This window comes from Nicotiana tabacum, chromosome 1 (genome assembly GCF_000715075.1).
Source record: "Nicotiana tabacum cultivar K326 chromosome 1, ASM71507v2, whole genome shotgun sequence".
Lineage (NCBI taxonomy): Eukaryota > Viridiplantae > Streptophyta > Magnoliopsida > Solanales > Solanaceae > Nicotiana > Nicotiana tabacum.
The window spans coordinates 37,646,736-37,790,914 of NC_134080.1; the positions used below are offsets into that span (position 1 = coordinate 37,646,736).

The 144,179-nt window shown below is 38.7% G+C and overlaps 2 protein-coding genes across 4 annotated transcripts; both read left to right on the forward strand.

Annotated features, from left to right (window-relative positions):
• Positions 1-9,734: 9,734 nt before the first annotated feature.
• Positions 9,735-72,191, forward strand: LOC107798074 (CHD3-type chromatin-remodeling factor PICKLE). 3 transcript variants are annotated; one of them, XM_075249971.1, is made up of 31 exons: positions 9,735-9,937; positions 10,547-10,696; positions 17,408-17,545; positions 17,655-17,809; positions 18,036-18,197; positions 18,857-19,098; positions 19,197-19,292; positions 19,456-19,592; positions 19,706-19,918; positions 20,003-20,110; positions 27,886-27,936; positions 28,033-28,132; positions 31,076-31,218; positions 31,294-31,391; positions 33,328-33,466; positions 33,565-33,734; positions 44,273-44,339; positions 44,495-44,617; positions 54,579-54,688; positions 55,414-55,495; positions 57,830-58,027; positions 58,263-58,419; positions 58,511-58,616; positions 58,819-58,893; positions 59,568-59,629; positions 59,752-59,828; positions 60,610-60,740; positions 61,566-62,007; positions 71,115-71,247; positions 71,344-71,417; positions 71,561-72,191. In XM_075249971.1, the coding sequence occupies exons 2-31, from the start codon at positions 10,550-10,552 to the stop codon at positions 71,969-71,971; spliced, it is 4,347 nt and encodes a 1,448-aa protein (XP_075106072.1). In that variant the 5' UTR covers positions 9,735-9,937; positions 10,547-10,549; the 3' UTR covers positions 71,972-72,191. The 3 variants fall into 3 exon arrangements, with proteins under 3 accessions (XP_075106072.1, XP_075106071.1, XP_075106077.1); XM_075249970.1 differs by lacking the exon at positions 9,735-9,937 and adding an exon at positions 9,954-10,250; XM_075249976.1 differs by lacking the exon at positions 9,735-9,937 and adding an exon at positions 9,957-10,074.
• Positions 72,192-75,088: 2,897 nt separating this feature from the next.
• LOC107801386 (Golgi SNAP receptor complex member 1-1-like) lies at positions 75,089-81,680 on the forward strand. The gene is made up of 5 exons (XM_016624708.2): positions 75,089-75,287; positions 77,012-77,242; positions 78,330-78,497; positions 80,861-80,974; positions 81,258-81,680. Exons 1-5 carry the CDS (start codon positions 75,249-75,251, stop codon positions 81,369-81,371), a joined length of 666 nt encoding a protein of 221 aa, XP_016480194.1. The 5' UTR covers positions 75,089-75,248; the 3' UTR covers positions 81,372-81,680.
• Positions 81,681-144,179: the final 62,499 nt, after the last annotated feature.

Below are 144,179 nucleotides of genomic sequence, written 5' to 3' on the forward strand. Positions count from 1 at the left end.
ACGATGCCCCTAACCCTAGCCGCCCTAATTCCCCATCACCTGAAACCCGGCGGCAACAACGCCGCCGGTCACCACCTTAACACCCCGGAACCCCCTGATCATCCTCTATCCAAATATGTTAGCCACTTGGCTCGAATCCTCCTGAAGGTTCTCGAATCTTCATTTAAAGATTCGATCCAAACTCAGATCCAAACTCAACCACCTCTGATGGTTCCCAAATTAACACTGTAGCTTCCCCTAACTACCCTAGCTATGGATCTGGTGTTGGTTTGGCTCGAATCACCTCAGAGTTCTTCGAATCTTCTTTTGAAGGTTCGAACCAAACATGAACTCACTCAGATTTGTTCCAAACTAACACCAAATGACCCCTAGGCCTCCCTCACCCTTGTGGCATCTTTGGTTCCCTTCGAATCTGCCCAGAAGTGTTCGGATTTAAGATCCAAGAATCTGAAACCCTAAAATTTTTCCAATCTTGGAATTTTTCCAATTCAAGTGAAGTATTGAGGTCTAAGAGACTTTAATCGAGGTATTCTCAACTGAGAATACTTCGAATAAAGTCTGTTCAGCCTAAAAAATGTTCGAATCCAAGTTGCCCCTGTGTCCGTGCGAATTTGAAGAAGTAAAGGTATTTTCCCTATTTTTCTTTTGTTTCCTATGTGTATAATGTTGTTTGTTTCAGTAGCTGGTGTAATTTTTCATATTTGTTTAGTTGGTTCTGTGATTCTGTCTCATACCCGTCTATTTGATCAGAATTATACTATTGTTTCTGTCAGTATGATTATTTACAATGTGTAATCGACTCGATTAAGTTCGTCGATTAGTTATATTATGAATTCTCGTTTATGATAATACTGATTGAAACAATCTGTTTCTATTTTTATAGACTGTTTGTTGACAAATGTTGTAGATAATCAGTTTAATTAATACTCGTCAGTTAAATCACCTTTGTTTATATTTCAATGAGTCTATCAAAATAAATGTTGTGTATATATTGTTTCCTGAACATTAAGTTTCAGGGCATTGTCAGTATATTGACAATGCTCCTGTGTTTGTTTGATTTTAGTTCAAAGTTGAAGTTCAGTTTGAATTATTGTGCTGAATTCAGTGTAATGTTATTGTGATGTTAAGTTTGAATTCAAGTTTACAAGGGTTGGGTAGATACAACTGTGTTAGGAAGTTGATTAGGATTGGTTCTAGCTGTTTAAATCAGAAGGATAATTAAGCCTGGACAGATTTTAAAATCTGTTTTGTATCAGATTCTGAATTTTAGTTTAAAGGCAGTAATAACAGTAGGATTTCAGGGCATTTCATTCCCAGTAAAAACAGTGTTAGTGCTAATGTGTTGAAAGTGGAATGTTAATGGCTTTTAATTTAATGGGATAATGGGAAACAAAGGGTAATGGAATGCTGGAAATCAGGAAAAGTTCACTTAATGGGATTTAAAGTAGTTAAAAGCAGATTTTGGATATGATTTTTAATAGAAGAAGGGGTCCAGGCAGCACTTAAGGGAAGACGGGCAGACCTGTATAAGATAGAGGGGATTGGGACAGATTTAGGAACTTAGATTTTAGGACTGAGATTTTAGGACTGAGATTTTGAAGAAAAGAAAAGAACTCAGATTTTTAAAAGAAAAGGAAAGAGAGGAAGAAAACAGAAAAAGAAATAGAAAAGAGAACATTCACACACACACACACAATCTGAAACAGATACAAAAGCAGAAACAGAAAAATTAGAAATAGGAATCTGAAACAGATAGAGGAAAGAAACTGAAATCTGAAATGTTATTTTTCTAGAATCTGTCCGTTGTTTGTTTGTGGATATTGTTCGGTTTAAATCTGAAATTTTTCTCAAGTTTCTGTCACTGTTCATCTGGGTTAACGGGTCTTGTTCAGACTTGCTGTGTTATTGGTATATTCTGCCGGTGTTTTGTTGCTGCTATTACTGCTGAAATTTATTCCTTCTACCTTCATTTCCAGGTACATTTTTTTTAAACTCATGTTGTGAAGAGCTTCAACATGACAAATAAATGAAACTTGGGAATTACAATTCTGTTTTCCATTCGTCTAAGTTCATTATTTTAAATTTCAGTCTTGTTTCATGTTGGTTAATATAGTCGTATGCTTGACATGATAATTATCAGTTAATCATTCTCTTTTGAAATTCGTATAAGTGTTGTAATAGTGTTATCTATTCCAGAATTTCATTAAAGTATAGTTATGATTGAATTGTCAATATAGGGAACATGGCATAAAGTTGGCCATTAATTAAGTCTTGTGACATTGTTAGTTAGGTACAGAATAGTATGGAAATGTCAAGAAAATGCATTGTTAGCATATTTTGATTATTTGGTTGTGGATTAAGGCTAGATGATGTTGGTTGCATTTTGTCCATATATGGCGTAATAATGGTTATGTTTATAATCAATAGTCGAAAGACGCATTGATAAAATCCGTTAGATTCACAGTGTTGGAATATGGTGAATGGTGTAGAGGTATATTCATGTTATATATGATATCGTCTTATTAAAGACAACAGGTAGATTAGTTCTTTTCTTAATAACAAATGGCCTAAGTTATTTGAATGCAATCACCTCATTTCTTTAAAAATAATGTAAACAATAAGTCAACAATTTTTTTTACGTGTAAAGTTAGCGTTTGCCAATAGTTCGCATAGGTTGAGAATAAAAATCGTTTCGATTATGTATATCCCAAACTCAATCATAAGCAGAATTAACTAAAATAATCATGCATATCGGATTAAGAACAAGCGATGTAGTAGTAGATTAGATTTATAACGTGTAACAATTTTAAGAGTGCAAAAGTAGCATTCGTTGCAAAAAGAATATTGAGAATTCTTCGAAAATATCATTTCCTTTCAAGAATTGAATTTTTTTAGTTTCATACATTATTCACATTTTAGTATACATATGTTGTATTTACTAAAAAATAGTGTTAATCATATGTTTATTCCTTTCTTTAAATTTGAATAGCTTGGAGGAATGTAATTCATACGCGAAAAATATAATCAGCGGTCAACATTTAATAAATTGTGAATTCTTTTCAAAGAATTTAAGGGCACCTTAAATGGGGATTTCTCATGATTTTTACATAAAAATGTATGGATATAATAAACAATTTGTGGAAAATCTATACTACCATTAAGAATATTTTGCGTAATTAGGGATGCGTTCGCGTAACCTGATTATATTTCTAAAAGCAATTCGAATTATGCGTTCGCGCAACTTCGAGCGAACATTTTAATAAAAAAAAAAGGGGGGTTTCTCCGAGGATGTCAAATTAATTTCATAAAACCCGAGATGTGCAGTTCATTGTTTAAATACAAGGGTGACGATGTTCTTAATTTTATTTTAAATTTTGAACATATGATATTTTAATAAAAAATATAATATTATCAATCTTATTGTGTACACGTATGCGTGACGTGATTCTTTACGTTTATAAAAATATATAAGGCGAATATACGTACGCGTGATTCGTTTCAAAAAAATCTTTAATTTGGTAAACAATCTAAGCGAAAGCGGTAACAAAATCATGCAATAAAAATATATTTAATAAATCAAGATAATTAAGGCCAAAAATAAAAAACAGTTAAGCGACCGTGCTAGAACCATGGAATTCGGAAATGCCTAACACCTTCTTCCGGATTAACAGAATTCCTTACTCAGGATTTCTGGTTCAAAGAATAACAAACAGAGTCATATTCTCCTCGATTCAGGGATTAAAACCGGTGACTTGGGACGCCTTAACATTCCCAAGTGGCGACACTGAAACAAATAAATAAATCCCGTTTCAACTGTCCTTCAATTGGAGAAAACTCCCTACGCGCCTCCTGTGGGTGCGGTACTAAAAGAGCATAAGTGTTGCAACATAGCCGGAACAGGGCCCCGACATACCCATAATGTCTATAACAAAAATTGCATACCAAGACCAAGGCAAGTCCGGAGAAGGGATCTCGCCAATCACCGCTGAACTGGACAGTCTACTGTGGGGGGGAACTGCACCTGCCTGTCTATCAGGACCTGCAGCACGACATGCAGCGTCCACAAATAAAAGGACGTCAGTACGAATAAAGTACTGAGTATGTACGGCAAGGAACCATAAATACGTTCAGTAATGTAAGCAAGGATAAAGAATATACAACCTGTAACATCTTAGTACCTCTGAGGGCTACTTACATGAAATGCATGATACATATGTATAAATACATAAACCCTTAAAACATTCGCCTCTGTGGGCATCATCATCATCATATCGTACCAGGCCATAATAGGCTCGGTAAAAAAAATGTACCCGGCCATCATAAGGCTCGGTAGAATCGTACCCGGCCACGTGGAGCTCGGTAAAACCCAACTGATCAGTGGTTGCACAATAGGTTCCGTACCCGGCCAACTATAGCGTGGCTCGGTAGAGTAAAATAGATACATATATATAATGCATGCTCGACTCATGGAATCACATTCTAAACCTTTCGGAGTGACGTAAGGTCGGTATTCTCCGTACACATTATTAGGACTAACTCTTCACTATGAACCTTATAAGAATCAGGAAGTACCAACAACATTGATAACATAAGAATAAGAGAAACAACATTAACATCAATCGTTCCATAAGAGGGAAAACAATGTAAGTACTGCTAGCTTCTAAGAGTAGAGTATCTTGGAAGCTCGTTCATTACATTATGTACAAGCGGAGTCGTGCAAAAGAAGGAAAGGGATAGCCTCACATACCTTGTATATACTGTCCCAATCTCAAGCTATGCAATTGTCAAAACTCCTTAGTCTACAATAAGAGAAACGATACTATCGTTATCATTTAAGCGTCATAACTATTATGTATCGATCACAACCTATTTTACGATGAAATGGACAACACCTACCCTATATATATGACCTCACACCATTAAAAACAGTCACCAAATAGCCCAAACAACACCAATAATAAACATATTGAGCCTCCCAAAATAGTCCACACACAGCCTAATCACTCCATACATACGACGACCACCGTAGTCATGTTAAACAACCTGGAAATGTTACGAATAACTATCAGCCCATAACCCTACATATATATGGTGTTTGTCCACACCCTTCCTCCTCAAAAACTCCACAAGATAGTAGTAAAATACGCAGCCAAACAACAACGCAAAACAGTCCACAAAACAATAACATTACTACCAAGCCTTTCGATATATATCTCAGAAGTTCTAGCTTCAATGGCTTAGCCGCAACTTGGATAATCTTAAATACATATAGAGTAAGAGGTTCCTTACCTTTATACAGAAAGAACAACTCCAATTTGACCTTAAATTTCCATGAAATATCCCTCCAATGCTGCCACAACAACAAAAAAGCGAAACTAGCGATCAATTAGTATTTTTCGGCACTAGAATCACTTTAGAAGGCTTGAAATCACCTAGGATTGATATTAAGAACATGAGGGAGTATTTACAGAACATAAACCCTTTAAAACAACCTCCCACACGAGCTGGAATGACACAAAAATGAGCAACAACAAGAAGAACAAGAGACTTACTAGCGCCACGGAATTCCCGACACTTGATTTGTGTTGTTTGCCCCTTTTTTGGGTCTTGAATCTTGAGAGAACCTTGAGAGGATGTTCCTAGGGTTCTAAGGTCTGAAAATAGTGAGAAGAAATGACTTAAAACGGGTTGGAGGCATCCTATATAGGTCCAAATATCTTAAACCACCTTAGTGGGCCCCATAGAGAGGTGCTTGGCGCAGTCTCGCGAAAACGTGAATATCTCTCTGCTCCGAGATCGTATCAATGAACGGTTTAATGCGTTGGAAACTAGACTCATAGATCTTTAATTTTGTTGGTATATCACCCCGTAATTCCTTGTAAATTATGAGAAAATATTAGAAACATTTGACCTAATGTTTAAATAAAATTATGAACCTAAGTTGCGACAACTTTTGTCGACTTTTGTTTCATAACTCGTTTGACTTCAAGACTTATGATACGGATATTATATGATTAAAATACCTTAATAAATGATCTCTTGAGTGTATTAAGCACCGCTAGATTACCTGAAAATACGAGTTACAACATCCTTGATTCGTTTAACTTCTAATACTGGTTAATCACCCTTATACACTCTTGTATCACTTAAGACCAATAGGATTGACTTCTTATCATCTCAAAGATAATTCCTTCTTGGATTTATGTTAACTAATATATGGCATGAACTAACACATGTGGATATGGGTTGTAACAATTATGATGCCTCGAGGGTTGGCCTCAAAGCAGTGTTGACTGGGTTTTAGGCTTCATGAAGGACCTCCCAAACACTGATAGTCCAAGGGCATAATTTCAAGCCCTATGGATAGGCCTTAAAGTAGCACTCGAACAAGGCTTATCACCCCTTGTGATAGACACTGACTCTGAAATGGTGCTGAAAATATTGAGACATGGTAATTTGACTCATAATCTCATAATCTTTGAATGCAGGTATCTGATGGAGTAGTTGGGGAACCCAGTAATAGGCCATAGATATGGGGAGCAGAACAAAGTGGCGGACCACCTCGCAAAGGAAGGAGCTAGGAAGGAAGTTTTTGATAGGACCCAATTTTTTGCAGTTTCTCCGATGTTTGCAAATGATCCAGTGTGAACAAACATCTTGGGAACTGTATTTGAAAGGAAAACTAATGTTTGTAATATTAACACAATGATAGACATTGATGACAATCCCAAGGGAGCCCATCCCTCCCCTATAATGATGTAATTTTGTGAGTATATATATATATAGACACACACACACCCAGTTAACAAAAAAAAAAAAAAAAAAAAGGATAACAACAAACTGAAGGAGAAATCTGACAACAATTATATGTACAAGATAAAGTTAAATTTAAATAACAACTAAATCAAACTTATATTTGGAATAATTAACACAATACAATGCAAATAGGTAACAAACCATCCAAACAACCTGTTCCAACATTTCAAATTGATCGTTACAGCTTGTTTGGATTGTTATCATATTGTATTATATTGTTTGATGAATACAATATTTGGATAGATTATATCGTTTGTCGTCGTTTCATTAATGTCATACACCAACAATATGAAGAATAAACTTGCAACATTACAAAGAAAAAATAAGATGCAGGGTAGAATTATTATATAAAAAAGAAGGATAAATGATAAAATATGGTTATTTAATAATAAAGATGGGCAAGATGAGAGAAAAAAGCAAAGAAACAATGCTACCATACTAAGTTTTCATAAAATGGTACTTTTCATCGTTACGTAACGATGAATTTAACTATACGATACAATAAAATTTAAGTAACAATCAAAACAAACATTGTATTTAAAGTAACAATACGATACAACAGGTAACAACCATAAAACAAGCTGTTAAGGGACTGGTTTGATTGGGAATTGACCACAAGACTACTTCAAGAAATAATTAAAATATTGAAGAACAAAAAAAAAAGGAAAAAGAAAGAAAGTAAAAGACGTAACTAGTCGACGATGTTCCATTTATTAAAATTTTACAAAAGATTTTTAGTGGGCGTTTGGACATAAGAATTGTAAAATATCGGAAAAAGTGATTTTTTTGAAAGTGAAAATAATATTTGAAAATTAAAGTTATGTTTGGACGTGAATACAATTTGGAGCTATTTTTAAATTTTTGTGAGTGATTTGAAGTAATTTTTTGAAAAACAGCTTTTTGAAGTTTTTAAATTTCCGATTTTTTTTTAAAATTCAACTTCAAATGAAATTTGAAATTTTCATGGACAAGCCAACGGCCCCTAATGTTACTTGTCCCAAAATAAGCTAATTTTCTAATCGTAATGCTACTTCTAATCCTCCTCTTTTTATATTTTATACCGTATTCTAGGCCATTGAAAAATAGAAATAACAGTACCATGCTAGATTTAACAAAGAAATGAACCAAGGTCCCCAGGTCAACCAAACAATAAATACTAGATCTCAAGCATTTGAGGCAAAGAATCACGTAGTAGTTATTTCAAAGCTGTTGCATATTAATCAAATTTACTTTCAGATAACAGTCATGCGATTAGTACTATAGATACTAATCTGCTCGTTAAATGATGAGCCCATTTGGTCATATATATATATTTTTTAAACCTTTTTTCCAAAAATTTCACTTTTTTTCGGAATCTGGCAATACAAATTTTAAATTTCACTTGAAGATGGATTTCGGAATTTTTCGAAAATTTGAAAAACTCCAAAAATTTGTTTCTCAAAATTTTCACTTCAAATCACTCACAAAATTCAAAAAAAGCTTCAAATTGTATTCATGTCAATCACAACTTTAATTTTCAAAAACCATTTTCACTTAATTTTTTTTTCATCCCCTTTCGGAATTTCACAATTCTTATGTCCAAACGCTCACGATGTGTAACACGTGATCATGTTTTTATTTCCCTTTTAATTTCAAATTTATTTCTTTCGCCATCAATATATCTAACTCATGTAATTATCACTAATGCCCTGGATTATCACGATAAGTTTATTATTTTTTCTTTTAGGACGAACTTTCAATGAAAGTAAACTTTAGCTCTCATACTTTTCAACGATTTACTTTGGTGTGTTATATATATAAAAAAATTTCTTCTCATATTTACCAATATTAGACAAATCAAACTATTATCTTAAATTCAACTTTCAATCAATAATTCTTAAGATTTCGCATAAAATCAAATAGTAAAATTAAAATAAAACGAATATTAGTATGGTATTAGATTATATAAATAAAAAAGTCCGTAATGCCTTATGCAAACATTAACAATACCAACTACTCTAGTGACTACTTGCTAGAGTAATCTTACAATCGGAGGACTTTAAAATTAAATACAAGAATTGAATTTTCATTTTTAGAAATCTCATAATGACTTACGTTGTGGAAACTGCCTCATTTTGAAATGTTAACATTTTAGAGAGTTACTAATTTGTGTTTTTAACTTTTTATTTTATAGTTTTGAAATGCGTCCCAGGCTTAGCTCGTTTTATTTAGTTGAATATGCGAGTATATCTTTCAAAAGACGGTAAAACTCAAACCACCATGCATATATGAAATGTCGTATTTCAAAGCTCAAATATCTAGAAATGAGACATATTAGTTAGTACCAGTTCAGTTACACAATAAGTATAAGCTCTAAATTAATCTAATTCTTTTAGTTATCCTATTTGGATCTCATGCTTTTACTAATAATTAGTCATGCATTAAGCAATAGACAAGGAATAAATTAATAAAAAGTAATGTATAATGATCTTATAATTATAGTTGCGAGACTCCATCATACAAAGAAAATCACTTTAAATTATTTTAAGATTATAGTATATCGGGTAAACTTATTAAACAATATTAATATGATTTTATCTTGTCATATATAGCTTGGCCATGTTTAAATTTCTAATAAATTTCACATTTATAATAATATGATCTAAGCTTTCACAATATCATACTTAAAAAAAAAGAAAGAAATGCTTTCAAAATAAGAGTACCGTTTTGTGAAATTTACTTTTTCGTCTTGAGCAAAACGTCATTGGTAATGATTTTTTTTTGACAAACCCCAAAAAGCCAAAAGGGTAAACAAAGTTTTTAGAGTACCTCAAACTCAAATTAGGAAAGGAAAAGAAATATCCAATCTCCTTAAATAATTTTCCCAAAGAAGAGGGGTTGGTCGAGATTTTTAAGAACTAAAGAGGGAGGAGAATTATAATACAAAATTAACCAAGTACCAAAATAGAGGAACTGAATTTCTCTCACTCTTGTTGTGGTGGGAAAGTGGAAATTAGCATTCATCAGTTCTTCCCTCTTCTTCCTTACGTTCAATTCAGCAAATCAGTGCTCCCAACGGCATTTGTCGCTTTCCTCTGGCGTGTCCTTTTCTCTTTCTGGCATATATACAAACAGATACCAGGTACTTCATTCCCTCTTTGTTGTAATCTAAAGGAGTTCTGTATAAACTACAAGCCCTAGTCCATTTCATCCGTTTTTCCTTAGAATTCTAACTCACATTTTAGTTTGTGTTTGATTTCACGGCGTTAACGTTTAAAGGTTTTTTTGGTGCTTTCCACTACTCTCTTTTTATATCCTGTTTGGACTGGAAATAACGAAGATTCCCGTTCGCCTGAATCTTGTGGAGGACCAAACGTGTTTGTGTTTAATTTAATTCAACTCAGTTCATTCCTCCTCTTTTTAAGTTTAGGACTTTTGATTGGATGCTGTCTAAGGTTTGATCTTTGTGTATTTGTTTTCCCTCCTCACTCCTTTGTTTGATTCAGCAAAAACTGAGATTCATATAGCCCGAGTTTTAGAAGAGAAGTAAACATTTCTATGTTTTGCTTAATTCAACTGATTTTCATGCCATTTGGTTTGTTTTTGGGTGTGATAGAAACTTTATTGTTAATGATAGAAACTTTTTTCATTCTTTTGTTGTCGTTTGTTGCTGTTGTTATTATTTTTATTGGTAGAAGTTTGAATGTATAGATTTTTTTGGGCGGCCTCCTCATCCTCTGCGTGAATGCAGAAAATGGCTAGCTTGGTGGAGAGGCTTCGTGTGCGATCGGATCGCAGACCTGTTTACAATTTAGATGAGTCTGATGAAGAAGCTGATCAGAAGCCTGGAAAGTCTGGGACTAAGAAGCAGGAATATGAGAAAATTGTTCGATCTGATGCGGTAAATTGCTTGTAGATTGGGGATTGTTTAATGCTTTTACCATTTCTTTACTTGGCATTTTCCGAAGCAGGGTTCTTTCTTTGGACGGTACAAGTAATTTCATTGCATCTACAAGACTACAACTGTGAATTTCATTTAGAAGTTTCTGTTGTATATTGGATCGTTATTGCTAATTCTTTTACCATCTCTTTCCTTTACTTTTTTTCCCCATAGAGCTCTTCCAGCTAACATTACTATTAATTTTTTGTGCATCTACGTGTGGGAATCATGTTCAGAAATCTATTTTCAGCTTTAAGATATGACTTAGAGACTAGACACAACTTGGGCTTTAGCTTGTTCATCATGGGGAAAGTTGTACCTTTTGCTATGTCTGCTGACTTAATCATAGCTAACTTAATCCAACTTGGTGTGTGTGCTAGTCGGAAGATAAATACATGTTTATACTGTTTTCTTGAAATTGTTAGAATGGCAACACCGGAGTCAAGATCAGTTACAAACTTTAGTAATTGATATGCTTGTTCCTCTGTTTCATGGTTTCTGTAAAAGACTTGTGATTATGGACTGTGGTTGCATCCTTTTTTTAATCGGATGTCCCCAAAGGGGCCTGGTTGGTTCCTTTCAGATTTGCTGAATTCCTTCTAAGTGTAACTGTTGCACCTTGATCTTCTATTAGGTACGTGTCTTTGCTGGTGCCTTCTAATTTTTTGTAGAAGGATATGCAGTAGAGGAGAATGCATCACATGCTTGCAGTAGGAATAACCAATCATCCTATCTAGCATCATAGCATTCTCCAAGATGAAGAGTTAGGATCACTGTCTCTTATTATATACCCGATGACTTTCATGAAGAGGAACTGATTTTGAGGACTATCACGGTCGGTCAAGCTAGTAAAAATTTGGACCATTTGAATATAATAGTAAAAAATGAAAGAACATGCATTCTTTCAAGGTCAATGGTTCGTCTCTACTCTGTCTGCTAATTTGGAAGATTGTATCTGGTGATGGATTCATGTTTAATTTTGTTTCAACGGAGATATCTTGTATCGTGCAACTATAAAGTGCAAAACTAACTTGTGAAATGTCACAAGAATACAAGAAATGATATCTAACATACTTTAGAAGAACGAAACCTACAGTTAATGTTTTTCTTTCTGTGACAGCGCGATTTAAGTGTGTGGCCATGAAAGGAAATTTATTACTCCCTCAGTTTCAATGCTGTTGGACTTGGTACGTAGTTTAAGAAAAAGAGGAAGATTTTTTAAAATTTGTGGTCTTAAAAGCTTAAAAGGTAAAAGCTTTTGTGGGGCTTTCAATTTTTATGGTATAAAAGCTTCTCATTAAGGGTAAATGGAAAGTTTAAAGTTAAATTATTTCCAAGTATATAAATGTGTCATTTTTTTGAAACGGACTAATAAAAAAAGCGTGTCACATGGAGTATATTTTAAATGTTATTTTGTCTGTACTAATTTTGTATAACTCTCATCCTTTGTTAGATTGCCTCAAAACTCTATTCTAAGGGGCCGCTTTTTAATGATTAAACTGTCTGAATGTAAATATTAAGATGTTGCATTTAGATATGAATACTGAGTGATTAAGTTTATTTGTTTTCTCAATTTCGAGAATGTTTATAAGTTATCTTTCTTATAAAATTAATAAATATAAAATCAAATAAAATAATTTAAACATCATATCCACTAATTATTAGGTTGTAAGGTGGTGATTGGTGGTATTTGGTGGAGGGCGCTGATGGTGGTGGTTGTTGTGTGGAAAGGGTGGTGACATTGATGGTTAGCAGTGGTGATGTTGGTGCTGGTGGTTGGTGGTAGTGGCTGGTGATGGTGGACGTGGTTGGTATGGTAGTGAATGGCAATGATGGTGGTTGGTTGTGGCGGCGATGGTTGTTGTGATGGTGGTGGTGGCTGTTTGATTGTGGTGGTTACTGACTGGTGGCTGACAGTGGTGGTTAGTGGTGGCGGGTTGGTGTTTGTGAACAGAGTGGTGGTGAAAAATCATTTTTAAAAATCTTTGAATAGCTTCTTAATAAATTAAGATTTTGTAAGGTTGGAATGATTCAGGTCAATTCAAACCAATTTAGTTGTTAAATCTTAAACAAACAAATGCACTTAATCATCTGAGGTACGAACAAGTTAAATTCAGCATCCATTATGTGCAAGCAAATGGAGCCTAAATGAAATTTTCTTTCACTAATTCCTTGAATTTATGTATTCATGAATTTGTATATTTATGTAACTAATCATGATTGAACATTGATTTTGTTCTATCAATCAAATTAAAGTTTTTACAACAACTACATCAATATTTCATATAATTCATATGGGAGCTTTCAGTTTAACATTGTGTCAAGCCAAATCATGATATGTTATTTGCAATAGTTTGATTATCAGCTCTGAAGCCCTCTATTTGTTGGCCATTCAGTTTGTTACTTAATTCAATCACATGTAGTGGTTTTTAGGATAAATCAATCCTTTGTTGGGTTGTCAACAACAAAAAAACAAACCTAGTGTAATCCCACAAGTGGGGTTTGGGGAGGGTAATGTGTATGCAGACCTTGCCCTACCTTGTGAAGGTAGAGAGGCTGTTTCCGATGAATTCATTTAGATTGAGCATCTTGTCTTCATATGTGCTATTGCATAATCATACTGATAGTATGTCTTTCACAAATGAATAATAGTAACATAATGTTCTCATTTATTTGTAATTTCTGCCGAACCCAGCTTTATAGGCCAGATAGTAAAATTGAAAGTGTTCTTAGCAGTTCTGTTGTAGAAAACTTGAGGAATGTGAAATTTTGTTAGCTCCTTAGTATTGGCCTGAACATCTGTATTGGAGCTGGCATTATTCCTTTTTGCTATAACTCTTTTGTAACTATTATGCGTCTTCTTGATGCCAGCAATGAAATCAATTACTTCATCAAAAAAAAAACTTGAGGAATGTGAAACTAAAAAGCTGTGTGTTTACAATCCTTATAAAAAACAATTAAGGGGTTTCACAAACTTAGGATGATCATTTCGGAATGTGATTAAACTGTTTATTGTTACTGCCTTCAAGAAAAGTTTGTTTGACCTCATAGTCTAAAGCTTTCTTATTAAAAAAACTCACAGTCCAAAACTATCGCTTCAAAAGTTTTTGGTTTATACTATTTCTCTTCTGAATTATATAAAATTGCTTTTCTCTTGGCTCTTTGTTGTGAACCATGAAATGTCTTCTAAAGAAACTTTGGGTCATAGATTCTATACTTTAGAGCTGTAAATAAAGGCAACAACAGAATTTGTTAGTATTTAGTCAAAGACATATCTGCCTTGCACGATAAGACTAAAGGTAGCTGTTTTGATTAGATCCAGACACAATCAAAAAGCAAATGGGCTTCTTGTTTAGTGCTAATGGAAGCGTAAGATGTACAAATTTCTACATGTGACTCACGCTACGTGCAACCTGTACTCAAATGTTTTGTTTTTTAGAAAGTAAATTATAATAGCAAAGAAGCTTAGAGAATGATTGGGTACAGAACATGCAGCTATTACAGGTTCATTTAATCTCTGTACTTGGCAATTCTTAGATACAGTTTTAATCGCATATAGCAATTCACTGTATTATTTTGATCCTATTTAATTTGCAAGCATTAATTTCTGTAGTAAAAACAGCCATCTTGATTTAAAAAAAGCAGTCATAAATTAAATGAATTTCTGAAAACTAGATACCAGGGCACACAGATAGTTGGCTAGTTTCTGGGAGGCTTAATGCACACTTGTACCATGTCAGTTTTGTAAAGATAACACCAGCTTAGTGTACTTAAATGCATGTATTTGATTTATCAATAATTTTTTTTGCTTAATCAAAGCTATATCTGATTTATAAGAAATAGCTAGATACCAGGGCACACTCTGCTGTAAGTTAGATTTGGATAAACTCTAATGAAACATAAACATAAGTCGGGAAAAATAACAAACTGGATGGTGCTGGAGAAAGAAAGTAACATGGAAGTAAAGGAGATAACCAGCAACTTAATATAGTGTCTGTTTTAACCTCCAATTTATTCTTTATGGTCGGTGTTATAAGTTTGAAGATAAACGTAACAAGTTTCGTTAACTGAATAACACCACTATTTAGGATATACTATAGACAAAATTTTTTTCTACCTCTGCGAGGTAAGGTCTGCGTACACATTATCCTTCCAGACCCCACACTGTGGGAGTGTGTTGTTGTTGTATAGATAAAGAATCAGATTGTTAAAAACATCACTTTTGCATTTCAAGATACTGAGAAATGATAACGGATGTAGGAATTTATTTTGGATACTGTTAGTTTATCTTTCAAAGTTTCATCTCCTAGCCTATCTTCACTTTTGGTTAAATTTCTTTCTATACCAATTTTTTTGATCAAGCAAAGAAGTTTTCATTAAAATCAGGGCCAAAACAAAAGCACCCGTATACAAGAAGTATACCAAAAAAGTAGGGAACCTACAAAATATGGTTTTCGACGAACCTACGAAATATGGTTTTCTACGAGATACCCAATCTTCTATACAACAAGGAACTTCGTGGGCGCACCAAAAGAAAATAATGGATAGGAGGCTGCTCCTCAATGGAAAAAAATTCATCTCTACCCCTTAAAGGCTCTTTTGTTTCTCTCTCCAAATAAGCCACATGAGTGCTAGTGGAGCACCGGTCCATTATGTCCGATGGTGGAAACGTTTCTTCACAAAGATGATTGATGATACTTATTATTATATGAATTTTCGAGCCTGACCATGGTGTGACATGTTGCGTGGCCAACATAGTTAAGACTGTAGGTTGAATTATTATAGATTTCTTTACAAGGTCAAATGAAGTGTCTTAACATGTACTTTAAGTATGTGTAGAGGTTGTTAGTGGTCACATGTTGTCCTCTTGCAAGTTCCTGAGCTCCTGTGCTGCAGCCAGAATTGGTTCTACTCCTTATGTCAAATGTCCTACTTATATATTTGTAGCTTATATGATGTGTCTGTCCTATAAAATCTATAGTCAGATTCTGAAACTATCAGACTGGGTGACATATCAATGAGCTTTACGACAGTTGTTTCATTTATTTGTTTGTGTCGCTGGTAGCTCTTAATTCAATGTAAACAGTGAAAGCAATTAATTCAAAGATCCTTTTTACTGTGTTTCCTTCTATAGATTCGGGTAATCACTTGCTGTGCTTAGTGGGGATTTTAAATAATTATTTCAAGTTACGACTTGAACATCTTAATTTTAATTTTTTGTTAAAAGAAATTTAAGAAACCTTCCTAAAGTTGAAAGTTTTGCCTTCTGTTGTCCAGTATATGTACTCTTAGTTAAAAATTGAGCGACAATTCCCAAAACTTTAGGAAAAAGGAAAAAGAGAATGCTGGCAGTTTAACCCTTAATTTACCCTCACTTTGGATTGTGCACCTTTAATTATTTTATTAAAAGTATCATGTAAAAGGTCTACGGTTGAGATATGTGAAAAGCATGATAAAAGGTATATGGGAAGTACTGGACATTCAATTTGAAAGCTGCTAGATTAGTTAAGATGCTATCGCCTACCACTACTGTAGGTGCACTGCTCAGATTTGAATGTTAGTTTCTTCAGTTCTAGAAAACATTGATAGGCTAAAATAGTTGAGTCGTAAATATCCTATCCAAATATTGAACAAGTAGGTACCTTACTTTGATTTTCAATTTTAATTTTAATTTTGCTCAAAGATTTGATAGTCTTTTTCCTTTTCAATTCTGTACTTTCTCCTGCATTACAGTTAATTCAAAATGAGTTGCTGCCTTAAATTAAGGAGTGTTGCCTGCTTCATATGCTTTTAACTCTTGGATTAAGTTGAAAATTTACTTTCTTTCCTCTTTGAGATGACACCTTTCTACTCTAGCTCATTGACTTTGCATTTAAAGATTTATGTGGCGTTTACAAAATAATTCTTTCATAGGAAACAAATATAATCAGAAATAATGAAATGTTTACTTGCCTTAACCAATGTATTATACGACTGAACTGACTTAATTAACGATTGGATTGGTCGATTGGATTGGGTTCTTTTGAGTCTGGACAACTTCTCCACGGGAGTCTGTAAAATGATAAATGGTAAATGCTTAATTCACTTTTTCCTCTTAGAGTGGATTAGTGAAAGGTCCTTTTAATTAAATTTTTTTTTGTGGAAATATTAGACATGCCCTCGGATAATGCTTTTTCATGCGAGGTAATTGACATATCCTTTTTTGTCTTTATTTGACCCCAGTAATGGATTGGATCCCCTCCCTTCACGATTGGAGTTCTCTTAGCCATGTCTTCTATTGTTGTTTTTTTGATATGGCTACTAACAATAAGTTAAAAAAGAAAGAGGAAAGTTTTTCGTTTCTCGTGGTGTGGTAGTGTTCCCAAATAGGCTGATGAAGAGGAGTACTACTGACTACTGGCCGCCTCCTGTTGAATCATGTGCATTTTCTTTTGTCCTTGGATCGATTACAGCATATCTAGGTTGCTTTATGGAGTTTGCTCATATTTAGAGAATAAATGACACAATAGCTCCATAAATCATAAACACGTGCCAGTACATAGTAATACAGTTCTAATATGGTCGCATCAACAGCTTCTGGAAACATGCTCTCTTTTGTAGTATTTCATGGTAATTATCTTCATTCGTTTTACTTACACCAGAAATAACGATGCAAATTTACTCTTTTGATAGAAAGACGAGTCTTGTCAAGCTTGTGGAGGAGATAGTAACCTTTTGTACTGCGAAACATGTAACTACGCTTACCATCCCAAGTGTTTAGTTCCACCACTAAAGGCTCCTCTGCCAAGCAGCTGGTGGTGCCCTGTATGTGTATGTACCCATTCTATCAAATTTATATATTTCACATGGAATTCTAATACTCTTGTTAGTTCTCTTCCCCTCCCCCCTAAATTTACTCTCGATGTTGCCATTTCTGCAGGTGAGTCCCCTGAATGATATTGACAAGATATTGGATTGTGAAACGCGCCCTACTGTTGCTGATGATAATGATGCTTCCAAGCTTGGGTCGAAGCAAGCATTTGTTAAACAGTACCTTGTTAAGTGGAAAGGATTGTCTTATCTTCACTGCACGTGGTATTTTTATTTCCAAACTGCTACTTTATTTGCTCTAGATTCTCTTTATATCTATGACAGTTGTACAGCAACTAAGGCCATCTTGTAGTGCTTATAGCTGTGTTCTATGCTTCACCATAACACTTGTTTGTGCAAATGATCAATTTAATATGTTACGTTATCTCCTTTAGACCTTTTTACAGCTTCATTTTTATGTATTTGAAGTCATATTGTGCTTTACATGCAGGGTGCCAGAGAAAGATTTTTTAAAAGCTTACAAAGCGCATCCCCGTTTGAAGACTAAAGTGAATAACTTCCATCGCCAAATGTCATCAATGACTAACTCTGAAGAGGAATACGTCGCAATCCGTCCTGAGTGGACTACAGTTGATCGAATTCTCGCTCGCAGGTTCTTTGAAAGAATTGACTAGTAGATATTCAATTGAGCTGCTTTATCCCCAAAAAAAAAGTTGAGCTGTTAACTAATCCTCAAAATTTTCTGTTCAATGCTTTTCTTTTGCTTCTGAAAAGTTTCAATTCTTAAAGTTTGCTATTTCCCATGTTTGCAAGAATTAGGCTCTTGCCATATTGTCAGTTTCCGGATTCTTAATGATTAAAACTAAAGGACCTCTATTAAGAAATAAATTTGATTGTGTTGATGAAGAACAGACATGTTAGTGCCCACATGGGGGCCACGACTATGGCATGGGAAATATAGTAATAGATTGTGAAAGTACCTACTAATTGTATTCTTTTCCTAAATTGTTCATTTCTAGGAGTTGTTTTGCCTTTGAGAGATTTATATGCTAGTAGAAAATAAAATGAACTTCTAATACTTTTTGTTTTATTTTTTTTTTAATTATTTCTTATTAATTATTTTTATTAAATAATATTAGCCTGAGATAAGTTTATATGGAGTGGGCATGGTCAGATTGGATTCATATAGCCGACCTCAACTTGTCTGGGACTGCGGCTTAGTTGTTTAATATAGTTTTTTCGGCCTATGCATGATTCATGAAATGCTAGTTTTGGGTTAAGTTGCATTGAATAATATGCTGTTGTTCTTAGGGGAGATGGTGAAGAAAAAGAGTATCTTGTAAAGTGGAAGGAGCTTCCATATGATGAGTGCTACTGGGAATTTGAATCAGACATTTCCTCTTTTCAGCACGAAATTGAAAGATTTCATAGAGTTCAGTCTAGATATAAAAAATCTTCAAAACAAAAGGGTGAGCTTAAAGAGACAACAGAATCTAACAAGAAAGCCAAAGAATTTCAACAGTATGAAAGCAGTCCTGAATTTCTTTCTGGAGGTATATCTGATATCGGTTTTAATTAGTCTACACTATGTTATTGTATATATCTATTATCTAGTGAAGTTCCTTAATCGTCATCTATGGTTGAAATACAGGTTCACTGCATCCGTATCAGCTTGAAGGGCTGAATTTCTTGCGTTTTGCTTGGTCCAAACAGACACATGTCATACTGGCTGATGAAATGGGGTTAGGTAAGATATATTTTGTTCTTCTTTCTCCTCGTCTTTTTCTTATTTCCGTAATACTGCTGCTGCATGGTCCTTTTCTAAAATTGTTTTTTATTGTCCTTATTGCCTATAGTTTCTTCTTGAATATTATTAGGTTATTTTTGCTGATACATTTCCAAGCTTGCAGGCAAAACAATACAGAGTATTGCATTTTTAGCCTCCCTTTTCAAAGAGAATGTTTCTCCGCATTTAGTAGTAGCGCCTCTTTCCACATTGAGAAATTGGGAGCGTGAGTTTGCCACTTGGGCTCCTCAAATGAATGTGGTAAGTTTGAGGCGATTTATTTCCTACTATGAATAGCGGAACAATAATTACTGTCATGATTACTATAATGAATAGCAGATAATACTTCTCCTGAAGAGAATTGACATGTGTAGGTTATGTATGTCGGGGGTGCACAAGCTCGTGCTATTATTAGACAATATGAATTTTTCTTCCCGAAATATCTCAAGAAGAGCAAGAAAAAGAAATCTGGTCAAACTGTTGGTGAAAGCAAGCAAGATAGGATAAAGTTTGATGTCCTCCTGACTTCATATGAAATGATCAATATGGATAGTGCCTCTCTGAAGCCAATAAAGTGGGAATGCATGGTAATTGCTTTCTGAATCCTCAATTGTGCCATTAGCGCTTGTTATTTGTTTTGCCTCTAAAAGATTCTTGGCATCTGCATTTAGATTGTTGATGAAGGTCATCGTCTGAAGAACAAGGATTCCAAGTTATTTTCAACTTTGAAGCAGTACTCTACTAGACATCGTGTTCTTTTAACTGGAACTCCCCTTCAGGTTTGTTGCAATAGGTTGCTTTCTATGCACCTGGTAGTTCTCTCATTTCATGTTCAGATACCCAGTTATGCAGAATTACGGAGTGTATTTATCCTGATGTTACATCTTCCATACTAAAATTATTGGTAGAAAATTTAATCCCGTCTTTCTTTACGTTTGTTTGACCAGTTATTCTACTTCTATGGTTATAGCTTTTGCCCCCCTTTTTTTGAACATGTGAATGGATTTGTTAAATAATGAACACCCTTGGGAAGAGCAGGCTGCAGCTGTATGCGACAGATGTATAATATGCCCCAAGAAAACGTATAAACCCTCCTTAACCTGTTGCTTCAGGTTATCTTTCAAGTAAATGATCATTTCCTTGCATGTCTGTTTTTTTAAATCATAGATCATGTAACCTTTTTCAAGTATATTGTTAATTAGGGGTCATTTGGTAGGATGCATTAGATAAGTTAATGCATGCATTGGCTTTGTGTATTAATAATGCATTGTTTGGTAGACATTTTGAACCTATGCATTAGTTATGCAGGCATTAGTTATACATCCTATTTGGTATTATCTTATGCATAACTAATGCACAGAAAACAATGGTATTAACAATGCAATGGGTTTTAATGCATGCATTAGCTTAGTTAAAGACAAAATTGTCCTTCAAAATTTGTACTTGATTAAAATATGCTAGTTAGTATATTAATGTAAGTTCAAAATAATCCAAATAGTGAGAAATAAAATTATATCCCTAGTAAATAAATAAATACTTAGCATATTTCCTTTTTTATAAATAAACATTTAATTTTATTTTACAATATAAGTAGACAAATAAAATAATTTTTTAAAACTTTTTCATATAAAAACATTTCTCTAACATATGTTTCTTTTAAAAAGTTAGATTGTGGATTAGTTTTGAGGGCATTTTTGTAAACAAACAATTCGTTTAGAAATTGTGCAATACTTTAATACATCAAGCCAAACAATGGATAAGAAATATGTCAGCATAACTAATACCAGCATAACTAATGCAAGCATAACTAATACCAGCATTACTAATATACCCTATTCAACATTATTCTTATGCACCCTACCAAACGACCCCTTAGATCATGTGATATTCAAACCCTCATTTCTAGTTGTGCTCTCTGTGACTACTTTACATTTCTTTATAACTTCGTATCTCTCGCTTTCTCTCTCTCTCCTCAAACCCTATCTGTTATTTATACTCTATGTCTTGCATCCTCTAGATTTCCCTGCAATTCTAATTTTTCTTTGCCCATTTGAATCAGTCAAGAATTCCTGGATTTCACTCATTCGATTTGAACTCCTCAAAATTCGCGCTCTGAAAATTTAAGAGTGTGACTAGGTGCTACATCACTTTGCAAATTGTGCTTATGCCCAAAGTAATTGGAGAATGGTAGTATTTGAATAATCTGATACTGAACTACTTAACCTCTAGTGGTGTGGGACGTTAATATCAGCCTACTGCATACGTGCCATTATTAATGCAATAAAATCATGGATGCTTTACTTATTTCTTTCTATGCTTTAATTAAAACCTTTCTAACATAAATAACACTTATTTATTTCTTGATTAGATTAAATAATACTTATTTATTTTTAACATAAATAATACTTATAATGAAGTGTTTACTGCATATGCTTTTTCCATTCTATGGTGACCTTGGAGCTTGCACCAAGGACTTTTGGAAACTCGACTCACACACTCCTGCAGTCCCCTCCAGTCTCCAGGAGTTTGCCCCTCATTTTTCTCAGTGGTTAACGTGTTATTATATTCTGTTCAACCACTTCCACTACCTGAATCGTTAGCTGTTTGCTGGTTTTGATATTTGGTCCATCAACCATTCTGTACCCGTATAGTGTTAGTATATTCCTTGGGGCAACTGTATATTCCACTCCCTCTCCCAAATTGGTTTAGAGTAATCTGCCCATTATAATAGTACCTCCGGTTCATATCTTACTGTTACCAACTGCCTTCTGGTTCTTTTCTCCCTGCCAGATCAGATTTCAGTTTTCTAAGCTCAGACATGGAATGGACCTTTGGTGATAGCGACTTGATCTGACGTTTCTATTTCTCTTTCTTGCTTCTTTCTCATGTTGCCTCATGTGATCTGCTTCAACCTACCATAGAATAGCTAAATTATGTAACAACAGGGCAAACACCCATGCGATTTGTGCACATCGCGGTGCCTTCGCGCTGACAACTTTATAAGGAAGCCGTATTCTGCCAACTTCCCTTTTCCATTGTCTCTTTAAGCAAGCTCTTTTTGACTTTCATCTGCACCATCTTAGCCACTTGGGGTGACTCTGATTCTTTCTACTTCCTGCGTAATGGGACTCAATGCACGTTAGCCACTTGGGGTGACTCTGATTCTTTGTACTTCCTGCTTAATGGGACTCAATGCACAACGTGCATCCTTTGTGCTTCTCATCTACTCAGTGAAGTTAAATCTTTTATTCTACAACAACAACAACATATCCAGTTTAAAAGGTCGTCCTCGATTGTCTAGCTTCCTGAAGCTCAAAAGTCATTCCCACCATGTTGGTTATTGTGTTGCTGCGTGGCATCCTACTGTTTGAATTATTCATAAAAATCCTATGAGAAAGCACGGGAGAAAATATTATTGATTAATATTCTATGTTACAATGAGCCCTATTTATATGTATTCATAACACATAACTTACTCCTATAACCTATTACATAAGGGACTAGGACTAATTACATATATTCACATAACTATTCTAACATTCCCCTCAAGCTGGTGCATATAAATCATATTTACCAAGCTTGTTACATATATGTAGTTAATACGAGGACCAGTGAGGGACTTGGTAAAAATATCTGCAAGCTGATCATTCGACTTCACAAACTTTGTAGCAATATCTCTCTAGAGTATCTTTTCTCTAACAAAATGACAGTCAATCTCAATGTGTTTAGTTCTCTCATGAAACACTGGATTTGACGCAATATGAAGAGCAGCTTGATTATCACACACAAGTCCTATCTAACTTATCTCACCAAATTTCAACTCCTTGAGCAACTGTTTGATCCAAATTAGCTCACATGTCGCCATAGCCATTGCTCGATATTTTGCTTCTGCACTAGACCGAGCAACTACATTCTGTTTCTTGCTCTTCCAACTTCCAAGACACCAAATTTCCTCTTATTAAGACACAATATCCAGACGTAGAACGTCTATCAGAAGGTGATCCTGCCCAATCAACATCTGAGTAACCAACGCTTTGCTCCTGGCCTCGATCCTCAAACAATAAACCTTTGCCTGAAGCTGATTTTATATATCGAAGAATGCGGACAACTGCATCCCAATGACTATCACAGGGAGAATCCATAAACTGACTCACAACACTCACAGGAAAGGAAATATCAGGTCTAGTAACTGTGAGGTAATTTAATTTACCAACCAACCGCCAAGAATATCTAAGGCATACTTTCGTTGTGAGATCACAATACCTGAGCTAGACTGAATGACCTCAATACCTAGAAAATACTTTAATCTGCCCAGATCTTTAGTCTGAAAGTGCTGAAAGAGATGTTGCTTCAATTTACTAATACCATCCTAATCATTGCCGGTAATAACATTATCGTCAACATAAACGATCAGATAAATACAAAGATTTGAAGCAGAATGCCGATAAAACACAGAGTGATCAGCTTCACTACGAGTCATGCCAAACTCGTGAATGCTTTAGACCATAAAGGAACCGGCGCAACCGACATACAAGGCCACTAGACTCCTCTTGAGCAACAACTCAAGGTCACCGTGAAGAAAAACATTTTTAATGTCCAACTGATAGAGAGGCCAATAACGAAAACAACCATGGATAGAATAAGGTGGACTGATGCTATTTTATCCACGGGAGAAAAATATCACTGTAATCGAGTCCAAATATATGAGTATACCCTTTTGCAACAAGACGAGCCTTAAGTCGATCAACCTGGCCATTTGGACCAACTTTGACTGCATACACCCAGCGATAGCCAACAGTCGATTTATCCGGAGGAAGAGAAACAAGCTCCCAAGTACCACTCGTAGGTAAAGTAGACATCTCATAAATCATAGCTTGTCGCCACTCTGGATGAGATGCTTCACCTGTAGACTTAGGGATAGAAACAAAGGACAAAGATGATACAAATGCACAATGGGATGATGATAGACGATGGTAACTTAAACTGACATAATGGGGATTAGGATTAAATGTGGACCGTATACCTTTTCGTAGTGCAATCGATTGACTAAGAGGAGACAAGTTCGCAGTATTAGCAGGGTCAGGTGCAGGATGTGAATCAGCTGGGCCTGATGCTGGGCGTGGACGACGATGATAAGTCAGCAGTGGAGCTGTAGAAGGTTGAACCGGATTAGGTGGTGGCACAGGAGCTATAGTTGGTGGCACTGGACTAGGTGGTGGCACTGGAGCTATAGGTGGTGGAGCTGCAACTGGAGCTGTAGGTGGTGAAGCTGCAACTGGAGCTATGGAGGAAGGTAAATGGGAGATAATGACTGAATCTCCAAAAGATGGAACTGGTAGCACCTCAGAAATATCCAAGTGATTACCTGGACCTGTGAAGTATGATTGGGTTTCAAAGAAGGTGACATCAGCAGACACAAGATACCGCTGGAGGTCAGGAGAATAGCATCAATATCCCTTTTGCGTTCTCGAGTAACCCAGAAATACGCACTTAAGAGCACGAGGAGCTAAGTTATCTTTTCCTGGAGTAAAGTTATGAACAAAACCACGTACTCCCAAAGACACGGGGTGGAAGAGAGAACAAAGGTAAGTGGGGCAACAGGACAGAGAATGAAACTTGATTCTGGATAGTTGAAGATGGCATACGATTAATAAGATAGCAAGATGTAAGAATTGCAACCCCCCAAAAACGCAGCGGAACATGAGATTGTATGAGTATGGTACGAGCAGTTTCAATAAGATGTCTATTTTTTCTTTTAGCTACCCCATTTTGTTGGGATGTGTACGGACATATGTTTAATGAATAATCCCATGAGAGTTTATAAACTGCTGAAATGAGGAAGACAAATACTCTAGGGCATTATCACTACGAAATGTGCGGATAAAACCCCCAAATTGATTTTGAATTTCAGCGTGAAAGGTCTGAAAAATAGAAAACAACTCAGATAGATTTTTCATCAAAAATATCCAAGTGCACCTTGAATAATCATAAATGAAACTGACAAAGTAGCGGAATCCCAAGGTAGAATAGACCCGACTAGGACCCCAAACATCTGAATAGACTAAAGTAAAAGGCGACTCTCTTCAATTATCAAGACGCCGCAGGAAATAGGAGTGGGTATGCTTACCGAGTTGACATGACTCACACTCTAGAGTGGACAAGTGAGATAAGTCAGGTACCATTTTCTGAAGTTTTGACAAACTGGGATGTCCCAACTGTTTATGTAATAAATCTGGTGAATTAGTATCGAGCCAAGTTACTGAAGGAAGACAAGATGCGAGCCCATGTGATTTTGCAAGGATAAAGTAATAAAGTCCATTTGATTCACGTCCGGTACCAATGATCCGCCTTGTAGTGCGTTCCTGTATAAAAACAAGGTTATCAAAAAATAAAACAGCAGATTTAAGTGATTTGACTAAGCGACTAACAACTTTGAGATTAAAAGGACTACCGGGAACATAAAGAAGTGAGTCTAAAGGTAAGGAAGGAAGTGGACTTGCTTGACCTATTGCAATTGCCATGATTTGAGACCCATTGATCATTGTGACTGTTGGAAGAGATTGAGAATATGAAATACTAGTGAAAAGAGATTTATTACCAGAAATATGATCAGATGCACCTGAATTAATGACCCATGACTTAGAGGTTGAAGATTGGGAGACACAAGTCACACTACTATCTGTTTGAACAATCGAAGCTATCCTGAAGATGTCTTTTTACATGCTTTATATTGAAGGAACTCCATATAATCCGGTATAGAAACCATCGGAATTGCATTGGATCTAGTGGATTGTGAGTCAAAGGCTTGTGATACGAATGCCATTGTAATATTTATGCCGGAAAAGCAGTTTTTTGGAGTTACTGTTCATGCCGGAAAAATCACTGTTTACGCCAGAAAAATATAAAAATGGTCAGAATATGATTTGAACTAGATGGGTAGGCTCGGAATTGTGAGGAGAGCAATCAGTCCGGAAGGAGTTTCGCGAAAAAGTGGCCCACGCGCCGTTGCGTGGGTCAGAACCTTTGTCGGAAAATTTTTGTTGCCGGCGCGTGGTAGCTTTTCTACTGGAGAAATTTTAATGGGTTGGTCGCCGAGTGGTGATCTACCTCGTGGTGGTGTTGATTTTTGCACAACACCGATAGAAAGTGACTTTCACGTAGACAGGCCTTGGGTCACCGGAAAAATTGCACGATGACTAAGTTCTTTCTTCCCGGTTAACGCTGGAATGACGCACAACGATGTTTTCTCACTAATGCTCTGATACCATGTGAGAAATCACGGGACAAAATATTATTGATTAATATTCTATGTTACAATGAGCCCTATTTATATATATTAATAAAACATAACCTACCCCTATTACATTAGGGATTAGGAGTAGTTACATATATTCACATAACTATTCTAACAAATCCGAGCCGTGGAATCTGCCACCGATGCTTGCATCAGGGTTGACTGCCTACTTCACACCCACAGGGTGCGGCCCTTCCTCGGACCCTGCGTGAATGCGGGATGCTTTGTGCACCGGGTTGCCCTCATAAAATCCTATATTTCTTTCGTTACTGGTCGTTATGACAATAGAACTTTGTTAAACTCCAGCTCACCATCTTTCCTCGGATAGAGTCATGAATTCTGAAAGAACTGCAGCCGTTTAATGTACGGATTAGGATTACTGATACATCTGTAAAAAAGAGACTTGAACAGAAGTGGCCGATCAGGGAATATCAAATTAAGAGGCTTTATTGTTATTACTTTGTTTTGATATGATAAATTCCCACTTTAGTCTTAGTGGAAATAAGGAGGTTTTATTATGATAATGTGGAAAAGTAGGCCCGAGAGTTGTTCTCTTTTGGATTCATTGGTTGGAGAAACATATAAGTACGAGTATTGACTTATCAATATACATGTGTTAGTCGTAGAAACTGCTTTGCATAAACTTGTGAGTTATAGAACATATTACCTTGAATTTTGGTGCATAGGTTTAGGGAGGTTGTATGCTAATTTTCTATATGATTGCCTGCTGGGGATCAATTTGGGGTAAATGTGTTACTAACTCAGCCTGTGAAATGAAATTTCATTCGTCTCAAGGAAACTCTAAAAACTACAGTTTTTTAACTTCTTGACCTCTCAGTTTGTCCAGTGTCAAGTTTGAGACCACTGAGTGCTCATTTACCTGCTCCTGATTGGTTGCAGATCTTCTAATCTACAACTCATCTGCAACAAATTGCTTTGCCTTTTTCTGGATTTTATGTCCATTTCTAGAAATGGCTGCATACTTTACCAGATTCTTTCTCTTATCTGCTGTCCTTCTTTTCTATTCCTTTGTGGTGTGAAAGTGGGCTAGTGACGGTTATTGATGTTAACGTGTTTTGCTTCTTACCATCTATCTAAAACAATTTATACACTTTCAATATTTTGTATTTTCCGTAATAATTATAATCTTCTAATAAACAAGAATGGGTTTTTTGTTATGCAAAAACTGACTTGCATGAGGAAAACTCTTCTTTATTTCTTTCGTTTGGCTTTAATAGTTATTCTTTCAATGCATTTCAGAACAATCTGGATGAGCTTTTCATGCTGATGCACTTCCTTGACGCTGGAAAGGTCAGTCCCACTACATGTTTCTGGCAAAGCTTATAGCACTAGTTTACTTGTTGAGTTGTCATGTGAAATATTCATGGGTCCTGATGTCGGATGCAGTTTGGAAGCTTGGAGGAATTCCAGCAGGAGTTTGAGGACATTAGTCAGGAGGAACAGGTTTCAAGACTTCATAAAATGCTAGCACCTCATCTCCTCAGAAGTAAGATTCTGAAACTTTTTCCTGCTTTTGTGATTGAATATTTGTTAGTTCGATGATACGGTTGGTGAAATGTATATCTTATCAGCTTTTCCTTTATCCTGTTTGTCATATTTTCTTTGTTGATTTCTGAATGTCATCCTAGCTATATCCTTGTAAAAGCCTTTCCAAATTGCGATTCATGTTTGTAGTAATATGAAACTTTTCATATTAAACATGAACTTTTGTTTTTTGTCTTTGGACACTATTGTCATGTCCTTAGTCTTAAACTAAGCGCACGTGCGGCACTTGGCAATTCGCTCACGATCTTGCACACCCTGCTCACGTTCTTGCTATGCCAAGTCAACCTTACTACACTCAAGATCGCTAGGGAATGTTAGAACACATGAGAATTGCCAAAGGAAACTTTTGTAGTAGAGAACTTGATAGTTTAGCTTGGTTGATGAATTACAAATGAATGCCCCTATATATACTAATCACCTATGGGCTAGTATGTAAATAATAATTGTTCTACAAGTCCTTCCATATTTACAACTAAGTCCCTTCTCTAGAATATTCTACACATCTAGATTCTTCTAAGGACTTTCCTAACAATTCTATAGGGTTCTAGGGTCTTCCTAAGGAAACCTCTATATTTCTCTAGAACCTTCCTACAAATGCATAAATATCTAGAACATTTCCAAGGAAATTCTCCATAGTTCTAGAATATTCCACCAAGATCTAGTCCCTAACTTATGTAACCCTTCCATATGGCAAAAATATATGCCAAGTGGCACCTACGTGGCATGATGATGTGGCGGGTCATGACACTCTCCCCCACCCAATTTTGTGCCGCCCTCGGCACAAAGCATCGACACATATGCGTGCACCTCGCCTTGGCGTCGCCAGAGATCTTTGTCCATTAGCCATGATGCCCTATGAAGCGGTTCTCCTTCCCATTTCACAAGGTACTGACTACCTTTCTTCTTACGCCGTTTGTACTTTGGACAGCTAGCAATGATGGCCTCCATCCTCCGCCCATCAGATGCCCCTCCTTGCTCTTGACCTAAATCTTCCCATGACTCAACCATGACTCAACCAAGTCTAGCAGCTTCTCAAACATCGAGTCCATGCTTCCACTCCCTATTTGGCTGCCCTCCGTGGTCCAGCCTTGGCAAACTTGAACCCTCTGCTTGGTGCATCGTCTGAGTCCGATAGCATGCCATCACTTTATAACTCGCCATCCTCTTCAACTATGTCCGTCCAACTTTTCTTGCTGCCACCATGCTCCATTTGCATAGTGCCAAGATAGGCTTTGGAATCCGCAACTTTCTGCTTAGATTCCAAGCGCATCCCTCCAATACAGGCGGTTCCCCCTGTGTAATCCTTATGTGCTTGAGCAAAGTTCCCTATCATTGCTGCAAGCTTCCCCAACTCTGAGCATTCACTTTCCCGATGTGATCATTCACAGAAGTAGCACCCTCTTTTAGGCACGTCCTCCTTACTATTTCCCGTTGTCCTCATCATGATCTCCCTCATCCCTCTCGGTGTTGCCTTCTTTGGACTTGGCAGGCTCCATCTTGAAGTCAACAAGTGAGTAGGCTACTCCGATGGCCCTGTTCACGTTGGCTATTTGATGTCTTTTTAACTTATGCTTTGCCCAATTTTGCAACCCATCTATGAAGTAGAAGAGGAAATCTTCCTCGGACAATGACGAGATTTGTAGCATTAAGGTAGTGAACTCCCGTACATACTCCCGAATTGCGGCTTCTGTCGGAGCTCCCTTAGCTTCCGCCAATCTGCCACCTCGCGTGCAGCTCGTGCACCACCATACTGCTTTCGCTTAGGGACCTTCGCGTTGGTCCCTTCTGCAAGTACCAAGCCCTTGGTAATTCCGGCCATGGTTCCCTACAAAACTTCCTTCTAGCAATCTCTTGTATTCTTTCTAACATTCCTTAGTCATAACCTTTGCTCTGATACCACGTTGTCACATCCTTAGTCTTAAACTAAGCGCACGTGCGACACTTGGCAACTCGCTCACGATCTTGCACACCCTGCTCACGTTCTTGCTATGCCAAGTCAACCTTACTACACTCAAGATCGCTAAGGAATGTTAGAACACATGAGAATTGCCAAAGGAAACTTTTGTAGTAGAGAGAACTTGATAGTTTAGCTTGGTTGATGAATTACAAATGAATGCCCCTATTTATACTAATCACCTAGGGGCTAGTATGTAAATAATAATTGTTCTACAAGTCCTTCCATATTTACAACTAAGTCCCTTCTCTAGAATATTCTACACATCTAGATTCTTCTAAGGACTTTCCTAACAATTCTATAGGGTTCTAGGGTCTTCATAAGGAAACCTCTATATTTCTCTAGAACCTTCCTACAAATGCATAAATATCTAGAACATTTCCAAGGAAATTCTCCATAGTTCTAGAATATTCCACCAAGATCTAGTCCCTAACTTATGTAACCCTTCCATATGGCAAAAATATATGCCAAGTGGCACCTACGTGGCATGATGATGTGGCGGGTCATGACACTATGGCTTATCATTATAGAATAAGCATTGCAGATTTATAATGGCCCAACAACAAGGAAATTTTCAAACTTCTCTTTTATCATTTCATTAGAAATTCTTATTAGGTTGACCTTTGCACCTTCCCAAATCAGCTGCGTATATTTTCCCAGCTGATTGGGGCGAAAGAATTGAGCTTCCTAAACATGTATATTCAACAATGCTTAGGGAATTTATGAAACAAAAATTAATATCAGCTCATAAATTCTTAGTGTGTAACTCTAGTTTTTGAGAATTATCATTTTCTTGAGAATTGTGTATAACTCTTAGTTTATTTTAGAAAGATTCATGAGGTAGGGCATGTTTCGAGAACATGAATTTAGTTAATTTTTCCTTGTGACATCTATTTTAGACTATTCTCAGTTGCGAGTTTGGTTTTTCAGGAGTCAAGAAAGATGTCATGACAGAGCTTCCTCCTAAAAAAGAACTCATTTTACGTGTGGAATTGAGTAGCAAACAGAAAGAATATTACAAAGCTATTCTGACCCGTAACTTCCAGATACTGACTCGCAAGGGAGGTGCTCAGGTGGGCCAATTTCTTGTCTAAGATACCCTTTTTGCTACAAAGGAATTCTGACCTTGTTGGATGTTTGTGTATCAGATTTCACTCATAAATGTGGTGATGGAGCTGCGCAAGCTCTGCTGTCATCCGTTTATGTTAGAAGGTGTTGAGCCAGAGGATAATAATGAGTTTACCAAGTATGTCATGTTTCTTGACAGTCATCTGCATGATTGTTAATTCTTGTTTGTTAAGATTGAGTTTTCGTGGAGATTTTAATGAGGGCTTTTTTCTTTTTAAGTCGGTCCTCTGGTTATGCAAAGCTCTTTTTAACCCTCTGTGACTACTCGTATTAAAAATTCACCTGCAATGCTACAAAAATGGCAGTTTTAAGTAAATTGTTGATGAAACTATACAAATACTTTTTTATGTATAGGTAATTTAAAGTTTAATCTCCTACATTTTCTTAAAATAGGAAATGCCACTTGTGAGCGCAATGTGATAGCCCACTTAAGCTCTGAAGGTGCAGACACACATTAAGTACTTTCTCTCGCTTTGGAGCATTAGGGTAGGCACCAAATCAATTATTGCAACGCCCATGACCTTCATCTTGAAGAGGGAAACAATAACCAGTAAATAACTCTTAAATCAATATATTCCTTGTTACGGCCAAGTTATGGATGTATATTTAGTGAAAAGAATAAAAAGTACAAAATTTAGTTGGCAAACAGTCGTTAATGCGTATTATAAAGTTAAAACTACATGGTTTGCAATTAGAAATTAGAGATTTAAGATGGCCGTTGAACTTGATTGATATGGTTTTTACTTCATATATCTTATTTATTGCAGGCTTTTTGATGCCTTGATATATATATATGTATGTATGTATGTATCGTTTCTTCCACTTCATTTTATATGGTGGTGTTTAACTAGGCAGGGGGTTTAAAGAAGAAAGATATACTTTTGGGGCATACCATAAGTACCCTTAGAATTTGTTTTGGCGCATACCATAAGTACCCTTAGAATTTGTGGTTTTAAATATGCCATGCCATTTCTATTACTGTAAGAGCATGCTGTTAAGGGTAAAATGAGAAGTTTAAAGTTAAAGTGTTTCCAAATATACAAAGGTGTCTTATCTTTTTGGAATAGTATACGAAGGAAAGAGTGCTACACAATATAAAACAGAGGAAGTTGTTATTTTCTTGCATCTGTTTTTTAATCATTTTTTATTCATTTGCGTCTTTCTTCATTAGAACACCTTCAAATGCACTTTGTGCTTAAAGTCTCGATAGAACTTGATGCTTTTCGCCTTTGACAATTCTGGGTGTGTGGAGTTTGACATTGTTAGTGAGGGCTGAGAGTGGAGAAGGGGTGATATGGGATTATGAGGGAAATGTTCTTCATTGAACAGTAGAATGGCAGATGAAGAGGGAGGCTGCGGGCTTGCTTATGTTGAAAATCTTAAAGATGTTAAACTGGAGGGTGATTAGCAGCCTGGGAGGGATGGGGGACTTGCGGACTGAGGGTTGGGGATCATGAGGTGTGGTGGGCAAGTGGTTGGAAGGGGAAAAAGTTGGATATGGTTAAGTGGAGATGATGGCGTTGAGGAAGATAGGGATGCCGTTGGTTGCTTTCTGTAGGATAAGAGATGATGTGACAGTTAAACTTGAGAAATGAGAGAGCAATGGTCCTTTTTTTTCTTTCTTTTTTCTAGTTCTCTCTCTCTTCATTTCTTTTCGGGTCAAAGTATTTTATTCTCTTTTCAGTCGCCTACTTTCTCTGGTTATTTCAATGTGCCAAATCTCCCTTGAAGTAAGTGGCATTTAAGATTCTTGTATTTCCCTTGGATACCATCATAACTTTGACTGAAGTGCTACCTTCCAAAAAGAAAATTGACTTTTCTTATAACCGAGGATCAAAGAGGAGTTTCACATTGTTAGTGGCCCTTAAATGCAATAATCCACCTTTTGAAATTCCAAGTGTTAACTTATGCATTGTCTCAGCAGTGTAACTCTTGGTGACCTAGGGAACAAGAACGGTGTGCCTATGGAGCTAACATAGTTTAAGAAAGTTCATTATGCTCTTTCTGTTTACCTCATATATATATTTGTTCTATGGCTTGTATTTATTTGACAGACAGCTGCTGGAATCTTCTGGCAAATTACAACTTCTGGACAAGATGATGGTTAGGCTTAAAGAACAAGGGCACCGAGTTCTTATATATTCTCAATTTCAGCATATGCTTGACTTGCTAGAAGACTACTGTAACTATAGGGTATGGATACAAACTAGTTCATTAAATTATTATTAGAGCTATATCAAAGTCTGTCTTCTTTATTTCGAGTTTGGTACACTTACCTGGTAATTTTTCAGAAATGGCAATATGAACGGATTGATGGAAAAGTTGGTGGAGCAGAGAGACAAATCCGAATTGATCGATTTAATGCTAAGAATTCATCAAGATTTTGTTTTCTTCTTTCTACTAGGGCAGGGGGTTTAGGAATAAACCTTGCAACTGCTGACACAGTAGTTATTTATGACAGGTAATTTTATTGTTCCACTAGATTATCTCCTTTCCTCAAAAGTGGCTCCTTACAAAGCAATAGTGATGGAAATATTAACATAACTGTGTAATCCTGAATGCACCTGCATGAGTTTTACCTTCTCGAGTAAATGGTATTAGACTATCTGTTATCAAAGAAGCATCATCCCTGTTAGTATTTTGTGCCGGAACAAAATAATCGAGTTTCTAATCTCCTGGATGAAACTTAGCCAAACTTTTGAAGGTTCTTAGGTAAAACTCTAAATCTTACAAAATTTCATCCGAGCAAGTCTTCATCTTTCCTTATCTCTATCGGCTGGTTTGTAGAAATTGAAAGTACTTTCGTACTACAAATTATAGTTAAAGTTTTCAAGTCTTAGGGTTAGCAATGCAACTGAGATGTCATTATCCCTTTTCTTAAGCTAAGCAATTCTTATCTTTACTTAACGAGTCTTTTGAGCGGCCCCTATGATCGTACTTTCCCTTTTCAGTCCATCTTATTGTTCCATTCTGATTGGGCTTTCTTCTTCCTCTTTATCTAGCAAGCTCAATTAGTGCTATTATTCTCTCTAGCGACCGACGCCACACATCTCTCATATGGCAACTACAACAACACTTAGCTTCTTTTCGAGGACTCTTTCGGTGGCAGAATGACAAGATTCTGACAACTAGAGCTACAATGATGGTGCAAGGAAGAAGTTGGGTCAAGGTGTTAAGCAAAATAATCTAGGGGATGTAATGGTGTACCAGAGAAGTGGCCGAGTGTGTGACAGGGAGGAAGGGAGCTCGGCTAGGGGGGGTGGGGAAAAAGGGATATTGTTACTTATGAAAGTTAAGATTCTTTTGTGGAATGTGAGGGGATGAATGGCTCAAACAAAATGGCCATCATCAAAGTCGGAGTTAGAGAGTGGGGTGCCAACTTAGTTTGTTTTCAAGAGACCAAAATGGAAGTTTTGTCGGATGTGGGTGTGAGGAGTGTCTGGGGAGGTAGTTGGGTGAAATATGACTGGGTTCCAGCAGCGAGAAGTGCGGGGGGCATTCTTCTTATGTGGGATGATAGGAGCTTGGAGGTAAAGGAGATTAAGAAGGGTGTTTTTTCTTTAGCAGCTCTTGTCAAAGATAGAGTGAGTGGGGTGGAGTGGGGATTTGGGGGAGTGTACGGACCGGTAGGAGAAGGGTCCAAGGTATCTTTCTAGGAGGAATTGGCCAATGTTGTGGGGGAATGGAACATTCCATGGGTTCTAGGGGGAGACTTTAACACTATTAGATTCCCAGACGAGTGATTATGGTGTAGTCTGATTTCGACGGCCATTGAGGAGTTTTCTGACTTCATCAATGATCACTTTCTCATTGATCTTCCTCTATCAGTGGAAATGTGTACTTGGGCCAGGGCGGAGGATTCCAACTCAAGGTCTATACTTGATAGATTTCTGATATCACTCTCCTGGGATGAGCTGGTGCCGAATGTACTGCAGATTCCTTTACCTAGCCTGACTTCGGATCATTTGCCTATCTTGCTAGATGGATCTAGAGGATGGGGGTGCGTGCTTCTTTCCGATTCGAGAACATGTGGTTGAAAGTGCCGGGATTTGGTGACAAAGTGAAAGAATGGTGGACAAGCTACGGGGTATTCGTTTTTCGAAGAAACTTAAATTGCTCAAGGGAGATATTATTAGATGGAATAAGGAGGTTTTTGGGAGGGTAGAGGTTAAAATGAGGGAGCTTATGCATGAATTGAGGGAATTAGAGAGAGGGGAAGGGGCGATGGAGTTAGATGAATCTGAGAAAGCGAGATTGGGGGAGGTTAAGAGGGAAATAGTCGAGTTAGCAATAACTGAGGAGACTAGTTGGCGACAAAAATCGAGGGCGCTCTGGTTAAAGGAGGGGGATTCGAATACCAAGTTTTTTCCACAGGGTTGCGGTTGCAAATCGAAGGAGAAACTTCATAGAGTCCTTAGTTGTGGATGGGACGAGGATTGAGGGAGAGGAGGTAAAAGGGGCGATAGTGGGGTTTTCTGAGAAATTATACAAAGAGGAAGTTAGTTTGGAGGCCTACTTTGGGGTGAATAGAGTTCAACCACATAGGGGAGGGAGACAGTGAGTGGCTAGAAAGGGCTTTCGAGAAGGAGGAGGTGCACGAGACTGTGTCGAGTTGTGCTGGTGATAAGGCCCCCGAGCCTGATGGTTTCTCCTTGGCTTTCTTCTAGCTCTGTTGGGACAACACCATTAAGGGGGAGTTGATGTAAGCCATTGAATACTTCCACGTGAATGGTGTTTTCGAGAGAAGTATCAATGCTTCTTTTATTACTATTGTGCCTAAGAAAGAAGGTGCATCTTGTATCAGAGACTACAAGCCTATTAGTCTCGTGGGGAGATTTTACAAGATTATTTCTAAAGTGCTTTCCAATAGACTCAAGAAGGTTCTTGACGTGTCTGTTTCATCCACCCAGAATGCGTTTGTGGAAGGTAGGCAGATCCTGGACGTTGCTTTGGTGGCAAATGAACTTGTAGATTCCAGAAGGAAAAATAGAGAACCCGACTTACTATGCAAGTTGGACCTTGAGAAGGCTTTCGACCATGTCAATTGGGAGTTCCTGGATTTCATTATGATGCAGATGGGGTTTGGGGTAAGATGGAGGGGATGGATCAAGTTCTGCATTTCCTCAGTCAGATTCTCTGTCCTTGTTAATAGTAGCCCGTGTGGTTTCTTTGGCAGCTCCAGGGGTCTCAGGCAAAGTGACCCCCTATCCCCTATGCTATTCATTCTAGTGATGGATGCCCTGAGCAAAATGATGGATCGTGCGGCGGACGGAGGATTATGAGAGGATTCTCAGCTCCTATCGGGGTGCTCAGCCCCCGAAAACTCTCTCATTTGCTTTTTGCGGATGACACCCTGCTTTTCTGTGATGCCGATATGGATCAGTTGACCTACCTGAAGCAGGTCCTGCAGTGGTTTCAAATAGTATCAGGACTCAAAATCAACCTCGGCAAGTGTGAGATTTTCCCGGTGGATGAGGTTGCTAACATTGATGCTTTGTCTTGTGTTCTCAGATGTAAGGTGGGCTCTCTTCCCACTACTTACCTGGGTCTCCCATTGGGCGCTTCGCATAAGGATATTACGGATTGGAATCCAGTGATCGAAACGGTTGAAAAAAGATTAGCAGGCTGGCAGAAACGGTACTTGTCAAAAGGCGGTAAGGAAGTGCTTATTAAAAACATTTTATCTGGTATGCCCACCTATTACTTGTCCCTGTTGCAAGCTCCTGTGAGCATCATAGATAAACTGGAGCGGATTCAAAGGAATTTTCTTTGGGATGCGGCAGATGGAACTAGAAAGTTTCATCTAGTGAATTGGCAAACAATCACTTCCCCAAAGAAGTGGGATGGACTTGAAGTAAAAGATCTTAGGGTATTTAACAGAGCTTTGTTGGGGAAGTGGCTGTGGAGATACGGGGTAGAAGAGCATGCTCTATGGAGGGAGATCATAGTAGAAAAGTACGATTTGACGAGAGGGGGTTGGAGGACCAAGACAATCACAACACCTTTCGGGTGTGGCATGTGGAGGAGCATCATGAAGAATTGGGAAGCCTTCAATGGCAACATCACTTACAGGGTGGGAGATGGAAGGAGAATCAGCTTTTGGAATCATAGGTGGTGTGGAGAGGATACTCCGAGGGTATCTTTCTCCCACGTCTTCAGAGGTTCAAACCAGAAGGAATTGACGGTCGAACAGATTCGCAAGGAGCATGAAGGGGGGGGGAGGGTAGTATGAGACCTCTCATTTAGAAGGAACATGCAAGATTGGGAGATTGTGGAGCTCCAAGATTTGTTGGCACTGCTATATGGGCAAGACAAGCCCCAACCATCTTGTGATTCTTGGAGATAGGGGTTGCGTGGCGATGGTTTGTTCACCGTAAATCTTTTACTAGAGTATGTTGGTGAGAGAGGAGGCCACTTTTCCATACTCCTCGATCTAGATTCCTAAGGTGCCCATGAAGGTGTGCTTTTTTGCATGGCTAGCGGTGAGGGGAGTGATCTTGACTGTTGAAAATCTGTGAAAGAGAGGAATTACACTTGTTAATTGGTGCTACATGTGTAAAAGCTCAGGGGGAGTAGTTGATCATCTTTTGTTGCATTGCCCTGTGTCCTCGGGTCTATGGAGGGCAATCTTGAATCTTTTTGGTGTTCAATGGGTGATGCCAAGCACTGTAAAGAAAATGTCATATAGCTGGGCCGATTTCCATAGAAGAAGAAAGCAAAAGGCGTGGAAGTTCGCACCGCTAGCTCTCATGTGGATAGTTTGGGGGGAGAGAAATAGGAGAGCTTTTGATGGGATTGAGCCTCCTTTTTCACATCTTAAGAATAACCTTTTATCTTTGATCGCTTTTTGGTGCACTCATATAGCCCCTTACTTGTATAGAAGATTGGGCAACTTTTGTAGAGAATCATGTTTTGTTGTAAATTCTCTACTTTTTGGTATACTTTTTGTATACGAGAGTTTTCTCCCTTTTGATTAATATAATTTACGTTATCAGAAAAAACTAGAGCTTTACTAACCAGATATCCATGTGTTATTGGCATATTTTTCGACAATATTTACTTTCTTATGCTTCTAGAATGGACAAACTCAAGTTGGTTTCTCAACTTTGAGTATGAGGGTGCGTGTTAGAATATTACTAGTGTTAGAACCCGCGCGATGCGCGGATAATTTGACATAATATTAATCTTATAAAATAATGATCTAATATATCATATTATTTTAATAAATATTAGTTATATTTTATTATTTAATATAGTATTGAGAAATATAACAAAATCTGTACTAACTCAAAGGATACACATCATATAGTAACAAATTAATTGTTTGTTCGTTATTGTCAAATTAGCAAGTAGTTAATACTATATATTTACTAATGTGATTTCATCAAATCACTAAGAGCCCGTTTGGATTAGCTGATTTGAAGTAGCTGATAAGCATTAGGTGCTGAAAAGCACTTTTAAGTGCTGAAACTGATTTAATAAATAAGTAGTTACGTGTTTGGATATAAGTACTGAAATTGATAATAAGCTGCTGTAGTATTTGATAATAAAATGCTGTTAAGCTCTTTTTCTGTTAAAATGACTTAAATAACCTTATAACTGTTTACACTTTTTAGGGCATAATTTCTTCAAAATTTTAGATCCCAGATCGATTCAAATACAAAATATTCTGTTTGTCATTTTATTTTAAATACAACTGTGCTTAAATAAGATAATTTTTATGATAAATATAATTTATTTTATGATAAGCATATAAGCATAAGTTATAATAATTAATAAATTTACAAAAATTTCTCAATAAAAAATAAACCTAAAGAGAGCAAAATATTTGAAGAGAAAATCATTGCAACACTTAGAAAGCAATACACCAAAAATTTGATATGTCCTCATTTATTATATGCAGTTCCAAAATTAATACACAATCACATAGATACAAATATGCAAAGGAATAGAGAATTTGCTTGTCTTAAATAATCAATGAGAATTGCAAACTTGAAGAGGCCGGAGGGGAGGGGTTAGGTTAAATAGTCAATCGATGTAGGAGTTTTGTTCTAAAAAGGAATATTTTCAGGATAAAATAGTAAAAATCTTGGTCAAACTTAAAGTGCTTATAAGCTAAAAATTCATAAGCTGGGTTGACCACTTATGAATATGGCCTTTGGCTTATTTTTTACTTATAAGCACTTTTAACTTTACGAAACACGTAGATAAGCCGAAAAGTGCGTATAAGCTAGTTTGACCAGCTTATAAGCTTAGCCAAACACCCTCTAAGTCTTCAGTATATTCTCTTCTATCTTATATTTCTTCACTTGTTAGAATCCCACCTATAATCTCCTCGTTTGGTGAGTGGTCTCCTTATGCGGTCTTGAACAATCTTCATCACATTAGCTAGCTTTTGTGGTTAAGTTAGTTTTGATGTCTATTTTACTTAACATGGTATTATCGGCAGATCAATGGTGTTATGTTACTGAACTCTCGTAATTTCCAGTCTTGGGCATATGGGAGGATATTAGATCCTACATTGTTTAAGCGTACATGCTGTTGTCTCTTTATATAATATGTGAGATTCTTACTTCATGAGCCAGTTTTGGTGTTGAGTTAGGTCAATGTCTACTCTTAGCATAATACCATTGTAGAGTCAGATCCATCCCTGATATTGAGCTACCTAATTATGAGCCACACATGCTATGTTACTCCATTCTCAGATGTCTAGCCTTGGGTGCGTGAGGGGATTGTTTTGGATCCCATATCAAGTGTATGAGATGTAGGCTTCTTATATAGTATTTGACAATATGTGTTAACAATACTCCTTCATTTTATTCAACTCTCACTCTATTCACCTCTTGTTTCATGGAAATTTGGATAGGAATACACCAAAACGTTATGCTTGAACACCTCTCCTTGATGCTTCTTCCTGTCTTGGCCCTGTCTATTCTGTGCTTGAAATTGCTTTTAGAACTGAAACATAGCTCAGTTGTTGCTTGATTGCCACTGAATTAGGTCGATGATCTTAGAGGCATATTGAAGATACTGGTGTTCTTGAATTTTTCAAGGCGTATGATATAATGACGAGCTTACAGGATATTTATAATAAACAATTTTTGAGAATTCTTAAACAAAGTGATGAGAGCTCTTCCTAGTGCCTCCTGATTTGTGATCAATCCTGGAATTAGATCTTGATATACTGCTGTAAGAAAGGTGATTCCCCCCTTTTTCCCCTCTGGTTGATATACTGAGCCGTTTTATTTCAGGACATATTAGGGGTGGGCATCGGTCGGTTCGGTTCGGTTATGAATATTATCGGTTTAGCATATTGGTTATCGGTTTACAAATTTGATAAACCGATAATCGAACCGATAAGATATTGGTTATCGGTTATCGATCATTATCGGTTCGGTTATCAGTTTACCCGATAAGATAACTCAATCTAGAGTTAAGCAGAAAAGAGAAGACAATTCACTGGAGTTGTCAAAGCTCAGCGTACTGTACAAAAGAATAATGTTCAAAATATCCCGAAACTGATGAAGATTGTCGATTGAGAATTGATAGGTGCGAAGAGAAATTGGTAGTTGTTATAGGCTACACAACGTGAGCTCACAAAATTAAGAAACGAAAATAAAAAAAATAAAGAATCATTAACAGTCAAAAATACCAATATGAAGATGAATTTTGTTATAGAAATTAAAAGCCTAATGTATAAGACTAAAGACTTATGCTAGGAGTAACTAGTAAGGTCTATGAAGAATGAAAATGAAGCAGCTGAAGAGTGCGGCTGAAAAAGAATAGGAGAAAATGAACTGAAGCCCTAGCATATGTATATATTTAAGGGTAAAGTCATAATTTTATTACTTCTTATTGGATTATCGATTAACCCATTAACAGAATTGGCAACCCGAGGCCCGAACCGATAATCCACTAGTGAAAAATTCTACACCGTTACCGAACCGTTAACCCAATAACCCGATACCGATAACCCAATAAACAATTAACGGTTCGGGTTATTGGTCTTACCCAATATATGCCCAGCCCTAGGACATATGATGAGTGGTTTGGTGGAGGCTTATTATGTGTTGAGTAGAAGATCACATTTCTCGTCTTGGTAGATTTGGTGATGATACTTTCGTTTCATTAGGTTTGATGAGAGTGCCTTTAACAAAATAGTGCGGTCATTAGCAATTTGGAGTTTGCAATGAACGTGGTTGTGAGTAGGATGGCGGTGATTTTATAGGATTTCCTTTCGGTGTATTAACCTTCCAGATCAATTACTCTTCATATAACTTCTTCGAAGGAAGTTTTATGGGTCAATTCACTGGAAGCAACAGCTTCCTTTTTCCTTGGAACCTGTATTACAGATTGTCTTTCGAGCTATGTTGCGCGGACTCTCCAAAATGTAGCCGCACCCGTGTCGGATCCTTCAAAAATGCACTACTTTTGGAGGATCCGACACGTATCCGGTCACATTTTCGGAGAGTCCTAGTAACATAGCTTTCGAGCACTAGCTTTTTTTTTTCTGGCTTTACTCAAAATCTTTGAAAGATTTGCTATTAAAATAATGAAGCTAGTGCATGACTCTCTCAAGGGGTACACACATAGGTCTATAACTTTTTGAGACCCCTTCTAAGAGGGACGTGTGGTCTTGGATAATTTGATGTTGGAGAACATCCCTTAATTAGGAAAATGGTTGTGAAAGTTGTGAGTTCCAACCAAGCAGGTTGTGAGTTCGAGTCTCCCCAAGAGAAAGGTGGGAAGTTCTTGGAGGGAAGGATGCCAGAGGTCTATTTGGAAACAGCCTCTCTACCCCAGGGTAGGGGTAAGGTCTGCGTACACACTACCCTCCCCAGACCCCACTAAGTGGGATTATACTGGATTGTTGTTGTTGTGAAAGTTTTCGGAGAACCTACTTCTGCTTGAATTGGTTGATTAAAACAAACAAGTCTCTGAGCTGAGAGAGAACTAAGATGCTATGATTAGTCAAGTTGTTACATATTCTAGTCTATGGAAATTTATCATGTTGGTCTATTGGTCTACTCTTCTTTCTTCTCTTTCGTTTCCTTAAAAGTAGGTGATAGTGCATTAGCTCTCTTGCCCCTGGAATGGGAATACCTTTTATTTTTGATTTGCCAATTATTTTTGTTAACTCTCCTGCCTTGAAATATTTGCCATTTCATCCTTCTGTCACGGGAATGTGAATCACTTGACCCTTCCCATAAATCCCAGCTCTTTGGAGGTTGTAAGAAAATAAAACAAAAACAACCTGTAAGAGTATAAAAGAAAACTACCTGTGTTGCTCTTCATTTATCATCTTTAAGGAGTTTCCCTCTGTTTCTCTTTCATTTGTGAAACTAAGACCGGCTTCAGCAAGAATCGAGGGGTTTTACTTGGTCCTTGGAGCCCTTAATGTTGCATTATGTGCATGAACAGCAGTGCAAGTATTCTCCTTTACCTCTATATTGTTATACCAAAGTAGAAATGTGGCACAAGAGTATTAGAGCGATTTGAGCAATCTTTATTGCTTTATATACACTTTCTGAGCTTTTTGTCAGTAAACTAGTCTTAGAGTACGCGCTTTGCGCGGGTAGCTATATCAATGAGTATATAATTTTAAAAAATTACGTAAATATTATTAAATAATATATTTGAATTATTGAATAAAAATTAAAAAAATAATTTATTTATTTTTGCATTTGGGTTCGTGCCTTTACAATGATATAGAAAATAGAGATACTTTTTTAAACTCCTTCTTACTCGAATAACATCTTTTTCTCTTCATCGATGTTTTCGCATAATATTTAAAAATTATATTTAATTATTAGAAAAATAGTTAATTAAGTACATACATCTTAATTTAATAGTAAGAATATATAGTGTCCTCCCCTTAGAATTATAAGTTCAAACATATTTCATATAAAAATTGTCGTAAACAAATATAAGCAAAGGACAAGGTAATACTGGTATTTCTCCCCAAACAATATTTATGTTAAGACAATGTAATATTGCTATTTCTCCCAAACAATATAAGTAAATGATAATAGATCTTTGTGGTCTGGGCCTTACCTGGACCCCGCACATATAGTGCACCGAGCTTTCTTTAATATTTATATTAAAGTCCTAAATATTAGGACTTCCTACATAATTTAACACAAGAAATATTTTATAACCAAATTAGTTGATTTCAAAGTACTGTATTACGATAATAACTAAATTACGATTTTGTCTAATGTGAAGTTTAATTTTAAATGATAAAAAAAGGCGAATAATATTTCATTAAGGGCCTTCGTGCATTTAATATAGATAGATAGAACAATATGTAAGTTATTATGTATTCTAGAAATTAATCAATTTAGTAGTGTACTTGATTATTTTTTTTTTTTTTAACGTTTTAATTTAAAATCCTACAAATGATATGGAGATTAGACGTGGTAAAAAGAGAGTATTGTTTTTTTCCTTTGAAACAAAAGTCTTTATTGTATTAAAATCACGTCTTCCTATTGCAAATAAAATTGTAATACAATCTAATAAGGAAAGATTAACAAATTAATTCTAGTTGATTTTAAAGTTCTAACTTTAGGAAAATTAGCATAAATGGTGATTGAATGTTTATTCCTAAATATTAGGAAGGCAACTGAAATTACAATTTTATCTAGTGTAAAGTCGATTTTTTAAAGGTAAAACAGTCGAACGACATTTCGCTAAGGGCCTTCGTGCTTTTAATATAGTATAGATTAGGAATAGAACTTTGAGAAGAATGATAAGATTCTCTTGGTAAGTACTTTGTTAATTGTGATAAATGTCTATTTGTTAAGCATATAGAAAAGTGAATCTGCACGAAGCTAAAACAATATGGACAATTAGATTCTCCATGTGGAATTTCAAACTGGTTGTCCATTTCAGGAATTCTCCTCCAAAACAAAAGTGTGTTTGGGGAAACAAACTCCTGCTACTTTATTTTCCAGATGCCTGTGATTACTAGCTTATCTCTTACTTGGATGTTTATCTCAGTGACTGGAATCCCCATGCTGACCTGCAAGCAATGGCTAGAGCTCATCGGCTTGGACAAACAAATAAGGTTATAAATCTTGCTCCCCCAACCTCCACCTCTCACCCAAATGATTATAAACCTTTTAGTCCCCATTTCCAAGCCAAAATGGAGGTCATATGATTTTGCTTAGTGAATTCGACCTGTATATATGAATTGATAGCTTATACTTTTGGCTGTTGCAGGTGATGATCTTCCGACTCATAACAAGAGGAACCATTGAAGAAAGAATGATGCAGATGACTAAGAAGAAAATGATTTTAGAACATCTTGTTGTTGGAAGGCTCAAAGCTCAAAACATCAATCAGGTAACGTATTCACAAGCTTGAATTAATGGTACATCAGGACCACACAAATTCAATGGTATATAAGGTTGATATCTTAGACATCTTAGAATAAGGTCCTACTTCTCCCCTCAATCGGGCTGTGATTTTTCAGTACCTCGTACAATTACAGTCTGGTCTGCACTTTTTCACCAGTCACCATGTGATGAAGGGAGGTTGCATATCATCATAGCTCAAAAGTGTGTGGGGAAAGACTGAGACACCCTTAAAAAGTTGTTTTTCCAGTCCTTGTTAGTGAACCAGATTGATATTGGGAAGTTAATACAGTGGAAGTTAAAAAGAGAAAATTCTGGGGCATGGCTGAAATTGCGTGCAAGCTACTTGTACAACATGCAACTCACATTCCAAAGTGAGTTGTTATAAACGTACAAAAAATATGAGGTTTTTCTTTTAGGTTTAAATGGACATTGGGTCTAACTCAACCCCAAAACCTAGATTATGAGGTGAGGATTGCCCAAGACCATATCGGAGATCAAGGACCTCAAATCCTACCGATGTGGGACAGCTCAACACGGTGTTCTTCGACACTGTCTCCTACTTCTCTTGTTTCTGGTTGGATAGATGGATTGCCATGTATAACTCGTAAGTTTGTGGTGAAGCTGTTTTGGATTGGAGACCAGGGGCAGATCTACCTTCAACCAAGTGGATTCAACTGAATCTGCTTGGTTGAATATTGTTTCCATTTTCATATGTGGATTTTTCTTTGGAACTGTACAAATGTTATTTTGGAATCCGCTTGAGAAAGCGAACTCTTCCAGAGTCACGGCTTAAGTGGTTCAAGCAGATTCAGTGTAACACTAAGGTTCTGTGTTCAAACCCGGTGGTCAACATTCCCATGTACTTTTTTCTCTCAGTTCCCAGGGTTCAAGACTCTACAGAGCTCTTTTTCCCACTCTTTTTCTGTTTTTTTTGGGGTAAAAAGGGAACTAATATTATTAATACTAGGAAATTAATTTGCGATTTATGTTATTTGATGTCAGTAACTTTTTTTAAATGATAGGTAGTTTTGTTTTCTGTGGTTCTATACTACTAGCAATTTCCGGTCTGTCTTTTTAAAAAAGAACAATTGACCTAGTTTATTATAAGTTTAAATGTCAAAAACTTTTCATTGAGATATACAATTTGGTCTTTTTTTAAATTTTATTTTATGGATTAAGTTTCTGTATGTTTTCTTGTAGTGATAATTTTACTGCGAAATGTCAGTAATGCAAATATTATCGAGGCTAGGAAATAAGTTATGCTAAAATTTTAAAACCGCATCTATCGTGCTTAGGCCAGTACGAAGGTTCTATCTTAGTTTTCGGCCGAATCTGCTTGTGAAAATTTCTGGATCTGCGAATGTCGGAAACTAATAAAACTTACAGGAGTCAGGCAATTGATGTGCTTTTGAATCTAAATGGCAATCTTTAGCAGTCAGATGATGTGGTATAGTTTTAATTGGAGTGGGTTCTGTTATACCTCCTTGGTTAACTGTCCATACAAATGCATTCTTCTTAATGGCCAGCTGATGAAGCGTTCTTTGATGCGTTGTTGTCAACGAGATTTGCAGTCAGATGATGTGGTGTAGTTTTAATTGGAGAGAATGTGTTTCTACAATTAAACCATAATTTGAGTGTATCCTTTAGCAAAAGTAAAAGCCAGTGAAAGCCAATAACAGACCTGTCCTTCGGCGACAGACCTATTCACAAGTATTACATGTATGAAGAGAATCCGGCTCTATCATGGCATCTCATTGTTTCAATGAATCACTAACAGTTTTTCATATAAAAACTTTAGACAAGGTTGACTGAAACATATAGTAGGATGGGAAAACACAATAACTCAAAAGTATGTAAATGAGATGTTGATTATGAGAAGAGCAAATGCCTTTAGGTACTGTGAGAAGGCACGGGAGAAAATATGATATATTGATATTGTGTGTTCAATACAATACAAGAGGTCCTTATTTATAGCTATATTATACAAGGACATACTACTCCTATTCCAATGTGGGACAAGACTACATTATGTATATATCTAACACTCCCCCTCAAGCTGTTGCATACACATCATATGTACCGAGCTTGTTACACATGTAACTAATACGAGAACCAGTAAGAGACTTAGTGAAAATATCTGCTAGTTGATCATCCGACTTTACAAACTTTGTAACAATATCTCCTGAAAGTATTTTTTCTCTAACAAAGTGACAGTCGATCTCAATGTGTTTAGTCCTCTCATGGAACACCGGATTTGACGCAAGATGAAGAGCAGCTTGGTTATCACACACTAGTTCCATCCTGCTGATTTTTCTGAACTTTAACTCCTTGAGCAACTGCTTGACCCAAACTCACACGTTGCCATAGCCATGACCCGATATTCGGCTTCGGCGCTAGATCGAGCAACTACATCCTGTTTCTTGCTCTTCCACGAGACCAAATTACTTCCTACTAGAACACAATATCCAGATGTAGATCGTCTATCAAAAGGTGATCCTGCCCAATCAGCATCTGTGTACCCAACAATCTGCTCGTGGCCTCGATCTTCGAATAGTAATCCTTTGCCTGGAGCTGACTTTATATACTGAAGAAACGAACAACTGCATCCCAGTGACTATCACAGGGAAAATCCATAAACTAACTTACAACACTCACCGGAAAAGAAATGTCAGGTCTAGTCACTGTGAGGTAATTCAATTTTCCAACCAACCTCCTATATCTCGTAGGGTCTCTAAGAGGCTCCCCTTGTCCAGGCAGAAGCTTAGCATTCGGATCCATAGGAGAGTCAATAGGTCTGCAACTCATCATTCCAGTCTCCTTAAGAATGTCTAAGGCATACTTTCGCTGTGAAATAACAATACCTGAGCTAGACTGAGCAACCTCAATACCTAGAAAATACTTCAGACTGCCCAGATCCTTAGTTTGGAAGTGCTCAAAGAGACGTTTCTTCAGATTAGTAATACCATCCTGATCGTTGCCAGTAATAACAATATCATCAACATAAACCACCAGATAAATACACAGATTCGGAGCAGAATGCCGATAAAACACAGAGTGATCAGCCTCACTACGAGTCATGCCGAACTCCTGAATAATTGTGCTGAACTTACTAAACCAGGTTCGAGGGGACTGTTTCAAGCCATATAATAACCTGCGCAATCTGCATACACAACCACTAAACTCCCCCCGAGCAACAAAACCAGGTGGTTGCTCCATATAAACTTTCTCGTCAAGATCACCGTGGAGAAAAGCATTCTTAATATCTCACTAATAAAGATGCAAATGACGTACATCAGCCATGGACTAAAAAAGACGAACAAATGCTACTTTAGCCACAAGAGAGAAAGTATATCAAGCCCAAAAATCTGAGTATATCCTTTTGCAACAAGACGAGCCTTAAGCCGATCAACCTGGCCATCTGGGCCGATTTTTACTGCATAAACCCAACGACAACCAACAGTAGACTTACCTGTAGGAAGAGGAACAAGCTCCCAAGTGCCACTCGCATGTAAAGCAGACATCTCGTCAATCATAGCCTGTCGCCATCCAGGATGAGATAGTGCCTCACCTGTAGACTTAGGAATAGAAACAGTGGACAAAGAAGATATAAAAACATAATGAGGTGACGACAAACGATGATAACTTAGACCAACATAGTGGGGATTAAGATTAAGTGTGGACTGTACACCTTTGCAGAGTGCAATTGGTTAACTAAGAGGAGACAAGTCCACAGTAGGTGCAGAACCTGATGCAGGACGTGAATCACCTGGGCCTGATGCTGGATGTGGATGACGATGATAAGTCAAGAGTGGCAGAGCTGTAGAAGGTTGAACTGGATTATGTGGAGGAACTGGACCTATAGGTGGTGGAACGGGAGCTATAGATGGTGGAACGGGAGCTATAGATGGTGGAGCTGGAGATGTAGAGGGAGATGTAGAGGGAGATGGATGGGAGATAGTGACTGAATCTCCAAAAGAAGTGACTGGTAGTATCTCAGAAATATCTAAGTGATTACCTGGACCTGTGAAGTATGATTGAGTTTCAAAAAAGGTAACATCAACAGACATAAGGTACCGCTGGAGGTCAGGAGAATAACATCGATACCCCTTTTGCGTTCTCGAGAAACCAAGAAATACGCACTTAAGAGCACGGGGAGCTAACTTATCTGTTCCTGGAGTAAGGTTATGGACAAAACAAGTGCTTCCAAAGACATACGGTGGAAGAGAGAACAAAAGTAAGTGGGGAAACATGACTTGGTTCTGGATAGCTGAAGATGACATGCGATTAATAAGATAGCAAGATGTAAGAACTGCATCCCCCCAAAAGCGCAACGGAGCATGAGATTGTATGGGTAGGGTACGAGCAGTTTCAATAAGATGTCTATTCTTTCTTTCAGCTACCTCATTTTGTTGAGATGTGTACGGACAAGATGTTTGATGAATAATCCCATGAGATTTCATAAACTGCTGAAATGGGGAAGACAAATACTCTCGGGCATTATCACTACGAAATGTGCGAATAGAAACCCCAAATTGATTTTGAATTTCAGCGTGGAAGGTCTGGAAAATAAAAAACAACTCAGATCGATTTTTTTATCAAAACTATCCAGGTGCACCTAGAATAGTCATCAATGAAACTGACAAAGTAGCGGAATCCTAATGTAGAACTGACTTGACTAGGACCCCAAACATCTGAATGGACTAAAGTAAAAGGTAACTCTGCTCGATTATCAATACGTCGAGGGAAATGAGAGCGAGTATGCTTACCGAGCTGACATGACTCACACTCTAGAGCTGACAAGTGAGATAAACCAAGTATCATTTTCTGAAGTTTTGACAAACTGGGATGTCCCAACCGTTTATGTAATAAAGCTGGTGAATCGGTAACAGGACAAGTTGGTGATAGAAGACAAAATGTGAGTCCATGTGATTTAGCAAGGATAAGGTAATAAAGTCCATTTGATTCACGCCCGGTACCAATGATCCTCCTTGTACTGCGTTCCTGTATAAAAACATGATCATCAAGAAATAAAACGGCACATTAAAGTGATTTGGCTAGGCGACTAACAACTATGAGATTAAAAGGACTATTAGGGACATAAAGAACTGAATCTAAAGGTAAGGAAGTAATTGGGCTTGCTTGACCTATTGCAGTTGCCATGGTTTGAGACCCATTGGCCATTGTGACTCTTGGAAGAGATCGAGAATACGAAATAGTAGTGAAAAGAGATTTGTTACCAGAAGTATGATCCGATGCACTTGAATCAATGACCCAAGACTCAGAGGTTGAAGATTGGGAGACACAAGTCACACTACTATCTGTTTGAACAATCTAAGCTATCCCTGAATGTGCTGCATCGTCAATACTTCCTTCGGCAAGGCGAATAAGAACGGGCTAAGTTATGCTCCTGGTGTAACCCCACCATGACCGGGAAGTATCCCGAGTCTCCTCCTATTGCCCTTGCCTGGGACCTAGCTCCATTATACATATCCTTAATCGCCCTAATGTATGTTACAGGGACACTTCTCACCTCCAAGCACCTCCATAAAACTTCTCTTGGGACTTTGTCGTGTGCTTCTCTAGATCGATAAACACCATGTGCAAGTTTCTCTTTCTCACCCTATACTATTCCACCAACCTCCTTATGAGATGAATGGCTTCTGTGGTTGATTGCCCCGACATGAATCCGAACTGGTTTTCGGATATAGATACTCTCCTCCTCACCCTCATTTCCACTACCCTCTCCCAAATTTTCATACTATAGCTTAGCAGCTTGATACCTCTGTAATTATTGCAGTTTTAGATATCCCCTTGTTCTTGTACAACGGGATCATTGTACTCCATTTCCGTTCTTTGGGCATCTTAGATGTCCTAAAAATATAATTAAATAGGCCTGTGAGCCACATTAATCGTGCTCTTCCAAAACTCCATCGGAATCTCGTTGAGCCCGGTCGCTTTTCCCATGTTCATTTTACGCATAGCCCACTCCATCTCCTTGGCCTTTATCCGCCTACGGTACCAAAAATCTTGGTGACTTTCGGAGTGCTTTAGATCACCCAGCACAATATTCCTATTCCCCTTCTCGTTCAAGAGTTTATGAAAGTACGTCTGCCATCTTCGTCTGATATGTGCCTCTTCCATCAATATTTTTCCTTCCTCGTCTTTGATGCACTTCACTTGGTCCAGGTCGTGGGCCTTCCTCTTTCTCATCTTGGCTGGCTTGTGCAACTTTTTGTCCCTGCTTTTACTCTTAAGTTCTTCATACAAGCGTCCAGATGCTGCTGTCTTCGCTGCCATGACCGCTAGCTTCGCTTCCCTTTTAGTCGTCTTGTACCACTCTTTTCCATCCTCTTCTCCTCGTCTTTGCTCTCTATCAACTTCAAATATGCCGCTTTTTTGACCTCCACTTTCCCTTGGACCTCTCGATTCCACCACCAGTCTCTTTTGTGCCTCCCAGAGTAGCCCTTTGAGACCCCTAGCACCTCTCTAGCTGCTTCTCTGATGCAATTCGCTATCTTGGTCCACATACTGCTGGCATCTCCACTACTCGGCCATGCCCCATAATCCTTAGCTTCCCTCCCAACTCCTGGGATTTCTCCATAGTCAAAGCTTCCCACTTGATCTTAGGTTGACCATACACAACCTTCTTTTTCCTCCCTTATAATCCCCAAGTCCATAACCAAGAGCCTATGTTGGGTCACGAGGTTCTCGTTTGGGATAACCTTGCAATTTGTACATACCGTTCTATCACTCTTTCTGAGAAGCAAGTAATCAATCTGGGTCTTGGCCACTGTAATCTGGAAGGTGGCCAAGTGCTCCTCCTTTTGGAAACTCAAGTTTGCTATCACCAAATTAAAGGCTTTAGCGAAATCCAACAACAAGGTTTCTCCTTCGTATCTAACTCCAAAATCGAAGCCGCCATCCACATCGTCATAATCCCGGGAGATGGTCCCGAGGTGGCCATTGAAATCTCCTCCTATGAATAGCTTCTCGGAAGATGGAATACCATGCACCACCTCGTCCAAATCCTCCCAGAAATGTCGGTTGACCTCCTTATCCAAGCCCCCTTGAGGTGCGCAAGCACTAATAACGTTGAAAGTAAGCCTTCTAAGAACCAGTTTAATAGCCATCAACCTATAGTCCACCCTCTTAATCTCCACCACCTACTCTCTGAGATCCGTTTTATACTTCAAGCCTCCAAAGTACCACGGCTTAAACCCGTCATCCCTAGCCTTAGAACCCGCCCACCTAGTCTCCTAGATAGTTTGAAAGACAGAAAACAACTTAAACAAGGTTTCCTTAAAAATGCCCAAGTGAAACCCTTGTGCTGAATTTTACCCTAGGTTTTTTTTTTTTTTTTTTTTTGATAAGGTAAATTGTATTATTCAAAAGGGAGAGAACTCCCTTATACAGGAAGTATACCAAAAAGTAGAGAATCTACATCTGAACATGATTCTCTACAAAAGACGCCCAATCTTCTATACAAGTAGGGGCTATATAAGTGCACCAAAAAGCGATCAAAGATAAAAAACTATTCTTAAGATGTGAAAAAGGAGACTCAATCCCCTCAAAAGCTCTCCTATTTCTCTCCCCCCAAACTATCCACATGAGAGCTAACGGGGCGAGCTTCCACTCCTTTTGCTTTCTTCTTCGACGGAAACCGGCCCAGCTATATAATATTTCCTTTACAGTGCTTGGCATCACCCAATGAACACCAAAAAGATTCAGGATTGCCCTCCACAAAGCCTAGGACACAGGGCAATGCAACAAAAGATGATCAACTTCTTCCCCTGAGCTTTTACACATGTAGCACCAACTAACAAGTGTAATTCCTCTCTTTCGCAGATTTTCAACAGTCAAAATCACTCTCCTCGCTGCTAGCCATGCAATAAAGCACACCTTCGATTTTAGCCTTGTCTATTCGAGTTTCCTGATCAATTTCAATTGATGGAGGTTTCATCAAAGAGTTGAGGAAGTATAATTGAAGTTTGTAGATGAAATGGCGTTGGAAGTTTAAGATTGATCTAGAATTTCTATGGGGAAATGTTAGTGCTAGAGAATGGAATGGAAGGGCAATGGTCCATGGAAGTTGTCAAAGTAACATATGGTTTTATTATTTAGAAAAGCATAAGCAGATGTGGCATGAATTTTTGCGAGAAGTGAGCATAGCTTAAGAAATGGCAGAACAAAACTGTTGCGGAATATCGTGGGTTAACTAGCACACAATCACACACAAAACAAATAGAGAAGAAAAATCAACATAAGGATTTAACGAGGTTCGGCTAAGCCTAATCCTCGGGGCAAAAGCAAAGAGTGTTTTCCATTATGAATGAGAAGAAAAACACACTACAATCTCTAGGATTTCCAACTACAACCCCTATATATAGATCCCAAAAGGTCCCAAACATATAAGAGAAAGGTTTCCCAATTTGACAAGGACTATAGGTTTTCCTTTTCCAAATCTATTAGGACAATAGGTTTTCCTAAACCTATAGGGATTATGGGTTTCCTAAAAATACAAGGAAATAATTCAAGCCACAAATAACTAATACTCCTTCCGTTTCATATTAGATGAGGTGGTACTTTCCTTTTTAGTCTGTTCCAAAACAAATGACACATTTCTAAATTTGGAAATAATTCAACTTTAAACTCTTTATTTTACCCATTTACCCTTAATGAGAAGCTTTTATAGCCACACAAATGTCATGGCCCCACAAACCTTTTACCCCTTAAGTTTTTGAAACGGAGGGAGTACCTTTTTGGTATGACACATGGATAGGGCGCACTCCTCTAAATGATCAATCCCTTGATCTTTCATCCTAGCTCAGTCCCCTGGAGCAACATTGGCAGAATGCAGAGGCTTACATGGAACTTTACATTTAAAGGACATGAATCAGATAAGATTCTTATTTAGTGAAGTCCTTTTCTTTTGAAGGAAAATGGACAACAAAACACTTGGCTCTACACTCAAACTAAGGTCTTCTGAATAAAGACTTCAGTTGAAATATAACATTAGATTAGAAAAATTGTGCAGTATCTTTTGTGACTCCAACTAATGAAGGACCAAAGGACGCTGATTTAAACACCAGAAGACGAGTCTGAAGAGAAATAATCTCACACAACAAAAAGTTGATAAACATAGAAGCAGGTCAAACCAAAGCTGTAGAGAAGTTGAAGATATATATCGAAACAAGCAGTGAGATAGATATAACCTGTTAAGGTTGTTGACCTCTTAGAAATCAACTGGTGCAAGTTGCAAAGAGAGAAAATTGTGGAAACATGTATTTCAAACTTGAGAAGTCACAAGTTAATGATGTGGAGCAGAGAGAGTAAAGATTAGTGGATAGATTGTGGCTAGATGGATCACCGTCTTCAAGCGAGTCATCAAATTTGAAGTCCATGAGATTGATTGACATGTGGCAATCGATTGTGAAGGTTTGGTGATGGGCTTTAGTTAAATTGTTCGCTAGGTTCTCGAGTCTTTCTAGCGGGGTAGTGAGGCTAGAAGACTGATGAAAGAACGAACATTTGCAACAATCATTGGGAATATTTTGGTCTTTATAGATCCTTTGGCAGCCCGGTAGACTTTCCAGTGAGCAGCGTATACTTGAAGAATATGATGAAAAGAGTGAAGTGAAAAAGACTTGATTATTCCCTTGCTCGGTCAGAAATTTATTGTGATTACATATGTCATAACTTTGGTAGATTATTATGTCCCAACTTTGGTAGATTATTGATTATAGGAATGATTACATTCTCTAATCTAGGCATAACTAGAGCAATTAAATCAAATCAAATCTAATGGCTCTTATTAATGCAGAACATTTATAATATCAACATTAGATATCTAAAACCTTCTGTGGATGCTCAACATTTCGATATAATACTGCCTATTAGATGCCCATTCATATTCATGTGAGGTGGCTCTGATTGATTCCTTAATGCAGGAAGAACTTGATGACATCATAAGGTATGGGTCAAAAGAGTTATTTGCTGATGAAAATGACGAGGCTGGGAAATCTCGGCAAATTCATTATGATGATGCTGCAATAGATAGGTGAGTTTTACTTATAAAAAAATAGATATTTAAGTTTTGTTTACCTGAAATGGCTTCTTAACTTTTTCTTCATTTAAAATATAATTTTGGTATGTAACTTTTTTGAATTGCATATGGGACATCTCCCTCTATCTTATTAGTTGGACCTTTTGATGCGTCCAAAAAATTTGACCTAATCCTTAAATGGCTAGTATTTCTCCTTTGAGAGAGAAGATTAATACAAATTATTGCTCCTATTGTTTTATTTTCTTATGGCGCTGTAACTATTTGGGGGAGTGAAACGGTTTTTTATTTTTTAATTTTTACTGTGATTTTTCCTACATTTTATATATATTGCTAATTATAATAAATCGTGTATTGTATTCCTTAGTATTTTTTTTAAATTGAGTTATAAAGGAATCAATGTACGCTTTGGAACTAAAAATTGATTTATTTCTCCATCGTACTCCTAATCCTACCATTCTTTTCCAGAAGAAGGTAATAGTTATATTTTTTCTATATTGATTCTATGAATTTTCTATGTGCTCAACATTTCACATTTTAAACAATTAATTTTAACACGACTCTACCAAAGTCAATGTAATAATTTTACTCAAACATTTTACTCTTAGATTACGCGCATGTCGAAATGGGTCTAATTTATTGGGTGGAAGGAGTACCTTAGTACTTATGATGTTTTATAAAATGTATAATTTAAGTAATTTATTCATTCTATTAATTCTTAGATTACTTGATCGTGAGCAAGTTGGAGATGAAGATGCTGCAGTGAATGATGAAGAGGACGATTCATTTCTGAAGGCTTTTAAGGTTTATATCTCCTCTAGCATTTTAGATCATAAATTGATTTTTTGGAATTATGACTTGCAATTGAAGCGAATTATAGCCAGATTCACTAAAGTAATTAAATATGAAATTGAGTGTTGTGAATTACTTCTATTTCGTGGTTGGCAAATTGAAAACTGAAACTTAATGTTGCAATGATTCTTCTTTGGGCTTGTTCTACTCTAAGTTGCTCGGACACGGATGCGGGTGTCCGACACTAGTGCGGATCTAGAGGTTGGATCCTTCGAGATGTAAATTCTTAGATTCGGGGACATGGATCCTAGTACGAATACGGGTGCGGGGATCCGACTCAAAATAATTCAAAAAAAATAAAATAAAAAAATCTCTAAGTTATGAGAAATTTTGAGGAATACTTATGTATAGTTTGTAAAGTGTGGATTTCTTTTTCATTCACAAGTTGTAGATAAGTAAAGGATTGATATTCTAGATACGGTAAGCTATATTCTACCCTAGTTTTGGTTCTGATTTCGGGAATCAAATTGTATCTCGTCTCAAATTTTTCCGTCCGTCGTGGTCAAAGTACCCAAAATTGTGTGATAAGATCCGGTATGGATCCCATACCCGCACCCATACTAGTGTCGTGTCGACATGGGTGCGGCACCTAAACTGCCGTGTCGGAGCAACTTACTTCTACTTATGTTTTAATGATGTCTAAATTGACTTGGGATTAATATATTGTTATTATGTATTGGATTTTGAAGGTAGTAATGATAATTATAGTGATGATGTTATAAGCACTAACTTCATATATGTAAGGTATCTTATTTCTTTTTTTTTCTTTTTAAGTTTGTAATTTCACCACGGAAAACATGCACGTCTCTCTCAAGCGCCAGGAGTCTTGTTGCTTCGTTTTTGTCTTTTTGGCCGCTTATTGCTTTTAATAATGCTGGCTTGACAATCTTAAAGTAGCTAAGTTTAATGCATTAAAAGTTAAATAAATACATGTGTGATTTTAAGTACATTTACTCCCCCGAAAAAGGAAAAAAGAATGAAATAAATACATGTTAAATGAACGAATTTAGTTAAACTGTAAAGCAAGTTATGATTAGTGGTGAAAGAAGACACTTTTCATGAAGTATACTTGCTTCTTCTTTTTTGTCAACATGTTTAACTTGTAGCATAATATCATTAGTTGTATTGGTGAGGCATCTTTCTGAAGATAAATATATAGGTTGAAATAATTGATCACCAAAATAACTATATATATTTTGACTGATGATAGTAATCTCAGCTAGTTGTTATTTTCGAGTTTTTATGTTTAATTTCATGTAAATTTCAAAAAGAATATGTCAACTCAGATCCAGGACTGTGGCTATTATAGTGAAAATTCCTGGTCAGTGTGAACTTGATATTTCTGCGCTAAATTTTGGGAATTGGCAACTCTCATGTGATTGGGTCATTCTATCGGTTTTATCAAATACCACAAGGTCGCTACTCCTTTTCAGGTGTTCCATTGAGGCTTGCTATCCAGGATAAGTAGTTCTTATACATATGGACTTGCAGTTTGGAGTTGTAGCCAATAAATTTGATCTAGTGCAAGTTGATAGAGTTAAATGCAAATACTTATCAGTGTTATCAAAGGCGCGCTTAAGCCCAGAAGCGAGGCTCACAACATGTTGAGCGCTTCGCCTCGCTTAATGGGCGCTTCAATGCAGTCATCAAGGTTCTAAGGCATACTTTTCCTTGCTAACGAGCGTAATCCGGAAGAGGCGACACTAAACGATTGATATTTCACTTTATTGTAAACTTTCTTCAATTTCTTTGTCCATATATTTGGTATTCATGTTTATAAATATTAAGTCTTGGACTACACATACATATTTGTAGTTTTTCTCCATCTGCCTTTATTTGCGCTTAAAGCCCCAACAGACCTTAGAGCCTTTTTGCGCTTTTCGCCTTTGATAATACTGATACTTATATTGATTGACTTTTTGGTGCAACTTCTTAAATGTACACGTATTAGATACTCTGGTAGATTTTCTCAGGTCCTTCCAAGTTTAATGTGGGGCTGAGTTTGTGAAACTCTTATATTCAACACCTACTCAGTGTGGCCTTGAATTAACTTTTTTTGCTTGCTTGTAAGGACAAAAAAGTTCATAAATATTTGGCTTTGGATAAGAAAGAAATAAATTTGATGGCTTTTATGCTTTTCTGTAAGGATAATGAATAAACAATGTTATGACCATTGATATACTAAATTTCTGATTTAGTTGGGTAACTGCTATAATTTAAAAATTCATAGCTGCATTTTTGGCTTTTCTTTTTTCATTTGTTGATATAAGCTGCTGAATGTCTCAGGTAGCTAATTTTGAGTACATTGAAGAAGCAGAAGCAACAGCAGAAGAGGAAGCACCACCAGCCCCTATGGAGAATAAAGCAACTGTAAACAATTCTGAGAGAGCAACTTATTGGGAAGAATTGCTACGAGATAAATATGAAGTGCATCAAGTTGAAGAATTCAATGCTATGGGAAAGGGAAAGAGGAGCCGTAAGCAGGTGTGAATTGTCCTTTGCATGTTTATTCAATTGTCATTTATTCTGTTGAATGAGTTTGATTGTCGTTTATTCTGTTGAATGAGTTTGATGGCCTATTAAACACTGTTTCGTGCCTCTTTCTTTCATGCTCTTCAATAATTTCTGGTATGTGCTCTTTCTTGGACATGCTAATCTAGCCATTTCTCGCGACTTTTCCTTTTTGATTTCTCCATTTTATATCTTATTCTCTTCCTAGATGGTGTCTGTCGAAGATGATGATCTTGCTGGTCTGGAAGACGTGAGCACTGATGGAGAGGATGACAACTATGAAGCTGAAGCTGATTCGAGTGATGGTGAGACAGCTTCACTGGGAGCGCCAGTTGTGAGAAAGGCTCACAGAAAGAAAGCCCGCGGTGGGATATGGGTTTTCAATCTCATTTTTGAATTTCAGTTAAGACTAATATACTATGATATCTTAGTGAAGAATATATTTTCTTTTGACAGTGGATTCTGCTGAATCGCACCCTTTGATGGAAGGAGAAGGAAGATCATTTAGAGTACTAGGCTTCAATCAAAACCAAAGGGCAGCATTTGTTCAAATTTTGATGAGGTTTTGTTTTTTCTGTATTCTTTTTCTGCTACATTTTGCTTTATAATTTCCTCTCACAACTTCCTACCATTGAGTTTGGGATTGAGACGTAGTTGCTGTTGTTATAGTTGTTGTTCTTGCACCGACTTTCTACCATTCTAAATTTGTATCTTTTGTGCATGTAAAACTTGAAAATGTTGGAGATAACTTCTCTTCTTGACAGATTTGGGGTTGGTGAGTTTGACTGGGCAGAATTCACTCCACGATTGAAGCAGAAAACTTATGAAGAAATTAAAGAGTATGTGCATACATCAACTTTCAAGTTGTATATATCCCAATCTTCTAACTTAGGCTATTAGTAACGTGATCTCTCAACTAAATGTGTTTGCCAGTGAGGGGTAGACCTAACTTGCCTTCTATTTCTGAACCACTACCTCTTTCTGGTCTCAAAAGTTGCTCATCATGCATCTTCTTACTCTTCTCCTTCTCTCTGTCTCACTCCCAGATATTTTATGCATCTGAGTATACCGATTGAATAATTGAGATACTTGTGGATGGAACATTTGGTCCTGTGCCTTCCCACCAAATGTTAATTCGATAATTCCTACAATTTTGATGCTTTGTCAGCTTGATGTGGTATAACGTCTTCAAAGCTATGTTATGTTATGGCAACTATAGGTAATTTAGACTTGTTGAAAAATAAAGTAACATCACTGTGACAGTATAATTTATCCCCCAAAAGAACAACAGATTCTTCTTGTGCATCTATGATGATGTGGTATTATTTCGACAAATTCCTAATTTTGTATGTCTCTTGTTGAATAGACGTACCTAGTGCTCCAATTTCTGCTGGAAAAGTTTTTCCCAATCACAATTTTCACTAAATGAATAACCTCCCCTAGTGATCTCCACTTGATTTGTCTGAAATTTGCAGATAATATGTACTGACATGTTCTAATCTCTGTCATACAGTTATGGAGCTCTCTTTCTGTCGCACATAGCTGAAGATATCACTGACTCGCCAACATTTTCAGGTGAAGATAATATATTTCTCTTTAAATTAGTGGTTTATGATTCTTATAGGCTTTAGTTTCTCCTTTTTCTTCTCCTTTACCCTCTTGCTGGTCAGGAAACATTTAAATATTTTGGATTGCAGATGGGGTTCCAAAAGAAGGACTTAGAATACAAGATGTGCTTGTTAGGATAGCTGTCTTGCTGCTTATAAGGGACAAGGCAAGTCTTTATTTCTGGCAAAGGATATGCTATTGCATATCTATGATATTCCTATGTCCCGTATAGCTTCTAATTGCAGTATCGAACTCTCACTGGTGTGTGTGCTTGTAACTTTCAGGTTATAGCCCAAACTGGGTCTTCGATAGTATGTGTTAGATGTTTTCCAATACGCATATCCTATTTGTTTCTGTAGTCTCATTCTTCTAGCAACTTTTTCATTTATCACGGTTATACAAAAGTCTCAAGTTTTAAAATTAATATCCAGTTCCAAATTCGATTTGTGCCTTTATAAGTTCCTACAATTATTGTGTCTTTTGTGTTCGCCTCCAACACCACGTTTGCGTCCTCATTTGTGCTACCGCAATTATAACTTGATCTTTTTGGCATGAAAATATGAGAAAAGAATTTCATGTTTGAAAAGACAAAAAATGGAAGTTTCTCTTATTTCATGGTTAATGGTATTATGCAATGTGGTTGAGGTATAAGACAGGTATAAATATGATGTGACTTGTCCAAAAATAGAATGGTAAAATCCATTGCTGTTGCTGGATTTCTTCTTGTAATGTTTGGTAGTGGTAAAATAATTTATAAGTATGATGTCTGCTTGTTTTTTATATGGTCATTTTGATGCTATCAAATTTTTATGTGATCTTTAATTTCCAGTAAAACTGAAGCTTTTTACCTTAAGTTACATTGTCAGATGACTGTAGATCTTCATTAAACTACAATTATAGAGGTGTGTTCATGGTTAAAGGTTGATAGGTATTTTCTGCTGTTTCAGGTGAAGGCTTTTTCAGAAAAGACAGGTGGCCCTCTTTTTGCCGAGGACATTCTGTTTCGGTTGCCTGGATTGAAAGGTGGAAAGCTTTGGAAGGAAGAGCATGATCTGCTGCTGCTACGAGCAGTGTTAAAGTATGTAACTTTTCATCTCTGCTGATCTATATCATGAATTTAGGAACTGTCGAACTAGTTGAATAACTCTGTAGGTCTGGAATTGCACTTTATAAAGAAAGACAAGTATACGAGTTGATCAGATTGCATATACCAGTAGTGAAGAAAGATGCAAAAGTCTGGATTAAATTTAAAGAGATGAAGGCTCTTAAAAGATGATCCTTTGTATTGGTCTCATACTTAATTGGCTTATTTTCCTTTCATTTATCACAACTACTTGAACCCTTCCTCAAATGCTAGAAAGTAAATATGGTATATCTCACAAATTCACAGTAACATATTAAGATACTGATACCCTTGACTCCAAAAACTTGATTGGAAGAGCTTATCCTGCACCTTATAAATGTAAAACTTGTTTAAATGCTCCAAATCTTGGCTTAATAACTGGAAAGAATTTACTGTGATCAGTTTATGTTTCATGTCATGATTTTTACTGTTTGACATCAAGATTGCCATGATGCATCTTGCATATGTTCTAGACCCAAACTTATAACGATTGCACTGTGTTTCGAGGCCTGGTCTTTCTTATTAATCTGCTTCAGACTGCAATTTTGTGTGTTCACACCATGGAAACCATCATCTCACATTTGCTCCTTGAAATACAAGTTTATGTATTTAGGATCATGTATTTTTCACTGTACATTTCTATTAAGTTCGTCTTAGTTGATTGGTTTATCTCTGGATTTCGGCAACTGGGAGCATAACTGTTAAATCAATAACTGCGGTAGATATTGCCAAGTTCTGCTGATATTGTTTTTATTTTGTTGTGTCTTTCTGGTTGTGTAGGCATGGTTATGGAAGATGGCAGGCAATTGTTGATGATAAGGAGTTGAGGATTCAAGAGATCATCTGTAAAGAGCTCAATCTTCCCTTCATAAATTTACCCGTTCCCGGAGCTTCTCAGCCACAAGTTCCTCCTGCTCCAGGAGCTTCCCAAGCTCAAGTTACTGTTCCTGGAGCTTCTCAAGCAGCAATTGGTGTAAATACAGCTAATGCTGGGCCTGCTGGAGCTGCTGGAAGTCAGGTGAAAGCTACTGGTGATGGGAATGCCTATGGAGCTGACCTTTCACATGGTACAAGCGATCCTTCAAATAGACCACAACCTTACCAAGATCCGTCTTCATTATATCATTTTAGAGAGATGCAGAGAAGACAAGTGGAATTCATAAAGAAAAGGGTGCTGCTTCTTGAAAAGGGCCTTAATGCTGAATATCAGAAAGAAGCCTTTGTAAGTTATCTTATTACAACAACAACAACAACATACCCGGTTTAATCTCACAAATGAGATCTGGGGAGGGTCGTGTGTACGTAGACCTTACCCCTATCTTGTGCAGGTTGAGAGGTTGTTTCCAATAGACCCTTGGCTCAAGGAAAGCAAAATCATAGTAGTTTAAAAAGAAATATGATAGCGAAAAAGACGTGGAATGAGAAGCATTGATAACAACGATAATAAGAGAGCCAAAGCATAAGAAACATTAGGTTGTAATGGAACTCTAAGACTAATAATAATAGTACTATTGGTATACGTCCGACTACCTACTAACCTTCTACTCTAATTCTCGACTTTCACACCCTTCTATCAAGGGTTATGTCCTTGATAAGCTAATGATGTGCCATATCCTGCCTAATCACCTCTCTCCAATACTTCTTTGGCCTATCCCTACCTCTCCTTAGGCGCACCTTGGTTAATCTCTCATACCTTCTCACTGGGGCATCCGTGCCGCTCCTCTTACGTGCCCAAACCATCTTAGCCTCGCTTCCCGTATTTTCTCACCACGAAATCCATTCCCACCTTATCCCCACTATCTTCATTCCTAATCTTATCTTTCCTATTATGCCCGTACATCTATCTCAGCATCCTTATATCTGTTACTTTCATCTTCTGGACATGAAAGTTCTTGACTGACCAACATTTGTCCCATACAATATAGTCGGTCTAACCACCACTCTGTAGAACTTACCTTTAAGTTTTGGTGGCACATTCTTATCACATGGCACTGGATGTGAGCCTCCACTTTATCTATTCCGCTCCAATATGATGTGTGAGATCATCGTCAATCTCCTCATTACCTTGGATTACAAAGTATTATGTTTTAGTCCGGCTCAACCTGAAACCTTTAGACTCCAGGGTCTGTCTCCAAACCTCCAACATAGCTTTAACTCCACCTCTCGTCTCGTCAATCAGCACTATGTCGTTCGCAAATTACATACATCATGGCACCTTTCCCTGAATGTGATGTGTCAATTCATCCATCGCTAACGCAAATAAAAACGGACTAAGAGCTGATCCCCGGTGTAACCCCATCATGACTGTGAAGTATCCTGAGTCTCCTCCAACTATCGTTACCCGAGTCTTAGCTTCATCATACATGTCCTTAATCGCCCTAGTGTTTGCAACAAGTACACCTCTAGCCTTCAAACATCTCCATAGGACCTTTCTTGGGACTTTGTAGTATGCTTTGTCCAGGTGAATGAACACCATATGCAAGTCCCTCTTCTTCTCCCTGTACTGTACCACTAATCTCCTTACAAGATGGATGGCTTATGTGGTCGATCGCCCCGTCATGAATCCGAATTGGTACTCCAAAAATAGAAACCCACCTTCTCACCCTCATCTTCGCTACCCTCTCCCAAACTTTTATAGTGTGGCTTAGCAACCTGATACTCCCATAGTTGTTGCAATTTTGAATATCACCCTTGTTCCTGTACAGCTGAATCATTGTGCTCCGCTTCCATTCTTCGAGCATATTCTCCGTCCTAAAAATGACATTGAACAACCCAGTTAGCTACTCCAAACCTGTCCTGCCCACGCTCTTCTAAAATTTCACCGGGAAGAGTCTGGCCCGGTCGCCCTTCCCCTACTAATCTTGCGCATAGCCCTCTCAACCTCAACAACCTTTATATGCCTACAATACCCAAAATCTCGTCGGTTCTCTGAGTGCTCCAAATCACCTAGCACAATACTTATGCCCCCTTCTTCGTTCAAGAGTTTGTGGAAGTATGTCTGCCACCTCCGTCGATTGTGTACCTCTTCCACCAATACCATGTCTTCCTCGTCTTTGGTGCACTTTATTTGTCTAGGTCACGAGCTTTCCTCTCTGTTGCCTTGGCTAGCCTGTACAACTTCTTGTCCCTCTCTTACCCCCGAGATCAGCATACATGCGTTCAACTGCACCGTTTTCCCTGTCGTTACAACTAACTTTGCCTCCTTCCTTGCTGTCTTATACTACTCCTTGGTCGTCCTTTTCTCCTCTTCGTCTTTGCTTTCCACTAACTTCAAATACACGACCTTCTTGGCGTCCACTTTCCCTTGGACATCTCCGTTCCACCACCAGAGTAATCCTTCGAGACCTCCAACACCGCTCTAGCCGCGTCCCTAATGCAATCCGCCATCATGGTCCACATACTACTCGCATCCCCACTACCTCTTGTTAGCGGAAACGTAAAAGAAAGAACACAAGATTTAACGTGGTTCGGATCAAAATAATCCTACGTCCACCAGAGAACAATTGCCCTTTTAATATTAACAAAGGAATGGGAGATTTCCCAATTACACTTAAGAGAATTTCTCTCTTAACTCTGTACTCACTACAATGTATTGTATTATTTTGGGATGATTTCTACAAGTGAAGGAGTGCATCTATTTATAGAGGTAAAGACCTCCTCTTGATGTCATTGGTGACATCAAACTACCTCCTCTTGATGTCATGGGTGACATCAAAGGAGGAAGCTTCCTCCTAGCATCCACACCAACTCTTTCCACCAACTCTTCCAATTGGCATGCCATTGTTGACTAAACATAAACCAACATTTTCAGCATGCCATTGTTAACTAAACATAAACCAACATTTTCAATCTCCACCTTGGTTTGCGTTTCGAGCGTGTGAACAACTCTGGCCAAAACTTCTAAGCTTACTGGGCAACCCCGTTGTAAGAAACAAGAAGAATCAAACCATTGTTGAACATACCACCTCCACCTAGCAACTGTTCTCTTCGGAGTTGCATCAGTTGATGCACACCCCCGCCAAGTTCTTGCAGTGTGCAAACTTAGCGAGCGGGACTATCTTGGTCAACATGTCTGCAGCATTATCGTCTGTGATAACCTTCACGACCTTGATAGTTCCCTCATCAATAACATCTCGAATAAAATGAAATCTGACATCAATGTGTTTAGTGCGCTCATGAAATCTCTGATTTTTCATTAGATGAATAGCACTCTGACTATCACATCTAAGAGTTGATTCCAGCTGAACCAAACTCAATTCCGCTACTAAACTTTTCAACCAGATAGCTTCCTTTACCGCCTCCGCTGCTGCCATGTATTCTGCTTCTGTCGTAGACAAAACGACAATCGACTGCAAAGTCGACTTCCAACTGACGGCACTGCCAACGAGGGTAAAGATGTATCCAGTTGTGGACCTTCTTCTGTCAAGATCTCCTGCATAGTCAGAATCCACATAACCGAGAATTGAAATACCTGTACCACTTTTTCGAAAGGTAAGACCAACACCAGAAGCTCCTTTGAGATATCTCAATATCCACTTGACAGCTTCCCAATGCCTCTTTCCTGGGTTGGACATGTATCTACTTACCACACTTACAAATTGAGCAATATCTGGACGTGTGCATACCATAGCATACATAATACTACCAACTACACTGGCATAAGGAATCTTTGACATATGCTCCACCTCATCCTCGGACTGAGGCATTTGTGACTATGAAAGTTTAAAATGAGGAGCTAATGGTGTACTTACAGGCTTGCACGTTTGCATATTGAATCTCTCGAGAACCCTTTCAATATACCTCTTCTGAGAAAGATGTACAACATCGTCTTCTCTTGAAATCTCCATACCAAGGATTTTCTTTGCATCTCCTAAATCCTTCATGTCAAATTCCTTACTCAATAGTTTCTTCAAAGCATTTATCTCTGTAATGTTGTTAGCAGCAATAAGCATATCATCAACATACAACAGTAAATAAATCATTGAGTTACCAGACATCTTCTTGTGATACACACAACTATCAAATGCACTCCTTGAGAATTCATGTGTAGTCATGAATGCATCAAACCTCTTGTACCACTGTCTAGGGGATTGCTTCAAACCATACAAAGACTTCTTTAGTTGGCATACGTGATCTTCTTTTCCCTCAGCTAGGAAACCTTCAGGTTGATCCATATAGATTGTCTCTTCTAGATCACCGTGTAAGAAAGCAGTTTTGACATCAAGCTGTTGAAGCTCCAAGTCAAATTGTGCAACCAATGCTAGTAGCACGCGAATTGAGCTATGCTTCACGACCGGAGAGAAAATCTCATTGTAGTCAATTCCCTCCTTTTGGCTGAAACCTTTTGCAACCAATCTCGCCTTGAACCTAGCATCTTCCACTTCAGGAATTCCCTCTTTCTTTCGGTAGACCCACTTGCATCCAACTGTCCTCTTCCCCTTTTGTCTTTTCACTAAGACCCATGTCTGATTCTTGTGAAGAGACTCCATCTCTTCAGTCATGGCTAACCGCCATTGTGCGACATCCTTGCAAGAAGTTGCTTCAATATACGAGGAGGGCTCCAGATCTTTAATCTCTTCTTGTGCAGCTACGAACGCATATGCAATCAAGTTTGCTTGATTTATAAGGCGTTCCGGTTCTCGTGTCTGCCTCTTCTCCCTCCCCTTCGCAATTGTGTATGGTTCATTGACAGCAAGTTCTTCAACGCCTACATCTTCTGACTCATCTTTAACCTGAGTCTCTTGATCCTTTTCCTTGGCAAGCTCCACCGGAAGCTCCACCTGCTCGTTGTTCTTGTTTCCTGAAAACTCCACGGAAACTTTACGAGGATCAAGTATAGAGGATTCATCGAAGGTGACATCTCTACTAACTATAAATTTGAGTAAAGACAAACACCAAAGTTTGTACCCTTTTACTCCATCCACATACCCTACGAATATGGCCTTCTTAGCCCTTGGTTCAAGCTTTCCTTCATTAACGTGATAATAAGCTGGACACCCAAATACTCGTAAGTATGAATAGTTAGAGGGTTCACCTGACCATACCTCATTCGGAGTCTTAAAGTCAATTGCCGATGCTGGAGATCGATTGACAATATGAGCAGCAGTGTGAACTGCTTCAGCCCAAAATACTTTGGACATTTTGGCTTGTAGGAGCATACAACGAGCCTTTTCAAGAAGAGTTCTGTTCATTCTCTCGGCAACTCCATTCTGCTGTGGGGTATGCCTGACAGTCCTATGTCTTGAGATCCCATGAACCTTGCAGAATTCATTAAACTCTTCATTGCAAAACTCCAAGCCATTGTCTGTGCGAAGATACTTGATTTTCCGCTCCATTTGATTTTCAACCAATATCTTCCACTCTTTAAATGCTTCAAAAGCATCACTTTTTGCCTTCAAAAAATACACCCAAACCTTTCGTGAGAAATCATCAATAAAAATGAGAAGATACCTCTTTCCGCCCTTCGATGGAAGTTTAGAAGGACCCCATAAATCTGAATGGATGTAGTCTAGCACTCCTCTTGTCTTGTGTTTGCCAGTGCTGAAGCTGACCTTCTTCTGCTTCCCTAGAACGCAAGTGCTCACAGAAGTCAAGCATGCTGATCTTCTCGCCTTCCAAAAGTTTACGATTGCTCAACATCTCCAGTCCACGTGTGCTCATATGACCCAGTCTCATGTGCCATAGTCTTGCCTTGTCATCATTAGATAACTGCACTGTAGATGCATTTGCAGAGCCAACAATGGTGCTTCCGGCCAATGTGTAAAGGCCGTTCTCCAGCTTGCCTTTCAGCATGACTAAAGAACCTTTAGTCACCTTCATAGTTCCTGCTTCGCTCATGTACCTGTAGCCTTGTTCATCCAGAGTACCCAAGGAGATCAAATTCTTCTTCAGATCAGGAACATGACGGACTTGTGTAATAGTCCTCACGATTCCATCATGGCAGCGAACCCGAACTGAGCCAATGCCAACTATTGCACAAGTTGCATTATTGCCCATTACTACGGTTCCTCCACTTTTCTCGTAGCTGCTAAACCAGTCTTTTCGGAACGTCATATGCAGAGTACAAGCAGAGTCTAACACCCATTTGTTTTCATAACTACTATTATTATTACACGATGTTGTTAGTACATAATCATTATCAAAATTATGTACCTGTTCAACTGTAGATGCACTCGCCTTTTCCTTGGACTTTGACATTGGGCAATCTCGTTCAAAGTGCCCCTTCTTGCCACAACCCCAACACTCTGTATTCTTCTTGTTCACACGAGACTTTGATCTGTGCTTTGATTTGGTCTTTCCCTGTTGGCTAGTCCGGCCTCTTACAAAGAGGCCACTTGCCTGGTCATCTCTATCTCCTTCAATGTGCCTCCGCACATCACTAGAGTTAAGTGCCTGCCGCACTTGCTCAAGCTTGAAAGGCTCCTTGCTATACATCATTGAATTCTCAATATCACGATATCCTGAAGTCAATGAAAATAGCAAAGCACATGCAAGCGTCTCCTCCTCCCTTTTAATTCCTGCAATCTGTAAGTCCATGACAAGTTTATTAAACGCATCTAAATGATCTTGTAACGAAGTACCTGACCCTATCTTAAATGTGTGAAGACGCCGTTGTAACAACATTCTTGTTGTCACTGATCGGTCTTGGTATAGCCCTTCTAGCTTTTCCCACAACTGTTTGGCCGTCTCTTCGGTACCCGTACTCACTTCACAAAGCACGTTAGGTGCAAGGGATAGTTGGATTGCACTCAATGCATCCCCTTCAATCTTCTCCTTGTCGGGAGCTGATATATCCGTAGGATACTTTCCGTCAATAGCATGGATTGAACCTTCCCTCCGCAGTAACGCCATCATCTGAATCTTCCAGATATTGAAGTTGTTGCGTCCATTGAATCTATCAATTTCAAACTTCATGGAACTCATATTTGCTTGTTCTTTCTCCTTGGATCGTTAAAGAATCCTGTCGCTCTGATACCAATTGTTAGCGGAAACGTAAAAGAAAGAACACAAGATTTAACGTGGTTCGGATCAAAATAATCCTACGTCCACCAGAGAACAATTGCCCTTTTAATATTAACAAAGGAAGGGGAGATTTCCCAATTACACTTAAGAGAATTTCTCTCTTAACTCTCTACTCACTACAATGTATTGTATTATTTTGGGATGATTTCTACAAGTGAAGGAGTGCATCTATTTATAGAGGTAAAGACCTCCTCTTGATGTCATTGGTGACATCAAACTACCTCCTCTTGATGTCATGGGTGACATCAAAGGAGGAAGCTTCCTCCTAGCATCCACACCAACTCTTTCCACCAACTCTTCCAATTGGCATGCCATTGTTGACTAAACATAAACCAACATTTTCAGCATGCCATTGTTAACTAAACATAAACCAACATTTTCACCTCTCCAAGCCCTTTTTGCTATCAACTCCTCCCCCAACTCCTGAGATTTTTCTTTTGTCAAGGCTCCCCACTTGATTTTAAGTTGACCATACACATCCCTCTTCTTCCACTTTCTCTTATTCTCCAGGCCCATTACCAAGAGCTTATGTTGGATCATAAGATTCTGACTCGGGGTAACCTTGCAGTCCATGCATAAACCTTTATCACACTTCCTAAGAAGTGTATAATCAATTTGGGTCTTGGTCACTGTACTCTGGAAGGTGACCGGGTGCTCCTGCTTCTGAAAACTCGAGTTAGCTATCACCAAATCAAAAACTTTAGCGAAATCCAACAACGAAGTTCCTCCTTCCTTTCTATCCTCAAAACTGAAACTGCCATGCACATCGTCATAACCCTTCTCGATGTGATGCTGGATTGCATGTGATATAATTATGAAATTCGTCAATCTATGCCTCAGCTTAAACAAGTTGGGTTTGCTGTATGAATCCTCACTTCTTCATTATGCTCAACTCATGTCATCATCGTACCTTAATATATTTTAATATATGTAAATAATAATAGATAATACCAATAATGTTAGAAGTTATCTAACAAGTCTAAAACGTATTCCCAACTAGTAGATATCGCCTATATGGATTTTTTTCTTCCATCGTGCCCTATCTTTAAGTAAGTCTGCATTGATTCCAAGCATTTGTAGGTATATCGAGACAATTTCCCCTGACCCCTTTTTAACAATTGCACTATTATAGTTCTACACCTAATGACCGATGCATCTGTAGGTTGACGCATGACATGAACAAACCATCTCTGGCGACCTTATCTTTTTATCCTCAGTATGCTACTTGCATCTTCTGGCGAATGTGGTCATTGTTAGTCTTATTTAATCTTGTATAGCCGTGCATCCATCTTAGCATCCGCATCTCTGCAACACTCAACTTGTGGATATATTGGATTTAGTGGCCAAGCATTTACTACCCTAGAACATTGTCGGTCTTATAGTTGTTATGTAGACTTTACTTTCACTTTGGTCAGTATCCTTCTATCATATAACATTCTGGTAGCACTTCACTATTTCAGCCATGCAGTTTTAACTTTGTGAGTAACATATGTATCTGTCATTCCATTCTATTGAAAGCCTAGATATCTAAATTATTTTCATTTTGGCACAACAATCCCGTTTAGTCTTCAACTTCACTCTTCTCATGCTGACTAAATTTGTTGGGTATGTATTATGTCTTACTTTTACTTATCCTAAAACTTACTCAATAAAGTGTTTCTCCATAGTTTAAACTTTTGCTTCACGCCCTCTCTGGTTCTGTCATATCATCAGTAAATAGCATACATCATGGGACCTTATCTTGTATTATGTAGGCTAGCTCATTCATAATTGGGGTAAACTAGTAGGGGCTCAATGCCGATCCCTGGGTATAGACCCACTGTCGTGGAAAACTCCTTTATAAAATCTCCTACTACTGTTCTCACTCTAGTGACGGCTCCTTCATACATGTCCTTTCAGTATATGTCAAATCAGATTAGAGAGCTAATTCAAGTAATTTCACATATACTAGCTGTTTTATGTTCTCTGAGATTCATAGTACTATGTGCCTGGTTTGGCAGGTTAGCTCATGAATGGAACGACATGTTCTCACTAGTATATAACTTTGTGGGTTCCCAACTATTTATAAGGATAGATTTTCTCCTCTATAATCAATCAAGCCTTGAGAATTTGACCCGTTCTCTTGAGAAAGAACTGTTGGATATGTTTGAAACTCAGTACAATTCTTGGACTTGCTTAATTGGTTCAAATTCTCTCAGTGAACCAGTTTTTGAAATCTAGGTCACCAGGTGTGGCAGCTCCATTGGTTACTTCTGTGGAGAGCTACACTTGTAATGTGGTATACTGATCCTTACATGTTTCCTCTAGGGTGATGAAAATTCTCATGAACTGCCTAATGAAGAGATGGTGTGTGATACCAAGGCTGCGGATGAACCAAATCGAAATGTTGATGAAACCAATACTGAATTGATTGATCATTTCCCCATACTTGTAGCAATTTGTAAGTAGAGACATTTACCCTCCTCGAGTTTTCTATAGTGTGTCATGTAGTAAAGGCACTGACCTAGCATCTAATCATGCACTTCTTTGAATGCAGCTCCACAGGGAATATCTCAAGTTGCTTGTGATCGTAAACCAGATCGTTTAGGTGTTGCAGAGCTTTATAACAAGGTGAATATTTCACTGCCAAACATACTTCGACTTCATCTTATGCACAATTTGACAAACTTGCCAGTACAAAGACGATAAAACCGCATATTTCTCAGCAAGTATTCTAATGATGATACTTATATGTTTTTTTGTCTGTTCTGCAGATGTGCCAGGTACTCTCCGGAGATGTCCAAGATTCATTAAATGTGAGTCACCCTAGTATGAGAAAGAACATTCTTCCATTGGAAGCGATTTGTCAACAGATGAACCAAATTCTTTCTTCATCACATCAAAATACTCCGAATTTCAAGAGGGAACTGGTTCAAGAATATAGGGATTCTGAGGCTAGTAAATCCAGTATTCCAGTCCTATCATCTCAAGTAGATAATAGGGTATCCAAGAGTGCTAGCAATTGTACAGTTGCAAGCATGGCTGAGAGCAACGAGCACCACAACATTTCTCCTGCAGAAGTTCCAGAGACTAGACCTAGTGGTTTATCAACTGGAGAAGCTGATATAGAGATGGTGGATAATAGTGACATTTCCGCCACCAATATTGACAGAAAAGAAAATTAGGTTCTGAGGCTATTCGTATAGATGATGATTAAAAGTGAATCTATGTATGTACTTTTGTCTGCTAGCTGCTATAAACAACTTATAAAAAATGACGGTGACATTTTTCTTTCTCCAAGTTGATAAACACTGTTGAAGGAGGAGCCTCTGTGTTGTACTCTATTCTCCCTAATATCCCATGTTTTGATGGACATATTATAAAATGAGAATCAGTATAGTCAAACTTCAGCGTTCTAGTCTTCTCACAGGTTCTACTGAGTCATTCTCCGTATTATTGCAGTTGAATGAAACTTCATGGTTTTCAAAGAATTTGGCTGTGTATTCTTGAAATGAAGTCTATTTCTTCAGATTAATCTGATGAAATCTATTAGTTAGTCATGTAGCTTCCCATCTTCATCGCGGACATGACATGTTGTGCTTCACCAAAATAGGGGAAAGGGGAAACTCTCTAGGCGAAGTTGCGGATGCCTCTTATTCTACTTGCTGTATTGACTTCCTTTTGTTATAGTAGTAAACTTTGGGGATTTACTATGATAATACTACTTTGATTTTTTTTTTCCTTTAACTATGATTATTTAAAAATATTTGCAACACTACAGCAGTCGGCTATGAGAGAGCTACTTTTTTATCATTCTTTTTTAAAAAGAAATTGCTCTTTGAGACCCACGGGTGCTAGATAACACTTTAAAATGTGATACTTTGTATTGTATCTCGAGGGTTACAAGGTCTTTTAGAGACTATTATATTAACTTTGTTAAATTATCTTGGATTATCTTTGGTCTATGAGAAATTGAGCTACTATTAATGAATTATAAGATAGGGTTTTTTCTCAAAATTTAAAGCAAATGGAGTAAAGGAGTTGCTATATTGTCCATGTCAAGAACGGGCGAGACACCAGATGAGTCCATGAAGTTCGAAAGTGATCAGTTAGTTTTGTTCACCAAAATATATCATGAAGATTGATAAATGTAAGAGACCAACCATAGATGTTTATATGCAAGCAATGAGTTAGGTGGCCAAGATTGATTGGTCTTGTACAAGTAAATCATTCTTGTGAAGCAACATACACGTATTCATCATCGCTTTGTTAATTATTGATAATCATTGAACATGCATATTGAACTGTCCTTATTCTTCACGAATGGAACAAGGGCATCCTATGGTGAAAGTGAAACACTAAATCTGAACCCTTATTAAGCAAGTCTTGTATCTATTCCTTTCAATTCTCTCAACTTCATTGAAGCCATACGATACGGAAAAACAGAAATAAGTTGTGATACATAGATCAAAATAAAATTCAATCTCCCGCATGTGAAGCCGTCATTTGGGAACGTACACATGCATCGGGTTACTCACATATGACTCAAAACACTATCGAGAGCTCGAGTGTTATAGACTATACTATAAGCAGTAAGCCCCATACAACCCTTACTGATCATTCTCTAACCCCTCATGAAAAAATATGATATATGTTGCTCTTAGGCACAACTGTCATACCCTTTAACTCAAATACAAATCCCCTGTAATTTCAAACTTCACAACCTGGGCGTACGTGGTGGTTAAATGTTGCATGGCATGCACGCACCGATCAAGCAATATACCATATAGATTGTTCCTCATTACATTATATTATCGATAAACAACTATAGACTCCTCCACCAGAATAAAAATTGATCATAAAAAATATTCTCAAGGCCCTTAACAATGTTATCCCATCGATGATATGCCTCTCTCTGTCTCTTTGTATTTATTGATCAACAGTTGCTTGTCTACCGTCCTTATATGTATGCCTCTCATAGTATTGTTGTCGTAGCTTGCAGTTGTGCTAGGGTTTTTACTGACTCTAAATATCACTTTTCGCTGTAGAAGTACTCAGTTAAGACTGAACAATTGACTGTGATTTTAGCTGTCCCACGGCTAAATCTCCAACTACAGGATGAAAGTTTGAAGCGAAGCATCTTGAACTTAAACCTATACTAGTTGGATTTTGCGATCTTGTTCGTTGTACAACCCTTGTCGACTCTTACAATTGATGCTCGTATCTGAGCTGGAATCGAAATTTGTACTTGAATCATCGGCATGCTCCTATATAAAAGGGATGAGTTAGGTACCATCGCGACTTGGTCAGATTTGAGTTATGACAAGTCATAAAAGGGATGAGTTAGGTACCATCATGACTTGGTCAGATTTGGGTTATGACAGGTCTGTATCAGAGCTCTAGGTTCATAGGTTCTACAAGTCATGTCTAGTTGAGTCTTACGGATCCATATTATAACGTCCATACTTATCTTCGAGAGGCTACATGACATCTAGAAAAATTCTCTTTCTTTCTTTCTTTCTTTCCTAATTGTGCAGCTTTGTTTCAGCTTAAAGTGTAAATCTTCGATTTTGTTCTACTCGTTCGTACGGGATGTTGTGAACTTGATATTAGTGGGGCACTAGCAGCTTGTAATAACGTCGCAGATGCGGTACCAGATGCTTTCTTATGTAGGCCATTCTAAAAGACTTGTGTCCAGGTATGGACCGCAGTTTTGGCTCGGGGGACTCAGGTAAGTGAGCAAATAATTTTGAACTCTTTTGTCTCGTAATGTCTTTAGAAGTGGGAGTGATGACACAGTGAGTGGTAAGATCGTTATGTTTTTCGTTGCTCTAGAATTAAGTGGATGCTTCTACAACGTACCTTGAAATAAAATGGAGAAGTTGTTTCCAACATAGAATGGGGAGTTAACGACACACCTTTGTAATAGTACATGTTATATGTCTGACTAAAAACGTATGATTTTATTAAAAAAATCTCTTAATCTCTCCGGTAGTCCGATAAGGATATTATTTATTCTATCTTCTATATGAGATAGCGAATTCTACCATTTTGGTATAAAATTTATCCTATCACTAAGCAACTAATCTACCCTTTAGAATTTTAAATTAAGCTCTGTTATCAATAACTTTACAATTGGTTTTCCACCTATTTTATTAGGTTCTTCGGTTATTTTAACCTACCACGATTTTTCATCCATAAACTACTTATTGATGAAATATAATATAGTATAAAATAAAGTGCAAATGTCAAATGTAAGGGGTAAAGAGTGAGCAACCTGTTGCGTTGACAAAATTGTGAGACTGCGGAAGTAACTTTTTCTCGGTTCAGACGACTCTCTCTCTCTCTCTCTACGGAATTCAGTTTCCTCTTTTTCTTCTTCTCTCACAATTAAAATTCGGCAATATCATAGAATCTCTATTTCCCGCAATTCTTCATCCTTTTTTTGTTACTCGCTTTCTCATGGATCCTCCTACCTCTTGGGACTCCTTGCGAAAGCAGGTATTTTTTCCCATCATTATGAATTATGCCTATATTTGTCGATGTATATACATGAATTGGGTTGATGAAATTGGATTCATTTTATTTGATTTCTTAATTTTTGAATATTATTAGTGAATTCTGAAGCTGAAATGAATAAGTTTTTCTTTTGTTATTGGTATCATGCTTATACGATAGTATTTCATTAGTCCGTAATTTCTATAAGGATGTTTAGGTTTCTGCGATTTGCATAAGTTTTTGCCATAAAAGAGTTATCTATGCAAGTAAAGGAACAGTAAATTCATAGACTTATTGCAATTCCCTTTTTCCTCAAATCTGAAACTTAAAAGTACGTGCACGAGATATCCTTAGGCAAGTGAAAAATATAGTCTCCAATAAGATACAAGCTTTTACAAAGCGTATCTAATCCCTTATATTTAATCAGCTGAAGGAAAATGTTAAGATACTGTTTGACTGTTGTCTAGCTCTTGTTATGCAAAGTTGTTTTCTTTATATTTGTTCATTTGATTGCTTTTGCGAGCTCAAGTATAACTGGTCCAATATCTCTTTGAGGCTTTATATCTTGAGTTCTTGACCAGATGAGGTCTAACGATCTTAGTTTATATATCCTTGGAGCCGTGACTTGAGTTCTTGACCAGATAAGGCTTAAGGGTTGCATATTGGTTATGGATATTATGTGGAACATGTTTGGTATTGAACGGGTAATGCAAGTTCCGTAAAAGGAATCCTATTAGAGAAGATCAGAAGGAAGAGTCAGAGAATTAGAGCTTGGAAGTAACTCCTCTTACACTTATGTGGACCATATAGAAGGTCAAAGGAATGGTATTAGAATGAAAGTTCAGAAGGTAGTGACAGAGAAGTAGAGCTTGGAAATTAATGCTTATGTGGACCATATAGAAGGAGAGAAGTAGGAGAGGGTAGTGGAAGGTTTTTTGGTACAAATTAGACTTGATCGAAACAGACAGTTGTTTCACTGGAACATATTTGCTTTGTTAGATACTTGGAGCGCCTAAGCTATATTTGTTAGATCCCCTACTTTATCTTTTATATCATGTATGTGGGATTTTTCTTTTTGATCAATAAATTACAACTTTCGCCAAAAGTAAAGGCTTACATATGAAAGGTCGAACTTGCTTTTGGAGGTTAAGAGGCTAGAAAAAAGGCTCAAGGATAGTGTCTGGGAGGGCGGCTTTTTGTTCACTATATAAAAGTGACTAAGAGCCAAAATCACTTGAAGAAACATGAGCATAGTTACTTTTTAACTTCCTGCGGACTACAACTGATATTTTCTTTTGGCTTTGGGGGGTGGGGGTGGGGGTGTGTGTGCTAATTTTCTTTGTGTTGATGTTACTATAGCACTCTCTGGGTATTCAAATTGTACTAGCTTGTAATGGTCACAGTCTCTTCGGTGATGATAGTGGTAAATGAAGGAGGTTGGGAAAGCATTTTTCTTGCTTGCGCTTAACTCTTAAAGAATGTTGCTTTTTCTTAAACTTGTGATGGAAAAGAGCTTCTTTAGACGATTTGGAGGCCGGTGAGAATAATGTCAAGTGGGTTGTGTGTGAAGGGGGTCTTTTTGGTTGGGCGTCTTTGCTTTAGCTTGATCGAGCTAATGTTCGCTGAAAATAATTTATTCAATCTATGAAAATATTTCTTGGAATTGCAACTTTAGTTACATTTCTTTCCGTTGTCTTTTCTTCCTCATTGATGGTTCTTACTACCAGGCACGGATGCTTGAAGCACAACTGGATGAGCAAATGCATTTGTATCGTAAAGTTGTTTCAACAAAAGTTGACAGTGCAAATGATAATGATCTTGAATCCAGTATAAATCAACTACTCAAGCAGCTTCAACAAGTAAATTCACAAATGCAAGCTTGGGTTTCCTCTGGAGGATCTGAGATCTTTTCTCATACGTTGACTCGCCATCAAGAAATTCTTCAGGATCTTTTTCAGGTACTTGAAATTCGTTTTCAATGTTTTCATTGTAATCTGTTATCATCATAGTACTACAATGACAAAGCATGGAAATTTTCTTCTAACAGAATCATGCCAAGCAAAGTATTATTACTCATTTGTGGAGTTCTAAGATGAATATAACATAGAGAAGTAGCAGAGACTCACATGTACTGGAGCTAATCATCTACCTTTTTATTCTCTTTGCATCTTCTTGATGCCTATTAATGAATTCCCCTTACTTCATCAAAATATATATAACATCAAGAAGTGAGGTCATTCGTAGGAGGCCTCTGTTTCATTTTTATTATGCTTATCAAGTGAGTCTGTTGAAGACCAAATCACATTAGCAGCTTCCCACTTGCTATTTGCAGCCGGCACTTGTGCTTATTATGTGAAGGTGAATAACTGGAACATTCGAAAACGGTTCTACTATGGTTCCAGTCTGTGTCAGGGCTACAAATCAACTTTACCTACTGAGACATTACTATGCCAGCTGGTCTTTTGACTTAAGTCAAAGCATCGCTTCCCTTCATAGCAGTACAAGGACATTTGCACAGTGTTCTGCCATACTTCATATAATATCAGGATACGAATCAACATTATTATAATTCTATAACCAAGATTTCATAAACTTTCGATCTATTACTAACTTTAAACTTACTTTGTAGTTTGTACAACTTCACCGTCCTTATAAAAAACTATAACTTTTATCAACTGATGGAAAAAGCTTGTTATTCTGTTAATTAAGGGTTCAATAAACAAGCGAAAACCTAAGATTCTTGTGATTCAATATAAAATGGCGCTTCCTCAACTTTATAATTGAATTCTGTCATGTGAGATCGCAACCTTGCACTGAGAATCAATGAAATGTCTTATCTAATCTCGTATATTGTGACTTGTAATTCTATGTCAACGGGTCAACACATTATTGTTTTTCCTTTCACATGGGATTCTTAAACAATCAAATATATGGTTACAGTCATTTTATTTGGTAGCAGATATCTAGTAGCATAACTTGCTATAATTCTTACTTAAGAAGTTGTTTATACTACTAAAGAGAGCTACAATTCCTGTTGGATTATAGGAGTTTAATCAGCTTCGTTCAAGTTACAGAGCTAAGAAAGAGCATGCTTCACTGCTTGAAGATTTTAGGGAATTCGATCGGACTAGATTAGATCTGGAAGATGGCAATGGGTCATATGATCAAGCACTCCTTAATGAGCGTGCTTCCCTTCATCGGAGTACTGGGCAGGTATATCTTTGTAGTAAATTGCTTTTCTTGTTATACTATGAGGAATGAAATATCTTAGATATTTTCATGATGTTGAACACAAGTGAACAAACATAGTTTTTCAATGTGAGCGGAATTCATTGGCTCTTTCAGACTTGTGAGGAAACTAGAAAGTTCCACCACTAGTTATGAAGTTGAATATGTCTTTCCAGAGTTAAGTTCCAAACAGTTAAACTGCCTTGAAATTACTTTTACATGTTGCTTCTGTCGCAATGTGGATCTCCTGTTTTATTCAAATATGATTGTATGGTAACAGTCTTGGGTATGAATATATATTCTATGGAAAGAAGAACTTGAACTTGTGGAGAATTAGGGGTCGTTTGGTAGTATGCATTAGAGAAAATAATGCATGCATTAGCTTTTGGTATTACTAATCCTTTGTTTTGTACACTTTTTCAACCTATGTATTAGTAATGCGAGTATTAGTTATACAACATATTTGGTATTATCCTATTTATAACTAATACATAGCAAACCATGGTATTAGCAATACTAAGGCTATTAATGCATGCATTAGCATAGTTAAAGCTAAAATTGTCCTTAAAGTCCCTTAAAGTTAAAGAATATGGGGGGCATTTTTGTAAACAACTAATTTTCCTAAAAATTGTGCAATGCATTTTAATTTTTAACACACCACACCAAATAGTGAATAAGAAATAATCCTTGCATTATTAATCCATGCATTTCTAATCCCTGAATTACTAATACACCTTATTCAACATTATTCTTATACACCCTACCTAACGAGCCGTTAGTCACATAATTGATTTAAGAGTAAATTATTCTAAAAACCTTTGTTATATGACTCAATTGCAGATACACCCCTTGGTATTTTAAAATCAAACACTTACACCCTTTATATAATCGAAATTCTACACAAATATAACAATGGTATCCCCATTTTTGCCTCTCTCCCCTTCCAGGGTAGGGATAAGGCTGCGTACATCTTACCTTCCCTACACCCCACTTGTGGGAAATCACTAGGTTTGTTGTTGTTGTTGGTATCCCCATTTTTAAAATCAAACATTTAAACCCTTAATACAAAGGGACGCTCATCTAACCAAGTATATTGAGAAGAAATTGACCGAAACAATAAAAATAAACTGAAATAAAATTGGAAATTTCATATACTAAATGGAGTATAATCATTTTAAAAAAAACATAGCTTACATGCTCAAGTGCAAGAAAGTTATTACTTGTGATTTATATATCTCATTAAGTAATTTGGTCATTTTCTGTTTAAGAGTTTTAGAAGATTCATGTTTCAAAAAAATGTTTAATCAAAGGCGTGAATAAAATTTTTCAAACGGAAATGTTTGTTCTCTTTCTCAAATATCATAAGATTAAACAAGTAGGAACTTTCTGTTTGTAGTTTAATCTGTCTTTTAGTTATTCTATTTTAATATACTTATTTCCGAATATACCTCCTGTTTTCAAAGGTAAACACTTAACCTCCTTGTAAATTGAGAATGTTATTCAAGCTAATATTTGGGTAGGATTTCCATTGCATAAAAGGGTTAAGTGTATGATTTTGAACTGCAACGGGTGTATCTGCAACTGAGTCATATTACAAGGGTGTCTTGTGTAATTTATCCTTGATTTAACGATCTTGATCTGGATAGGGAGGGTAAAATGGACGTTGCAGTAAGCAATATGCTATTGTGTCCTTAATTACTGTTTGTGTTCCATATTGGCTAAGGGTATAGACTCCTTTTCAAAAAAATAAATATTGGTTAAGGTTATAGACTGTAGTCTCCTTATATGGTCTTGGACACAGTTGTCAAAAAATGGTCTTGGTCTTGGACAATCCCCAATCCTCACTGCAAAATGAGCTAAACTTTTGAGGTTAAGTTACGCTCAATGTCTATCTTTCTTAACATGTATCAAAGTCAGATTTATCCCTGATGTTAGGTTACCAAATGTTAGGCTCCCAAATAATGTTATCCACGCTCCAGTTATCCAACCACGAGTATGCGGGGAAATGTTAGTCACTCATTGGTTGAGGATGAGTTGTAATCTTTTTATATCGTCTTGAACAATCCTTACCTCGTGCGCTAGCATTTTGGGGTTGAGTTAAGTTTAAAGTCTATCTTAACAGATACAAAATCTTGCAACAAAATGGTTAGATGAATTTTTGAGTGAAAATTAGTTGAGGAAAAGTTGAAATGAAGAAATAAAAAGAAGAGTAAACCTCTTCCTCTGGTCATACAACTTCCAAGTTTGGACCTGTATTTCTGAGTACTTGCTTTATGGGGTTTTCATTATGTCGTTACCTTGTAGCTACGCATATTTTTGTGATTAAATGTTGACTTATTCTGGTATAGATTGATGGTGTAATTTCTCATGCTCAAGAAACCATGAAGGGACTTGTGTTTCAACGATCAACATTTGGTGGCATCAATTCAAAACTCAGCAATGTCACCAGTCGCCTTCCAACTGTAAGAAAACTCTTTTCAAGATTCAACATTTATGCATTTAATTAACATCAAGATTGATTTAGCGAAGTTAAAGTTCTCATTCTTTTGATAGAAAATTCTGTTGAGGTCTTAAATATCTTATGTCTCGTCCACGTAAAACTACGATGAAAGTAATTCTTGCTACAGTAGTATCGTGTAAGCCACCCATTGAGCGGTATTGTTAATATATTTGGATTTGTTGCAGGTGAGATTGTTCTCATGTATTCTTTGCTTTAATCTAATTTGTTGACACACAATTTTGCAGGTCAATCATATTCTTTCAACAATAAAGAAGAAAAAATCAATGGACACAATCATTCTTTCATTAGTTGCCTCTGTATGCTTGTTTCTCATTTTGATTTACTGGTTGACGAGATGAATCAGGTATTATGCTGGTCTTTTTGATAGAGTCGGATGAGCACTGTCATTTTTTTTTTTTTAAAAAAAGACAGCCCGGTGTACTAAGCTCTATACGAGGGGTCCGGAAAAGGGACGGACCACAAGGGTCTAACACAGCCTTATCCTGCATTTCTGCAAGAGGCTGTTTTCGCGACTCGGATGAGCATGGTCTTTGCTCATTTTTATTGTTTGTATATTACGCACCAGAGTATTATTTTTGTAATTTTTCATTCTTATACATTTAAGATGGTTTATTGAATTCTATTATCAAGCACCCGATTTTCTCAAATACAGCTTATCAATGCTAATTCCGGAGAATTATTGATTTGTAGGAATGAATATGATTCAGTTTTGACTGTCTTTGTTTTCTCTTTTTAATACTCTTTGCTCCAATTTATCTTGCACATTTACCATCTTGCGTTAAAATAGCAGGAGCTAGCCAGTTTTCGGACTGGTAATTGAAAAATAGCCACTATTTTTTCCAGCATAATATACTGGAGATTGGAGCACCTGTGTATTGACTTCCAGCATATTATACTGGAATTCCAGTACATGGAAAATTCCAACATAATATATTGGAGATTGGAGCACCTGTATATGAACTTCGAGCATATTATGTTGGAACTCCAGCATATTATGAAATTCCAGCATGTTATGCTGGAAGTTCACTTGTAAAAAATTCGAACTCCATGCTAGAATATTTTTCGGATTTTGAACAGTGTTTTTGTTCAGATTTATCTTTACATGAAAAGTAGCTGAATTTCGTTTACTTTTGAAAGTGTGGCTATTTTTCAATTACCACTTCTAAATCTGGCTATTTTTTAATTTCACCCGTCGTGCGTGCACTCATCTATTAGTGGCTATATAGAGTCTGTTTGACTTAACTTATTGACGGTAGTTAATACTATATTAAAAGCACGAAGGCCCTTAGCGAAATGTCGTTCGCCTTTTTTTTACCCTTTTTAAAATAGAGTTCACATTAGACAAAATAGTCATTTGATTATTTATTTAATATTTAAAAATAGTCATTTAATTAATTTCCTACTATTTAGGAACAATTATTTAATTACTCTTTTAATACTTATAATAATATTGACACACATACTAGGAAATATTTTCGTTCTCTATACAATAGGAAGTTTTCGTCCAACTCCATATTTAGGAGTATTATCAAAATTTTCTTTCTAATTTAGGAGATCTTTTTTAGATAATAAAAATTTGTCCAATTTACACACAATAGAAAGGTTTCAGTTTTCCTTTAGTTAATAAAATTTTAACTAATTCACATACTTGGAAACTTTTGATACTTTCAACTATATTTAAATTTAGGAGTATTAAAATTTTAAACTTGGAAAGTTGTTAAGTTTTGACTAATTCATGCACACACTAGGAATGTTTTGATATAAATTTTTGACATTGAATTTTTTATAACTATATTAGATGAGGACGAACTCTTTGAGAACTTATTAGAGTCTTTTTTCTAATAAAAGTTTCACCCAATTTTATATACGCATGTAATTCTATAAAAGAAGTTACAATTTCACCTTTTCATCATCATAATTTTGCCTTATTCGAGCAACAACTACAAAATTAAGGGTTTCGGGTTCTCTTTCTTTGAGCAATTTTTTTATTAGCAGTTGAATTTTGCATTCATGTATTTGTATTAGCAGTTGAATTTTGCATGCACGTGTTTAACCAATACATCTTATTTTGATGTTTTGGATTGTAAAGCTTGGTTGAATAGAATCCTTTTTGTATTAGACTGTATGCTTTAACCTTTAGTCAAGTTATATTTCTCTACTATTTTTTCGTGCTCTTATTGGACCTTTTTTTTCGTTTTTAGCTGCTCTTAATAGTTCTTATATTGGACAAAACTGTATTAAATTATTTTTCTTAAAATTTTAAGATTTTGCAATTAACTAAAATTTTAATTATAATTTTTTTTATTTGAACTATGTAGGAAGTCCTAATATTTAATACTCTAAGATCAATTAAGATTTGACCTTATGAAAATTTAAAAATAATTTATTTATTGGAACTAAAATTCCTAAAACTAGTGAACTTGAAATGTAGAAGCTGATCCTACGCTTTCTTCAATTAAATCACTAAAATGCTCTTAAAGCGTATTACACTAAGAAAGAGTTGATTATCGCAAGATTTTTAATTCCAAATTGATTCAAAAAGTGCCTATTCACATGGTGTAATATAAAATGGCATGGAGTAGTTGCCCGTAGCAGTATAAAATACAACCAAAAAAATCGCGTTTTTTGTTGCGAAAAAATTGAATTTCCTTTTTCTCTATCAGTCATAAATGGGGTTGATCAACTTGTGACTTTACTTTATTTTGACTTATAAGTAAGTTTGATGTTTACTAAACACATAAAATAAGCTAAAAGTTGCATATGTTAAAGGGAATCTTACGTAAATGTCCCAAATAATTCTCAATTTACCAACCTTTACCATTAATTATAAATTTACTAAAATTAGCCAAGTACATATAAAAATTAAAAATCCAAATAAATAAGGTTATTTTTCTCCAAGAATTACACGCAAAGATTTCATTCCATATTTTTAAGCATGATCAACAACATTAGATACAAGACGGAAAGGAAATTTCATGGATGAGATAGCAAATAAGATGATAAAATACAAACAAAAAAAATATACAAGATTCCAAAAATCTAAGAAAAAAAAAGAACATTTTCAATGGGTATGATTGAAATTCATTGAAAACATATAGATGAGTTAATATACAAAATTTGAGGAGGATTGGAGGTGATTTGGATTGATTTGGTATCAAAATTCGTAGTTAAAATCGAGTTCAAAAATTTCTTGTGCGACACATGTATCAAACATGTATCTCACACACAGGTATGCATGTGATACACGTTTGATACAATGATACATATGGGATACACAAATGATACACATACTATTTTTTTTCATGTTCATCTTTTACTTCGAATTTTCAATTCTATCCACCTCAAAGCTTCACCAAATCATCCCAAAACTGAGATTCAAGTTCCTTAAGATGTACCCAATCTATTCTAATAACACTCACTCAAAAGAAAGCAAAAATTTGATCCTTTTTGGCTACAAATAGTTAATTAGCTAATATTAGTAATATTTAGCTAAAATTAGTAATATATTATGACTTGGCCAATTTTTATAATAAGCTATTAAAAATGAACGTAGTTGGTAGTTTCCCATGTGATAGTAATAGCCCAATTTAAAGTGCAAACGCTAGGTAGCAATACGAAAAAAATACAAGAAAAGAATATAAAATAAATTCCAATCTTGTTATTTGGTTGAAAAACAGCTTTAAGTACAATATATTTGTCAATCAATTAATTTTTTTAAAACTAATCTTTTCGTAAGTACATATATTTAACAGTAAGTTTGTTCTCTAAAATCTTTTTCCAGAATTAATGATTAGTCAAGGATCCAGTTGTTTGTAATTGAATTGGAAAGAAAAATATATGCCTCAGTAGCTTAAGTACATTATATTTGTCAAAGCAACATATCAACAGTTAAATTATTGTTGAATTGAGCGACAACTCCACGCCAAAAACAAACTCTCATTTAGACAATGAAATGAATTTTTATGCAAGAACCAAGATCATAATATTTTTTTTTAATCAAGACCATTACTTCGGTCTTGTCATTGGAAATAAAAGCAAATAAATTACTGATATGCTTCTTTCTTACGAAAATTACCTGACACATCAAATATTTACACTGTATTTATCATTCGTAGCTATACTTTCAGTAAATTTACCATTCGTATATTTGAATTTTGTAGCAATAAGAGATTAATTATTTTGAACTGAAATAAGAGACCAACAAGCTCTCATAACTCAGTTGGTTAGAGTACATGCTTAGCTAATGAAGGTAAGAATTTGAATTTCAACAAGAATATATATTTTTTTTTTTTGTATTTTGCCTTAATTGTATTCGTTGCACGAACAAATATAGTCGATACAAATTATATCATTTGTATATGCCCCTATATACAGTTCATACAAGTTGCATCCTTTATATACACCCTTGTATTTTCTCTTGGTTATAGTTGAAATATATTGTATTCGTTGCACGAATGAATACAGTTGCGTGAACGAATACAGTTGATACAGATTATTCGTTGCGCGGACGAATATAGATGACACATGTTGTATTTATTGCACGTTTGAATACAAGTGATATAAGTCATTAACAATTGAACAATAGCTACAAATGGTAATTAGGCAAATTATAATTATTAGCATCTAAATTATTGTGATTTTTGAAATTCCTCTTCTTTCTATAGTCCTTATACAAAGGTTTCTCCTGTGTGCTGTATTTTCAAAGAGGGGCCGTTTAAGATAGACAGACAGATCTCTTAAGAGATTTGATTTAACTTTTCTGATTAGAGGAAGCATACTTAACAGTTATCATTAATTCCTAAAATTTAATGTGAAAAAACGGCAACTTTACGTGTCAATTTGACATCAATATTTATTTTGAGCAAATGGTATAAACATGACGAAAAGAAACAAACAGTATAAACGTGAATTTTAGACTAGATTATAATTAAGCTAGGTTCTAGTAGAGTTTATATGTTTTAATATATGGCTAATATAGTAACATGATTGAGTTAGTAATTTGTATTGTTTTATATCTAATTAATTTTAAGAATGGTTTAATTTCTAGTATGAAAATATTTGCTAAAAGAATTTGTTGATGAGCTCCGACATAAAAAAAAAAGATACCTTCAAAAGTTAAGTTCGAATTAATTCAGGTGATTTAATCCATATTTTAATAATCGATAAATAAGTATGATTGATTGTCGATTACTATGGAGATTTTCTAATATTAGGATTATGAAGGAATTGTTAAAAGAGTCTATTCTCTCTCTCCTTTTTTGTTTTTATAGAAAAAATGAGTTACCAGAATAAAAATTACCCTTTACATATGTTAGGTTCAAATTCTATCAGCTGATTGAATCAATATCTTCAGTAATTCAGGTTTTGCTTCATAATCGATTAAGTCAACTTTGAGGACCGGCCCCTTTTTCGTGAGAAGGATATAGTGGGTAGGGCTATCTTTCTCCAGGATATTTTACTCATTTAAAATAATTCCAATTTCCACGTATATAAATTGAGGGGAAAAAAGGAATTCAAACGGAAGTGATTAATATTTCCGTTGGTGATCACCGAATTCATCTAAACCCAGTATTTTTGATGTGAAGCACAAATTTATATGTAAAAATTTACTAAAATTGTAACAAATAATAGGTAAAAAAAATGATACTGTATAACTGTTAGGATATATTATAAACCATGCGTATTATTATAGTATTCTTTATGAAATAATTATTTATTCATTTATTCAATTCAATAAAGTTTTGTTTTAAATAGATCATGCATTTGTCTGTGTGTCAATTGCTTATATAGCAGATGATTTAGTGTATAGAGTTTAATTTATACACGGAAGATTAAATCATCGGTTCTTATAAGTCATAAAGTTTATGTTCACAATCTAATGATGGAATTGGACAAACCATCAGAATGGTTGTAGCACAAAATTAAATATACTTTATCTTGATTATGAGAATAGTTTAATTCTGACTTCTTGTGCTAGTACATTTTGTATGTATTGAACGGATCAATTAGAGATAAGTATTTTATACTGACTTAATAAAATAATTTCTCTAGTCCATTCAATGTACTTATACTCTTAATCTTGATATAATTATTATTAGTTGTGTGTGTCATTTATTGTTTTGAATTATTAAAATGCGAGATTATTTCGTGGGTCAATAAGCCTGGTAAATTGGACAATAATGATATACATTGGCAAAGTAATAATTAGTTGATAGAATCCATGTCTCGATTTTTGAGATTGATGATACTCCTTTATGAAAGCTTATAAGTTTTCATGTGTAAATCCGGCCGATGAATTTTATATCCGACACATGAAATAAGTTAAGCAAAAGTCTAAAGGAAGTAATCAATAAATTAAATTGTTAGTAATTTAATTTGATTGGTTAGTATCTAAATCTTAACATGGGGAGTTAAATAAGGTTTTATGGAAGAATTTCAAAATTGTACCAAAGAGTGCAATTACGAATTTTTTGTGGAATAATTCGTAATTTATTATGGTAGAAATTAATTTCAAATTTCAAAATTAATTCCATAATAGGAAGCCTTGTTAATTAAATTTTGTGGTCCCAACTGTGCCTAGATAATAGAAAATAAAGGAAGTTTTTCCTTAGTGGAAGACGAAAACCTAACGGGTTTTGGAAAAGGGTTTTAACCTAAAAAACATGACTATATATACTCCATATGGGATGGCCGTTTTTTGCACTGGTTTTTGCACGTTTTCTTCCTTGGAATTTCGCCCACCCGAAATTTTCTCTTTCGGATATTATTTGGGTAACACAGTAAAAGACTGTGGAAGTTTTGCTGAGATCGTGGTCTTACAACTCTGGAACTGGAGACTGAGATTAATATGCTTTGTTCACGCTTCAAGAGGTAACTCGAATAATCTCTGTATGTGCTAATTGTTTAATTTACACGTGGATATGATACTGTAATTGTTTCCGCTGTGATATATAATCCAATAATTACCGCCGTAAAAATAATAACCGAACTTAAAATATGCTAAGAACCTTATGTTTGACCAAAAAGTTTTAAGCTATTTTGGTTAAACCAATTTAATAAATAGACAAGGGGTGAATCCAAGTTAAAAGTAATAAATTCCAGATCCGAAGTTCAACAACTTGGATAGTATGAGATCGTGTTCAATTCAACGAATGCCGAGTTAATTCTCAATGACTATTAATAAATATGACAATGAAAACATGCAATAAATGTGACAAATGACATTAAATGTAATAAGAAGGAATTTGCCACCCAAATGTTGGATGAGACGGATGATTTCTTCCTCTGACTACAATGTGTGACATCAGACAATGGAAGTGAATTATGTGTTCTTGGATCTTGTGAACTATAGAGGAATGTTATGTAATAGAATCAAACAAAGGAGACAAGACAAGCTTTTTGTATATTCTTGATAGTCAACTCTTTACCAGATGTTCTTTTATCAAAAGTCCAGGAGGTTTTTCGTTCCCTCTATCCTCTTATTTATAAAGGATATTCCTAGGAAATCTTAAAAAGTACAATTGGATGAATATTCAATGGAATATTCCTATTCATAATCCTAGGAATATTCTAATTCGTTCTCTACTCGACCTTGGCACTGGTCTCTCTTTATGGGCGACTCCTCGCCACTGGACCGTGCTTGGTTTTGACCTCGGCTTTTACTCGTCCGTTTGAATTCACTCAATTCAATCTAATTTCTACCCATACAGTTAGTCCCTCCGCTTATTGAGGTCGCTCTCTTAGGGGTCCTCAATGAATGGACTTTATCTGCATCTGATCACAAAACACTCCGCCGTGGTGAATCAAGCTGAATTGGTCGATATCAAATTGAAGACTATTCAGCTCAAAGGTTGTGGTTGGCGCGGTTAACATAGGATGATGTCATGGCCACGCGCGTCATCATTACGCATTTTTCCGATGTAATGCATGGTAATTAGTGCCTCTGTTGCTTCGATTTTGGTGTCAATGGCAGTTTCTTGCATCGAGTTGGGCGCCACAATATCTTATAAATAGAGGAAGGGAGATTCAGAAATGAAACTTTTCGCACTTCATATCCCATTTACTCCTTGCTTGTTCTTCTGCTTCTTCTCTAACCCTTATCTCCGATTTCCTACTATGTTTCAGCTCTAGCTTCTAGTTTCTTTTCTTGTTGATACTCTCCTTCTAGCTCTATTGTATACACGTTGCTGTAGAAATGACAAACTCTCCTTACATTTCTGACATAATCCCTGATGCCACCCCTTTGTCGGTAGCCATGCCCTTCTATAGTGGTGAACTCACGATTGCGGAAGACGAAGGTTTTTCCACCGCGGAGGAGATTGTTCCTCGAAATTTGTCGGCCAGAAATGACTTCCCAAAAGAACCTGCCCCTACTCCTGAGCAGCTACTATCAGTCATGAAGTCGAAACAAATATCTGACCTATGGTCTAAATTCCGTATTCCTGCTCACGTTGAAACTGTTCCGGTGGGAAACGACGCAATACAAGTTCACCAACGTGGGTAATGCACTTTCTACGCCTATCCGTTTTTGGTGGGTTACGCTCTTCGTCTTCCTCCACTCGCTGAGGAGTTCTATTGCTTTTATGGCATCTGCCCGACACAGCTTCCCCTTAAGTATATAAAGCCTTTTTGATGCTGGCGAAGTTCGCAGAGTTGGCCGGCCGCGAAGTCTCTATTCGTCATCTGCTGCATCTCTTCTTACCCAGTTTCTATAGAGGCACGCTGATTCATCTTCGCCACCGTGGGACTAAAATATTGGTGATGCGGATGGATGACAAAGCGAACCGCCGGTTCTAGTGCAATTACTTCTTCATCAAGACCGAGCACGCAGTGGAGGAACCAACCAGGTTCCCTAAGTAGTGGAACTTCAACCGTAAGGGCCTTTTACCATTTGTCATGTATTTTGTTTATCCCTCATCTTTTTGTTTCTGACTTGCTCATGTCTTTCTACTTTCAATTGGTAAGCGTCCACCTCCTTTGGTTCCTGATATCGAAGAATGGTGACTCGTGTTTTACCTCATACTGTGGGGATTCGAGACTAGGTGTCCTTTAACAAGAGGTTCGGGCCCAAGCCTCTGACTAGTGAGTCTGATTCTCATTTCAACGACCCTTTCATTTTTGTTATAGCTTACCACTGTCTTGTCGTCATTTTTTTAACATGATTTTCTTTTTGTGCCAGGTCGGCGAGCTTCCAAGAAGGAGAAAGCTCTGCTTCCCGCAATCCGCCAGGCGGTCGCTTTGGCTGGAATGCAATGCGTACTGGCTGAATCAGTACGAGAGGGTCAAGCTCTAGCTCCACCGTTGGACGATTTCTCCCCACAGGTATCCATTATGTTGGCTGAGACCTCTGATCACCGCGTCTTGCTCCTAATTGACATGTCGTCTCATGACGAGGAAGAGGCGATACCGTGGAAAAGGTAGAGGGTGGAGACTAGAAGGGTCGTTGCTGTTGATATCGAGTCGGAAAGGCCCATTATTTTGGATGCGGATGCGGTACCCTTACCGGGCATTGAGTCTGATCCCATGTTGGCTATCATCACGGAGGAAAGGCCGTTAGAGGTTGAAGGGACCTATAATAGAGGGGAACCAGCACGAATAGCCGGGGTAGGCTCATCATCAACGGACAGAAGGGATAAAACCGTCCTCATAGAAGATGATGGGTCGGGCTCTGATGCTGACCTTAAGGAGGTGCGGGCATTTGAGGAGAGGTTCACCCGAGTGGATATAAGGACGGAGGGGCCTGATCGGCACATAGTCATCCCCGTAGATTATGACCTCTCGGCCGACTTGGAACGGGCGGTGCCGACTTTCTCTCCTCTGTGCCTACATTCTAAGAACAAGACACTACAGACGCTGAGGGATACGGAAATGTCGTTGGGTATATCTGGCATGGCCTTGCGAGTAAGTTTGCTTTTCCCATGTTAGGTTTGTTCATTTCGTATGTGTAATTTACTTCTGCTGACCTATATTCCTTTGCATGCCAGACCCTCATCATGGAGATCGAGCGTGATCAGCGGGAAATGCGAAGGACAACCCTCTTCAAGAATATGGTATCCAAGTACATAGATTACCGTTCTAAGAACCAAACGCTAGTCAACTTGCTTAGCCAAGACGACCAGTTCCAGACGCTCCGCGATAAGCTCAAGTAGAAAAATGAGGAGCTGAGGGAGAAAAACGAGGAGCTTATGAGGGCCATCAGCAGATGTGGCGTGCTTGATGGGGCATTGAAGGCTAAGGATGATGAGCTTGAGATGATCAAGGGAGTGACGACCGAGAATACTGACCTTCAGGCGCAGGTGGCATCTTTAAGGGTCGATCTCGGATAGAGTGAAACAAGGGCCGTCAACTTGAGGGATGAGTTGAGCACCAGGGTCGAAGAGTTGGGTCGAGTTGAGAAAGTCAGAATGGCCGCTGTGGCGGAGGCGACAATCTTAAGGGCGCCCTTCGTATTTGCAGGTCTGAGCGGGCTACTGAGGCGGAAACTTCGGCGCTCAAGGAGGCAAGGTTTGAGAAGCGGATTGGGGGTTTGGAGGCGGTGCTATCTCAGCTGAATGGACAGGTTGTCTCCCTAAGAGCCGAGAAGGCGCAACAATAGGCCCATCCATCTACATCTCATATTTCTGCCGATCCCGGTGTGTCACAAGAGTTGTATGAAATGTGGGTTCATACTGAGGCCCAACTTTATATACATGACTTTGAAGACGACTGGGAAGATTTTTGAGGCGGAACTTGAGGATGTTCGTGTCAAGGCACGTGCAGCTCATGACGCCTGTGGTTATGATCTTGGTATGCCCGGCGGGGATGATAATAGACATGCCTTAAATGGGCTTGCCTCCGACCCTTGGTACGATGACAAGTATGCTGGTGACATCAGTGATGATGTGGAGTGAAGTCTTGTACTTGTTTTTTTTTGTGTTTTGCTGTTCTCTTTTTGTGGGGGCGTCTTTCAAGCCATTTGTAAAATGTATTGGAATGGAAATGATTGAAATGGAACAGTTGTCTTTTGCTGTGTATTTCCAGCTTTTCTTTCTTTTTTCTTTCCCGGGAGTGTCTTCTTATGTTAGAAAGTCCCTAACCTTCGGTCGATCGAATGTAAGTTAATTTGAACGAGTCGATTGTAAGTTAATCCGAGCGAGGTCGAATGTATGTTAATTCGAGCAAAGTCGATTACAGATTGATCCAAACAAGGTCGAATGTATGTTAATTCGAGCAAGGTCGAATGTAGATCGATTTGAAAGAGGGCAAATGTATATTAATTCGAGCAAGGTCGATTGTAGATCGATTCAAATGAGGTGGAACGTATATTAATTCGAGCGAGATCGAATGTATATTAATTCGAGCGAGGTCGAATGTATGTTAATTTGCACGAGGTCGAATGTAGATTGATTCAAACGAGGTCGAATATATATTAATTCGAGAGAGGTGAAATGTATATTAATTCTAGTGAGGTCAAATGTATGTTAATTTAAGAGAGGTCGAATGTATGTTAATTCGAGCGAGGTCAAATGTAGATTGATTTGAGCATGGTCGAATGTAAGTCGATTCGAGCGAGGTTGAATGTAGACTTAGAAAGTAATTTAAGTGAGATCGAATATATATTTCCTTTGCGTTGGCATGATTATGTACATTTGGTATTGTGTAAGAATGTCATACTGCTATGTTTATTCATTGGAGAATATTACACGTTTCTATTCGATCCGTAAAAACATTCGAGGAGTCCCAGTCTATCTAGTCCCTTCATCGCTAGTCAATAGGCGGGGAGATAAATTTAATACATAAACTCCGAGATTCCCTCTTCGTTGTCTCATTAAAAACCTCCCCGAGAAAACCCAATTGGGACAAAACTCAGGTGAGGGAAAAAGAGTACGACTTGGGGGACATCCATCTTCAGAAGTTGAAGTATTTGAGGTGGGTGACATTCCAATTGTTTGGTAATAGTTTTCCCTTCGTTGTTTCTAGTTGTAATGACCCTTTGTTTGCTGTTGCCGTAATTTTGTATGGTCCGTCCCAATTGGTTCCCAATTTGCCTTCCCGTGGGTCTTTGATTGCTTGTGTTTTGGATTTGACTACATAGTCCCCTACCTTGAGTGGTCCAACTTTGGATTTTTGTTGTTGTAGTACCGTTCTGCTTGCTTTTTTTGAGCTATCATTCTCATGTAGGCCATGTATCTTCGCTCATCTATTTCGTCGAGGTCTTGCTTTCTGCTTTCATCGTTACTTGGTCCGCTCTCGTTGGAGTATCTCAAACTTGTATCCCCAACTTCGAATGGTATCACTGCGTCAGTCCCATAGACTAGTGAATATGACGTTTCTCTTGTGCTTGTTTTTGGCGTGGTGCGATATGCCCATAGCACTTCAGGTAGCAGTTTCGGCCACAGTCCCTTGGCGTCCTTAAGCTTCTTCTTCATAATGTTCAGTATTATTTTGTTGGAGGACTCCGCCTGACTATTGCCTGCAGGATGATATGGCGTGGAGAGTATTCGCTTGATGTGCCATTTCTCAAAAAACTCAGTGGTCTTTTTTCGGTCAATTGGGTCCGTTATCACAATTGATTTCTTTGGGGATGCCGAAGCGACATATGATGTTTCTCCATATGAATGTGATAACTTCTTGTTCGCGTATTTGGGAGAATGCACCTACTTCTACCCACTTGAAAAAATAGTCAGTTAAAACAAAAAAAAATCGTACATTACCTCGTCCTACTAGAAGGGGTCCGACAATGTCTATCTCCCATTTGATGAACGACCAAGGCGATGTGACTGAGTGGAGGTGTTCACCCGTTTGGTGGATCATTGGAGCGTATCTTTGGCATTGTTCGCACTTTCTAACAAAGTCGGCGGCTTCCTTTTTCATGGTGGTCCAATAATAGCCTGCCCGTATGAGGCATCTATCGAGGGCTAGATTATCAGTATGGGCTCCACAGTGGCCTTCGTGCACTTCTTCGAGGGCGCGCCTAGTTTGGTTTGGTCCTAGGCATTTCACCAAGGGACCGCCAAACATTCTTTTGTACTAGTCATTGTTGATGATGCTGTATCTGGCCGCCTGAATTCGAAGCTTCTTGGCTTCTTTTTTGTCGGGTGAGAGCACTTCTTGCTGCAAATATGACATAATATGGTTGCGCCAGTCCCAAGTCAAGTTTATAGTGCGTACCTCAGTTTGGTCTATAGACGAACGGAGGAGGGTGACTACATTTTCTTTTCCGTTTATGTTCTTGGAGGCCGCTGCTAATTTGGCGAGGCCATCTACTTCGATGTTTTGTGTTCGGGGTATCTGGTCGAGTCGACACTCGTCGAACTCGGGTAGTAGCTTATGAATTTCTGCCTGATATTTTTGTAGCCTTTGTTCTTTGATTTGGAAAGTCCCTGTGACTTGGTTGACGACGAGTTGTGAATCACATCGGAGGATGACTCACCGTGCTCCATACTTGATAGCTAGTTTCAGTCTTGTAATTACGGCCTCATACTCGGCCTCATTGTTAGTCATGTGGGGACACCATATGGACTGATGAATGACTTCACCTATTGGGACCTCGAGCACGAGTCCCAGTCCAGATCTTGATGCGTTGGAGGCACCATTGGTGTACAGGACCCATAGGTCGGATAACTTCGGGGAGGTACGGGTGTTGATACCCAATTTTTTCCTATATATTTTTAATACGTATATATACTTTCAAAATAGCATATATGCATATATAAGCATGCATAAGCATTTTTTATAATTTTTCTGTAATTTTAAAGGCTTCAAATTGATTTATTTCTTCCCTTTTACTCATAAAATTTCCAATAATTATCCTTCAAATTATTTTTGTAGTGGTTTAGCCATATAAATTTGTTATTTATGCCAAAATATTATTTAAATATTTTAGTGCATTTTTTTTACAATTGCATTTGCATTTTTAAGCTAATTTGCATATATTTGCAATACTAGCCTTATCAATGCATAATTATATTGTTGATGCATAAAATAATCTTTTATATTTTTAAAATGTTAAATAACTATTTTAAATCATTTTAGTACATGAAATTATTTTTCAGAAATCATTTATTATTTCTTATAATTTATATAGTGTTAAAATGGCTATTTAAAATCTAGCCTAATTTTATTTCAATTTCAGCCCCAATACCCAGCCCAATTTTTGATTAAATTACCCAAGCCCAATACCCGTCTGACCCTAACAAACCTACCCGACCCGACTCTTGTTAGATCCTGGCCGTTGATCATTTTGATCAATGGTCGAGATCTCCCATTACCTAAAATAAACTAACCTATACCCCCCCAAACCCTAACCATTTCCAACCTTACATCGCCTCCCTAAAATCCTCTCTGCTCTCAAATGCTCTCACCCTAACCCTAATCCCCAATCTCACTGACCCCCATCTATGGCTATCTCCGGTAACCTCTCACCACCTCTCAGGCCTCCAATGGCCTCTCTCCTGTCATGCTTGCCATCTCTAAGGCCCTCAAGGGACCAGGGCTATGTCGACTTGCATCTAGGGTTTATCTCTCGCCTGTTCTAGGCCATTCCGGTGTGATTTTGAGTGAGATTGTCCTATGTTAGCCACGACCTATGGTTTTCTAAACAGGTTTCTTCATCTCTGTATGGTTCTCTTCGAAATCCTAATTTCTTTTCTAAAAACCTCCTAGATCTGTACATATGTAAGGTGATTTGGGCTTGTTTCCTATGAGTTTTACAATAGCCTTAAGATTCTTTACAAGAATCGTATGATTTCAAGTGACTTTCATCTTTTTCTAAAATTAGGGTTTTTGGAATTTCTTTTTAAAATTTGTTCGATCATTCTTTGTATTTAAACGTTTGCTTCTCATACATTTTTGGCTGATTTTATGAACCTGCTACAACCCTAGCCCGTTTGTACTAAAAACTCTAATTTTTGGGGTTCTTCGTTTGATTTCTGGATATTGGTACATCTGATTGTGTTCTTGTCTTGGGTTCTTGTGACTTCTCGTGATTTTCCTATCCTAATATACTTCTACTGAATTTTCCTAGTTCAAACTTTCACTGATATTATGTACTTGTGTTCATACTGACCATTCGTGCAAGACTTGTATACTTCTCCTTGAATCAGTGTTGTTTAACTTTTGTTTTGTTGAAATTATGTATTGATTCCTGGCTACTCATGCTTTACCTCATCTTATATGCTAAGCATGCTGATTCTTTCATGACTTTTTCTTCGACTGAACCCTTGATTATTCTGAATCTCTTAATTCTTGGGTTAATTTGAACACTTTCCTTTAAACATTTGATTCTTACCTCTTTACTCAATTTGATTGAATTTGCCTGCCTTAATTATTTTTCCCTGCCATGTTTGTATTCCATTGATTATTTATTGATTTGTTTCCTTAATTAAACTATTGTGAATTTACCCCTAATTACCTATTCTATACCTAAACTTTACTTTATTCTTTTCCTTAAATGCTTAGTATGTTTTACCGTTGATTGAAATGTCTCTTGATTAAGGGAGGATCTTGCTGATTTACGTGTGACTTCCCTGATTTACTACTTAATTGATCTCTTACCTTTTGTGTCATGCTTTTGATTATTATATAAACCTCTTCTTTTAAGTTCAGATGAATAATAACGAACACTAGTTAAAAAACTCTCTCTTATACTTAAGCTTTCTGCTCTTTTCTGTTACTTGCTACTTCTATTGAACTAGCCGGTTGTAAGCCAAGGCTAGTTATTGCACTACACTGCTCTATACTTTGTGTCTGCTCTCCTTAACTAGTATGTCCCTAATTAAGTTTTAAAAATCAAACCCTATGTGTTTCATTCCTGCATTAGTCCATCAATTGTGATTTCAACTTGTATTCCTGTTTATCTCTTTGCTCAGCATGTCTAAGGTTTTGTCCTGTTCAATGTATGTTTTACATTCTGCCCTCTCTCCTGCTTACTCCTTTGCTTAATATGTCCAAAATTCTGTCCTGTTCAATGCATGTTTTACACTTTGCTTACTTCTTTACTTAGCATGTCCAAAATATATGCTTAAATCCTGTTCAATACATGCCAACTATTATTTATGTTCTAAACTATTTACTAAGTCTCCAAGATCCTAAGTGTGTATGCAGTTTGTGACTGTATGTTTCTACTATCCCTATCCCTGTACCCTGAAGTGATTCTTATGTGCCACAATTCTTTCATTCCCATGTGAAGTTCTGTTTTTAGGTGATCTGAATATGACCAATTGCTTGTCTGCTGCTTGATACTCTTCTCAAACTGTCTTTTACCACTAAGTTATTTCCTATTTTCTGAAAAAACACTTTCATACTTCTAAACATCTCTGTACTATTTTCAAAACAAAACTATGTTAAGCACTCTCACACTACTCCTAGAATATTGGGTTCTGCCCCTCTGGTATGTGAACTGCCTTAAGATCCTTGAGATTACTCTGAACTCTGGCATGTCAGAGCTGGCCTTTCCACACTGCACTTAAATTAGTTCTTGTTTGACAAAAGTCTAGGTGTGAGCACTGCCCAGGATCTTTGAGGTCCTTAGGGAACTCTGACACACCTAGACAAGATACTGTCCGTGGAGCTTTGACATTTGAGACTATTGGAGGCTTGGAAGTCATTTGGGCCTGCTTTAGGATCCCTATAGATAACTTCTCCTTTTCTTTATTTGTTTATGTAATTTATTCAGCTGGTCTGTAATAATTATTTGTAAACAACATTGGGGTGATTAGTGAAGAGGGGTGGGTAGTTACATATCTGTTGGGTAACTCGGGTAGATACCATGCCTATAGGATAATGTTAATACTTTGCTATGTTTGCTTTGCTTTCACGATATTAGAAATCATGCCTATAGGATCTTAATGGATTCAATAATAGAAACCATGTCTATAGGATTAAAATCAACTTTTTAATTAGATACCATGCCTGTAGAGTGTAAAGTGATTGAGTTCAATTTCTGCCATTGCATGTATCTACATCTGTCTCACTAGAAATCATGCCTATACGTTCGAAAATCAGCTCTTAACAATTAGATACCGTGCCTATAAGAATTAAAATCAGAAACCCTGCCTATAGAACTTAAAATCAATTTAGTTAAACAAATCAGTTTAATCCATGTTAGTTATTTTTGAATTGGTTTAATCAACTGTCCACTTATTTAATGAGTTTTCAAACACTGCCTTAATTTACTATCGCTAGAAAACCTGTCTAAGGATCTCAAGTGTCCGTTTAAAACTGTTCATTGTTTTATCTAATCAGTGTAGATATTATGCTCTTAGTACATCACTGTTATGCATTTAGGCAAGCCTCTAGGGCGATTTAAATTCTGCAACTCTGAAACTATGTTTTGTTATTTAAAACTTTTCAGGTTTAACAGGTCTAAATCAGTAGGCAAGCTAAATAGGATTTTCTACACTTTTTCCTAAGTCAATACTGCATAATCCCTGCTTACCTAGATATCATGTTCTAGGATTTTCTCTTAAATACCTGACTGTTATTTGAAGACGTGCATTTACTTGTTCTATTTGTGGAGGTGACTGTAAGCCTATAATCTGTTCTCTTTAAATGCATTCCTACTTGTTCTTGATTGATGCCTAGACTTTTATCCTTTAAAACCTTAGAAAGGTCTAGAACTGCCCAAAAGCAGAGATCCTAAATACTCCAGGGCCACAAGGAAGGGATATGTAGTGCGCACATAGGAGATCTGTCAAGGTTATTAGAATGCTTTAGGCCATGACCAATGGGAGGGGATTGGGTAGTAAGGATATAATGACTACACGCTAATGTCACATATTGCCCCTCATTGAGGAGTGTTTACCGGGCATTGTGTGGGGTGATCCTGTAGGCTAACCAACCTAGGACCCCTCCTTCCCAAATTCCCATTGTTTAAACTTTACTTTTCTATATATATGCAATTTGCTCAACTCTTTCCTTTTGTTTCATTATTTGAGTCATATAATGTCCAAAACCTGCCCGCTTTTTTGAAAATATGTGTTTAAACCATTTATTTGTTAAAAGGCTAATTCATAAGTATAAGTTTGGCCGGGACCCACCATTGTGGACCGAGAGGGGTGCCTAACACCTTCCCCTCAAGGTTATTTTGAGCCCTTACCCTAAATCTCTGGTAATCGTAAACCAGTCCAAGAGTTAATCGCTCTAGGTGCCCTAACACATCAAAATCCGTTAGGTGGCGACTATTCAAAATACCCAATTCCCAAAAGGAAATGAGTTATTACACCCATGAATGTTGAAACTCGGACTTCCCCTTCAAAAGGGAGAAAAAGGGGGCGCGACAGCATGGCGACTCTGCTGGGGATCAAATACCTTTAGGCTCTTACTATAACGAACCTATCTTTTGTGAATTAGTCCAAGCATGTTTTATCTCGTACCTTTTCCCCTTATTTGGATCTAACTATCTATTTTTTAAGCATTTATGACTCTTTTATTCTCGAAACTGACTTGTATCTTTGTTTTCCTTTTTCGTAACTATATTTCAATTATTTAAATACTGTATTTATTTTTCCTACATGCAAATACTTGACTACATGCTATTTATTGCTGCATATATCATGCTCCACATCATATTCCACTTGTGCGTATTAAATCCCATAGCAACGCTTGATGAGTGGTTGCGCTCTTCCAATTTATTACCCTTAAATTCAAAAAGGCCTTTTTGCGGTAAAACTAGTCGATCAACGGTGTAGTCGACGGTTCCGTGCCTTTCCCCCTCAAGTTGTCCGCTTGAGGGTACTAGTCTAAACCCCCATAGTAACCGTACTCTGATCAAAATTTGCATGCATCATGGTCAAACCTAATTGGATCAATTATGTTGTCCACATAATGATCCTTTAATATGAGCCTTATCCAAAGTCCACTAGGGTTTCCATAATCCCAATGGACACAACTACGTTATGTGCATTAATTTGGAGAACTAAATTCCAATATGATAATCATGAATGTATAAATAGTCGAGTATGGTGGGGGAGAAAGGCCTAACCCTTTTATTTTGTAGAAAATGAGGCATGAGGTCCCCAAATTCGGTATGGTTAGCAACATTCCACCATTGCTGCTAGATTGGTGGGAGGACCTTTCCTCAAGTGACAAGAAACATGTAAGAAAGTACTTGGGGTAACTTTCCTTCCCTGCTAGCCATTGAGCCAAACAACAAGTTGATCGAGGCTGCCACTCTGTTCTAGGACAGTGAGAGGTTTGTGTTCCATTTCGGCGACATAGAAATGACACCACTTCTAGAAGAAATTGGAGGGCTTGGAGGATTGACTTGGGATAGTCCCAGGTTATTGGTGTCGGAGAACCGTACTGGTAAAGGGTTCTTAAAGATGATGGGGCTGAAGAAAAATGCTGACATGGTATGCCTGAAGGAATCTTACATACCCTTCGAATATCTATATAAGAGGTATGGCCATAGCAAGTCCTATTGTACCTACCATGATGAGCTCTCTCTCACTTCTCTGGGACACATCCACCGCAGAGTGTTCGTGTTCATTGTATGCTTCTTAGGCCTAATAGTATTCCCAATGAAAAGGAAAGAATCCACACTAGGTTGGCCATGGTCGCCAAGGATTTGATGTAAAGGATCAATGGATAGACATAAACTATAGTCCCCATGATCATAGCCGACATATACAGGGCTCTGGAGCGCTGTCAAAGAGGGGTCAAGCATTTCAAAGGTTTTAACTTGTTGCTGTAGTTGTGGTTGTTAGAACATTTTCAAAAGGGTCGCTATCGCCAAGAATTTCTGTGAAGGGCTTGGAACGACCATATTGCCTTTCATCACCCCAAGCGGATGACTTACATTCCAGATAGGTTTGCTCAGGCGAAAAGTGCCAAAGAATGGGTAGAGTTCTTCGACAATCTGACCGAGGAACAAGTGCAGTGGATGTTTGAATGGTTCCCAACATACGAATTCATCATCAGATCCAGGGATGCTCCACACCTAGTGTTGATTGGGTAGAAAGGGATATACCCTTATGTCCCTACCGAGTTATGAGGCAAGCAGGCAGGAAACAGGTCATACCAAGGGTTGCCAAGATGAGTCATTTCAGAGCAGACTTCCAAGATGACGGCGTCCCTTACAAATGCCAAGCTTAGCACATGTGGCACTGCAAGATCATTGTGGAAAAGAACACTGTTGAGCCAGACAGGTATCATACAGGGTGCGAACCTCTCTACTCAGCATGGTTAGAAGACAATCTAAAAGGAATGGTGATGCCAGGAGTCGATCTAGGGAACAAAATCATAGACAAAGAAGCTAAAGCTCAAGTCAAATACAACAGGCTACGCAAGAGGGTCCATGACTGAGAATACGCACCGAGAAATACATGAGAGGAATGTGAGGTTGATCGAAGAATGGAAAGAAATGGCAGTCACTTCCAATAGGAAACTGGAATATCTGGAGCGAGGAATAGTGGAGCTGGAAGGTAAAGTCATAAAGAGGATCGAGGGTTACCAGAATGCTAAAAGGGCAGAAGGAGGACATTTGGCCAGAGCCTACTTGCTGCTAGGCCTGCACGAGCTAGGGGACCTATATGATGGATTCAGGAAGATCGAATCTGGGGAAGGTCCTTCTGGGACCAAATAGGCTAGATTTATTTGCTTTCCTAAAATGTAATAAGGCCAAGTGCCAGTAGTGCCATATTTATCCTATTATCTTAGCGTCGTTTGAGATTTGTCTATTTTTACATTATGAAATGAAGCATTTATTGGCATCTAAAGTTCTCCAGATCTATTTGTTGCTAGGCCTACCTTGGGCACAACGAGGCTCCCAAATTAAGACACAAATTTACATTTTCGCAATATGTGTTTAAATACTGCAAATATTTCAGAATCCTCACTGAATTGTTACCTTTTATGTTTTCTTATTTTGATTATTCCCATCCCCTTAGTTTGGTTCACTCATACTGGCATTATCAGCGTATCATACCATATCTAAAGTCCCTCCACCTCCTCCTCCTCCAAGCAATACAAAAGGTAGAGGAAAAGCAAAAATGGTGACTTAAGTGGTATCCAAAAGGAGAATATTGAGAACACAGAAACCTTAGATGGCCGTAGTACTCCGGCCCCAAATAATCTAGTCTTGATACTGGAACAAAAGATATTGGAACTGCAAGGAGAACTTGAGCAGGTTCACAACTTGGCAAACTTGTCACTCACTCTAAATGTCTTCGACAGCCACCAACAAAATACAAAGAACCCAACACCTCCCCAAAATACACAAAACCAACATCCACAAAATCCTTCCGCACTGAATCAATACGCAACTCCACCCCAAAATCTCAATCCACCGCCAATACCAACTCCTCCACAACATCACCATCAACCAATTCAGTACCTACCATCCACTATTTACCACACTTCCCAAAACACACCACAACCCATTCCCGATCCCCAAAACTCTGCCAATGACCATCATTACACCAAAGTCCCTGGCGCTCATCAAAGCAACCCTACGTATGTGGAAACTATACCTAACTCTATCCAACCAATCTCCTATACACCGAAATCCTCCGAGAAAGACCTGCTTATTAAAAATATGGCTGAAGAACTCAAGAAGTTGACAAGCCGAGTTCAGGGTGTTGAAGGCAACAAAGGAATAGAAGGTTTAAACTATGAAGACCTATGCATACAACCGGATGTAGAACTACCAGAGGGATACAAGCCTCCCAAGTTTGAGATGTTCGATGGTACGGGTGATCCTAGGGTACATTTGAGAACCTATTGTGACAAGCTAGTTGGAGTCGGGAAAGATGAAAAGATCTGGATGAAACTCTTTATGAGGAGTCTTACTGTGGATGCTTTGTCTTGGTACATCATCCAGGACCCCAAGAAATGGTCCAGTTGGGCAAATATGGCGTCCGATTTCATGGACCGGTTCAGGTTCAACACATAAAATGCACCAGATGTTTTCTACATCCAGAATCTCAAGAAGAAGCCCACCGAGACCTTCCGCGAGTACGCTACCTATTGGAGATCCGAAGTGGCCAAGGTTAGGCCATCTTTTGACGAGGAACAGATGAACAAGTTCTTCGTCAGAGCACAGGATCCACAATATTATGAAAGGTTGATGGTTATCGAAAATCATAAATTCTCTAATATCATCAAACTCGGAGAAAGAATCGAAGAAGGAATCAAAAGCGAGATGGCAATGAATTTCGAGGCACTACAGGCCACAAATAAGGCATTACAATCAGACGGCATATCAAAGAAGAGAGATGTTAGGGCAGTAATGGTGGCCCAAGGCCCGAAATCTCCACTTACATATCAAACATCTCCACCCACATACCAAACACCTCCACCCACATATCAAACACCTCCATCCACATATCAAACACCTCTACCCACGTACCAAGTACCACTAATCGCTGCCAACTTGACGCTACACTAAGGTAGGAAGAGCGGGTCGCAATAGCTTTTACCCGATATGAGGGTCGGGATCAATTTCCGCAGGGAGCTAGTAGTGGAGTTGGATTGTCTGTCTAGCCTATAGATGTGTTTGTACTCCTAATGTCACTCCAAATATTTTTGGGTTTTCGAATTATAACTATTTTTATAAAACTATTGATTAACACTAAATTATGCTACGAGAATATTGCTAAGTTGTATCTAATGTGAAGAAGGGCACTAGGGTCGTGACACTACCTAGGTGGCTAATTGACGGGTAGATGTTACTAAGATTCGATTGACATAATTGGGGCTTATGATATAACCGTTGCACAATTTTACCCACTCTCACACCTCTCGGTAGAGAGAGTGATTTTGCCCAATTGACTCTCTCAAGACCAAATGGGTAGGCAAATTAGACCAAGCAATTAGGGTTCAAGTAGGGTAATTACTCTCTCAATATTTAACCCGTTAATTAGGACTATCATTTCTCATGAGTCCATCCCAATTCCTTGTTGGGTCAATTTTGGGGTCATAGACTCTCTTTCTCAAGAAGAGTTAACCCCACAAAGCTTGAATCAGTGTTTGCAACTACCAATTCTAGATTAAAACATAAAATCAACACAAATAACAAACACCCATAGTCAATCTAACACCAGATGGAAACACCCATCAATTACCCACACTAGGGTTGAGCCAAAATCCTAGATAATGGGTTTAGCTACTCATGCTAGATAAAGAAATTGAAGAAATAGATGAAGAACTAAACATATTAATTAATTGCTAAAATTAAACTACAAGAATCTATCATAAATGTAAAGCAAAAGGGCTAAAATGGCTACAAATATCGTTCTCAGGAGTGCAACTCTCGTATGATATATCTCATAACCTAAAAAATGATAAAATGTTCTATTTATACTAGGCTGAAAAAACTGAACAAAAATACCCCTGCGGGGTCAGTGCGGGCCGCACTAAATGGACCGCGGCCGCACTGGGCTCTTTGACTTTTACTTGTGCTTCTCTGAACTTGGACTCCGCGGACCGCGTAGAATGGACCGCTTCCGCGGAGGGAGCTGGCGTGGTCCGCGCAATCACGACCGCTGACCACATGGTGTTGGCTTTGCAAACTTTCATCTCTCTGAATCTCATGACCGCGGACCGCACAAAATAGTAGTGCAGCCGTGGAGGCTTCACCACGGACCGCGAGATGTGTACTGCGGCCGTGTTGCCTCTAGCCTGGTTTACCAACTCTTTGAACCACCTAGTGTGACTGCATTCAACTTTGCGCGGTCTGCACTGGGCCTTTTTTCCTTAGATTTCTTGGTCTTTGATACTTGAGCAGGTTTCACTCCTTTTTGAGCCGATCTTTGACATTTCGTCACTTTGTCGATCAAAACCTGCAATCAAGCACAACTTGTGAGCCTTTTAGGACTATTTTGTAACAATATATGATCAAAACATAGGCAAGTAGGGGCATAAAACATGTTAAAATCCTAACTTGTCAACTTCCCCAAACTTAAACCTTTGCTTGTCCTCAAGAAAACAAAATAAGACCCACCTCTTAAAGTAAAATCCAAGTAATTCCAGCTGTCCTAGAGTAACCTCAACAAGCAACAATTGGGACTAACAATTGCTCTCAATACGAATGGATCATTAACAAAATTTAAACTTTGAAAAACTATGGATCAAGTGTGACACAAGAGCATCAAGAATTGACTCATTACATCAAAGAACTCTCTCAATTACTTTGGTTGCTGTGGAACCCAAACTCACACATCCTCAACTCTCCCTAAGCAAACCTCACCTTTTAGAGTATAAGCACACAAACCAAGGTTAATAGGAGTTCACTCGTCTCTCTCAAGGAAAGGTCACAAGTCCGACTCTAAGTACCATATGCTTGACCCTCATGTAAGTATCCACTAATGCGAGTGTCATCCAACTCAAGATCATATAGGGCTTTTGTGGAGTCAATGTGAAGGCTTTTGGTTCAGGGTAGGAAAAGTTGTTGGTCTATATGGGTTCCATATTCCCTTAAGCACTTCTTTTGATTCATTTTGGCACAATTCTCTTTGACTCTTTGAGTATTTCACTTCTTTTCAAGGGGTTAGAGAGACACATTGTCACTCTTTCTTATGCAATTCAAAGCATTTCTTCTTTTTCTACTTTTTTTCACACCTTTTTCACTTTTGTTTTTCTTGAATCCCGTTTTATTCTTTGCACATTGGGCTTTCTTCTTGTCTTTTTCTTTTCTTTCTTTTTCATCGCCTTCCTTTCCTTTTGATTTTGTACCTTTTACCACGTTGTTTCCTTTCTTGTCTCCCCCCCAAACTTAGACTTTTGCCATTACTCAAGGGATGATTTGGGTGCCAAGAGAGGGTATAATTTAGAACGGGTATAGGCTTGTAGCATTGGTTCTTGAAAGAAAAAGGTTTAAGGCTCAAAAGGGTTAGCTAGGGATTATATCCTTGGTAGGCTATGGAATTGTTTAACTATTATTTGGATCAAGGAGAGCCTATAATCACTTCTCAAGTCGAATTTCACTCAAAATTTCGCCTCAACAAACATTTAGGGCAAGTTCTAGACCATTGGCTCGGGACTTGGACTCACAATTCGATTTCTCACCACACACACTCAAGGATTGCTAAAGACATAGAGTCGGGGGCCCACAACAACCTTAGACAGATTGAGCACACAATAGTCCCGAAAGACCACATGATGTTTGTTTGGTCAAAACAAGAGTCTCAAGGTCACTACTTTTACCATCCTAAACACAACCACTTGTCTTTGACCATGGGATCAAAGACAAATGTGTTAGGACCAAGTGAAGCTTTGCTTGAGGTACCCTTAACTATAAACTACTAAAAACAAAAAAAAAATCAAAAACGGACTCAAACCCTTAAGAAGGTTGTCACGCCATCCATCATCGAGAAGAGCTACACGGTTCGCATAATACTTCACCCTTGGAAAGAACCGTGGCATTAAGAAAACCAAGGGCTTATTGAAAATGCTAAAAACAAAAAAAAAAGGCTGCGAGCCTATCTACTAAGCTAAAAATGAAAAATTTGTATGAAAATAGAAAATAGAATGAATATTTACAATAGGGGATTAGAATATACAACGGGGGATGAATATACACAATAATGTAATTTTATATACAGACCAAATGAAAGATAAAAAGTGCGATAAAAGTAACTAAATGTAAAGTTATATACAGACCAAATAGAAAATCAACAGAAACATAAACTAAGTCAATTAATATATACAATCATCCGGATAAAAGGTAGGGCGCACCCCCACAAATGAAAGCTGGCATTGTCCCCAATGCCAACTAAACAAATAAGCACCAAAATTAAAGTTGAAAGGATATAGGAGCTCCCTAAGCCTCGTCTGTATGCATAGGAACATGAGTGGTCCCTGAGTCCTCTATATGTGCGGGAACCTCAGACTGGTTCCCAGTCTCCTGCTGCTCAGCTGCTAGGACTGGGGCCTGGATCTGGATGGGCTGAATATCAGGAACATCCTGTGGCTGACTGGAGGAAGCCTCCGATGGGTCCGCCAACTGGATGATCACCTAATCTGCACTAGGGAGCTTCCTCTTCTTCTTTGGAAGCTGCTGTGTCTGCTCCTTCTGTGGCTCTGCTGCTGTAGCTGGATCCTCAAATAACAAGTCTAAAGGCAGTTGGTCTGCCTTCAGTTTGTCAACATCCGCCCTCAGCGCCTTCACAGACTCCTTGGAAGCCCGTGTTTTGTGCAGCTTCTTGTGCTCCCTGGCAACCTCCTTCAGGACCTTGCCATATAAATCCACTGCCTTAGCCAAGGCAGCCTGAGAATCAAGGATCTTTTGCTGGTTGGCAAGAATCTCCTCAAGTGAATCCTCGATAGACTGGGGCACCTGCACTGGCTGTGGTGAAGAATGAGCCGTAATGGTAGAAGTTAAGGTGGACAACTTGGATGAAGCAGTCTCCATCTAGTTGTTCAAGCTATGAAGTGTCTGGCTCAGCTGGTGGGTGGTGATAGGATGGGCCCGGGAAGATGGAATTCCTGGACCAGCTAAAGTAGAGGGACCAGCAGTAGTGGAAGGTCCGGGAGGCATGTCAGTGACTGTGGAAGCAGGCTCAATGGAGGGCTCTACTGCAACCGGCTCTTCAAACTGGCCGATTGGAGCAGAAGCAGGTGGCTTGTAATTTTTGTCCTTGGGGTTGTCTGGCCCCTTCAGACTGTACCATGAAAACGGAGCCACAGGTTTGACCTTGATGTCAAAAGGTCTCTTCTCCACCTCCAGGTCCTTGAAATACATAGTGAGGGTGCTGGGAAAAGGGTAGTTCCGGTCATGCTCAACCCCCACTGCTGAAATGACGCGGAACATCACATTGCCTACGTTGATAGGGTATCCCGCCATAATAGATGCAACAAGAACAGTCCGGGCAAGCGGAATAGTCTGATCATGGGTAGTGGGATCGAGCCGACTGCACACAAAAGTCAACCATCCCCTAGCCTCAAAGTTAAAAGTCCTCCGAAGTATTTTGACCCCTACTTGCAACCATTTTGGAACCGTACCCGGGATTGCCAGGTATGAGGCTAACCATGGATGAACCTCCTCGTCTATTGCCAACTTTTCATTGTAAAGGGGCTCTTCTTCTTCAATGAACCCCAGTTATTCATTTAGTGCCTTCCCGGTAAATATCACATTCTTGTTTCGCACTTTGGTCACTTTAGTGACCTTCAAGATGTGGGCCACATTACTATAAAATTCCTTGACCATGTGTTCATTCGCCTTCACACAATTATCTTTGAAGTGTTCCCAACCCACTCGAGCTCAAAACTGTCTATGTACATTGGGGTGTAGGGGTATAAGATCTCTGTCAATGAAGCTCCTCTCAAGAATCAGCTTTCGTGCCGGCCACCATTCCCTAAACATATGGAACGCCACCTGGCTGACGAATCTATCTTCCTAAACAGCAGGATTTCTAGTCCGGTCAACACCCCCAACTTGAGGCACACCACCCCCAGGTAACTCCCCATCTCCCTCATCACCTCTAGCACCCTCTGCAGATATTGACGCTGTGGGAGAGGTAGAGTATTCATCCCCACTACCTGCCACTGAGTCCTCAGACGACCCAGAAGAAATGTTGATTGAAGCTCGAGCATCGGGGGATGAGTGTCTCTATGTATGGCATTCTCCGGATACGGGATGTATAGAGGGACTTAATCTGAAGAGATCTCCTGGGAGGGCTCGTACTCACTCCCCGAGTTGTCAATGGCTCTGTCAGTCACTTTGATTGCTTTCCTTGTGTCCTTTATGTTTTTTCTAGTATGGGGAGTGAGTTTTACCATCCTTTGCTTCCCTCCCCGGGAGGAATTACCTCGGCCGGGTTGTTTCGAGCCTTTGCCTCTTTGTTTGACCATTATCTGCAAGCATACACATCTAACATGGTTAGTATCAGCACAAGTAGTGAAAGAAGTGTTGAAATTGACTTGCAAATAACAGATTAAATGTTGCAGAAACAGTTGCAGAACAGAGCACCGCGGCTCGCAAAAACAGGAGTGTAGCCGTACTGGGGGCACCGCGGACCGCACAAAGGCGACCGCGGTCCGCATTGGGACAAATCCCTGAAAAACATCTCTCTGAATCCAACCACCACGGCCCGCACAAAGTAGCACCATGGCCACAGTGGGCCAGCGCGGACCGCATAAAGTGCAATGCGGCCGTGCTGGGCATAGGTTCAATTTTAGTCACTTGGGCACCGCGGTCCGTGTAAAATGGCAATGCGGACCGCATCAGGGCACCGCTGACCGCACAAAGGCAACCGCGGGCCGCGGAGAGTATTTTACACAGGCACTAAGTTAGGGTTTCATTTTTTTGCACAATTGTTCACGTTAGTTCACCTATTTTGTCCCTACTCACTTGCCCAACCATTATTCATATCCAGGTCACCAACCCAGCATTTAAAACTACCCTAAGCTAAAAACTAAATAAAGAAGAAGAAACTAAAGAGAAGAAAAAGAAGTTATAAACTAATGGTAATAAAATAAAACAAAATTAATCAAGTAAATGCAAAAGGATTGAGTGAAATATTACCAAATGAGAAGATGAAATGTAATTTGTCAATCTTAAGCAAGAATCACTGTCACAAGAGGTTATGAACAGTACGTTTATAACTCTGAGTATTAAGAGTTCGAAAAGGGTAAATGGTGACCTGTAGGGTCTATTTATAGAAAAGCAATGGGACCCAGCCTTACCCACCAACGCGGCCGCACAAAACCGTCTGCGGACCGCGCTAGGTTTCTTCACTTGAAGCTTGAGAAGGCAACCTCCACGGACCGCACAAAAGTAGACCGCGGCCGCAGAGGTCCACCGCGACCACACTAAATGGAATGCGTCCCCGGTGGCAAACTTTCGAGAGCACCACTTTTGACCATCACCAGTGAGGACCGCACAAAGTGCAATGCGGCTGTACTGGCAATCTTCAGAGACTGTTCAACTTTTTTCAAACTATTTTGCACTGCATCAACTCAATCCCTGCAACATTTCACAATCAGTTAGCTCAAAAATCAAACCTACACTACCAAGAAAACACAGAAAACAACAAAAAGAAAAAGACATGGGTTGCCTCCCAAGCAGTGCCTGATTTAACGTCGCGGCACGACGCATGTTACCAGCATATCACTTTAGATGGAGAAGTGCCACCACATGACTATCATCAAATTTCCCAAGATAATGCTTGACCCGATGTCCATTAACTCTGAATACTTCACCCTTCTTGTTCCTTAAATCAAGAGCACTAAATGGGGTCACGAACACAACTTCAAAAGGCCCACTCCACTTTAACTTGAGCTTACCCGGAAACAGACGTAATCAGGAATTAAATAAGAGAACCATATCTCCAACCTTGAACTCCTTACCCTGAGCATATTTGTCGTGAAGGTACTTCATTTTGTCCTTGTATAAGGACGAGCTGGAGTAGGCATGGAATCTAAATTCATCGAGCTCATTAAGTTGTTCAACCCGAAGATTTGCCGCAACATCCCATTCTAAGTTCAACTTCCTCAAAGCCCACATGGCCTTGTGCTCTAATTCCACCGGAAGATGGCAAGCTTTCCCAAACACCAACCGATATGAAGACATACCAATCGGAGTTTTGTAAGCCGTCCGATAAGCCCAAAGAGCGTCATCCAACTTTTTTAACCATTCGGTCCTATTAGCATTGACAGTTTTAGACAAGATACCCTTAATTTCTCTATTGGAGACTTCCACTTGGCCACTAGCTTGAGGATGATTGGGGGTCAAAACCTTATTATTGACACCGTACTTAGAAAGCAACGTGTCGAAAGCCTTGTTGCAAAAGTGAGATCCCCCATCACTAATGATAGCATGAGAAGTGCCAAAACTTGTGAAGATATTCTTTTTCAAAAATGCCACAACACTCCGGGCTTCATTGTTGGGAAAAGCCACGACTTCAACCCACTTTGAGACATAGTCCACCGCCACGAGAATGTAAGTGTTCCCACAAGAGCTCACAAAAGGACCCATGAAATCGATGCCCCAAACATTAAAATATCCACTTCGAGAATTGTATTGAGGGGCATCTCATCCCTTTTAGAAATTCCGTCGGCTCTTTATCATTCATCACATCTCTTGACCACATCACCCGCATCTTTAAATAAGGTAGGCCAATAAAATCCACAACTAAGCACTTTAGAAGCCGTTCTCGCCCCGCCATGATGGCCACCATAGGGAGAGGAATGCCAAGCCTCCAAAATACCCAATTGTTCCTCCTCCGAGACACATCGTCGAATCACACCATCGGTGCAAATCTTAAACAAATATGGCTCGTCCCAATAAAAATCCAAGCTATCCCGCTTGATCTTCTTCCTTTGGTTGGAAGAGAACTCACACAGGATGATTCCGTTAACAAGATAATTTGCGACATCGGCGAACCACGACATTCCATTCATTGACACCGCAAGGAGTTGCTTGTCGGGAAATTCATCGTTTATCTTAAGGCCGTCACAAGGCCTCCCCTCCTCCTCCAAACGGGACAAGTGGTCTGCCACTTGATTCTCACTCCCTTTTCGGTCAACAATTTCCAAATCAAACTCTTGGAGAAGCAATACCCATCTCATCAATCTTGCCTTTGAGTATTTCTTGGTCATCAAATACCTAAGGGCAGCATGGTCGGTATGCACTATCACTTTTGCCCCTATAAGGTAAGGTCGGAACTTTTCCATAGCAAAAACAATAGCCAATAACTCCTTCTCGATGACTGTGTAGTTCCTTTGAGCCTCATTCATTGTCTTGCTTGTTTTGTACACCGGATGGAATATTTTGTTGATCCTTTGGCCCAAAACAACCCCAACCGCAATGTCACTAGCATCGCACATGAGCTCAAAAGGCAAGCTCTTATTTGGTGCGGTAATGATGGGGGTAGAAGTCAACTTGAGCTTAAGAAGATCGAATGCTTGCATACAACTCTCATCGAACAAGAACTTTGCATCTTTCTCTAGCAACTTGCACAACGGATGTACCACTTTAGAAAAATCCTTTATGAACCTCCGGTAGAAACCCGCGTGCCCAAGGAAACTCCTCACCCCTTTGACATAAGTAGGGGGAGGGAGCCTTGAAATAACCTTAATCTTGGCCTTATCAACTTCAATTCCTCGCTTAGAGATCTTGTGACCCAACACTATACCTTCTTCTACCATAAAATGACACTTTTTCCAATTGAGAATAAGGTTGGTGTCTTCACATCGGGCCAACCCTCTATCCAAGTTTACCAAGCACTCCTCAAAAGAATCCCCAACCACGCTGAAATCATCCATGAAGACCTCCAAGATATCCTCCACCATGTCGGTAAAAATAGCCATCATGCAATGTTGGAAGGTCGTCGGAGCATTACACAATCCAAATGGCATTCTAGAGAAAGCGAATGTGCCATAAGGACATGTAAAGGTGGTCTTCTCTTGGTCCTCCGGGGCAATTAGAATTTGATTGTACCCCGAGTAACCATCCAGAAAGCAATAGAAAGCCCGTCCCACAAGACGATTAAGCATTTGGTCAAGGAATGGCAATGAGAAATGATCTTTTCTAGTCACCTTGTTCAACTTCCGGTAATCCATACAAACTCTCCACCCGGTGACCGTTCTAGTGGGAATGTGCTCATTGTTGTCATTGTTCACCATGGTCATACCACCCTTCTTCGGCACACATTGCACCGGAGAAGTCCACGAACTGTCAGAAAGAGGATAAACCACCCCAACATCTAGCCACTTGATAACCTCTTTCTTCACCACCTCTTGCATTGCCTCATTTAGTCTTCTTTGATGCTCCAAGGAAGGCCTTGCATCCTCCTCCAAAATGATCTTATGCATGCAAAATGTGGGGCTTATACCCCAAATGTTGGCTAATGTCCATCCAATCGCCTTTTTCCGCTTTTGAAGTACCGCCAAAGTGGCGTCAACCTGCATATTAGTTAAGCAAGACGAAAGAATAATAGGTAAAGTAGAATTTGAACCCAAAAATTCATACCTGAGGTGTGGAGGAAGTGGCTTCAACTCCAACACCGGTGGCTCCTCAATTGATGGCTTTGTTGGTGGAGTTTTGCGGTTTTCAAGATCCAAAGATAGCTTCCTAGGATCATATGAATATGAACCCATACCATGCAATGCATTCACGCACTCCACTCTACTAGCATCATCATTGACATCCATATTAAGAAGCACAGCCTCAAGGGGATCTTCAACGTGGATCATGGAACTTGTGTCATCCACTATCACAGCTGTGACAATGTCCGCAAATGAACATACCTCCGTGCTATTGGGTTGTCTCATTGATTTGCAAACATGGAATACCACCTTCTCATCCCCCACTTAGAAAGTCAAATCACCCGCTTTAACATCAACTAATGCCTTCCCCGTAGCGAGGAAAGGTCTAGCAAGAATAATCGGCACTTCAAAGTTCACCTCACAATCTAATATGACAAAGTCGGCCGGCAATATAAACTTATCCACCCGGACAAGTTCATCATTAATTATGCCCAAAGGTCATTTCATCGATCGATCTGCCATTTGAAGTCTCATTGAGGTAGGTCGAGGTTGTCCAATTCCCAAAGTCTTGAAGACCGAGTACGACATCAAATTTATGCTAGCCCCCAAGTCACAAAGGGCCTTTGCAAGATCCGCACTCCCAATGGTGCAAGGAATGATGAAAGCACCAGGATCTTCAAGCTTCGAGTCCATTGAATGCACTATAGCACTAACTTGGTGAGTCATCTTTATAGTCTCACAATCCATAGAACGCTTCTTTGTGACCAAGTCTTTCATGAATTTTGCATAGACCGACATTTGTTCAAGTGCCTCCACCAATGGCACATTAATAGATAAGCTCTTCATCATATCAATAAACTTCTTAAACTGATTATCATTCTTCTGCTTCGCGAGCCTCTGAGGATAAGGTGGAGGTGGCCTTGGCAAAGGAGCCTTGGCCTTGGTACAACTGGCTCGGGTATGTCAATCACGTGTTCCCTAGACGGGTTCACGGCATCTTGAGTCTCTACCTCGGCTTCATCATCAATATCAATCCGCACATCATTGTTCACATTCTCTTCAACCATATCTTCAACACCCAAAGGTACATTATCATCACGCAACTCAACATCTTCATCCACAACTTGCTTTTTCTTTGAGGCATTCACATCACCGCCTCTCCCACTTTTAACCGCCATCACATGATTGTTATTCCCACCCTTCGAGTTCACTACCATATCACTTGGTAGAGCACCCTTGGGATGAGTATTCAACGATTGAGAGATTTGGCCTAATTGTACCTCCAAGTTCTAGATAAATGTATTATGAGAAGCCAATTGGGCATCAGAATCTTGGTTCTTTTTCATCATTTGATCGAACATGTTTTCAATTCTTCCCATATCACCTCCGAAAGAACTAGGACCTTGAGAAGGGAAAGGGGGTGGATTTCTCGGTTGTTGGTACATTGGGGGCCTTGGAAAGCCCATCCCCCTGTTGCCTTGGTTTCCATTATTGTTCCACCCGCCTTGATTGTTGTTGTTGCTCCAATTATTGTTGTTCCCATTCCAATTGCCTTGATTGTTACCTTGATTACCCCAATTGTTGTTTTGATTGTTGTTGTTCCAAATGCCACCACCTTGTTGTTGGTTGTTATTATTCCAATTACCGCCTCCTTGTTGTTGATTGCCCCAATTTCCTTGGGGACGCCATTGTTGATTCGAAGAGTTGCCTCTATTCCCTTGGTAGTTATTGACATATTGGACCTCTTCACTTTGATCATCATAGCACTCATTTGAATAACAACCACCATCATTGTTGTTGTCATATTTTTCACAATTACCTTGAGGTTGTTGTCCTCTTTGCCTCCTTTTCAACATAGAAACATCTTCCATTGCATTGACTTGGCGCGGGTTTTGGACTTGTTGTAATTGCGCCTTTGCCAATTGATTCATAGTTGTTGTAAGCTCGGTAATAGCTTGGCCATGATCGTGAAATTCCTTGTGCAAATGGATGACCGTGGGGTCACCTTGGGGCACATTTGCTCGGCTTTGCCATGCCAAAGAGGTGTTAGCCATTTCATCAAGTACATCACATGCCTCTTGGTAAGAAATTTTCGTAAAGTTCCTTTCGGCCAATTGGTTCACAATGCATTGATTCGTGGTGTTGATGCCCCAATAAAAGGTTTGTTGAATCATAGCCTCGGTCATGTCATTATTAGGGCACTCTTTCACCATTGTTCTATATCTTTCCCATATCTCGTGCAAAGGTTCCGTTGGCTCTTGCTTGAAGGCTAGAATTTCATCCCGAAGAGCTGCCATATGACTTGGAGAAAAGAACTTGGCAATAAATTTGTCCGCCAATTTATCCCATGTTGTAATAGAATGATTGGGTAGCCTTTCTAACCAATACAATGCTTTACCCCGAAAAGAGAAAGGGAAAAGCCTCAATCTAAATGCATCCTCGGACACATTTATCTTCTTGCTACCCCAGCATGTGTCCACGAACCCCTTCAAGTGCTTGTAGGCATTTTGATCGAAGGCGCCCGTGAAATACCCTCTTTGCTCGAGCAAGGTCAACATAACATTTGTGATTTGAAAGTTCCCCGCCCAGATTTGGGGAGGAACAATAGCACTGACGTATCCTTGATTTGGTAAAACTCTAGGGGCCACTCTCGGCAGTGGCAGAGGAGGGTCTGGAATATTGTTGTTCTCATTTGCATTTACATTGGCATTTCGGCCTCTCCGTGGAACTTGAGGTAAGACCTTATCTTGTTCTAGATCCTCTACCTCCTCCCCCGCTATCACATTGCCGAGAGGGTCATTTGTATTAAGAGCCATTTGTACCTGATTGATCGACACAAACAAAATTAGTAAATAAGAAGGAAATAGAAGCAAAACACAGAACTAAATAAATAGATAGTCAACACCGTAAGCTCCCCGGCAACGACGCCAAAAAGTGATCGCTGCCAACTCGACGCTACACTAAGGTAGGAAGAGCAGGTCGCAATAGCTTTTACCCGATATGAGGGTCGGGATCAATTTCCTCAGGGAGCTAGTAGTGGAGTTGGATTGTCTGTCTAGCCTAGAGTGTGTTTGTACTCCTAATTTCACTTCAAACATTTTTGGGTTTTCGAATTATAACTATTTTATAAAACTGTTGATTAACACTAAATTATGCTTCAAGAATATTGCTAAGTTGTATCTAATGGGAAGAAGGGCACTAGGGTCGTGACACTACCTAGGTGGCTAATTGACGGGTAGATGTTACTAAGGTTCAATTGACATAATTGGGGCTTATGCTATAACCGTTGCACAATTTTACCCACTCTCACACCTCTCGGTAGAGAGAGTGATTTTTCCCAATTGACTCTCTCGAGACCAAATGGGTAGGCAAATTAGACCAAGCAACTAGGGTTCAAGTAGGGTAATTACTCTCTCGAGATTTAACCCGTTAATTGGGACTATCATTTCTCATGAGTCCATCCCAATTCCTTGTTGGGTCAATTTTGGGGTCATAAACTCTCTTTCTCAAGAAGAGTTAAACCCACAAAGCTTGAATCAGTGTTTGCAACTACCAATTCTAGATTAAAACATAAAATCAACCCAAATAGCAAACACCCATAGTCAATCTAACACTAGATGACAACACCCATCAATTACCCACACTAGGGTTGAGCCACAACCCTAGCTAATGGGTTTAACTACTCATGCTAGATAAAGAAATTGAAGAAATAGATGAAGAACTAAACATATTAATTAATTACTAAAAGTAAACTACAAGAATCTATCGTAAATATAAAGCAAAAGTGCCAAAAATGGCTACAAATATCGTTCTCGGGAGCGCAACTCTCGTCTGATATATCTCATAACCTAAAAATGGTAAAATGTTCTATTTATACTAGGCTGGAAAAATTGGACAAAAATACCCCTGTGGGGTCAGTGCGGGCCGCACTAAATGGACCGCGGCCGCACTGGGCTCTTTGACTTTGACTTGTGCTTCTCTGAACTTGGACTCCGCGGACCACGTAGAATGGACCGCGGTCGCGGAGGGAGCTGGCGCTGTCTGCACACAGTCACGACCGCGGACCACACGGCGTTGGCTTTGCAAACTTTCATATCTCTGAATCTCATGACCGCGGACTGTACAAAAGAGTAGTGCGGCCACAGAGCCTTTACCGCGGACTACGAGATGTGTACCGCAGCCGCGTTACCTCTAGCCTGGTTTACCAACTCTCTAAACCACCTAGTGCGACTGCATTCAACTTTGCGCGGTCCGCAGTAGGCCTTCTTTCCTTAGATTTCTTGGTCTTTGATACTTGAGCAGGTTTCACTCCTTTTTGAGCCAATCTTTGACATTTCGTCACTTTGTCGATCAAAACCTGCAATCAAGCACAACTTGTGAGCCTTTTAGGACTATTTTGTAACAATATATGATCAAAGCATAGGCAAGTAGGGGCATAAAACATGTTAAAATCCTAACTTATCAACCACCACCCACTTATCAACCCTCATCTCCCAGATATTCCCAACCATCCACTGTCCACCACACCTATAACTCCCAACCATCCCATTTTCAATCACCACCATCTCGCCAAAATTATCCAAGACCAAGACTCAACTTCGATCGCAATCCACCCAGACATTACATCGCCATTGTTGAGCCCATAGACCAATTGTATGAAAGGTTGAAAGACGCGGGTTACGTCACTCTTGTTCCTGCTGTGGCATTAGAAAATCCATCCCAATGGGTCAATCCGAACAAAACTTGTGCGTTCCACTCCGGTATGAAGGGGCACACCACTGATGAGTGCCGAACATTCAAGGATAAGATCCAGACACTAATTGACAACAAGGTCATACAGGCGAAGGAAGCCACACCTAATGTCCACAACAACCCCCTTCCTGATCATAGAGGTGGAGGAGTACATGTGATAGAGACGAACGAAGAATGGGACCCTGAGGGGTCGATTGGGCTTATTCGAGAAGGCGATGAATTTGAAGTTGCAGTCACACTTACTCCTATTATGGTATAGACTCAGTCACCAATCGAGGTTGAGATAACTGCATCAGTTCCATTTGAGGTAGAGGTGGCTTCGCCTGTGACCACCCCTGCTCCATTTGAAGTAGAAGTGATCGCACCTTTCACTGTGATAGTATCAACAACACCTCCATTCGACTCAAAAGCAATACCCTGGGATTACGTGGCTGAGGCTCGACGAAAGGGGAAGGCCAAGGTATAAGAATCTGATGCTGCACAAGGAATGACTAGGACTGGAAGAGTCTACACACCTGAACACTTAGGAGGATCAAGTAAGGATGCCACTACCAGGCAGCCTGTCATTGAGATAGGACCAGATGACCTATGGAGGAAAGTACAAGCAAATGAGTATTCTGTCATTGATCATTTGAACAAAACTCCTACTCAAATATCTATCCTATCACTATTGCAAAATTTAGAGGAACATAAGAATGCTTTAATGAAAGTGTTGAGTGAGACTTATGTACCCAATAACATCACTGGCGGAGAAATGGCCAATATGGTAGGGAAAGTACTGGAAAGTCATAAGATCATATTCCATGAAGATGAGCTACCGCCTGAGGGGTTGAATCACAATTGAGCATTGCATATCACAGTGCAATTTGAAGACAAATTCATTGCCAGGGTCTTGGTCGACGGAGGTTCAAAGCCTCAATATTTGTCCGTTGGACACTCTGAAAAGGTTGTACAAAGGCTTTTATGAAATACAGGTGGGAAGCATGAACGTGAAAGCTTTCGATGGGTCCCAAAGGGCCACAATCGGGGAAATCAACCTTTGCTTGTAGATGAGACCAACTTGGTTCAACGTCGAGTTTCAGGTGCTTGACATACCAGCCTTATATAATCTTCTGTTGGGCCGATCATGGATCCATGCCACTGGAGCCGTGCCGTCCACACTATATCAAGCCATGAAGTTCGAATGGAATTGTCAGTAGGTAATCATTCATGGAGATAGGAATAACCCCATTTACACTAGTCAAACCATCTCGGCTATTGGATATATAAGAAGGTTAGGAGGGGAAACCTATCGTCACATTGAACGGGTCAATGCCATCGAGAAGGATAAATGGTGGAGTAGTAAAATAGAAAGCATATTGGCCTGGTCTAGATATAAACCCGGCAAAGGGTTGGGAAAGAACCTCCAGGTTATCACTAAACCGATACGGCTGAAAAATCATGGTACCACCTTTAGGCTCAAATATCAGTACACATGGCAAGAATACAATGATTTTTCACCTCCATGGCGCGTACCATATTACCCTCTCGAGCAACCAGTTCCATGCTTAAAGCAAGCGTTTCACCAAGCTGATACGATATGGGGGAATGCAGAAGAAGAAGCACTAGCTGGGTTGAAGAATTTGTTCTTGAAGGATGAAGACATGGACTGCAGTTCCATAATTGAGGAGGAGAGGGATGAAGGCTCACTATTCAGACCGTGAAGAAGGGAGCTATTCTTAGGAACTGGACTGCCTCACCATCCCGAGCCCGCCGAGTCCCTGGGTAGCTTGGCCAATTTTACTTCTATTGCCATTTTAGGCATTTAAGACTTCCAGTAATTTTGTTTTAAGATTTATTTGTTTCAAAATAAATACTCGATTCATCGAGCTGTACTTGTCTGGATGATTTTTTCGGTTTAATCACATGCATTTTCTCCTTATTATTCATTACTATTATTTTACACTTTTTCTTTCTACATCGTTATTATTACTTTTCCTCAGGAACCAGTGACTATGACATGTAATGAGGCAACACAATATGAGAATAGTGATTCAGATGAAATACCCGAGGAAATTGTCAGGGAGGTTGAAAACTTTGAGAATAAGCCTAAGTCCAATCTAGACGAGACCGAAACAGTAAATTTGGGGGACGTCGAGACCGTCATAGAGACTCACATCAACATTTACTTATCACCAACAGAGAAGGAAGAGTGCATTCGGTTCTTAAAAGAGTATGAGGACATTTTTGCATGGTCATATGATGACATGACCGGTTTGAGCACGTCCATAGTGGCTCACAAGTTGCATACTAATCCCATGTGTCCACCAGTGAAGCAGAAACTCAGAAAATTCAAACCAGACATGAGCTTGAAAATCAAGGAGGAAATTACCAAGCAGATTAAAGCCAAAGTTCTCAGGGTGGTTGAGTGCCCAACTTGGTTAGCTAACATTGTGCCAGTTCTGAAGAAGGATGGGAAAGTCAGAGTGTGTGTTGAGTATCAGGATTTAAATAGAGCAACTCCCAAGGATGACTTCCTACTACCAAACATACACATCTTGATCAATAATTGTGCCAAGCATGAACTCCAATCCTATGTAGATTGCTTCGCGGGTTATCACCAGATCTGGATGAATGAAGAAGATGCAGAGAAGACAACTTTTATTATTCCTTGGGGTGTACACTGTTACAAGATGATGCCACTCAGTCTGAAGAATGCTGCGACTACTTACATGAGAGCAATGACAACCATCTTCCATGATTTGATACACAAGGAAATAGAGGTGTATGTGGACGACTTCATTATCAAATCCAAGAGGGCCGCAAATCATATAGCGAACTTGAGGAAATTCTTTGACAGGCTAAGAAGGTACAACTTGAAACTGAACCCCGCGATGTGTGCATTCGGGGTTCCCGAAAGAAAGTTATTGGGATTCATCGTCAGTCATCGAGGTATCGAGCTGGATCCGTCTAAAGTCAAGGCTATTCAGGAGTTACCACCACCTAAGAGCAAAAGCGACGTGATGAGCTTCCTAGAACGTCTCAACTACATTAGTCACTTCATAGCACAATCCACAATCATATGTGAACATATCTTCAAGATGCTGGGGAAAGATGCTGAAACATGCTAGACAGAGGATTGTCAAAAAGCTTTTGACAAGATCAAGGAGTACCTGTCCACACCGCTAGTTTTGGTCCCGCCAGAACCAGGACGACCTTTGTTACTCTATCTATCTGTATTGGATGGAGCCTTCAGATGTGTTTTGGGACAACATGACGAGACAGGAAGGAAGGAGCAGGCCATATACTACTTGAGTAAGAAGTTCACACCTTACAAAGCACGGTGCTCTCTACTGGAATGCACTTGCTGTGCTTTGACCTGGACATCTGAGAAATTGAGGCACTACTTCTGTGCCTACACTACATACCTCATATCTAGGATGAACCCTCTGAAGTACATATTCCAGAAACCCATGCCGACTGGAAAGTTGGCCTAATGACAGATACTATTAAGTGAGTTCGATATCATCTATGTAAGTCAAAAGGCGATCAAAGGACAAGCATTGGCAGATCACCTTACTGAAAATCCAGTGGGTGGAGCATACAAACCTTTGAAAACATATTTTCCTGATGAAGAAGTATCATTCGTAGGAGAAGACATTACCGAAGCATACGACGGTTGGAGGACGTTCTTTGATGGAGCTACAAATTTCAAAGTAGTGGGCGTTGGAGCAGTCTTGGTATCAGAAATAGGTCAACATTATCCGGTATCTGCTAAACTCAAATTTCCTTGCACCAACAACATGGCGGAATACGAAGCCTGCATATTACGGCTCAACATGGCAATCGACATGAACATTCAAGAGTTGATGGTAATCGGTGATTCAGATTTTCTTGTGCACCAGGTACAAGAAGAGTGGACCACCAAGAATTCCAAGATATTGCCATATCTACACCATGTGCAGGAATTGAGAAAGAGGTTCACAAATATAGAATTCCGACATGTGCCCAGAATTCAGAATGAGTTTGCCGATGCATTAGCCACCTTGTCGTCTATGATACAACATCCTGATAAGAATTATATTGATCTCATTCCGGTGAAGATCCATAATCAGCCAACATATTATGCTCATGTTGAAGAAGAAACAGATGGAAAGCCTTGGTTCCATGACATTAAGGAGTATTTGTCAAATGGAGAATATCTGGAGCATGAAAAGCACACTCAGAAATGCACACTGCGGAAATAGTCCGCTCACTTCTTCCACAGCGGAGGAAACTTGTACAGAAGAACTCCTGATTTGGGTTTACTAAGATGCGTCGACACAAAGGAAGCTTCTAAGCTACTTGAGGATGTACATGCCGGGACCTGTGGCCCGCACATGAACGATTTTGTCTTGGCTAAGAAGACACTCAGGGCCGGTTACTTTTGGATGACCATGGAGACATATTGCGTCCAATATGTTCGCAAATGCTTTCAATGCCAGGTGCACGCCGACATGATAAAAGTGTCGCCAAATGAGCTCAATGCAACAAACTCACCTTGGATATTCGCTGCTTCGGGAATTTGTTTTATTTGTACGATTGAGCCCACTGCTTCAAACGGACACATGTTTATTCTGGTAGCCATTGATTACTTCACAAAATGGGTAGAGGCTATATCTTACAAAGCTGTAACCAAGAAAGTTGTCGCAGATTTTGACAAAGATCGTATTGTTTGCCGATTCGGAGTTCTCGAGTCCATTATTACTGATAATGCCGCCAATCTCAACAGTGATTTGATGAAGGCCATGTGTGGAACTTTCAAAATCAAGCACACGAATTCCATAACTTACAAACCTCAGATGAATGGAGCCGCAGAAGCCACCAACTCAAGAAGATACTAAGGAATATGTTAGAGAACCACAAACAATGGCACGAGAAGCTACCTTTTGCTTTATTGGGATACCACACTATGGTTCGCACATCAACCGGGGCAACTCCCTACATGCTGATTTATGGTATCGAGGCTGTCATCCCAGTCGAGGTAGAGATTCCCTCTTTAAGAGTCATACATGAAGCTGAACTCAGCGATAAAGAGAGAATAAGAAGTCGTTATGAACAATTAGCCCTTATAGATGGTAAACGGATGAATGCTGTATGTCACAGTCAACTTTACCAGAACAGAATGTCCTAAGCTTTCAACAAAAGGGTCAAGCCAAGACAGTTTGCACCAGGTCAGTTGGTTCTGAAAAAGATCTTCCTACATCAAGATGAAGCCAAAGGGAAATTCTCTCCCAACTGGCAAGGTCATGGTTCACAGGGTGCTGATAGGTGGAGCACTCATACTTGCAGAAATGGATGGAGAAATCTGGCCAAAACCAATCAATTTAGACACAATCAAGAGATACTATGCTTAGATTATCTACATTTCCTCATCTGATGTAATTGAACTACGCTTGACCTGATTCCCGTTTAAGCGGGGATACGTAGGCAGCCTTATGGGTTCGGTCATATCATAATAAAATTTTCATTTACTCAAGATCAGAAACTAGGGCAGAATTTTGAGGAGGACCCTCAAAATTTCGGAGCAAGTCCAGCCAACGTTATCACATGCCAAAAAGTCAGAAATTGGTTAAGAAATTGGGGCAGAATTTTGAGAAGGATTCTTAAAATTCCGAAGAAGGTTCAGCAAGGCCTATTGTCTGCAAATGGTCAAAAGATCATCTACCAAACTAGGGCAAAATTTTGAGAAGGACCTTCAAAATTCTAATATAAGAAAGCTGCAATGCCTTTGAGATGTGTTACAGTCACTAGTTCATCTAAAATTACTTGATATATCAGTACGTTTCTAAAACAACTCTATTTTTTATCAATAATTGCATATTTTCGAAAACTCTATTTCCATAACAGTCAGGTGTCACCTAGGGGAACTCAAAAAGGCTTTCAAAACAGAGCAAAGCAAAGTTAGCCAATAGAAGCACGGACCAACCTTCCAACCCACGAAACTTACATTTTTTCTTTGAACGCAGGCACATCTGACGTAATGATAACATCCGCAAATATATGCACGTAGCAAGATTACTATCAATCATGCCATCAGATACCGAATATATCTCTAGCTAAGACATATGCTACTCTTATTTGCTATTTTCTCTCTGCATGAGGCTAATCCTCGCCTCCACATTTACATAAGGCTAATCCTTGCCTCCATACCTACATGAGGCTAATCCTTGCCTCCCTACTTGCATGAGGCTAATCCTTGCCTCTCTATCTGCACAAGACCAAGTCTTGCCTCCCTATCTACATGAGGCTAATCCTTGCCTCCATACGTGCACGAGGCTAATCCCTACCTCCCTACTTGCATGAGGCTATTCCTTGCCTCCGTATCTGTATGAGGCTAATCCTTGCCTCAATACCTGCATGAGGCTATTCCTTGCCTCCATATCTGCATGAGGCTAATCCTTGCCTCCCTATTTGCATGAGGCTAATCCCTGCCTCCACACCTGCATGAGGCTAATCCTTGCCTCCCTATCTGCATGAGGCTAATCCTTGTCTCCATATCTGCATGAGGCTAATCCTTGCTTCTATACATGCATGAGGCTAATCCTTGCCTCCCTACCTACATGAGGCTAATCCCTGCCTCCATATCTGTATGAGGCTAATCCTTGCCTCCCTATTTGATGGCCCGAGAACACCATTTCATGGCATGCAAATTCCTCACTAAACAATTCATGGCCTAGGTGTCGCACCCCCTTTTTCTCGCGAAATCGAGTTTATGACATTTGGTATAAGACAGCTCATTCCTTTTGTGAACTGGGTTTTGCATTTTGAAAATTTGCCACCTAATGATTTAAGGTGAATTAGGACACCAATAGGGTTCAATTCTAAGTTTCGTTGGAATAACCAGATAGGGTAAGGGCTTGAAATTATCCCAAGGGGAAGGTGTTAGGCATCCCTCAGGATCTACTAGTGTGGTTCCCGGCCAGACAGTTTATTTTGAGTTTAGCAAATAGACAAGTATGAGCTCAAATATTAGGGGATTTAAATTTAAACATGTAAAAGAAATAACAATTAAAAGAAGAGTTTAAAAAAATGAGTTTGCAGATAAAGGAAAAGGGGTCCTTGGTTTATATTTAATATGGATCACATCAATGCGATACCCGGTATGACACTCCTCAAAAGAGGGGATACACGTGGTATTAGCGCACAGATCATCATATCCATATCTACCCTTACCACCCCGTTAAGGTGTTAAAGCATGGATTGGTCTCGATTACTATTGCATGCTATTTACCCGTCCCATTCCTATCAGTCCAGGAGGAGCTTGGGACTACTATTCCTAAAGGGGAAGGATATTCGGCTGATTTTTGGTTTCAAAGGGTAAAAATCTAAGGCGACATACAAAACACATATACTGCATGTTGGGGAAGCATATAAACAGGTAAAGGCCCATGTACACCTCCTCAAACAAAACACATAAATAACATGACTTGCACATACTTTTTTAGGTCTGATTAAAATATTAAAGATGAGGGGAGTTTGATTATTGAGGCAGATCTGTTTATTGCATAACTCAGATAAGAAGTCCGATTCAGGCCTGCCTGCTGATTGTAGCAATTAACAAAAGCGGATTCAATTTTATGGTTATTACTCTAAGGCTTGCCTACGTGTTTTAGGTGAGGTCCTATAGACATGATATCTAATTGATTCAGAATGTGGTGAAACAGTAACAACTTAAAGCGAATTGTTTGAGATCATATAGGCATGTTTGTTAAACCTCGTTAAATAGAGAAGGAAAGTTGTTTTAAACTGGTTCATAATCGAAGTGATTTTAAATTGAACTAGTTTCAGATTCTATAGGCGATGATATCTAATATTGCTGATTTTAATCCCTATAGGCATGATATCTAACATTGAATGTGAATAGAAAACGAACCAGAATTTTACTTGGGAATCCCTATAGGCATGATTTCTATATGTTATACTGATTTCAACCTTATGAGCATGATACTTACTTATATCCGTTTAGAACTTAAAGCATGATATCTAAGTGGCATGCAGAATTTAAATAAGTCCTATAGGCAGGTTATCTAAGTGTGAAGTTGATTATGAAGAAATTAAGATAAACCCTATAGACATGGTGTCTAAAAATGCAGAATTGGACATGCAGAAATTTAAGAAAAAACAGTCCTACAGGCATGCTTTCTACCCCTGAACATACGTGATCACCCAACCCTTTTCACTAGCCAACCCCAAGTGTTTATTACAAATTATTACAGATTAGAAATAATGAATTACACCAGAAAAGTACAAAGAAAAGTTACAACCAGAGGAAGCATGATTCTTGACTTCCTCTCTGAGTTATGGAATAAACCACCTCAAATGCCATTGATCCAAAGCCTTTCTCAGACTTGAGTGTGTCACAGTTCCTTAAGGGTCTCAAGAGGACCCCGGGAAGTGCTCACACCTAAGTTACATAACCAGAATAGAGATGAGTGTAGCGTGGAAATGCCAACCCTTATGCGTCCAAGTTCAGAGGGAGCTCATGAGTCCCAAGGCAAGGCTCACATAAGGGGGGGGGGGCAGAACTTAAGTTCTAAGAAAACAGTGAAAGTGCAGGAATAGAGTTTCAAAAGTGAAGTGATAGGGAGACAGTAATCTATAACACATAGAGTTAATAACTTCATACAAAGGGGGGTTAAAGGTTGGGAATCCATTACAAGGAGCCTATATACTTAGGCATGGGTTATCTTTGGGCATGCACAACAATGGGAAGTGCTGACATGCCTATAAACTAATCAGAACATACAACATATAAGAGAAACATGGAGGCTATGATCCCAGGGGAATCAGGTTTGGGTCATGCACAACAATGTCCAATGCTGTCATGCCCCAAACCAACCACAACACATTGGGGGTAGGGGTTTAAGATTCACAAGTCATGATACATTAATTTTGAACAGGAAAAGGGGAAATTACAACATGATTAATGATAGTACTGAGTTAAATACAAACAGTAGACAAACAAGGATGCAAGAAACAGTAAATAAGCATGTTGTTGTTGGTGCAGAAGCTTAACTAGAACATACCAATAAGAAATGCGAATGCAGAGAAAAATAAGCAAGTTTCCCACAACCTAGCCTTGGCTTTCAACTAGCTAGGTAAGGTAGCAATACAAGTAGTAACAGAGAAAAGAGAGAGATTTGGTGGGGTGTGTGTCTGAACTCAAGTGTTTTATGCCTTGTTTTCGTGTGTTTGAAAGAAAATAAATGCATGGTATTTATAGCTTTTTGAAAACGAGTAAGAGAGAAGTAATAAGCTGCAAACATGGAAACAATCACAATTCAGAATCAATTATACAAGTGATTGCCTTTAATTGAGGGATCACTTGCTTAACGGGTAGTGACAGGTTCAAAATAAGGAAAGAAATCAATTTGTAAGTAGGCTGACAGTTGCCGTAAAAGAAGTAGTAAAACAAGAAGTAAGCAATCGAGTCTAGGTACTGAAATATTCTAATTTTGGAAAGGATTCAGTAAGGCAAAACAGGAAAAGAAATCAATTAACCTTAACAGGCAAGTGCAATCAGAATTTCACAAAGGTAAAGTTTGAAATCAGCCACAAGTTTGGAGATCAATCAAAGAAGGAAACTCAGCATATAAATAGAGTGCACAAACACTATACATGCGAGGCCAAGCCTATTGGAAAAAGGAAATAGCATGCAACAGTAGCACAAAATTCAGTAGATGGAAACATTCGAAGCATGATAGTCCGATAGGTCAAGTCACATTGAATCAGTAGTGAAGAAAACATAGAGTATCAAAAGCATGCGAAGATCTCACAGTAGCAGGTGAGGAAAACCCCTTTTAAAAAATTAGGTTTTCAAACATAATCGAGTTTTAGAGAAGATAGAAACCTAGAATCAGAAAAATCACACAAAGGATAAGAGGTTTCAAAATAAAGAACTTCAAATCGAGTCAAGTACTTACACGAACAGTCTCAGACCCAAAGCCATAGGATTTTCAACAATAGAAGAGTTTCAAAAGAGGATAAACAAACAAATCAGACAAAACTCAAGAAAACACGCATTCATCTAATAAACATTCAAAAGAAATTAGGAATTTTAACATGCAAACTTAGGTAGAAGAACGATATGAGCAAACATAGGAAAACATGTAAAAAAATTAGAGAAACGTTTTGAATAACTCAACAAGAAAACCCTAATCGAAAAATATAAAGAGTTTTGAAAGCAGAGTTTTAAAAGAAACTTCGAGAAAAACACTTAGAAGTTCAGAGAAAACATAGATCTGAAGCAGATCTAAAAGAAGTCAAAAGAACCTTAGAGATTAGGGTTTCAGAAGAACACCAAGTGATGAGAAAGGCCTTGAAACCATCGATCTAAGCATAAAAGTCAAAAGTCTGATTCGAATAGCCATGGCTGGCCGGAGAAAGATCAGAGACGACCGGAGAATAGTCATCGAGCAAAAATCCGACAAAAAACCCTTCATGATCCAGTCATGAGACCACAGAAACGAATACGTATAAGCCATGGAAGGATGATATAGGTCTCCGATGACCTTGGAAGGCCGTGGATTAGGGTGGCGGCGGCTAGGGTTTGAGGGTATTGTAGAGAGGATTTGAGAGAGAAGGGGGATTCAGAGGCGACGTATGGTGGAAAATGGTAGGGTTTAGGGGGTCATTTGGGATTAATTAAGGTAAGGGGGTCTGATGGCCGTTGATCATTTTGATCAACGGCCTGGATTGAACTGGTAAGTGGGGCGGTTTAAAGAATAGGATTTGGGTCGGTTCAGATTGTAATTGGGCTGGGTAATTGGGCTTCAAATTGGGTTCAATTGGGGTTCAAAATCTGGCTATAATTGAAATAAAATGAGGCTAACATTTAAATAGCTAATTTTCCTAATTGATTTATAAAAAATAATAAAATAGTTTCTGTAAATAAATTAAAGGTACTAAAATGATTTATGGTACATAATTATCAAATTAAAAATACTGGACTTAATATTTATAGATATAAACACAATTAAATCTAAAAGAGGCTAAAATTGCAATTATATGCAATTTAGCCTTAAAAATATTAAATCAATTATAAAAAATATGCAAAAATATTTTAGCTATATTTTAATATAAATATGAGAATCCAATAAATGAATCACTAAAAAAGATAATTCTGGAAATATTATTGGGGTTTTTATGAGTAAAATAGTGGAATAAATTAGTTTTAAAATCTTTAAAAATTACAAAAAAATAATAACACAATTGGACATACTTATATATGTCTACACATACTGTTTTGAAAGTATTTTGCATATAAAAAATATACAGGAAAAATTGGGTATCAACATCTTCCCCTCTTTACCCGGGAAGGATGAAAGAGTTGTCAGGTAAAGATATGATGGCCAATTTTGACTGAGCGAAAGGGTTCAAAGAGGTTTAGGCCGCGCCCTAGCTTTTGGGATGCCTACATATCCTTGGTTTTACAAGAAACATGCCATATGTAGTTCAGGATCCGTCGGCGGTGTATGCTGATGGAGCCTTTCGAGAACGAACGCAATATCTAGGATGGGGGAATGGTTAAGGTTTGATATGGCTGCGGGAACTGGAGCGGGATCGCTCCTACCAAGATGGCCATTGCTCACCGATTTACTTGCAAATAAGCAGTACAAGCATATATTGTGCGTAAGTTTAAACATGATGCAATTTCCCGTCGGACCATGAAGGTTGTCGTTGGACGGTTAGGATGATGTCCTTAGACCATGGTGTCCTGGGCCAAGAAGTGTATAATAAAGGATTCGCAGGCCATGAAATGATGCTCTCGGGCTATAAGGATGATGCCTCCGAACCATGATTCCTTTGATTAATGATATGCAAAAGATTAAAAGGGATAATCAGGCCATGACATGGTGTTCTCGGGCTATGAAGATGATGCCTCCAAACGATGACGCCTTTGGATAATTTGGCGATCTTTCAGCCCATGAGATGCAGTATTTGGAGATCTTTCAGCCCATGCAATGTAGTAGGTGGCGATCTTTCAGCCATGCAAATATAGATGAATTGGCGATCTTTAAGCCATGCAAATATAGATAAAGTGGCGATCTTTCAGCCATGAAAATGTGGATAAAGTGGCAATCTTTTAGCCATGCAAATATAGATGAAGTGACGATCTTTCAGCCATGCAAATGTAGATAAAGTGGCGATCTTTCAGCCGTGTAAATGTAGATGAAGTGACGATCTTTCAACCATGCAATGCAGTAGGGTGGCGATCTTTCAGCCATGCGAATGTAGATAAGGTGGCGATCTTTTAGCCATGCAAATGTAAATAAGGTGGCGATCTTTCAGCCATGATAATATAGATAAGGTGACGATCTTTCAGCCATGCGAATATAGATAAGGTGGCGATCTTTCAGCCATGCAATGCAGTAGGTGGCGATCTTTCAGCAATGCAAATGTCGATAAGGTGGCGATCTTTCAGCCATGCGAATGTAAATAAGGTGGCGATTTTTCAGCCATGTAATGCAGATGGAGACATCGTTTAGTCTCAGAAGGTAGAATGGTAGCCTTATGCAATGTAGAAATGCAGATTGAGATAGTGTTTAGTCTCGGAAGGCAGAATGGTAGCCTTATGCAATGCAGAAATGCAGATGTAGACAATGTTTAGTCTTGGAAGGTAGAATGGTAGCTTTATGCAAGAAATAAAATAGCAAACGGTAACAGAGCTTTCTTAGTTGATAGTGGATTGCAATATTATGACTGCTGGGGACATTGTGACACATGGAGCGTCAACGGTATGTATGGATGGCAAATGTGAGTAAGTGCGACAGTTCTGAAGGCTGTATTCCTGAACAATGTTTGTCTCGTGAGTGTATAGTATGTCTGATGCTTTCATAATCCAAGTGCCTGCATCTAAAGAAAAGTCGTGAGTTTTGTAAAGGGGGTAGGGTTAGTTTGTATCCCCACTAGCTCTACTTGACCAGCTCGGCTTTGATATGGTGATACTATATGTGTCATTGGGGTAGCGTTGCTAAACAAGGTGATTTCAGTAATAAACATGCATGATTTTGTAAAAAGTATGACGTAAGTATGTAATTAATAAACAATTTTCAGATGAACCGACGACTGTGATGTGGTTCAAGACATTGCAACATCTCTTGCTATAGAATTTTGAGGGTCCTCCTCAAAATTCTGCCCCAGTTCAATGGGTCGATGTTTCTGACTGTTGCGTGTGATGATTGGCTGGAATTGCTTTGGAATTTTGAGGGTCCTCAAAATTTTGCCCCAGTTTCCAATTGCGGGGGGAAGTGAAAATTTTATTGAATTGTGACTAAACCTATAGGGCTGCCTACATATCCCCTCTTAAACGGGAATCAGGTCAGGCGTAGTTCAATTTACATCATATAAAGGAAGCATAAAGATTACACATAATAATGCTTGACTGTATCTGAATTAATCGGCTTTAGCTAAACTTCTTTGTCCATTTCTACAAGTATGAGGGCTCTTCCTGTCAGAACTCGGTGAACCATGTATGGACCCTGCCAGTTGGGAGAGAACTTCCCTTTGGCTTCGTCTTGATGCGGAAAATTTTTCTTTAAATAAAGCTGCCCCGGTGTGAACTATCTTGGCTTGACTCTTTTGTTGAAGGCTCTGGACATTCTGTTCTGATAGAGTTGACCATGACAAACTGCATTCATTCTCTTTCCGTGTATAAGGGCTAGTTGCTCATAATGACTTTTCACCCATTCTGCGTCGTCAAGCTCAGCTCTTTGTATGATCCTTAGGGAAGGAATTTTACCTCGGCGCGAATGACGGCTTTCGTACCATAGACCAGCATATAGGGGGTTGCCCCGATTGATATGCGGACTATGGTGCGATACCCTAATAGAGCAAATAATAACTTCTCGTTCCACTGTTTATGCTTCTCTATCATTTTCCTCAATATCTTCTTGATATTCTTGTTGGCGGCTTCCACAACTCCATTCATTTGAGGCCTGTAGGCTGTGGAATTCTTGTGTCTGATCTTGAAAGTTTCACACATAGCTTTCATCAAATAACTATTGAGGTTGGAGCCATTATCAGTAATGATCGACTCTGGAATCCCGAATCGACAAACAATGCGGTCACGGACAAAGTCCGCCATGACTTTCTTAGTTACTGCTCTGTAAGATGCAACTTCTACCCACTTGGTGAAATAGTCGATGGCTACTAAGATAAACCTGTGTCCATTGGAGGCGGCAGGGTCGATTGGTCCAATAACGTCCATTCCCCAGGAAGCGAATGGCCACGATGAGCTTGTTGCATTAATCTCATTTGGAGGTACCTTTATCATGTATGCATGTATCTGATAGCGGAGGCATTTCCGGACATACTGGATGCAGTCCAAAAGTAACCAGCCCGGAGTATCTTCTTTGCTAAGATAAAATCGTTCATATATGGACCGTAGGTCCTAGCATGAATCTCCTCTAGTAGCTTGGATGCTTCCTTTGCGTCGACACACCTTAGTAATCCCAAATCAGGAGTCCTCCTATATAGGATTCCTCTGTTGTGAAAGAAGTTGTTGGACAATCTCCGGAGTGTGCATTTCTGAGTACGATTTGCAAGTTCTGGTTATTAACCTTTTGCCAAATATTCCTTGATATCATGAAACCAAGGCTTTCCATCTGCTTCTTCTTCGATGTGGGAATCGTAAGTTGGTTGATCATGGATCTTTACTCGAATGGGATCAATGAAGTTTTTGTCTGGATGCTGTATCATAGATGACAAGGTAGCCAATGCATAAGCGAACTCATTCTGGACTCTAGGAACATGTTGGAACTCCATTTTCGTGAAAATCTTCCTAGATTCCTGTACATGATGCAAATACGGGAGTATCTTGGAGTTCTTGGTCGCCCATTCTTCTCGGACCTGATGTATGAGTAGGTATGAATCTCCGATCACTAACAACTCTTGAATGTTCATGTCAATGGACCTCTTGAGCCCTAGGATGCAAACTTCATATTCAGCCATGTTGTTGGTGCATGGGAGCCTGAGTTTTGTAGACACCGGATAATGCTGACTGGTTTCTGATACCAGGACTGATCCTATGCCAACTCCTTTGAAATTTGCTGCTCCATCGAAAAACAATATCCAACCATCATAGGATTCTGCAATGTCCTCTCCTATGAACGATACCTCTTCATCAGAAAAATATGTTTTCAGGGGTTCATATTCTCCATCCACGGGATTTTTAGCAAGGTGATCTACCAATGCCTGTCCCTTGATGGCTTTCTGAGTTAAGTAAACAATGTCGAACTCACTCAACAGGATTTGCCACTTGGCTAGCTTGCCAGTGGGCATGGGCTTTTGAAAGATGTACTTCAAAGGATCCATCCTTGATATGAGATATGTAGTATAGACGTAGAAGTAATGCCTCAGCTTCTGAGCTACCCAAGTCAAAGCACAACAAGTGCGCTCTAACAGAGAATACTAGGTCTCGTACGGGGTGAACTTCTTACTGAGGTAATAGATGGCATGCTCCTTCCTCCCCGTTTCATCATGCTGCCCCAAAACGCAACCGAAAGCTCCATCCAATATTGCAAGGTAGAGTAATAAGGGGCTCAGGCGGACTAAAACTGGTGGTGTTGAAAGGTATTCCTTGATCCTGTTGAAAGCTTTTTGGCAGTCATCAGTCCATTTGGTAGCGGCATCCTTCTTCAACATCTTAAAGATTGGATCATGGATAGCTGTATATTGTGCTATGAACCAGCCGATGTAGTTAACCCTTCCTAAGAAACTCATCACATCCTTCTTGTTCTTTGGTAGTGGTAGTTATTGAATGTCTTTGACTTTTGATGTATCCAGTTCTATTCCTCAGCGACTCACAATAAACCCAAGTAATTTTCTAGCAAGAACCCCAAATGCACACTTTGCGGGATTTAGTTTTAGGTTGTACCTTCACAGTCTATTGAAGAACTTCCTCAAACTTCCATGTGATCGGTGGCTTTCTTGGACTTGATGATGACATCATCTATATATACCTCAATCTCCTTGTGTATCATATCGTGGAAAATGGTGGTCATGGCCCTTTTGTAGGTGGACCCTGCATTCTTCAACTCAAATAGCATCATCTTGTGACAATACATTCCCCACGTTGTAATAAAAGCCATTTTCTCAGCATCTTCTTTATCCATCTAGATCTGATGATAACCAGCGAAACAATCTACAAATGATTGCAACTAATTCTTGGCACAATTGTCGATTAGAATTATGTATGTTTGGCAAAGGGAAGTCGTCTTTTGGACTGGACCGATTGAGATCCCGGTAGTCGACATAGACTCTGACCTTACCATCCTTCTTTGGCACCGGTACAATGTTGGCTAACCATGTCGGGTATTCTACTACCCTGAGAACCTTAGCTTTGACCTGCTTAGTGACTTCTTCCTTGATTTTCAAACTCATATCAGGCTTGAACTTTCTGAGTTTTTGCTTTACCGGCGGACATGTTGGATCGGTTGGCAGTTTGTGAGCCACAATAGATGTACTCAAACCAGTCATGTCATCATACGACCAGGAGAATATGTCCTCATATTCTCTTAGAAATTCTGTGTATTCCTTCTTTTCTAACGGTGATAAGTGAACGTTGATTCGTGTTTCTTTGACGTTTTCTTCATCTCCTAGGTTGATAATCTTAGTTTCATCCAGGTTGGACTTCGGTCTATTTTCAAAATTCTCAACTTCTTTAACAATCTCTTCTGGTATGTCATCTTCCTCTGAATCTATGTCCGTCTGTTGCGTTGTCTCGTTGTATGTCACAGTCATTGGTTCACCAAGATGAGTAACAGTAATGCTGTATAAGTAAAGTAATGAGAGAAAAATTAATAATGAGCGTCGATTCATAAGAAAAACAATGCTTCGATAAATTACATAACCTTTTGAAAATTGGAGATCTTATTGCGGGAATTGAAAATATGCTAAAAATAAAATCTTTTAGTAAAGAAAACAATGCTTGTTTTAGCGTTGCTACCCCGAGGCTCGTCGGGCTCTGGTTGTCCTGATAGTCCAGTAATTGAGGCGTGCCCCTCTTCTTACAGCCTGTATGGAAGGGTCTTCCTCCCCCTCCTCCTCGAGAACAACACAATAGTCCATGTCATTATCTTCTAAGAACAAGTTTTTCATCGCTGCTAGTGCTTCTTCTTCATCTAACCCATAAATAATATCGGTCGGTTGGAAGGTATACTCCAGATGTGGTATTGGCTGCTCCAGTAGATAGTAAGGACCGCACCATGGTGGCGACTAGTTGTTGAATTCTTCCCAGGTGTACTCGTATCCCAGACCAAAAGTAGTGCCATGTTTTTTGAGCTTTATGGGTTTAGCGATTCCTTTAAGGTTCTTTCTGAGTCCCTTGCCAGGTTTGTACCCACTCCAATTTAGTACACTCTCAATCTTGTTATCCCACCATTTGTCTTTGTCAACAACATTTACCAGTTCAATGTGATGGTAGGTCTCTCCACCCAGCTTCTTTCTTCCTTCGATTGACTGAATGGTCTGGCGACGGTATATAGGGTTGCTATCGTCGCCGTGAATGATCACCTCTTGATGATTCCATTCAAATTTTACTGCCTGATGTAGTGTCGATGCTACAGCCCCAACGGCATGGCTCCATGGCCGTCCCAATAGCAGATTGTAAGATGTTGGCACGTCTATCACTTGGAAATTAACATCGAACCAAGTGGGTCCCATTTACAAACACAGACTAATCTCCCCAATAGTGGACCTCTGGGAGCCATCGAAAGCCTTCACATTGATAGCTCCATCTTTTATCTCGTGCAGTCCTTTACCCAATTTCTTGAGTGTTACCAGTGGACAAATGTTGAGACTAGAACCTCTATCGATCAGGATTCTGGTGATAAAATAGTCCTCACATTGCACTGTGATGTGCAGTGCCTTGTTGTGCCTCAAACCTTCAGGTGGTAGCTCGTCCTCATGAAATGTGATCTTATGACATTCCAATACTTGTCCTACCATGTTAGCTATTTCTCTGCTAGTGATGTTGCTTGGTACATATGCTTCACTCAGCACCTTCAATAGAGCATTCTTGTGCGCCTCAGAATTTTGTAGCAAAGCAAGAATGGAGATTTGCGCCGGTATTTTGTTCAACTGGTCGATGGCCGAGTACTCCTTGGCCTGTATCTTTCTCCAAAGATCGTCTGGACCTGTCTCAATAATGGATGGCCAATTGGAGGCCTGCTTGCTTGACTCAGCTAGTTGTTTCTAGGTATAAACCCTACCAGTTCTCATCATACCCTATGCCGTAATAGTTTCCTCGAACCTAACCTTGCCTTTCCTCCTTGCTTCGACTGTATAGTCCCATGGTATAGCCTTCGTATGGAATGGCGTCATGGTCGACATTGCCATTGGGATTGGGATGTCTATCTTTACTCCAAACGGAGCATGTGCCTTGGGTGGTAAGACTGCCACTTCAAACGGTGTAGGTGCATTTGCTGGATACACGAATTCGACCTCAATTGGTGCTGGTGTTTTTACGGATGGCGTTGCTTCAAACTCAAGTGGCACAAACATGTTTACCTCAGCATCCCCAGAGGGCTGAATCTGGACTACGATCAGATTGAGAGTAACTATTGGCTTCTTTGGGTCATCACCTTCTGCGATCAACCCGATTGATCCCTCGGGACCCCAATCATCTTCTATTTCAATCATGTGGATGCCTCCACCCTTATGGTGTGGCAGAGGGTTGTTGCGGACATTTGGAGAAGGTTCCTTTACCACAATAATCTTGTTATCAATTAAAGTCTAGATCTTGTCTTTTAGAGAACGACATTCGTCGATGGTGTGTCCCTTCATGCCGAAATGGCATGCACATGATTTGTTTGGATTAACCCACTGAGAAGGGTTCTTAGGAGTTGCAGCAGGGATGGGGGTAACATAACCAGCCGCTTTGAGTCTCTCGTACAACTAGCCAATAGGTTCAGCAATGGCTGTATATTGTTTCGGGAGTCTGCGATCAAAATTTGGTCGAGGTTTAGGGAAATTTTGGTGTGTAGGGGGTGATTCATAGTGGTATGGTTGAGTATTATAGGTTTGGTAGACATGTGAGGGTTAGGAATATCTGGGCGAAGTAGGCTGATATGTGGGAGGTGGAAGTGATTGATAAGGTGGCGGTGGAGCTTGGTAAGAGGGTGAGGGTGCTTGGTAGTTCAGAGTAGGCTGATATGTGAGTGGAGGCATTGGGTAGGTTTGGTATTTGATGGGGAATTTGGTTCTCTATGCAACCATTACGGCTCCTACGTCCCTTTCCTGGACACTCCACCTGACTGTAAAGCCTTATTTGTAGCTTGCAAGGCCTCGAAGTTCTTAACCATACCGCTTTTGATGCCCTCTTCATTCCTTTCCCCCAGCTTGATAATTTCATAAAATTTTGTGGCTCTCGATCATCATTAGGCGTTCATAATACTACGGGTCTTGAGCCCGGACAAAGAATTTGTTCATTTGTTCCTCCTCTAAGGCAGGTCTGACCTTAGCAGCTTCGGTCCTCCAGCGAGTGGCATACTCGCGGAATGTTTTCGTAGGCTTCTTCTTTAGATTCTGAATATAGAACACATCTGGTGCATTCTCTATTTTGAACCTGAACCTTTCCATAAAGTTGGACGCCATGCCTACCCAGTTCGACCATTTCTTTGGATCTTGGCTAATGTACTAGGACAAAGCATCTCCTTTAAAGCTCCTCATGAAAATCTTCATGCGGATTCTCTCGCCTTTCCCTACTCCAACCAGCTTGTCACAGTACGTTCTCAAATGGACCCTTGGATCCCCTGTACCATCAAATATCTCAAACGTAGGAGGTTTGTACCCCTCGGGAAGCTCGACGTCGAGCTATATACAAAGATCTTCGTAGTTCAACCCCTCAATTCCCTTGCTTCCTTCAACGCCTTGAATCCGGCTAGTTAATTTCTTAAGTTCTTCAGCCAGGTTCCTGATGAGCAAGTCCTTATCATCAGACTCGGGTGTGCTTGATATGGGTTGGGTGGAGTGTGGCATAGTCTCCACGTAGATGGGGGTATTATGGTGGGTGTGAAAATGGTCATTTGCAGAGTTTTGGAGTTCTGGGATGAGCAACAGGGTGTTGTTTGAGGTATGACAGGTGTTGCAGTAATGGTGAGGAGTGGGATGGTTCCGTTTCTTTGGGATATTCTGCGGAGGTGTGGGGTTCTAAGCATTTGGAAAATTGATATCTCGAGTGGTGAACGAAAATGATATATTTGGCAAGTTCCGAACCTGATCAAGCTCTTCTTGGAATTTCAGCAGCTTTTGTTCAAGTTAGGATGCATTTTCCTTAGGAACCTGAGTACCGTGACCATGAATGACCTCTACCCGTTCAGTTGAGTTCTCGTTTCTGACGTTATTCAAATCTTCCATCTTCCCTTTGTTCTTGTTTTTGATAGGACTAAGAGGAGGAGTGGGTGGAGGGCCCCTGGATATTGTGGAATAGGATGATGTTTCCAGAGTGCACGAACTAACCTTTGGGGAAGGGGAATAATAAAACAAAAAGGTAACAAGATAGTGAGGTTAATAAAAAGCATTGCAATATTTAAACACATAGTGCGAGAATGTAAATCGTGTCCTAATTTGGGGAGCTCTTTGTGCCCGAGGTAGGCCTAGAGACAAATTAATTTGGAGAACTCAGAATGCTAAATGCCTCATTTTATTGATAGAAAATAAGACGAATCCCAAATCAACACTAAACAAGCAGGAAATAAAAATCACTAATGGCCATTGGCCTTATTACATTTTATAAGGCGAGAAGATAAAATCCTATCTACTTGGTCCCTGAAGGACCTTCCCCAGATTCGGCATCCTTGGCTCCGTCGAACAGCTTTCCCAACACGCGAAGTCCCAGCAATAGGTAGGCTCTGGCTAGATGTCTGCCTTTATTTCCTTCAACATTTTTGGCAGTCTTCGACCCTCTTGAGAAACTTTCTTTCCAATTCCACTATGCCTCGCTCCAAGTATCCCAGTCACTTGTTGGCACTGACAGCCATGTCCTTCTATTCCTCAATCAGTTTCTGTTGAATTCTTGTATCTCACGGTGCTCGCTTTTGCACTCCCGGATCCTGTTGCGCAGTTGGTTGCATTTGACCTATGCCTCGGTCCTTTCATCTATGATCCTGTGGCCCCTAGCAAACCCTGGCTGGCCCAGACCATCGTGATTATCTTCCAACCAGCCTGAAGAGTAGGGAGCGTAGCCAGTATGGTATCTGTCTGGGTCGATAGTATTTCTCCCCATGACGATCTTGTAGTGCCACATATGTTGAGCTTGGCACTTATAAGGACTATCATCATCCTGGAAGTTAGCCCGGAAATGACTCATCTTGTCGACCCTGAGTATAACCTGTTTCCTACCAGCTTGCCTCACAACCCGGAGAGGGACATAAGGGTATGTTCCTCGCAGAGCCATTAGTATCAGGAAAGGTGCATCTATGGATCGGGCGATGAATTCCTCGGTCGGAAACCACTTGAACATCCACTGTACCTGGTCCTTAATTAGATTATCGAATAATTCAACCCATACTTTGGCATCTTCTGGCTGGGCGAACATGTTGGGCATGGAATTCATTTGCTTTGGATGATGGAAAGTGATATGATCATCCCAGTCTCTTTGCTGAATCTCCTGTCAGTATTCACCCCTTTGGAGATGCTCCATGAGATAGAGCTAAAGTAGCAAATTGCAGCCTTCGAAGTGTTTGGCTCCTCGTTGACACTTCTCCAAGGCTCGGTATATTTCTGCAATGATCGTGGGCACAATGCTGAAGGGTTGCCCACCAATTCCTTTCATTATGGTCTTAGTTACCATAGCTAGCCTGGAGTGGATTATTGCTTTCTTCATTGGGAACAGGATCAACCCCAGGAAACAAAACATGAATACAAAGACCCTTCGATGAATATGCCCTAATGATGTGATGGCAAACTCGTCAGGATAGGTAGGTAGGATTTGTTGTGACTGTACCTTTCATACAAATAGCCAAAAGGAATGTTGGATTCTTTCAAACATGTCAGTCCTGGATTCTTCTTCAAACCCATCATTTTGAGGAAGCCCCTGCCCTTGCGATTCTCAGGCATTAACAAACCCGGAGTTTCCCATTCTATACCGGTTAATCCTCCTATTTATTCTAGCAAGGGTGTCATTTCAATGTCCCCGAAGTGGAATACGACCCTCTCATAGTCCCAGAACAAAGTAGCAGCTTCTATGGTATTTGTTTGGCACGAGTGAAGTATGATGTTGAGCATGATTATGCAATAATTAAAAGCATGTTGGTACGTATTTGCACATTAAGAAAGCAGTAAATACAACAATTTCATAATTTAAAGCAGTAATAAAGGAAATAAACAAAAAGACAATTCAGTTTTGCAATTGAAAGAGAATTGAATGCTTAAAGGAATTAAACAAGTAATTGCACATAAAGAGGTATGAATTCACAATAATAGTCTGAAATGGTAAAAACCTAAATATCCCTAGCAGAGTCGCCATGCTATCACGCCCCAGTTTTCTCGCGAAATCGAGTTTATGACATTTGGTATAGGACAACTCGTTCCTTTTAGGAATTGGATTTTGCATTTTGAAGAGTTGCCACCTAATGATTTAAGGTGCATTAGGACACCAATAGGGTTCAATTCTAAATTTCGTTGGAATAACCAGAGATAGGGTAAGGGTTTGAAATTATCCCAAGGGGAAGATGTTAGGCACCCATTAGGATCTACTAGTGTGGTTCCCGGCCAGATAATTTATTGTGAGTTTAGCAAATAGACAAGTATGGGCTCAAATATTAGGGGATTTAAATTTAAACATGTAAAAGAAAGAACAATTAAAAGAAGAGTTTTATAAAAAAGAGTTTGCAAATAAAGGAAAAGGGGTCCTAGGTTTATATTTAATATGGATCACATCAATGTGATACCCGGTATGATACTCCTCAAAAGAGGGGATGCACGTGGTATTAGCGCACCAGTCAGCATATCCATATCTACCCTTCCCACCCCGTTAAGGTGTTAAAGCGCGGATTGGTCTCGATTACTATTGCATGCTATTTACCCATCCCATTACTATCAGTCCCAGAGGAGCTTAGGACTACTATTCCAAAAGGGGAGGGATATTAGGCTGATTTTTGGTTTCAAAGGGTAAAAATCTAAGGCGACATACAAAACACGTATATTGCATGTTGGGGAAACATATAAAAAGGTAAGGCCCATGTACACCTCCTCAAACAAAACACATAAATAACATGACTTGCACATACTTTTTTAGGTCTGATAAAAATACTAAAGACGAGGGGAGTTTGATTATTGAGGCATATCTGTTTATTACATATCTCAGATAAGAAGCCCGAATCAGGCCTGCCTGCTGGTTGTAGCAATTAACAAAAGCAGATTCAATTTTATGGTTATTACTCTAAGGCTTGCCTAAGTGTTTTAGGTGAGGTCCTATAGACATGATATCTAATTGATTCAGAATGTGGAGAAACAATAACAACTTAAAGTAAATTGTTTGAGATCCTATAGGCATTCTTGCTAAACCTCGTTAAATAGAGAAGGAAAGTTGTTTAATACTGGTTCAGAATCGAACTGATTTTAAATTGAACTAGTTTCAGATTCTGTAGGCGATGGTATCTAATATTGCTGATTTTAATCCCTATAGGCATGATATCTAACATTGAATGTGAATAGAAACGAACCAGAATTTTACTTGGGAATCCCTATAGGCATGATTTCTATATGTTATACTGATTTCAACCTTATGAGCATGATACTTATATCCGTTTAGAACTTAAAGCATGATATCTAAGTGGCATGCAGAATTTAAATAAGTCCTATAGGCAGGTTATCTAAGTGTGAAGTTGATCATGAAGAAATTAAGATAAACCCTATAGACATGGTGTCTAAAAATGCAGAATTGGACATGTAGAAATTTAAGAAAAAAATAGTCCTACAGGCATGCTTTCTACCCTTGAGCATACTTGATCACCCAACCCTTTTCACTAGCCAAACCCAAGTGTTTATTACAAATTATTACAGACCAGAAATAATGAATTACACCAAAAAAGTACAAAGAAAAGTTACAACCAGAGGAAGCCTGATTCTTGACTTTACTTCCTCTTTGAGTTATGGAATAAACCACCTCAAATGACATTGATCCAAAGCCTTTCTCAGACTTGAGTGTGTCATAATTCCCTAAGGGTCTCAAGAGGACCTCAGGTAGTGTTCACACCCAAGTTACATAACCAGAATAGAGATGAGTGCAATGTGGAAATGCCATCCCTTATGTGTCCAAGTTCAGAGGGAGCTCATGGGTCCCAAGGCAAGGCTCACACAAGGGGGCAGAACTTAAGTTCTAAGAAGATAGTGAAAGTGCAGGAACATAGTTTCAAAACTGAAGTGATAGGGAGACAGTAATCAATAACACATAGAGTTAATAACTTCATACAAATGGGGTTCAAGGGATTGAGAATCCATTGCAAGGAGCCTATATACTTAGGCATGGGTTAGCTTTGGGCATGCACAACAATGGGAAGTGCTGACATGCCTATAAACTAATCAGAACATACAACATATAAGAGAAACATGGAGGCTATGATCCTAGGGGAATCAGGTTTGGGTCATGCACAACAATGTCCAATGCTGTCATGCCCCAAACCAACCAAACCAACCACAACACATTGGGGGTAGGGGTTTAAGATTCACAAGTCATGATACATTAATTTTGAACAGGAAAAGGGGAAATTACAACATGATTAATGATAGTACTGAGTTAAATACAAACAGTAGACAAATAAGGATGCAAGAAACAGTAAATAAGCATGTTGTTGTTGGTGCAGAAGCTTAACTAGAACATACCAATAAGAAATGCGAATGCAGAGAAAAATAAGCAAGTTTCCCACATCCTAGCCTTGGCTTTCACCGGCTAGGTAAGGTAGCAATACAAGTAGTAACAGAGAAAAGAGAGAGATTTGGTGGGATGTGTGTCTGAACTCAAGTGTTTTATGCCTTGTGTTCGTGTGTTTGAAAGAAAATAAATGCATGGTATTTATAGCTTTTTAAAAACGAGTAAGAGAGAAGTAATAAGCTGCAAACATGGAAACAATCACAATTCAGAATCAATTATACAAGTGATTGCCTTTAATTGAGGGATCACTTGCTTAACGGGCAGTGACAAGTTCAAAATAAGGAAATAAATCAATTTGTAAGCAGGCTGACAGTTGCCGTAAAAGAAGTAGTAAAACAAGAAGTAAGCAATCGAGTCTAGGTACTGAAATATTCTAATTTTGGAAAGGAATCAGTAAGGCAAAACAGGAAAAGAAATCAATTAACCTTAACAGGCAAGTGCAATCAGAATTTCACAAAGGAAAAGTTTGAAATCAGTCTCAAGTTTGGAGATCAATCAAAGAAGGAAACTCAGCATATAAATAGAGTGCACAAACACTATACATGCGAGGCCAAGCCTATTGGAAAAAGGAAATAACATGCAATAGTAGCACAAAATTCAGTAGATGGAAACATTCGAAGCATGATAGTCCGATAGGTCAAGTCACACTGAATCAGTAGTGAAGAAAACATAGAGTATCAAAAGCATGCGAAGATCTCACAGTAGCAGGTGAGGAAAACCCCTTTAAAAAAAAATTAGGGTTTCGAGCATAATCGAGTTTTAGAGAAGATAGAAATCCAGAATTAGAAAATCACACAAAAGGGATAAGAGGTTTAGAAATAAAGAACTTCAAATCGAGTCAAGTACTTAAACGAACAGTCTCAGACCTAAAGCCATAGGATTTTCAACAATAGAAGAGTTTCAAAAGAGGATAAACAAACAAATCGGACAAAACTCAAGCAAACAAGCATTCATCTAATAAACAGTCAAAAGAAATTAGGGCTTTTAACATGCAAACTTAGGTAGAACAACGATATGAGCAAACATAGCAAAACATGTAAAAAAAATCAGAGAAATGTTTTGAAATAACTCAACAAGAAAACCCTAATCGAAAAGATAAAGAGTTTTGAAAGCAGAGTTTTAAAAGAAACTTTGAGAAAAACGCTTAGAAGTTCAAAGAAAACATAGATCTGAAGCAGATCTAAAAGAAGTCGAAAGAACCTTAGAGATTAGGGTTTCAGAAGAACCCCAAGTGATGAGAAAGGCCTTGAAAACCATCGATTTAAATAGAAAAGTCAAGAGTCTGACTCAAATAGCATGGCTGCCCGGAGAAAGGTCAAAGACGACCGGAGAGCAGTCATCGAGCAAAAATCAGACAAAAGCCCCTTCAAGATCTGGTCATGAGACCACAGAAACGAATACGTAAAAGCCATGAGAGGATGATACAGGTCTCCGATGACCTTGGAAGGACATGGATTAAGGTGGATTAGGGTGGCGACGTCTAAGGTTTGAGGGCGTTGTAGAGAGGATTTGAGAGAGGAGGGGGCTTCAGAGGCGGCGTATGGTGGAAAATGGTAGGGTTTAGGGGGCCGTTTGGGATTAATTAAGGTTAGGG

What these genes read in the sequence shown, in the direction of transcription:
- LOC107798074 (XM_075249970.1), top strand. An exon ending in AAATTGTTCGATCTGATGCG is followed by an intron (nt 10,697 to 17,407) that starts GTAAATTGCTTG and finishes CTCTTTTGATAG; the next exon opens with AAAGACGAGTCTTGTCAAGC. An exon ending in GATCGAATTCTCGCTCGCAG is followed by an intron (nt 18,198 to 18,856) that starts GTTCTTTGAAAG and finishes TGTTGTTCTTAG; the next exon opens with GGGAGATGGTGAAGAAAAAG.
- LOC107801386 (XM_016624708.2), top strand. Translation starts at nt 75,249, where the DNA reads ATGGATCCTCCTACCTCTTGGGACTCCTTGCGAAAGCAG. An exon ending in TTCATCGGAGTACTGGGCAG is followed by an intron (nt 78,498 to 80,860) that starts GTATATCTTTGT and finishes ATTCTGGTATAG; the next exon opens with ATTGATGGTGTAATTTCTCA. An exon ending in TCACCAGTCGCCTTCCAACT is followed by an intron (nt 80,975 to 81,257) that starts GTAAGAAAACTC and finishes ACAATTTTGCAG; the next exon opens with GTCAATCATATTCTTTCAAC.